This window comes from Myotis nattereri (genome assembly GCF_964212035.1).
Source record: "Myotis nattereri genome assembly, chromosome: 16".
Lineage (NCBI taxonomy): Eukaryota > Metazoa > Chordata > Mammalia > Chiroptera > Vespertilionidae > Myotis > Myotis nattereri.
This window is the reverse complement of record NC_138091.1, coordinates 48,900,922-49,022,817: the sequence shown is the minus strand read 5'-3', so window position 1 is coordinate 49,022,817 and position 121,896 is coordinate 48,900,922. Positions and strand designations below refer to the sequence as shown.

At 41.9% G+C, this 121,896-nt stretch overlaps 14 protein-coding genes and 1 pseudogene across 18 annotated transcripts in view; all 15 read left to right on the top strand.

Moving 5' to 3' along the window:
* Positions 1-3,312: 3,312 nt before the first annotated feature.
* On the top strand, positions 3,313-3,798 carry LOC308532580 (uncharacterized protein; the record flags this gene model as incomplete). The annotated part of the gene is made up of 1 exon (XM_081110092.1): positions 3,313-3,798. The coding sequence occupies one exon, from the start codon at positions 3,313-3,315 to the stop codon at positions 3,796-3,798; it is 486 nt and encodes a 161-aa protein (XP_080966218.1).
* A 3,530-nt stretch (positions 3,799-7,328) lies between these two features.
* On the top strand, positions 7,329-7,730 carry LOC308532414 (keratin-associated protein 2-2-like; the record flags this gene model as incomplete). The annotated part of the gene is made up of 1 exon (XM_081109863.1): positions 7,329-7,730. The coding sequence occupies one exon, from the start codon at positions 7,329-7,331 to the stop codon at positions 7,728-7,730; it is 402 nt and encodes a 133-aa protein (XP_080965989.1).
* Positions 7,731-10,908: 3,178 nt separating this feature from the next.
* Positions 10,909-11,343, top strand: LOC308532410 (uncharacterized protein; the record flags this gene model as incomplete). Its single annotated transcript, XM_081109859.1, has 1 exon — positions 10,909-11,343. The coding sequence occupies one exon, from the start codon at positions 10,909-10,911 to the stop codon at positions 11,341-11,343; it is 435 nt and encodes a 144-aa protein (XP_080965985.1).
* A 3,405-nt stretch (positions 11,344-14,748) lies between these two features.
* LOC308532385 (uncharacterized protein) lies at positions 14,749-15,159 on the top strand (the record flags this gene model as incomplete). Its single annotated transcript, XM_081109830.1, has 1 exon — positions 14,749-15,159. One exon carries the CDS (start codon positions 14,749-14,751, stop codon positions 15,157-15,159), a length of 411 nt encoding a protein of 136 aa, XP_080965956.1.
* Positions 15,160-19,881: 4,722 nt separating this feature from the next.
* Positions 19,882-20,292, top strand: LOC308532411 (uncharacterized protein; the record flags this gene model as incomplete). The annotated part of the gene is made up of 1 exon (XM_081109860.1): positions 19,882-20,292. One exon carries the CDS (start codon positions 19,882-19,884, stop codon positions 20,290-20,292), a length of 411 nt encoding a protein of 136 aa, XP_080965986.1.
* A 5,677-nt stretch (positions 20,293-25,969) lies between these two features.
* Positions 25,970-26,380, top strand: LOC308532412 (uncharacterized protein; the record flags this gene model as incomplete). Its single annotated transcript, XM_081109861.1, has 1 exon — positions 25,970-26,380. One exon carries the CDS (start codon positions 25,970-25,972, stop codon positions 26,378-26,380), a length of 411 nt encoding a protein of 136 aa, XP_080965987.1.
* A 2,075-nt stretch (positions 26,381-28,455) lies between these two features.
* Positions 28,456-28,836, top strand: LOC308532415 (keratin-associated protein 9-3-like; the record flags this gene model as incomplete). The annotated part of the gene is made up of 1 exon (XM_081109864.1): positions 28,456-28,836. One exon carries the CDS (start codon positions 28,456-28,458, stop codon positions 28,834-28,836), a length of 381 nt encoding a protein of 126 aa, XP_080965990.1.
* An 8,666-nt stretch (positions 28,837-37,502) lies between these two features.
* KRTAP3-1 (keratin associated protein 3-1) lies at positions 37,503-37,796 on the top strand (the record flags this gene model as incomplete). Its single annotated transcript, XM_081109868.1, has 1 exon — positions 37,503-37,796. One exon carries the CDS (start codon positions 37,503-37,505, stop codon positions 37,794-37,796), a length of 294 nt encoding a protein of 97 aa, XP_080965994.1.
* A 7,516-nt stretch (positions 37,797-45,312) lies between these two features.
* Positions 45,313-45,609, top strand: LOC308532418 (keratin-associated protein 3-3; the record flags this gene model as incomplete). The annotated part of the gene is made up of 1 exon (XM_081109867.1): positions 45,313-45,609. The coding sequence occupies one exon, from the start codon at positions 45,313-45,315 to the stop codon at positions 45,607-45,609; it is 297 nt and encodes a 98-aa protein (XP_080965993.1).
* Positions 45,610-50,557: 4,948 nt separating this feature from the next.
* LOC308532417 (keratin-associated protein 3-3) lies at positions 50,558-50,854 on the top strand (the record flags this gene model as incomplete). Its single annotated transcript, XM_081109866.1, has 1 exon — positions 50,558-50,854. One exon carries the CDS (start codon positions 50,558-50,560, stop codon positions 50,852-50,854), a length of 297 nt encoding a protein of 98 aa, XP_080965992.1.
* A 3,700-nt stretch (positions 50,855-54,554) lies between these two features.
* Positions 54,555-59,326, top strand: KRT40 (keratin 40; the record flags this gene model as incomplete). Its single annotated transcript, XM_081108972.1, has 6 exons — positions 54,555-55,001; positions 55,685-55,767; positions 56,022-56,178; positions 56,998-57,363; positions 58,480-58,700; positions 59,227-59,326. The coding sequence occupies 6 exons, from the start codon at positions 54,555-54,557 to the stop codon at positions 59,324-59,326; spliced, it is 1,374 nt and encodes a 457-aa protein (XP_080965098.1).
* Positions 59,327-62,590: 3,264 nt separating this feature from the next.
* KRT39 (keratin 39) lies at positions 62,591-68,318 on the top strand (the record flags this gene model as incomplete). The annotated part of the gene is made up of 7 exons (XM_081109833.1): positions 62,591-63,031; positions 63,862-63,944; positions 64,612-64,768; positions 65,414-65,575; positions 65,686-65,811; positions 67,204-67,424; positions 68,072-68,318. The coding sequence occupies 7 exons, from the start codon at positions 62,591-62,593 to the stop codon at positions 68,316-68,318; spliced, it is 1,437 nt and encodes a 478-aa protein (XP_080965959.1).
* An 11,331-nt stretch (positions 68,319-79,649) lies between these two features.
* Positions 79,650-80,191, top strand: LOC308532409 (ferritin light chain-like; annotated as a pseudogene). The gene has a single exon. The product of its transcript is annotated as a ferritin light chain-like (transcript).
* A 6,056-nt stretch (positions 80,192-86,247) lies between these two features.
* Positions 86,248-97,600, top strand: KRT23 (keratin 23; the record flags this gene model as incomplete). Of its 3 annotated transcripts, none has more annotated exons than XM_081109835.1 (8): positions 86,248-86,643; positions 91,308-91,390; positions 92,389-92,545; positions 94,013-94,174; positions 94,257-94,379; positions 94,740-94,960; positions 95,831-95,862; positions 97,475-97,600. In XM_081109835.1, 8 exons carry the CDS (start codon positions 86,248-86,250, stop codon positions 97,564-97,566), a joined length of 1,266 nt encoding a protein of 421 aa, XP_080965961.1. The 3 variants fall into 3 exon arrangements, with proteins under 3 accessions (XP_080965961.1, XP_080965962.1, XP_080965963.1); XM_081109836.1 differs by having other exon boundaries at positions 86,248-86,655; XM_081109837.1 differs by lacking the exon at positions 95,831-95,862 and having other exon boundaries at positions 97,437-97,566.
* A 23,465-nt stretch (positions 97,601-121,065) lies between these two features.
* KRT20 (keratin 20) overlaps positions 121,066-121,896 on the top strand; it is a gene marked incomplete at both ends in the record, with an annotated part of 7,970 nt that continues 7,139 nt past the window's right edge. For both annotated transcript variants that reach the window (XM_081109847.1, XM_081109848.1), the window contains one exon: positions 121,066-121,461. In XM_081109847.1, coding sequence (XP_080965973.1) covers positions 121,066-121,461 — 396 coding nt within the window. The remainder of the gene's footprint in view (positions 121,462-121,896) is intronic.

Below are 121,896 nucleotides of genomic sequence, written 5' to 3'. Positions count from 1 at the left end.
GGAGAGTGGGAAAGTATTCAGGGAAGGCTTTTTTCTTTCCAGGATAGTCCACATCCACTGGCAGAAATAAATTTCCTAATAAATATAATAGAGAAGGCCAAAAACTTCATCATCAGATCAAGACTGTTTTGTCATGAAAGGGCTCTTTAAAAGATGTCCTACAAGTCCACAGGAAAGAGTCCTAAATTACAGGATTCACAAATAGGGGTTTAGCATCGGGAGCGAAAATGAGCCGGCGGAAAATATATGCATCAGACAGACTTTCCTCTCACCCTGAGGCACCCAAAGGAATCAAACAACCCCAAGCTATAAGAGACGCCAAAAGATGACCTGGTTTCGTTTTCCCTGGCTTTAGGCAGATGAATATCTAAGCCACTTAGAAGATATATTTCTTCCTTAAATTCCAGAAATGAATCCTACCAATTCCCTGATCATCTAGAGTTTTCTGTCTTTTCCAATTAAAGTATTTTCTTTTCTCAATGAATGATAGCCATCTCTTCCGTCTTTCACATTTGTGTAGATTTTATGATAAACCTGGCCTGTGAATTCTTGCCATTTCACAGATGAGGAAACGGGGGCTAGCAGGGTGTAAGCACTTGCTCTAAGTCACACAACTGCTTGGTGGTGGAGGAAGGATCTGAATCCTTTGTCTTCCCCATCCTCCTCCCATCCCTTCCCGTTAATCTTCCCCATCCCCATTTCTAACGCTTATGATTGGAGGATATTTTAAAGATCACTTTGGAGGACAGGGAATGCATATTCTGTTTTCATAATTTTAAAAGTGTCCTAACATCCAGTGGCCCTACAACTAGTTCCTACCAAAACACAGCTCAGGAAACTATTAGGATGAGGGCATGGGTCAGCATCACAAAAAGTCATCAACACTACATTCTTTTTCAATCCAACCACAAAATGTCCTACCATTGATCACCACCACGGTTAACATTTACTTGCTCCCGGTCTGGCAATTATGTTCTTACAGAACCTGTAATTTGAATGATTTGACACAAAAACCCGCGTGATGAAGACCAGGGACACATCTCTTGCCCCATAAGCGTGGGCCCATTAATGTGCTACAGCGAAGGAAACCACACAGTATAGGACCACCGAACAAAAGAAGAGGAAAGGTTTCTGTAGGATTCTGAGAAATTGTGGTTGTAGGTGAAATTGCATGAAATGTTGTTTCGCTCGGCTCAAAGCAGAATAGGGCTTTGTGCAAAAGAATTAGCATCAGGACTGGCCTGTGAAAAGGACTCAGATACTTCCTTCAGATACTGTGTAGCTAAGATAAATGCGAATGTCGTGTCTGAAGGTCTCTTACCTGAAACTCTGCCTCTGGGTGGGATACGAAGGCTGTTTCTCTGTGTTAAGGTGACTAAGATCCTGGTCAGGAAATGGTGGGCTCGTACAGAGGTGACTTCAGACAGCCAAGTTTCTGACAGTCTGTAATTGTAAAATGCAAGATTTCTTAGTACTACGCATTTTTGTTAGTTAAAAATACAAATCACATTGAATAAAATAACAGATATATTCCTGTTCCTAATATTTGGATCTCTGTATATAGTCTAAGCCAGACAACAATATGCTAAACCATAAGTCAAGCAAGTTCTTATTTTATTTCACTAGATGGGATAGAGTTTCTGACAACTACTAGTACATTTTCACTGCTTTGAAGTGACTCAGAATTGGGCAAAGACGAGGAGTCAACCACCACTGTTTGTTTTGTTTTTTTCAGAGAGGAAGGTAGAGGGAGGGAGAGATAGAAACATCCATGATGAGAATCATTGATGGGTGGCCTCCTGAATGCCCCCTACTGGACATGGAGCCCCCTACCCAGGCACGTGCCCTTGACCGGGAATCGAACCCATGACATTCTGGTTCAGAGGTTGATGCTCAACCTCTGAGCACGCTGTCTGGCCAGTGTTTATACTCCACAAAGCCCTGTAGTATTGTTAAAACTTTGCCACTCTCTTATCTGAGTGACTCTGAGAAATCATCTTACAGATCTGGCTTTCCGACAACTGTGGTGGAGTGCAATGGTCCACAAAGTCACAGGCCTTCAAGGACTGGGACTCTGGTGGACCAAAGAATGTATAAAATGATTTAATCAAACCAAATATAATTTGGAGACAAATTCCGCCTGACAGCCATCAGCATCCTTTGGACAATGTTATCTTAACCTAACTTCCAACTATACATTTATTTTCTATGCCCCCATTTTTCTTAGCCGTGGCTAAAAAAGACAAAGCTATGTTATCAGTCATCAGTTCACTTAATTCCCCTTGCCTTTTTCAGGAGCCCAACTTCATCCTTCACAAGGAACAAAACCCTTAGCCAACAAACCTAAGCATCTACTACTGAAATTTAATTGATTCCTTTACAAATATTTTCAATATACTTTGAAGAACTCAATATGTGTGCTATGTCACACGTAAAAAGCAAGGAATACCTCAATTTAAATTTTATTTCTAAAACCTTATCAGACACAAAATAAATAACATCCACATTTATTTTGGCCTTATTGTCCCATGAAGAGTTCTTTTCCTTCAATTGCAGTATCTGCCTTTGTCCTGCCTTCCTAAAATGTATAATTACTGTGTGATCAGGAACTACTTAGGACTTATTTTTCTTTCCTTTCCCTCTCCACCCCCCAAAGAGTATGGCACTGTTTACATAGTAAGTGTCTCATGAGTCACTAAGAAATAGGCCAGCTCTAATGGCCGATAACCATGCCACTCTCGTGGTTTGGGTGGTTATTTCCATGTAAACAAGGAGAAGCAACATGTTGTTTTACTGAAGCACTGCACCATTCTTTCCATAGCAGAACTGCTACACATCTTTTATGAGCCATTTTAGTTTTTTGGTTTGGTTTGGTTTTGTTTTAGGAATTCTTGCCTCATTGCAAGAAATCAGGCCTGTGAATATTATAGCCTCACACTTGGTCATGGATAGTGAACAAGAGAAAACTGTGATAGGTGACAACACTGGATTCTTCAACTTGTCACATGGTCTGTAAAAGCTGGCTATTCAATGAGTAATTTTTCTAAAGCTATAAACCATCAAGTATTCATTTCAAGGAGAAAAGCAGGAAGAAAGACAAGCATCCTTCAGTGATATTGGAATTGCTGCCTCAGCAGCTGAATCCACCAATCGGGAGTTCTCATTTCAACGGGCAACCACAGCTTTAGGAAATGACCTTGTGTCCTGGCGGTCAGCACCAGGCCAGGGTATATAAAGGGCCCTGGAGGGGTGGAAGATATTTACACCTGAGAACACCCAACTCCTCTCACCAGTCCAACTTCAGACACCACCATGACCGGCTCCTGCTGTGGCTCCACCTGCGGGGGAGGCTGCTGCCAGCCCTGCTGCTGCCAGCCCTGCTGCTGCCGAGACCCCTGCTGCTGCCGCCCCTGCTGCTGCCAGACCACCGTGTGCCGCCCCGTGACCTGTGTGACCCGCTGCACACGCCCCATCTGCGAGCCCTGCCGCCGCCCCATCTGCTGTGACCCCTGTGGCCTGCAGGAGGGCTGCTGCCAGCCTATTGCCTGCTGCCCCATATCCTGCACGGCTGTGTTTTGTCGCCACCGTATCTGCTGTGAGCCCTGCGGCCTGCAGGAGGGTTGCTGCTGCCCCATCACCTGCTGCCCCACATCCTGCACGGCTATTGTCTGCCGCCCCTGCTGCTGGGCCTCCACCTGCTGCCAGCCCATCTGTGTGCAGGCGCCCTGCTGCCGGCCCCCCTGCTGCCAGCCTGCCCCCTGCCGCACCACCTGCAGGACCTGCCCCTGCTGCTGCTGAGCTGCCCACAGGAAACATTCCAAGTGTTCAGAAATGTACAGATTTTCCCACCCCAATGGGTCAGATGAGAGATAGTACCTTTGCAACCTACCTGCTCTTCAACAACTAACTCAACAGTAACTGTCTATCCATTTTCCATATTATTAAACAGCTCATCCTGGCCCTCCTTGAGAATCTTTAGAAAGATTCCAACTCTCATCATTTGAGTTTGTAGCTTTAAAAAAAATGAGTATACAAAGACCAAAGTTCCTCTTGAATGAGACTCTACCCTACTGACTCATCATCATTCCTCTGTTTCAGATGGGATATTTTTCTATGAATAGATTACATTTATGCTGGTGTTGTGCACGGTAAAATAATAAAGTTTTACTTCTGGGAAGCAAATGTGTTTCTCTTCGTTGTTTGTTAATCTTCAAAAGCTTAGTTTTTGCTTAAGTTATAGTATGCAGAAGAATCAAAGGAAAAAGGATTTTCCATGGCCATATTTTTAGCTTTAGAAACAATTCCAGTACCTAGTCTGTAATTTTAATAGCAATTCAAATAATTCAGAACATCTTATGTTAAGTACCTTCATATTTCAAGCCACAGGTTTTGTGCTGATGCTGAGGAAATGGAAAGACTTCAGCAGGTCTCTCTGACCATGAGCTTGACTCATGAATCATCGGCACATGAGGGAAGAGGGAGGAAGCCTAAATCAGAACTCTAATTCCCTGATTTAGAAACCACACAGTGATTAACGTCCCTTGGTACCTGGGAATCCCTAACAATTGAGTGCCTATGCTAGAAGGACCATATCCCAGCTTTTTCCATGGTTCCCACCAGCACCACTATGGTCAATTCCAATTTCAGTGGAGTCACAGTTGCTGAGCAGAAAGAGAGAAATGTCCCTTGGTTGTAAACATTCCAATTTAGAACTCCAAATAATTTTACCATTAAAACAATGCTAATGCAGTTGAAATAGTGGTAACATAAATCCCCATTGGATACGTTGTTGTTAAAAACTTTGAGGCTGGCCAGGAAAACTATTATTGTGTTACTGAGAAATATGTATTGAGTTCCCAACATCTGATCTATAGGAGTTTTTTGGAATGTGCTGTCTGTATGCCTGGACATATCTACTGCCCAGTGAAGGCAGTCAGGCAAGATAAGCTTTGTGAAGGCCTAGATCTTAACTGACTTTGCTCACTACTGGATTCCCACTGACCTACACAGTATTTGGCACATAGTATATGACCAGAAATTATTTGTTGAATCATTGAATAAATTCTAAGGGTTGGAAGAGTGACTCCAACTATCTCCTCATGCTAGACATGGGCATTCTTACATTAACACAACAAGCCATCTCCAGAGGAACAGTATTTTTCTTGAAATATGGTAAAAGTTTCTCAACAGGAATTCCATTATATTAAAATATTAACATTGTCAGTTCATGCACAATGGAGTTTTCTCTTTACTAAGGGTTTAATAGTTTACCAATGGATAGGCTCACAGGTCCAATTTCCTTCTACATATTCTTAACTGCCATTTTTAAAATTCTCTAACTTCATTTGTTTTCCTTCATCCCAGAATTGTTCTTGTTAGCCTTCCAGAGACTTCCTCATCTTACAATAATTTCTCAGATTTAGATTGCTTAGTTTCCTCCCAGGGTCATCATTATTATTGGATCATGTTTGCTTCCACAGTAACTTCATGCCTGGCCAGCCATGGTGGCTGGTGCAGGTCTAGGTAAGTTGCAAGGGATTGTGCGAGCAGAATGATCAAGAATAAGGCTTCAGCTGGAGCCTCAGCCGCAGACCTAGAACAGACTTCATAGTAAAGCAAAAGGTCAGAGCCAAGCAAATCCAGAGGCAGAAGCGGAAAAGTTGCTGAGTGACAAGATTCTCCTCCAGGCTGTGACAGTTTGAGACAACTGAATATCACAGCTGGTTCTGTAGGCAGGAAGAAGCTCACAGTACAGGGGGAGACAGTGGAGCAAGAGGTGTTGGGGTATGCACTAGGCGGGCCTGGAGACCACCTCTGGCTGGGATCACTACCCAGGGATTTTGTCATGCTGGATCGCATCTAGTTTGTGGTTTTGTTCATAGTGCCCCATGGCTACTCAATTATGTCCAATTTTTATTACTATCTCCTTAGGAATTTTGAGAAGGCTGCCTGGGAGATCATTCCCCCAATTCCTAATATTGGTGAGACATAGAGTCCTTTCAGGCAACTAAAAAAATTAGCCATTTCACATATAACAACGGTATAAAAATAAACTCACTGATAATATTCCTAAATAAAAACAGACGTTGCTTAATGACAAGAAATATGATACCCACAATTCCATTCTTCAGTTTCTTGGGCTTACAAATAATGTTCCCACAGATGTTTTTGGAGTAAGTATTGGTATCTATACAATACTTGACCTTAGGGAAGCCACTTTTCTAGTTCTTTATGTGTAAAATGAGGACTATAATAATTCCTACCGCATAGGATTGCACAAAGAATAAAGTAAATGCCTTTATTGCCTTTGCATAATGTTTGGAACAGAGTTAGAACTCAGTGATAGTGGCTAGCATGAAGGTTATAAATAATGAAATTCACCTTGTTATGGGAATATATAATTATGAAAATCAATGAGCATGTAATTTAAAACTAAAAAAAAAAAACCAATTCATAGGATGGAACGGTGGTTACCACAGACTGGGTTTGAAGGGAAAGAGAAGATAATTTTTTTAAAGAAAGTACAATGATGGTTGCCAGGGGCTGGAGAGACAGTTGGTGTTTAAAGGTAGAGTTTTAGTTTACAAGATGAAAGAGTTCTGCAGAAGGATGGTGGCAATGATTACACAATAATATGAATGTATTTAATGCCACTGAACTGTACACACAAAAATGGCAAAGATAGTCAATTTTATGCCACATGGATTTTACCAAATATTTTTTAAAAATGGAATAAAAAGAAACATTGATGATAGAAGTTTATGAAGATGCATTTCTGTAGCTCCAACACATAGACTGAAAAATTCTTCTTTTCCTGACAAACCATGACTTTAAAAACATTCCTTAGTATTTTTCTGAACTTGTTTTGCCCAGGAGGCTTAGCAGTGCAAAAGGACACTCAACTTGGGGAACCCACTTCCACGCTCAGTCAGTCACCCTAAGAGCACGACAGCTACTTTTGTGCTATCAAAACACCAACTGGTAAAAGCATCGCTAAATTATAAAGATAATTGGAGACTTTGAAGTTAATGTCATTAAGTACAGATTTGAACCATAAATAGCAAAATATAATGAGTCTTGACTAAAAAAGGAAAACAAGCAGTCTTTTATGAGTACCTGAGCACCAAAAACAGTGTCCAAAGAATTCACTAGCCTATCAGTGCCATTTCAAAATAAATAAACAAAAACAAGGAAATAACCGTATGTCCTGGAGGTCATCTGAACCAGACCAGGGTATATAAAGGACCCCACAGGGGAGGAAGACATTCACACCTGAGAACACCCAACTCCTCTCACCAGTCCAACCCAGCCCAACCCCAGACACCACCATGACCGGCTCCTGCTGTGGCTCCACCTGCTCCAGCTGTGGGGGAGGCTGCTGCCAGCCCTGCTGCTGCCAGCCCTGCTGCTGCCGAGACCCCTGCTGCTGCCGCCCCTGCTGCTGCCAGACCACCGTGTGCCGCCCCGTGACCTGTGTGACCCACTGCACACGCCCCATCTGCGAGCCCTGCCGCCGCCCCATCTGCTGTGACCCCTGTGGCCTGCAGGAGGGCTGCTGCCGCCCCATCGCCTGCTGCCCCACGTCCTGCACGGCCATTGTCTGCCGCCCCTGCTGCTGGGCCTCCACCTGCTGCCAGCCCATCTGTGTGCAGGCGCCCTGCTGCCGGCCCCCCTGCTGCCAGCCTGCCCCCTGCCGCACCACCTGCAGGACCTGCCCCTCCTGCTGCTGAGCTGTGCATCATCCCTAAGGCCCCTCAGTAGATGGCCGGGTCCATCCTGCTGTCCCTTAGCTTCACTGCAGAACAACGTGGCTTTTCTTGAGAAGAGCATTTCTCATTTCTTCAATAGTTCATAGAGACACTGGGGACACCTTTCCAAGCTAACTACCAATGAAGAGCACCCTGTCTTCTCAAGATCCTGGTCTAGCTCCAAATCATGGTGTCTGTTTTCTAATAAACATTGTGCTCACAGCCTAGCAATCATGGTCTTTGTGATATTTCCTTTCAGTGGATTTCTGTCTCTCTGTTTTGACCAGAGAACTTCAAAACAAGATGCCAAATAAGCCTCTTACGTTGTTTAATACAATAATCTACGTCTGCTTAGTTTCCTTGTTATCCTTGTAAACAGCATTTATAAGGCCCAGGAGCTGATGAGGAAGGTGGACATGGCTATATTTTCATCATGTAGAGAGTTACTTGTGCTCATTATTCAGACACACAAAACACCTTCCGAATGATCAGTAAGGAGGCTGCTCTTGTCTGACATATAGAGTCCCAGTCCGAGGGTTCTTTCACTGACCTGGCACCTGTTAGCACAGCATAGAAAGCCCAGTACCTTAAAGGTAAAAGGAATCTTAGGTGACATCTGGCCAATCATCTGGTTTTGAAGCTGAGGAGCAATGAGAGATTAAATAAATTCTGACTAATATAATCTTAATCCTATATAATAAAAGCCTGATATGCAAATTGACTGAACAGCAGAACACCTGGTCGCTATGATGCCCAGTTGCTATGATGCGTACTGACCACCAGGGAGCAGACTCTCAATGCAGGAGCTGCCCCCAGCCCACAGGCCCCAATGCGGCCAAGGCGGGTGCCAGTGGGGGGCCCCCCCGATCACCCCGCCGGTTTCCCCACAGATTGGCCCTGATTGCCAGCCAGGCCTAGGGACCCTACCTGTGCACAAATTTTGTGCACCAGGCCCCTAGTGTAATTATAATCACCAAGGCTCAGAAAAGACCCCGGAGAGTCAAGCCCCCCCGACAACAAGCCTTTAAGTCTGATAAGCCCTTTAGTGTAGTTCCTCTGCCCAGAGGAGCTCTCCCATCTTCTGTGACCAAGTGTAAACTACACCTGAATAATGCATTCCCTGTGATGTTAATGATCTGATTATTACTTAGAATGTTATTCACAGTGCTGACTCTTGCGGATTATAAATCCACACCAACTCCCAAGGGCTGCTTATCTCTGAACTTTGGGCATTAATGGCATTATATATGTAACCAAAATCATAGAACTCATGGGAATAGAGCACAGAAAGGTGGCTGCCAGGGGCTGAGGTGTAGGAGAAATGGGGAGATGCTGGTCAAAGGATACAAACTTTCAGTTATAAGATGAGTAAGTTCGGGGATCGACATGTACAGCATACAATACAATGTAGTTAACAATACTATACTGCATACCTGAAAGTTGCTATGAAAGCAGAGCTTTGATGTTCTCACCACCACCACCACAACAAAATAATCATGTGAGGCGACAGATATGTTAATTAACCTTACTGGCGTGAACATTCTGCAACATGTATGCGTCAAGTCGTCACAATATACATCTTCCTTATGCCATGTTATAGATCAATTATACCTTAATAAACTTGGGGGGAGGGAAGAGCAGAATATACAAGTTTTTATCTAGGCCCTGGTTACTGCTTTGAAAAAAATCACATATGTCTATGGACAAGAGAAAGGATGTGACATGTGAGCGATGCAAAGGTCTTCACTGATGAGACCGCTTGACTTCTCCCGCTTCTGTTTTCCCCAGTGGTGACTACATGTTTAGTCATTTTACATTCCTTTCAAAGTTTTGAAATTATGTTTGAAATTCCATTTAGGGAGCTTTAGCTCCTGGGGCCCACGGCACATTCTTTTGAATAACGAGAAAGATCCTGAAGTTATCCCAAACCCTGGCTAGTGAATAATAGGAAGTAATGAGATTGTTTCCAGGCAATTCCTTACTGCCTCTGCCTCTGCCTCTGCCTCCAGGGGAAGCATGTCCATCACATGTCTAGCAGAGCCATCGCAGGGCAGCTGTGTGGCCTCCCAAGGCAATGCCTCTGAATAAGGTATTGCACATGTTTGCATTGCTGGTGGGAAACCCCCATCTTGTCACTTCTTAGTCATAGCACCATGTGCAGGTAAATTAAGAAAAAGCTTCTCATGACATCATTCTCGATCACATACACAAGAAAACCAAGTATAAAGAAATGCCATATCTCTTGCCCCGCTGGTATAGCTCAGGGGCTGAGCGTCAACCTATGAAACAGGAAGTCACGGTTTGATTCCCCACATGCCCAGGTTGCAGGCTTGATCTCCAGCAAGGGGCATGAAGGAGGCAGTCGATCAATGATTCTCTCATCACTGATGTTTCTATCTCTCCCTCTCCCTTCCTCTCTGAAATAAAAAAAATATATACATATTTTTTAAAATGCCATGTCTCATGATCAGCTTTCTGTGATCAGAAGGACCAGAGATATGCACAGCATGAACTGGAGAAAAGAAATAAAAAATAGATGGCAGCCTTGGATGCTTTATTCCAATACTTACGTGGTTTACAAAAACAAAGTTTTGCGCTTCCCATACAAGTATATGAGCTGAAGTCTTATTCAAAGTACACATACATTCCATTATAGCAAGTAATATGTAGTTCCAAGGAAGGACACGTGCAATACCTGTGTGATTAACATGAAGGCTTTTCAGAGAGCTCTATGAGGGTCAAGGTTAGGATCTAGTCATTGTTCTATAAACCCCTATATTACGTTTAATTTCTTTTAAATATTACAATTCCTACAGAACCATTTGTCCAGGATTCATCAGGTGCTATCTACTCAAAATGAGCATCAAGAGTTGCTATCACCTGAAACGACTGTGACTGTTTAAATTTTGATGATAAACAGCATGAATATATCAATATTTAATGTAAAAAAAATAGTTCTTTAATGAGATCATGAGTCTGTCATGAGCAATGCAACCACTAGTCAAAACAACTTCTACTTAATTGGCCAAAAGATAAACAAGAGGGGTCACCTGCACCAGGCCAGGGTATATAAAGGACCCCACAGGGGAGGAAGACATTCACACCTGAGAACACCCAACTCCTCTCACCAGTCCAACCCAGCCCTGCCCCAGACACCACCATGACCGGCTCCTGCTGTGGCTCCACCTGCTCCAACTGTGGGGAAGGCTGCTGCCAGCCCTGCTGCTGCCAGCCCTGCTGCTGCCAGCCCTGCTGCTGCCAGCCCTGCTGCTGCCGAGACCCCTGCTGCTGCCGCCCCTGCTGCTGCCAGACCACCGTGTGCCGCCCCGTGACCTGTGTGACCCGCTGCACACGCCCCATCTGCGAGCCCTGCCGCCGCCCCATCTGCTGTGACCCCTGTGGCCTGCAGGAGGGCTGCTGCCGCCCCATCGCCTGCTGCCCCACATCCTGCACGGCCATTGTCTGCCGCCCCTGCTGCTGGGCCTCCACCTGCTGCCAGCCCATCTGTGTGCAGGCGCCCTGCTGCCGGCCCCCCTGCTGCCAGCCTGCCCCCTGCCGCACCACCTGCAGGACCTGCCCCTCCTGCTGCTGCTGAGCTGCCTCGAGCAAGCAATCAACCTTCTCTATCCAACAAAACTCCCACCCTGAGCCATTAAGACCTCAAGTCAGCCAGAAGTTGCATGGAGATCCAAACTCATCTATTAAGATTTGGGCTGTTCTCAAGTCTTTGTAATAGTAGCAACTTCTTTCTTTCCATCTTAGATCTCAGGTCTTTCTGGCATGTTTGGTTTCTAATAAACTTCTCTTCTTTGGCCTAGCAATCACAGCTTTGGTTTTACTTATTCCTTCTAATTTTGTTCATTAAATTTTAATAAATGTGCTGACTGACTACCATCTGCAAGTTACACACGGTACAGTATATAATAGAAAGTAAAACTAACTTTAAGATGTTCCCCTCTTCAAGAAACTTCCAGAAAGGTGAATCAAATTAATAATCACTCAACTAAAAATTAGAATATGAAAAAAAAAACAAAGTACAACACCCTGTTTGGTATCAACAAGAAGTCACTTTTGGAGAACAAGAAAGACTGGAAGGAGAACCCAGCATTTTATAAGCGTTAAGATTTTGGGGTACAGTTCTGAGGGAAGATGGCATTCTCAACTATGGAAACAGTATGCACAAAGGTATAGACAGGCTGTTCACAGGAGCATTGCCTGGGAGCACTGGATATATGTAGACTAACAGTGGAAGGTAAATTTGGATAATTTGTGTGCTTTGAATATTAACCAAATGAGTATACCCTTAGGGCAATAAGCATTAAGGAGCTGTTGAAAGCCTTGAGGCAGGGGAATGGCATGACAGGAGTTGGACGTTGGGGCAGTTCCTATGGTCACTGCTTATAAAAACAGAAGACCACAGGCTATACATATGATGACTATACAGGAACAAACTGAGAGCTGAACTTAGATGATGGCAACAGAATAAAGAAGACACAAAGAGGATGGCAGACCTAGAAACTCTGAAGGAATATTAGCTAGTCTCAATGTGGGAAATAAAAAACAATTAGGAAGCAAATGTGATTTACTGCAGTTCTAGAGGGAATTCTTTTGATCAGCAGACACCTGAAAGAATGTTAACATATTTATGCTTATTTACTGTGTGTTTAAAACCACTACTCCACCGTGTATTCTGCCTTCCAGTAACATTCACATTCTTGAGCTATTGAAAAATATTTTTAAAACAGAAGACAACGAATTTTACTAACTCTAATTCTGGACAGCAGCAGAAAATAAGACGAACAGATTTAGAAGCGAAAGATAAGCGTTTTATACCCAGCTCTTCTGGCTATGTACTGCCTATGTGAATGTAGCAAGTCAATAACCTCTCCAAAATGCAGCCATTCCTAGACTCAATGGTATTTTAACATCAACTGGTGTTCAGAGGGAATTAGAAGTAGTTCATAACATTAGCACCAATGTCCCAATTTAGAACTTTGAGATTAAATGGGTCTCTATTTGACTCTTTTCCTTGGTTAATCCCTCCTATCAATACTATACTGATTTGTGCACTAGAGAAAAATGTGAGGCAAGCAGATTAGGTTTTGCTTTCTACATAACCCTTTAGTACCTCATACATAATAGGATTTAATAAACATGTGCTATTTATAAAAAGAATGATGTCAGTTTCTGTACCTATAAAATTAAATGGTTGAACATGATTTATTAAGGTTTGGATCTCTAATATGTAATGATTCCATTTAACCATTTTTCAACTTCATACCTACAGTCATGGTTATCATATGGCATGAACATCTTTATTGACACTGGCATGAATCACTTTTTAATTCTATCCTTGTACTAACCAACACCTCTACCCCATAAAAGTTAACTATGTTCTTCTACTCATGATTGGAAGGAAGGAATAAGCCTGCCATAAGTAGCAACACTATGTTCTTTTGGCCATAACTTTTTTTCATTTCTCCCCCTGTAACCATAAACATCAATTTTTTTTTCTTTTAGCAACTACCAGGAATTGTTTCCATTTTACTTTGCACATATTAAACAATATTTGATCATCCATTTCCTGTCCTGCCTTATAAGCACTGTGATCCAGAAAAAGTATTTCCAAGTTCCTGCTATTTCTTTTTTTTTTTTTAATATATTTTATTGATTTTTTACAGAGAGAAAGGGAGAGAGATAGAGAGTTAGAAACATCGATGAGAGAGAAACATCGATCAGCTGCCTCCTGCACATCTCCCACTGGGGATATGCCTGCAACCCAGGTACATGCCCCTGACCGGAATCGAACCCGGGACCCTTCAGTCCGCAGACCGACGCTCTATCCACTGAGCCAAACCGGTTTCGGCTCCTGCTATTTCTTTTATTGGTTCACCCTTATAAATTAAATTGTTTTGCTCTTTGGTCTGATATTCTTCCATAAGACACAAGGTGTAGTTAAATAAAATGACGTAAACTGACATGAATCCCACCTCTGAGAAATCAATACTATCCAGATAAACTGTATAGCAATGATTTTAATGTTTCATAGAAATATAAATTACACTTAAAATTTTTTGTGATTTTTTTCCTAATTACTAGATATGAATTTTAGCCCTTATTTTAAATTTTTGATAACAAAATATCCATAGTAAATTGGAATGGAACAGGTTTTCTTCCATATATCCTCCTGAGTGATAAATGTTTCCTCAAGGCTGAAGTTCAGGGGAGAGCATAGAAATTGGAAAGATCCAATTTCTAGAAAGATCTATGAATTTCTATGAAGTGGAGTTTATCAGAGTTTCTATGTGGGTGATTGTAGAGACTGATATCTTATTAATCTAAACAAATATAAAGACAGTCTTACATAGCCCGGCCAGCATAGCTCAGTGGCTGTGCATCGACCTATGAATCAGGAGGTCACGGTTCTATTCCCAGTCAGGACACATGCCTGGGATTGCAGGCTCAATCCCCACTGTGGGACACGCAGGAGGCAGCTGATCAATGATTCTCTCTCATCATTGATGTTTCTATCTCTCTCCCTCTCCTTTCCTCTCTGAAATCAATTAAAAAATATATATTTGCGGGGGGGGGGGGGGGAGATAGCCTTACATAAAGGCAATGGTTAACAATAACAGTCAACGGCTAAATTTTTTTTTCTGAAGACTTGAGTTTTGGTGAATGAGAGTCACTTTGTCAAGTAAAAATTACAGCATTGTTTGGAAACAAAACAAAAAAACAACTCTACCAAGGACCACTGAACACATTTGGTGAGTACTACCAGCTGAGCAATAAGGAAAAACCAATTTGGACATATATTTAAAATAACTCAGTATTTGAATAATCAGAGGGCCCTGGGAAAGCTTGTTTGAAGAGTAACAAGATAAAAATGCTATCCATGACACAGAACTGGCCAAAGCCTATAAAAGGCCCCAGTGGAAGAAGCAGCCTTAACTCAGAAACTCCTCCGAACAACCCATCTCTCAACCCAACTCCTGACACCATGGCCTGCTGTCAAACTAGCTTCTGTGGATTTCCCAGCTGCTCCTGTGGGACCTGTGGCCCCAGCTGCTGCCAGCCAACCTGCTGCCAGACCAGCTGCTGCCAGCCAAGCTGCTGCCAGACCAGCTGCTGCCAGCCAACCTGCTGCCAGACCAGCTGCTGTGGGACCGGCTGTGGCACTGGCTGTGGCCAGGATTGTGGCTGTGGAGGTGTGAGCTGCCGCACCAGGTGGTGCCGCCCTGACTGCCGCGTGGAGGACACCTGCCTGCCCCCCTGCTGCGTGGTGAGCTGCACGCCCCCAACCTGTTGCCAGCTGCACCATGCCCAGGCCGCCTGCTGCCGCCCATCCTACTGTGGACAGTCCTGCTGCCGCCCAGCCTGCTGCTGCTACTGCTGCGAGCCCACCTGCTGAAATACCTCCTTCTGATGGGAATCCTGAGAAAACGGCACATCCAAACTAACCAATGTTAGAGCCTCAACAAACTTCTGAACTCTATATACTCATAACCCAGCTTGCAACCTCTTGTCATGAAGCTGCTTAATTCCCTAAGATGTCAAGTAATGTATAACAGAAGACCAAAGTATTTCATAGACCTGGATATCAACCGAAGTCCTACAATCTGAAAAGACGGCATGATAGATTACCATCAATATCTCCTGAAATACTTCAACAGCTCATTGGGTTTGGAATTTAATAAAAATTTTCATTCTTCAGTGATGAAGTCATTGTTGAAGAGTTCTTTTCTTTTAAACTTGTTATTGATACTGGAATTATCCAATATCTCAATACATGTGGCATAGCACTGTGGGTTTTCATTACTATGCCTTTAATAATGGTCTTTTAAAAGGGGGCTTTTCTTTGTTTTGCCACTAAGTGGTCCAATATTCTGCAGCCAAAACATATGATTAAAAGAATTTCACCTCAATGTTTTCAAAAGTCAAAGAGAGCCCTAATCAGTTTGGCTCAGTGGATAGAGCGTCGGACTGCGGACTGAAGGGTCCCAGGTTCGATTCCGGTCAAGGGCATATACCTTGGTTGCGGGCACATCCCCAGTAGGGGGTGTGCAGGAGGCAGCTGATCGATGTTTCTCTCTCATCGATGTTTCTAACTCTCTATCCCTCTCCCTTCCTCTCTGTAAAAAATCAATAAAATATATTTTTTTAAAAAATAAAAAAACATAAAAAGTCAAAGAGATAGAATTCTCCACTAGCACAACATTACAAGAATGACACAGCTTGTTGAGCCTACAGCTCTTTGTGTGAAGAATAAGGTCCTCCTTCCTCTAAGTGGGCAGAACACCCCATCAGGGCACAGCCTACACATGCATATACAACACCTCTATTCCCTCCTCTACCACTCTCCTGGCTCCCATCACCTTGGGATGATTTAGACTAAATGCAGCTTTTACTTACAATGGCTTCAACTCAGAAACACCAACATGAGCCCGGTTGGAACTCAGGAGAGAAGAGAAAAATCTACTTACATGATTTAGGATAAAAAGTTGAGGGTGTTCATTTGCTTGGTGCATCAACCATGTCTTACCTTTCAGGCATTTAAGGAAGGCAGCTGCAACTGATGCAGAGAACTGATTAAATGGAGCTTAAGAAATTGAAAGAATACCCAAAACTTATAACTAGAAAATGGAACCCTGACATCTTAAAGAAAAATAATTCAACAGATTAGTATCTATAAAAAATTGAGAATAACATCCTCTCTTCTTATAGTTCTGGAATTGTCTGGGCACCATAACTTAAATGAAATCATTAAAATCAAAAGGAACAGGCATAATAATTTTAAAAAGCTTTAAGTGTAAGCTGGTATTCCCCTCCCCGCTCCCCCAAAAAAAGACAGCAATAGAGTATCCAGCATTGAAACAGAATAGAAAATCTACACAGGGGGAGATCACAAATGATTAAACTTCTTACTCTATTTGTTTGAGAACCAATCAGGAAGCAAGGGACGTAAGTGGTAAGACAAAAATCTTGATTTTCTTTCTTTATTAGGAAATGTAAGGGGATATTCAGATTAGTCTTCATTCTGTGGCAGAGAGGTAAAATTGTCAAATTTTAAGCATCATACATTATGTGATGGTTAATTTTATGTCTCAAGTTGATCAGGCTAAGGCAGTGGTTGGCAAACTGCGGCTCGGCAAACCGGGGCTCGTGAGCCTCATGAGGCTCTTTGGCCCCTTGAGTGTGGCTCTTCCACAAAATACCGACTTCTGCGCATGCGCCACGAAGTTTCAATCGCACTGTACATGCGCGCCCGCACGTGGTGTTTTGTGGAAGAGCCACACTCAAGGGGCCAAAGAACCGCATGTGGCTCGAGAGCCGCAGTTTGCCGACCACGGGGCTAAGGGATAAGCAGATAACATTATTTCTGGGTGTGCCTGTGAGGGTGTTTTCAGAAGAGATTAGCATTTGGCCTGCAGACTGAGTAAAAAGGATGAACCACCCTCACCAACACAGCCAGTCATCAATTAATCCACTGAGGGCCCGAATAAAACAAAAAAGGCAGAAGGGCAAATTTGCTCTCTTGCTCGAGTTGGGACATCTGTCTTCTTCTGCCCTCAGACCAGTGCTCCTAGTGGGACTTCTCAGCCTCCATCGTTGTACGAGCCAATCCCACATAATAAATATATATATTTTCACTAATATGTACAGGGGTAGGCAAACGTAGGTTTACAGTTGTCCATATGGAAAAAGACATTCCGGTTACGATTACTATAGTAGCTTTATTAACTCAAAAAAATGTCACTCACAACCTGCTTTTGCCCACTCCTGAATTTATGTATCTTGTTGGTTCTCTTTCCCTGGAGAATCCGGACTAAAACATCTTATTCTTAATAATTCTCTAAGGGCAACTAAAGATCAGAAACATGAAAACTGAGTTAAATTTTGCAGTGAGAAAGATGTTGAAAGCAATGCCATGGTAGAGAAGCACAGACATGGAAATATAATATATAATGCTACTCTATCGCCAGTGCCCTTGTCAATATGAATTTCAACTCCTCAAACATCGGAAATGTGTGCAAGGGGAGGTAAGTCATTTTAGTATCAAAGATTCTGCTAAATTTAGGTATGAATTAGCTCCTGCGATTGTAGTAACGAGAAATCCACATATTTAAAACACCCAATGTGGAAATATTAGCTAATCAAAGAATCAGTAATACAAATTTGCTAAAGGAGAAGAAGCAAAAATATTCACAAAGAACCATACCTTTCAATTCACATTTGATGTGGAATTTCAAAATGTCTTAATTCATCTGGGAAGAGTTATGATCAGAACTCAAAGCTGTCATTTCTAGAGAAGCAGAACTAACACTTGCCATTTTGATTCAAACCCCCTATGTGGCACTGGATTTGTCTCCAACAACTACAGCAAACTGCATACTCTAGGTCTAATACATCACAGTACGCCACATACTCCAGTTTTAATATATTAAGATTGTGATTTTTATGCAGTTAAGAGCATTTATTCTCAGCACAGAAAAAAATTGTAACTATGTGTGGTGATGGATCTTAACTTACTGTGTGATCATTTCACAATATATACATACTAGAGGCCCGGTGCACGAATTTGTGCGCAGGTGGGGGGTCTGGCCAGCCCGCCCCGATCAGGCTGATTAGGCCTGGCTGGCCGGGGGGAGGGACCATGGGTGGTTGGCTGGCCGGCCCCACCCCCTGGTCAAACTCTCGGTTGAACTCCTGCTCCAGGGGACAATTTGCATATTAGCATTTTATTATATAGGATATCAAATCATTGTTATACACTTAAAACTAATACAATATTATATGTCAATCATATCTCAATTTTAAGAAAAGAACATTTAAATCTATAGAAGAGCCTAAAATCAAAGATTGGATGAAGTCACAAGTCAAGTAGTCACAAGTCACGTTCGTTAACTCTTTCAGCACTTAAGATTTTCTTGAAGTATACCTATTATATAGCTTTTAAAAATAAAATCTCCTGCCCAGATGGCATGGCTCAGTGGTTGTGCATTGACCTATGACCCAGGACGTCACAGTTTGATTCCTGATCAGGGCATATGCCCGGACTGTGGGCTCGATCCCCTGTAGAGGGTGTGCAGGGGGCTGCTGATCAATGATTCTCTCTCATCACTGATACTTCTATCTCTCCCTCTATCTCCCTTCCTTCTGAAATCAATAAAAAAAAATTTAAATTAAATAAAATCTCCAGAGAAATCTCTAATCACGGAGTTATTACTCAAGCTAAACTCTGTCTTTCCTCCCTCTACTCTCCAAAAGCCTGTAAAAAATAGGGCAAATTTCCATTGGTTTTCCCTAGAACACCTGCTTACATGGAAAAGACTGTAATGATTGAAAGTTTAGTCTGGAGTTAGATGGCATGGTTCGAATTTCAGATTCACCATTTGTTAGCGTGAACTTGGGTGAATGACTTAAATCTGTTTGTGGCTCACTGTCTTCATAGAAATGGTTTAAAAGCAATGATACCTACCCTGTAGGGTTGCTGTGAAAATTAAATGAATTGATGCAAGCAAAGTACTCAGAACTGTTTGGACACATAAGTGTTTCAAAAATGTTTTCAGTACCAACTCATCCATATTTCCCAGCCCCTGATGAAAGCATCCCGTTCTGGCTGCTGAATCACTCTGCTGCTCTGGCAAAGTGAAGAAAAGAAAGGGTAGGGAAGGGGCAGCTGTCGACATTGGAGGCCACGTGGCTGAGCATCAAACTGTCATGTGAGACCCAAGAGCTCAATTATTAGGGTCAACATGGAGTAATATTGACACTCCTTAAAGGTGAGGCATCGGCCAATTATTCTTTGGGCAATGAGCAGATTGTAACGAATATGGGAAATTAGGGGTTACGTATTCAGTGAACACTAATGACTACTGGGCCACGGTAAAGAATCCTAATTGAAGACCAAATAAAATAAACCTTCAAAGGCTTTCAAAAGGTTGCACAAATAACTCAGGGACAAGGCAATTATCATTCAGAAACAAGTTATTTAAACACAAACAAGGAAGAGACTTTGGGAATTATGTAAATAATAGCTGGTCAAGGCTTATAAAAGGCCCGATGTAGAAGTTATCACCAAACCTAAAAAATTTCTCCAAGCAACCCACCTCTCAATCCAACTCCTGACACCATGGCCTGCTGTCAAACTAGCTTCTGTGGATTTCCCAGCTGCTCCTGTGGCACCTGTGGCCCCAGCTGCTGTCAGCCAAGCTGCTGCCAGACCAGCTGCTGCCAGCCGACCTGCTGCCAGACCAGCTGCTGCCAGCCAACCTGCTGCCAGACCAGCTGCTGTGGGACCGGCTGTGGCACTAGCTGTGGCCAGGATTGTGACTGTGGAGGTGTGAGCTGCCGCACCAGGTGGTGCCGCCCTGACTGCCGTGTGGAGGACACCTGCCTGCCCCCTTGCTGCGTGGTGAGCTGCACGCCCCCAACCTGCTGCCAGCTGCACCATGCCCAGGCCGCCTGCTGCCGCCCATCCTACTGTGGACAGTCCTGCTGCCGCCCAGCCTGCTGCTGCTACTGCTGCGAGCCCACCTGCTAAAAGCCAAGTTAATGATTTTCAACCTGAAGGTTTAACTTCCAACTCAATCCATGAACTAATTATTTCTTCAACCATTCCTGGACTACTAACAAGTTCTGGAGCTTTTATTTGACTTTTGTTGTGGGAGTTAGCAAATACTTGAGCCTCGCAGACCTGATCTCCCCACTGAGGCTGCCAAAATACAAATTTGACTCAAGAAATGGGAAAACCAATTTGCATTGGGCTTGACCTTCAGCAAGTATTTGATCCCATGCTCCAGGACTCAGTGCTGCCGAAGCCGGGGAAGAACTATCTATACTTCTTAGACGCGTTCACCTCCTCTACTCTACCATCCTTCAAACTGCACTTCCCATAAAAGAGGAATACTATACTAAGGCCTAATAAATTATATTTATTTGGTGCAGCAGACATATCTCCTTTTCTTCATTGAGTGTACTCATGATGTATTGGTATATTTCATAGAAAGTTATGCAAAATATTTTAATCTGGTTTTGCTACCCCACACTGCTCTTCTTATACAATGTTAGGAAAATTTTTGATGAGATCCAATGGAGGTTAATTCCCATAAAAACATCCAGAAAAGGCAGTTCTAGGGCCTCAGAAATGGCACAGCTCTATGACCAAGTCCTGACCTCACACAGTGCTTTCACAACCAGAAAGCTACAGAAGCCAGGACCTCTGAATCTAGCGCCAGAATATGAATCATTTTTTTTCACATCTGTTAAAGGAATGCTCTTTCAGGCAATCTTCAAACACTGATAATGTATGCTAGTAAATCCCACTCTTCCATTTACACGTGGTCTTGCAGAATAAAGCAAGAGAACTACAAGTTGGAGAAATATGCTTTTAATTAGATGGAGATTTTTACTCCAAAAACTTTTCTTCCCTAATTTCTGAACTGAAAGTGAGGACAACAAAGATTTGCTCTATTTTTAGAATCAACATATTGTACATTGGCTTAAAATGTATGCTTAACAAAAATACATATGTATTATACATATACATGCATTTATATATAATACTTATAAACAATGAATTTAAACACAAGTATCGCAGAATATTTCACAAATTTTTGAGAAAGGATCAAGATTAATTCATGGTTTCTTGGGATTAGAACTGGATGAGACTGAAGGTATTCTTTTCTATTAAGAACTAGAGGCCCGATGCACAAAAATTTGTGCCCTGAGTGTGAGGTGTCCCTCAGCCCAGTCTGCCCCCTCTCACAGTCTGGGATCCCTCAGGGGATGTCCTACTGACAGGTTAGGCCTGCTCCCTAAGCTGTCTGGCCTCCCTCTGTGGGAGGTGACCCGGCCAATCACGGGAAGGTGCCGCCCCCATCACCCTGCTGCTGCTGCCACTGCCAGCCGCTGCAGCTGTGCCGGCCCTCCTCAGCTCTCGCAGCCACTTTTGTGGCTTTGTCAGGAAGGACGTCCGGTCTATCCAGTCTAATTAGCATATTACCCTTTGATTAGTATAGATATTACTTTGGCCCTGACTGGGTGGCTCAGTTGGTTGGAATGTCATCCTGTACACCAAGAGGTTTCAAGTTCGATTCCCAACCAGGGCACATACCTAGGTTGCAGGTTCAATTGCCCATCGGGTTGCATACAGGAGGTACCAAATGATGTTTCTTCCTCTTTATCTCTCTCTCTCCCTTCCTCTCTATCTAAAATCAATAAACATAGCCTCGGGTGAGGATAATAAAGAAAGAATGTTACTTTGGTTAAAATTCCAATGCTTTATTCATTTATAGGCTAATAAAAATCAAGTAACTAGAAAGCATGAATAAAGAATAACTTGTAAGCAAAGAATCAGTTACCCTGACACAGCATCTAGAAACCTGATCCAATCCAGAAAACACCCCTTGAACACCAGAACAGAAAGGAGGACAATAAATAAATAAATAAACAAACAAACAAACAGACAAGTGACTTTGGTAGGAGGCAAATTCGGCTGTTTATCATTACCATACACTGCTCATCATTCATTCCTTCTTTAATTCAACAAGTGCATACTGAGCATGGACATGCAGATGGTGCAGAAGGTACTATTACGAAACCAAGGCGAACCAGACATGGGCAGATCATGCCCTTCAGGAACCAATGATCTGGTGGAGCAATAGCACAATTTTCGCCCTGGAGGTGTCTGAGAAAGCATCTCATCTTACAGATGAACAAACCAATGCTCAGAGGGACTAAGTGACTTTTCTGAGGTTCAGTCACTTAATGGTAGAACCAGTGTGAGAAGCCTCTTTGGTTGAATGAATTTCTCAGTTAAGAGCTCAGTTCCCTACAACCTGTGACCACCTCTAATCACCTAACTCTGGACTTGTTTAAAGTTACTTTCAGCTTAAAATTCTATGATTTTTTTAAAATTCAAAAAGCACAACTAAAAACAATTGAGATTTTATCAGTAGGGGATGACTGAAGGGAGTGTGGTGTGATCATACTCAGGAATACCACATAGCTATTTAAAAGAAACAATAACAGTATGTACAGGATAGGTCAACAAATTGGCTAATCTGGATGAAATGGGTAATTCCTATCGAAACTGAATCATGGAAATATAGAAATCTGAACAGAGTTATCGCTAAGACGGAGACTGAATCAGTAATAAACAACCTCCTAAAAGAGAAAATCCCAGTATCAGACGGCTTTATTGATGAATTCTACCAAACACTTAAAGAAAATGAAAGAAGGGGAAACACTTCCAAACTCATTCTATGAAGCCAGCATTACCCTATACCAAAGTCAGACAGACACTGTAAGAAAAGAAAATTACAGACCAATATCCCTGATTAATATTGATGCACTATCCCTTGACAAAATACTATCTAACAGAATTCAAAAGCACATTAAAGGATATACACCAAGACCAAGTAGATTTTCAACATATAAAAATCATTCAATCCAATACATCACATAGCAGAATGAAGGGGGGGAACACATGCTTATCTCAATAGATGCAGAGAAAACATTTGATGAAATTCAAGTCTTTCATGATTAAAAAAAAAAAAACTCAACAAACTAAGAATAGAAGGAAACGATCTCTGCATAATAAAAGTCATATATGTAAAGCCCACACCAAAATCATACTCCATGGTGAAAGATGACGTGTTTTTTTTTAAAATAAAATTTTATTTTATTGTTGAGAGTATTATAGAGGCCCCCCAATTATCCCCACTTTACCCACCTTCTCCCAGCCCCTGCCCCATCCCAGGCATTCACCACACTATTGTCTGTGTCCTTTGGTTATACATATATGTATATGAGTTCTTTCGTTAATCAATTCCTGTCTCCCCCCCCCCCCTGCCCTCCCCTCTGGGACATGTCAGTCTGTTCCATGCCTCCCTGTCTCTGGACCTATTTTGTTCATCCATTTATTATATTTATTAGATTCCACTTGTGAAATCATATGATATTTGTCTTTTTCTGACTGGCTTATTTCACTTAGCATATTATTCTCCAGATCCCTCCATGCTGTTGCAAAGGGTAAGAAATCCTTTTTTACAGCTGCATGGTATTCCGTTAAATGTACTACAGCTTTTTTATCCACTCATCTACTGATGTGCACTTGGGCTGTTTTCAGACCTTAGCTATTGTAAATAGCACTGCTATGAACATGGGAGTGCATATATTCTTTCTGATTGGTGTTTCGGGCTTTTTAGGATATATTCCTAGAAGTGGGACCACTGGGTCAAATGGTAGTTCCATTTTTAATTTTTGAGTAAATTTCATACTGTTTTCCATAGTGGATGCACCAATCTGCATTCCCACCAGCAGTGTACTAGTATTCCCTTTTCTCGACATCTTTGCCAGCATATGTTATTTGTTGCTTTTTAAATCTACCACCTATTAATATGGAATGGTCTGCTCTTTCTTTGGTTTCTCCTTGCCCTTTGTGTATGCGGGCCAGTTTGCAAACCAAAAGAGTATTAACCATACAGCCAAAGGTGTAAGCAACCCAAGTGTCCGTTGATGGATGAATGGATTAAAAAAACTGAGGTATATACATACAGTGGATATTACAGATGTCAGAGGGGTGGGAGAGGGGAGACTGGATGAAAGAAGGTGAAAAGGTTAGCCAAAGAACATATAGGCATAGTTCATGGACATAGACAATAGTGTGGTGAAGGCCAGAAGGAGTGGGGAGGGGATGGGTGGAGACAGGCAAAACAGGGGTGAGTGAATAGGGGACATCTGTAATAGTGTCAACAATAAAATTTTAAAAAAGAAGTTCTGACACATTCTACAACATGGATGACTCTTGAAAATATAAGCAAGTCACAAAACAGACAAATACTGGATGATCTTACTTGTATGAGGTAACAAGAGTGGTCAAATTCATCAAGACACAAAGTAGAATGGTGGTTGCCAAGGGTTTGGGGAGGAGAGAAAGAGAAAGTTGTTTAATGGATATAGAATTTCTGTTTTGCAAGATAAAAAGAATTCACAATGTGAATTTACATAACACTAGTGAGCTGTACTCCTAAAAATGGTTAAAATGATAAATTTTATGTGTATTTTACAATTAAGTTGTTTAAAAAATAGTATAGCCCTAGGTGGTTTGGCTCAGTGCATAGAACATCAGCCTGTACACCAAAGGGTCCCAGGTTCGATTCCGGTCAAGGGCGGGCTCAATCCCCAATAGGGGGCGTGCAGGAGGCAGCCAAACAATGATTCTCTCTCATCATTGATGTTTCTATCTCTCTCTCCCTCTCCCTTCCTCTCTGAAATCAATAAAAATATATTTTAAAAAATAAGTAGTATAGGAGACCCCGACTACTGAATTATAAGATCTATGTGCATAGATGCTGCTTCATGTTGACAAAAACAGAAAGAAAGGTATTGAAGAACAGGTACCAAACTTAATATTGATTATCTCCTGGAATGCTACTTTTGGAAGGGATGTGTGTATTTTGGGGTAGGGAGGGAAAATATTAACTTTTGGTACTGCTTGACTTGTTAAAGTGTGTGTTCATTACTGGCATATATTCTTAATTGAGTACAGTCAGAAAACAATCTATAAGCTAAAGTCATTAGGGTCTCAGTTGGGAATATGTACACTGACGATGAAGACAAAAGCCCGCTAGAGCTCTGAGGATCCTGAAACTTGCACACTCTGATCACAGAAAGGCATACTTCTTTTGGATACTGATGAACCAAGTGAGTGCTCATGTCTTGATGACACTAATGTTAGTTATTCAAGTCTAGACAACGTGTTTATGAATCATGATCCTAATTGAGTGACCACCTACAAAGAAAATGTTCATTTAGATAGACGCTGCTTGAAAGTTATCAAAAGACAGATTCGACAAAGCAAGCCAGGGCCGTGGTTGGCTCAAGTTTGGTCCCTCATGTGGCTAACACTAAGAGGAGCTGCCATGATTGGCTCCCACAATGAGTCTTCACTTGCCCCCACGGGGCAAAGAAGAAATGTAATGAGACTTAATTGAGCAATGACCAAAGCAGGCTATTAAAATGCTATTTATAACTTTCTAAACAACTCAGGTACTAGCCAATCAGAGACTGACTTTGCAAATAGTTTCAAGGAAAGATGCTAAACATTAGGAAAATAGGTGTCTCTGGGGACTATATAAAAGGCCAGATGTAGAAGGTGCAGCCAAAACTCAGACACTTCTCTAAACAACACACCTCTCAACCCAACTCCTGACACCATGGCCTGCTGTCAAACTAGCTTCTGTGGATTTCCCAGCTGCTCCTGTGGGACCAGTGGCCCCAGCTGCTGCCAGCCAAGCTGCTGCCAGACCAGCTGTTGCCAGCCAACCTGCTGCCAGACCAGCTGCTGCCAGCCAACCTGCTGCCAGACCAGCTGCTGTGGGACCGGCTGTGGCACTGGCTGTGGCCAGGATTGTGGCTGTGGAGGTGTGAGCTGCCGCACCAGGTGGTGCCGCCCTGACTGCCGCGTGGAGGACACCTGCCTGCCCCCCTGCTGCGTGGTGAGCTGCACGCCCCCAACCTGCTGCCAGCTGCACCATGCCCAGGCCGCCTGCTGCCGCCCATCCTACTGTGGACAGTCCTGCTGCCGCCCAGCCTGCTGCTGCTACTGCTGCGAGCCCACCTGCTGAAAGGAAGGTTGCTGGTTACTTAAGAATGAAAGGAGCAACTCAGGAAAACTGCCTTGATCTCTAAAGAAGTGTTCAGCTTTACTTGGATGCTATGTATCGCGATGTTTCTAAGCCGCTCAGAAATCATAAGTCTTAGGCCCCTCTTGAGTGTGCTGAATTCTCCCACTGAAAACAAGTATTAACCAGTGTCAGATCAATGACAGCTCTGTCCTCCTCCCTATTTCATGATCCCCACACATTTTCAGACCTGCTTTCTCCTTCAATACCCTGTTAATTTAAAATAAAATGTTTACTTGTGCTAAGCAAACTGAGTCATTGTCTTCCATCATTCAGCTTGTCCACCTTCAGCTGAAATTCAAGAGAAGTGGATTTGCACTTTGATAATAATCCTAAGGCATAAACAAAAAGTCTAAACCAGAAAAATACAAGTTATATTATGCTTTCACCCATCAGTTAATGAGATGTTCCATGCAGTAAATAATACCTGCAGTTATCCAAAAACTTACATGCTCCAAATCTATTATGATTAGGTCTAAACTAATAAGGCCACTTTTAACTAAAATGTTCAGGTTGATCAAAGCTATGGGATTTCTGCCTAGATGTACTTCTACGACTTTTAATCTCCTTCCCTTTAATCTACTAGATGTTCTCCTTCATGTATGCCTAATAGCTAAAGAAATTGAAATCCGGACTAAATAGATTTGAAAGTATCTATCAGATGCTATCAGACACTATTTTCCAAGAGCATTTAGGTTTTAATTCCTATGCCTTGCCCTAATATATTCTTCCCACTGACCCCCAAATTGATCTCTACGCTTCAACTCCCAACACTCCCCTCCATTATAAGTATGTATAAGGTGCATCACTGGTCTAAACGAAATTAGAATAAACAGCTATGTAGATAGCCACTGAGTTCCACCAGCACCACATGTCAGACACATGTATCAGAAAAATGAAACAACTATATATTCTGCACTTTGCGATCCAATTTGAAAGATGTTCTCTTAAGAAGTTAGCACAAATCTAGACCCAAAATACCTTTTACCAATTAATTTTTAAGTAATTTGTGTGCAGCATACAAAATACAACATGACAAAATATCAGACACTTTAAGCCGTCTTTTCCAAATTATTTACAAGCACTCAGCACTTACCTCTACCATTTAATTAGTAGCAGAATAAAGGAAATGGCAGTATATCCTTCAAAATGTCATAACTCCCAGATGCTTTTCCTGAGCCTTGGTTCAACTATCAAATGCAGAAAAAATTTTCAGCATTTCCTTGTCTCCTTTGACCATAACAAGGACTCCTTCATGAGAGGCACTAAGCTTGAAAGTTCTATTCAATCATTAAGTGGTACAGGCACCCATGAATCATGCCTTTTACTCCTCCCATTCAAAATCATATTCAACAGACATTGAGATACTACCAGTGGGTAAGCACTCCACCAGCCACTTTTATATATACTATGTCATTTGGTTCACACGAGATTTTTGGCCTGAAACACAAATAATATTTGCACATTTCAAATTGGTTAAAAGGAACTATAATGGGAATCTGACTTGATGTTGGGAATAAATTACTTGGAAACTAAATTATGCATGGCAGAAGGCATGCTTTCAACTCAGTGGTTGTCCTGATGTCCTAAATTCAAGAGAATTTAGTCTATACATCCAGAGGCAAAAAAAAATAATAGTTTTTTTTCAAAGGACCACAATTATCCTTAGCCCTAGAGGTCTGGACAGAGTGTCATGTGGAATAAATACCTCTATAAAGCACGTGTGTTGACATGGACAAAAATAGGAGGACTCTGAAAACCACAAACCTATTCCAAAGAGCAAAAGACCGATCCGAGGAGTCCAAATAAACTATAAAACAAAGTAATTTCTAAACTGCTCCTCATAATGTGTCATAAGTATTTATGTGTAAGCCAATCAGAGGCCCACTGAGGAGCAAATTTAAACAAAAACAAGGAAGATATGTTAAAAACTGTATAAATACCAGCTGGTCAGAATATATAAAAGGCCCAACATAGCAGTCACCACCAAACCTCCAAGCAACCCAACTCCTGACACCATGGCCTGCTGTCAAACTAGCTTCTGTGGATTTCCCAGCTGCTCCTCTGGGACCTGTGGCCCCAGCTGCTGCCAGCCGACCTGCTGCCAGACCAGCTGCTGCCAGCCGACCTGCTGCCAGACCAGCTGCTGTGGGACCGGCTGTGGCACTGGCTGTGGCCAGGATTGTGGCTGTGGAGGTGTGAGCTGCCGCACCAGGTGGTGCCGCCCTGACTGCCGCGTGGAGGACACCTGCCTGCCCCCCTGCTGCGTGGTGAGCTGCACGCCCCCAACCTGCTGCCAGCTGCACCATGCCCAGGCCGCCTGCTGCCGCCCATCCTACTGTGGACAGTCCTGCTGCCGCCCAGCCTGCTGCTGCTACTGCTGCGAGCCCACCTGCTAAAAAGCCAACTTGTTGATTTTTAACTGCCCAGGACACAGTATCTGAATAATGTCTCCTCAACAACTCGTGGGCCACTAACAAGTTCTCAGACTTTTACTTGGGTTTCTGTTATGAGGGCTATCAAGTCGATGAGTTCTATCAGATTCCACTCTACAATGAATACCTTGACTCTCCACTGCGGACACAGAAGTGCTGTGAACCCACCTGCTGATCATCAAATGGCTTTGGATCTACTATTCCCGATTTTCCCACAGGGTTGAAAATTGCTGCCATATTGTGGATTTTATCCTTGAGAGCTGTCCACAAGTCTATTTTTCCAATGCTTTGTGATCTATTTTTACCTTCTATTTACCTAAAAAAAAATTTCAACATTAAAGGCACCAAAGTATAGCAAAGCGACATTCCTCAGATGTCACCAGAGAAAATGGAGGCTCTTCACTCAACATTCAGCTTCTAAGAAGACTTTCCCATATTTCAAAATCTGATCCCACCCCTTTTGGGGGGATCATAACGATCTTTCCTGTTGGCTATTTTAATTATACCTGTGATACAGTGTCTTCTGTCATTTCTTAATAAATGTTATATACTGGGCAAAGAAATCATGGTCAGTGTCTCCACTTGTACACAACTGTTTATAGTTCAAGAATGTCCACTTGTAAGAAATATACTTGTTTCTTTTTAAAAAGAGACTGAAGCCATATGCAGTGTATTCATTCAATAAAAATGTATTGACCACCACTTCAATGAAGTGATTATGGAAATCAGAAAGATGAAAAATTAATTCTTATCCTGGAGGACCTTACTATCCAGAAAGAAAAAGAATGTGTGAAAATAGCTACATACAGTGTGATGAGAAAAACTATATTTTCTTAGTTCATAGAAAAAAAAAAACTCCCTCTACCTTAGGGATAGATGCTTTTGTGACCAAGATGCCTCCACAGTTGAACTTAAAATAGGTTCATCCACATGGGATATGCATGCTGGCAACCCCAAAAGCTTAAGAAAAGGGCATTAAACATTACACATGAGACCAAGAGGAATATTTCCTATTGCAGAAAGGGAGGAGAGAAAAGAAGAAAGAGAGGCCGTGAATATTACTCTGTGATCCCTCCACATTAAGCTGTCACACTCACACAATCTGTGGGTGGTCAATTGTCCTAAGTAAGGAGCTGAGTTTCATGTCTGGGTTGATTCAAGGGAATGACAGCCCAGGAGCTAGACAGAGCGAGGGGAATGGCAGGAAAGTAATGCCCCAGGAACCTTCAGAAACTGTGGAGAGGCTTTGGGTGGACCCTGATGTGGAAAGCAGTATCACTTCAGGACCAGCAAGGGCTACGCTGGGGGCAGCATTAGAGAAGACTTCCCAAGGGAGGTGATCTTTGAAGAGGGCCTTGAGGTCATTCTAAATGGAACAAAAAGAGTGGAAAAAAAAAAAAGCCAACCTACACACCAAAGCAATGAGAACACCAAAAGGTAGCAAAATGTTGGTGGAGCAATAGGAACTCTCACTCATTGCTGGTGGAAAGGCAAAATGGTACAGCCACTCCGGAAGACAGTTGGGTTGTTTCTTACAAAACGTAGACTTAGTGCACAGTGCAACGATTGTGCTCCTCAACCCTAATAAGTTGAAAGCTTATGTCCAGGCAAAAACCTGCAAATGAATATTTACAGAAGCTTTATTTGTAATTGCCAAAAATTGGTAGCCACCAAAATGTCCCTCCATAGGTGAACGGATAAGCAAACTTTGGTATATCTATTCGATAGATATCACTATTCTGTGATAAAGAGAAATGATTTCTCAAACCACAAATGGGTATGGAAGAATCTTAAATGCCTATTGTTTAAGGTGAGAAGCCAATCTGAAAAGACTTCGTACTATCTGATTCCAACTGTATGACATTCTGAAAAGGGCAAAACTATAGAGGCAATAAAAGTTGCCAACATGTCATGCCCGCTATTCCCTGCGGATGCCTGTAGTATAATGCTATATATAAGCTTATGAGTTTAAAAAATAAATGACAGAAATAGAGAGATATGGCCCTGGCCTATGAAATCTAAAAGTCAGCTGTGTGTTTCCTTTATTGATAAAAGGAACACGCATTGCTGAAGCTCCCACTTCCTCTTCACCCTGACACTTCTTCAACATATACCACTTTAACCCACTTACTGATAGCCTGAAAAAGTCAGTGCCACTGTGAACTCAGGCCTCTCAAGAAAAGATTTAAATCACGCCCAGCAGTAAAGAACCCCAGCCAGCTGAGGTCCTGGCTGAGGGTAAAGAAAACATGAAATGGGTAGTGGGCAAAGAGAGTTTCAGTATTAATTATAGCCCTGGAACCAATTAGAAGGAAAAAAAAAAAGGATTACAGAAACTATGAATATTTTTCTATGTATATTTTCCTGGTTATTTTCTTCTCTTTTTTCCTTCCCTTGTTTAATGTCATATGCTGTACCACAAGCTAAGTAAATTTCGTATGGACCTAATTGCATTTAATACTTACATCAGTCCTATGAAATAGATACTTTTTTCAATGAGTAAATTAAGTCTAAAGGAGGTTCAATGAATTGAAATCAGGGTTTCAAAGAGATATCTGCACTCCCGTGTTCATTGCAACATTATTCACAATACCCAAGACATGAAAGCAGCCTAAATATCCATCAACAGATAAAGAAAATGTAGTATTTACAACAGTGCAATATTAGTCAACATTAAAAAAGAAGGAAATCATGCCACTTGTAGCAACATGGATGAACCTAGAGGACATTATCCTAAGTTAAATAAGCCAGACACAGGAGAGCAAATACTACACCATCGCACTTATATAAGCAATCTGAAATAGTCAAACATAGAAGCAGAGAGTAGAGAGGTGAGTAAGTCTTAGGGATCTACTGTACATCATAGTGTCTAAGATTAACAATACAATACGGTAGTATACTTAAATATTTGCTAAAAGGATAGATATTGTGTCCTTATCACCAAAAAGAGGGTAGGAAGAAAATTTGGAAGTGACAGGTATGTTTATGGCTCTGATTGTGGTGATGGTTTCATGCATGTGTACTTATCCCCAAACTCATCAAATTATACATATTAAATATATACAGCTTTTTGTATGTCAATCATATCTCAATCAGGAGTTTTTATTAAGTAAATAGGCAGACAGATAAGTGAAGTTAAATAGTTTGCTTATAGTCACACAGCTCATAAGTAAAAACTAACATATGACTCCAACTCGGACTCCAAAACTCATGAAGAAACAATGAAATGTAGGGACTGAAAGGAAAGAGCGGTGTGGGCAGGTTCGCTGGCTTACAGATGGCTATGTGGGAAGCTGTGGGTTTCAGAATAAGTTCCTCCTGATGCCAGTTGTTAAGTTAATCTCGCAGCTCCACTCAGGCTCTCCATAGGCAGCTTTGTGATGCCTCCATGGCGCTCTGCAAACCCTGAGAGCTTTGCCAGCTGCTCCATGTCAGGTTCTGCCACTAGAGGGTGACAGAGGGAAACGACAAAGCTGGAGGAGGAAGGAGGGGCTTGTTTCTTCCTATGTGTTTCCTTCTGTTTAATCAGGGCTTCCTGTACGCTACCGGGTCCCAGGATGATCACCCCAGTAACACTTCTTCATACAGCAGCTCCAGGTATGGGGATAAGTTGATACATTGCCAAAAAACCACCTGCTGCAGGTCTCCCTGGCTTTCCATAGCAACACCTAAAGTTTGCTGTTTTCTCAACACTCACCACTGCGCCTGCCTCAGTCACAGCAGCACCGACCAGCCAGTTCTCTGGAAAACGCCTGAGTTCCAGCCCCACAGGGCAATCCCCTAGCTAAATTCCTAAGTTTCAATTCCTTCCCTCTTCCCTTTAAAGAAACTCTCGTTCTTAGGGCTTTCTGTATTTCCTACATTTATGATAATCCCAGGGTTCTCTTTTTTATCCTTTTAGTTAGTTACCTAGCTAACAACCTAGTTTAAAAGTCTCTGTATAAAATTCACTCCGTTCAAATAATGGGTATGGCTTTTTTCTCCGGACTGGACCCTACTAACTATGAAACTCTTACTGCCTTTTAAAAGTCAGATTATTTCATGAACCATTGTTCAGACTTTTCACTCACTCCCTTTAATCACAGCAGCTGATTACCAAGGGGGGAAATTAGTCCCTGAGCTTTGGAGGTGGCAGCCAAAACATGACAACATTTTAGGCCTGATAGAAGCCGGCTGAGGAACTGGAAACACTACTCAGCACCATTTAGCTTTGTACTTAAGAAAGTTCCATTTCTATTAAAAACCGTCCATGTAAAATGAGCTGTGCCAGCAAAATCTGACAGCAGATGGGGTGTGTTTTTTGTTAACTACTGACTTATCCCCAAAACCATAACTCTGACTTAAGAAACCTGCTTGCCATCATCATTATTCAAATTTTATTGAGCATCTACTTTCTCAACCAGGCTCATTTAAATGAACACATATATTTATACCTTATTTAACTGGGTATAAGTTTCAGCTACTACCTGCATATCCTATAGCTTACAATAAATAAAACATGAGGTTTAAACTGGAAGCGTGAGATCCCCAAGAGAAAGAGGCAACACGTCCAGCCAGCAGAAGCCAGGCTAAGCTCACATGTGCCCCGTGAGTTTACATGCTGTGAGACCTGCCCTGGCATATTGGAATGGGAACATATATGTCCAAGTGATGCAGCACCCAAGGGTCACCCCCGTTGGGTCACATACACCTACGAAACTATAGCCAATATCAGCTGTCCCCAAGGGGCAAACCAGCACTACTTTTATTTGAAAGAAATCCAGATGAGAGTAGTTTTCAGTGCCGGCTCGTGCACTATCACCACTGGGAAAAAATGTCCTGATGCAACTGTAGGAGGTCCCCAAAGTCTGCCATTCTACCTAAACCCGGAGTCCTCTGCCCGCACGCTCAGCCAGGGGGACTTCCTGCCATGAAAGAATTGATGTCGGTGGCAGCCTTTCTTCTCCCCATGTGTGTATATCATAAAGGAGTTCACCAGAAATTTAAAAGGTGGTGCAATTCAGGAAATAAAGACCAAGTGTGTTTACTTACAGGCATGTTTATTAGGATGACAAATTGAAAAGGTCCCTATGTCCTGCTTTTGCGAGGGGATGAAGCGCTTAAGGAAACGGAGTGCTTGAAGTGTGTAACCTCCCAACACTGACATGCCTGCTGATGCGGGAGGTGCCGTCATGGGAGATTTTCCTGACAGCAGCCCCGAAAGCTGCCGAGTTGTTGGGAGATGGATGTCGGTAAGTCACACGGAGGATCACACACACTGTGACTCACACACATAAAAGTGACCTTTGATCTCAGTGAGGAACTTAGCAGAAAGGACATTTTTATGAGTGCACTGGAGAGTCACAAATCTTCAGCCCTGCTCCCTCTCATGGGCTTCAGGCTGCTCACCCTCTGCAGGCCCCACACCGAACTCATCGTTAGACCCTTCCCTACTACCCTAGATGGCAGCTTTGGGGCTCAGGTCCCCTCACTTATGAGTAAACCTGACACCTAAGCATGGTCCTCGGCCACTCTCCTGATCAGCATGATATACCATCTCTACTTACAAAAATGCCTCCTAAACTCTCCCGCCTCTGACCCATTCATCAACTGCTGGCCTCCCCGTTCATCCTCTCACCTGCACCACTTACTTGTTATGCCTGTTTCCATTCTGGCCCCGCTGCAGCTCCTTTTCCATGGACTATAACTCACATCTTACCACTCCCTGCCATAAATCATCCAGTGGATTCTCAATGCCCTTAGAATAAGCTGAATTCTGCAGAACTACCTACACATCCATACCTGTCCCGGCACCTGCCCACCTCCTTGAACTCAGCCTCCTATCGCACTCCTTCCCTTTCACATACTCCAGCCACCTGGCAAAGGCTGTCCCTGGCCACCCGAACCGAAGCAGACATGCTCCCTGGGGGACACTACCCCCCCCCTTCACTCTCTGTCACTTTACTCTGTATTATTTTCTTTTGGGACTTGACACTGTCTGAAGTTCTTATTTATTCATTTGTTTGCTTTTTTTCTGTCTCATCCATGAGAATGAGCACCCTGACAACAAGGACCTTTACTGACCTATTTCTATATGCTTAGCACCCAGCATGGGGTGCTAAGAGCGTGGAATCACACACAGGGACTAAGAGCGTGGAATCGGCTTTGCTTCAAATACCAGCTCCATCCCTTACTCACTAGTTACTTAGCCTCTCTGCGCCTCAAGTTTCTCATCTGTGAAATGGCAGAGGCAGTAAGGAACACTACGTGCATCACAAGCCTGTGGTGAGGAATGTGTAATATGTATAAAGCCCTCAGCACAAGGCCTAATACTTAGTAAGTGATGATAATGATGACGATGATGATGATGGGCCTCCATTCAAAAACCACAGTCATCTTTCTAAAATACAAACCCAATCATGTCCCGTACGCATTCAAAACCCTTTCAGTAATGCTCATTGCCAATAGGATGTATTTCACAATCATGAGTGTGGCACGCTCCATGCAGTCGAAGTTCTTTCCACCGTGGTACTAACCCACCTTTCCAATGCCGTCTTTCATCATTCTCCTCCGACACCTCCCCCACAGAGCCCCAGACTCGGTGCCTCCGCCAACCACCACTTCTGCCCTCCCAGGAATATACCACAGCAGTTTGCTTCTCTGTTTTACTTGCTTCCGCATCCACACAAATGTTTTCTTTTCATAAAGTTCTCCCCAAATCTTCCAGGCAGTGACCTCAGCTCTAAATTCCCACTTCTGCCCTGGCCGGTTTGGCTCAGTGGATAGAGTGTCAGCCAGTGGACTGAAGGGTACCAGGTTCGATTCCGGTCAGGGGCATGTGCCTTGGTTGCGGGCACATCCCCAGTGGGGGGTGTGCAGGAGGCAGCTGATCGATGTTTCTAACTCTCTATCCCTCTCCCTTCCTCTCTATAAAGGATCAATAAAATATATTTTAAAAAAATAATAATAATAAATAAATAAATAAATAAATTCCCACTTCTTACCTAGAAAACTTGAATGCACAACGCTGTGTTGTCATCGGCAGTTTACTTCTCTGTGACCTCCTCAAAGACAAAAACCTACTTGCTTCCTTTCTGCATGCTGACGGACTTACAGCAGGTGCCTGACCAACGAGTGTTTGGTTGAACAAAGAGATATCTGTGGAAGCAATGTGAACAACAAGCTAACTTCCAGCAGTGGGATCCCAGCCCGCAATATCATTCTAGTAAGAAAATGACTAAAATGAAAGCAGTTTCCATGTTAAGCATCCTTTGCATTCCGCATCTTGTTGATCTGCATGTCCTTTGGTTTCTGGCTCCTCTATATTGAGCAATTTTAAATTATTTTTCAAAGCCTGGACCATTTCACCTGAAGATGGGTCAGAAAATAGATATATATTTAAGACTTTCAAATTAACATATATCTAAAATTTTACCAATTACTATTTTTCCTACTTTAAAGTAATTCTAAAACATCATACTGTTTTATGTCTTTAAAATTAAGTAATTTTATTTATTTGTTAATCCTCACCTGAGGATATTTTTCCATTGATTTTTAGGGAGAGTGGAAGAGAGAGAGAAAGACAGAGAGAAGCATCGATGTGAGAGAAACACATTGACTGGTTGCCTCCTAAAGGAGTCAGGACCAGGGCCTGGGCTGGGAAGGAGTCTGCAACCAAGGTATGTGCCCTTGACTGGAATCAAACCCGGGACCCTTTGGCCCACAGACGGCCGCCCTATCCAGAGAGCCAAACAGGCTAGGGCAGTGGTCGGCAAACTGCGACTCGCGAGCCACATGCGGCTCTTTGGCCCCTTGAGTGTGGCTCTTCCACAAAATACCGACTTCTGCGCATGGGCCACGAAGTTTCAATCACACTGTATGTGTGCGCCTGCACGTGGTATTTTGTGGTATTTTGTGGAAGAGCCACACTCAAGAGACCAAAGAGCCGCATGTGGCTCGCGAGCCGCGGTTTGCCGAGCCGCAGTTTGCTGACCACGGGGCTAGGGCAATAATTGTATTATTAAGGTCTTTGTGGTTTAGATGTAATTCAGGAATCTCCCCAAGAATGTTCCATTGAACACTAACTTATAAAGCTAATCTGTGAAAACTAAAATACAAAAATGAATAAATCTACAAATCAATAAAGAATAAATCTACAAACCTTACCACTTTTAAGCCACAAAGCCAGAAGTATCACATAGTTGCTGGTAGAAAAGCAAGAAGAGCAATCAAAAAGCCTACTTCTCTCTTCATGTGAAAAAAGACAGAAGACATGGGGTGACGTGAAGAAAGCCAGCATGCCAGGCCGTCATTAACGATGTGTGATGATTAGAAGAGAATCACTTGGTGCCTTTGAAGACTGAAAGGAAACGCTGGTGCTGGGACAAACAGCAACGGGAAGAATCCCAATTTGACAACAAAACAAACGAACCCCCTTTTACGAGGTGAGGAGTGTGTCTTAGGTAATAAACACTTAAGTAATTAGATGGTTTTTATGGAGATAGCTTTAAGCTGAAACATGGGGAAGAAAACCTGGCTAATAGGGTGACGCCCAGGGAGGTGGGTATATAAGAGCCAGAGCAGAAGGGAGAGGCACTGAGACACTAAGAGACTTCTCTCCTCAACCCAACAAAAACCCAAATCTTGACACCATGGCTTGCTGTGTTCCCTGCTGCTGCAGCGTCCCCACCGGCCCCGCCACCACCATCTGCTCCTCGGACAAATGCTGCCGGTGCGGAGTCTGCCTGCCCAGCACCTGCCCACACGACATCAGCCTCCTTCAGCCCACCTGCTGTGACACCTGCCCCCCGCCCTGCTGTGAGCCTGACACCTACGTGCCAACTTGCTGGCTGCTCAACTCCTGCCACCCGACTCCCGGACTGTACGGGATCAACGTGACGACCTGCGTTCAGCCCTGCTGTCAAAGTCCCTGTGAGCCCTGCTAAGCAGCCACGGCTTTGCACAGGTTCCGTGATGTGCTGCTCAACGTCCTACACATCACCCGGCCTTCACCACGCTGCTGCCCACAGCGGGCTAACGCCATACTATTCCCTGGCCATGTTTTCGTGAATTAGTCCAACTTCTTAATTCTTTCCTCCTTTGGGGGGACTTGGAGACCTTTGTTCTGTCTTTTAGGCTGTTTTACTGCTCTTTGAGAAATAACCATTTTGACTATTCATTAATAAACTTCATTCTGGCTTAGCATATATGGCCTTGTGGGTTTTTATTCCATGTTCCTTCTCAGAGAAAGTAGAATGCCTACCTAAACCTGAACAGCAGGTCATCCTACTACCCAAGATTCATCCCCCACCCCCCCCCTCCTCCACCTCTCATTCAGCAGAATGAGAGCTTTCATGGTGGAATCATTGAAAAATTAGATACTGGCTCTTTGTGGTAGGTTAAAAAGTAAACAATTCAGTAGGTCATTTTGTAGAATCTTCTTATACAATAAATATTTTTTTTAAGATAACCACTGCACCAAGCACTATGCTAGAGTCTAGAGATTACTATGTTTTTTAAATATTTTATTTATTTTAATTTCTATAACCCCTAAAAGTGATTTTTTTTCTTTCTTAACTAACTAAACAAACTAATCACTTTGCTAGTATGTAGAAATGATTTTAATTCCTTAGTCATAGTCATCAATGAAATTCCAAGTTCAAAATGCTATGCAATTTTGGGAGATATATATATATATATATATATTTCTTTATATATGTTGTCTTCTATGAATATTAGCATTTATAGAATATTCCTTATTTCCTGAAATTAGGCTTGGCTTCCATTAGTCATAACTATATTTATAAACTTACTAGTCCAAATGACATATAATAGCATGTCATTGAAATAAACTAAAAACATCAGACTAGTGCAGTCTTCTCTATACACCAGAAATAGTCACACGATCATGGGAGTGAAAACATACATTTCCTCCTACAACAAACTTTTATGATGACCAGTAATTCATCTCCTTGGCTGTCCTGGAAAAATCCAAGTGCAGTAAGGCTTTTGCAGAAAGTACCCAGAATGCAGTCCAGTTGTATATTGTCTTGTATTTGCCTTGGGACCTTGGGCCATTTACTTCTCTCTCAGCCGCTGCTTCCTCATTATTACAGCAGAAATAATACTCTCTTCTCTGCTCATGTCCTAGGATTATTGTGAGGATCAAATGGCCCAAAGCGTCCACAGCAGCAATCCAAACACAGGGAGAGGGTCCACCATTACTGCCACACACTGGTTCCCAGCCTATCACCGAAAGACATCCTTTTTTTTATTTTTGTTTGTTTGTTTTTTTTTGGGGGGGGGGGGGTTTTGGTGTGTGTTTTTTGTTTGTTTGTTTTTAGCAAATCCTCACCCAAGGATATTTTTCCATTGATTTTTTTTTTTTCTGAGAGAGAGAGAGTGGAAGAGAGAGGGAAAGAGAGAGAGAAACATCGATGTGAGAGAAACAAATCGATTGGTAGCCTCCTGCATGAGCCCTGACTAGGGCCTGGGCTGGGGAAGAGCCTGCAACCAAGGTACACGCCCTTGACCAGAATCAAACCCGGGACCCTTCGGTCCGCAGGCCGCTGCTCTATCCACTGAGCCAAATCGGCTAGGGCCATCCTTTTATTTCATGAAAAGTGTTTTATTTTCCCAACTGGCTTTTAAAAATAGTAATTTAGTCATTCTTTTGTTTTTGTTCATAAATACATTTATAAACATCAGTGAGGGTTTTAGGATTAATAGAACTATTGTTACTGTGCCAACTTACCTTTTTTTTTCAGTCAAAAGCAAAGAAGTTTGATGTTATACATCTTTGTAAGGGATAAATATTTAGACTTTTAGACCTTAATTTTAATACTGAAAATAACTCTAAGTGTCCTGGGACTGCCACTGTGGGCCTTCAGGCATTTAAGGCTAGTTAAAGAGCCCCACCTGCAAACCAGAAGGGTGTCCTCGTCCGGGCTCTACCTCGGCTGTCTCTATGACTCTGAGCAAGTCACTTGAACTCTTTGGGTCTCAGGTCTTAAACCAGTAAGATGGGTTGGTTGACCAGACTCTCTCTAAAGTCACTTTAGTTTTGACATTCTATGGTTCTAGATTATCCAGAGCATTTTAAGTAACAAGTACCCCACACCATTAACCAGCCCCATCTCACTTATTAACTGTACTGCTTTCATTCGTCATAGCTAACATTTGGCGAATCTACTGGGCACTGAAAGAAGTGCTTTATGTGCATATGTCCTTTATTTCTAACAAAAACACTAAGAGGTGCCTACCATTACAGGTGAGGAAACTGAGGCTGAGGAAGTTACTTGCCAACGTTACACAAACTGTCACAGAGAAGGGATTAAACTGAAAACTGCCTGAGTCCGAAGTCCCTTCTCTTTCCACTTCACCAAAGTATCTGCCTCCTCTGCAGACAGAAATATGATTGCACGTGGCTCTCTTCACTCAGGAGAATGCATATGCCCCCTGGCAACATTCTCCACGATCCCTCTAAACTGTGTCTTTGGTTGTATATAGTAACTCATCTTTCTCTGTGCCTTAAGACAAAACTAGTGTATACAATGAGTCTAGAAAAAACTGTTTTCATTTCTAAGGTGAAAGCAAATCATCTTTTTTTTTTTAAGTCAGACTTTAAATGCTGATTAGCAATATCAGTACAGGAGAAATACTGGCTGGGTCTTTAACCTTACATTGAAGGTGACTTCGGCAACTCAGACATATTTTCCATTTTCTGATAAGCTTGAATAACCTAGTTCAAGGTAAAAACAAACTAACCTTAAAGTTAATAATTATTTACCCTTGATAGAAATGATTATTTACCCAATTAATAGAAAACCAGTCATTTCATTTTTCTTTCAAACTATTCCTGACCTCTTTCCTTCCACCTTCACTGACTCTAGCCTAACCTAGACCCTGACCACCACTCCCCTGATGACAACCAGTCTCCTAGTTGTCCTTGGGTCCAGTATTCTCTGCCCCTTTCTCATCCCAAACAATATTCCTGTCAGACAGCGCTCCTGTCCCTGCTATTGTTTAAACTGAATTGCTCAAAACTTTAGGACGACTCAAGATGCCTGTTTTTACTGAATCAAAGCTAAGATCTTCAGTGTGGTTCTAAAGCCCTCGATAACCTGATATTGTCAATTTTACAAACCTTCCTGGCTACTAACCTTGGGGAAACATGCAGCCTACATTCTAGATAGAGCAATGCCCCCTCTATAATGGTCAAGACAGTGGTCGCCAAAACTAGGCTGTCATACCTATCACTTACTAGTTATGGGTCCTTGGTTATGTCATTTAACTTGTCTATGCCTCCGGTTCCTCAACTGTTAAATAAGATTAAAAATAGTATGTACCCTAAAAAATACCTGAGTATACCTCAAATCTGCCCAGGTGATGAAAAACAAGGAAAGACTGAAAAAATAATAAAACATATTAAGCTCTAACCTTGTCACAGACCAGAGAAGACTAATAGATGTGATGACTAATGTAATTGGTGCCTCAGATAGGGTCCTGGAACAGAAAGTGACATTCGTGAAAAAAACTAGTGGTATCTGAATAAAGTATGACATTTAATGAATAGCAATATACCAATGTTGGCTTCTTAGTTTTTGACAAATGCACAATGGTATTATAAGATACCATCATTGAGGGAAAGTGAGTGAGGGGTGTACAGGGACGCTGTACTATCTAATTACACCAGGCACCGTCCATGGGACAGAATGTGCTGATTGTCAACCTCCAAGTCCAACTTGTGATACTCTGTGATGCCCAGGTGAAGACTCTGTTTCTCCTTTGGCTGGTTTTCTACTAGGTTCCACCAATACGGGGTGCTAGAAAGAGACTGCAAGGCCTGAGGAAGAATGAAGGGTCTTGTTGCCCCAGCAACAGTTCTTTATCTGACAGAAGCAATAGATTCCAGTCTCCAGCTTCTTCCTGCACTCCAAAAATAAAATTTAAAAAAAAATGGCATCACTGCATCTCCTCAGAATCACCAGCATCAGCAAGGGAGTGACAACAACAAGCAAGTCTGAATATAGCAACACAAATAAAACTGCAGGAGAGCTCATCCCATGGCTGATAAATAGCAAGCTCGTGAGTTACCTGTATGGGATCATACAAACAACAGAAAACATTCTGATGTTCTGATGGACGCAGCCATGGTCCCTGGCACAAGTGGATATAAGAGATCCACCAAGGACGACTGTGTAGAACAAAACCTCCCTTTGCAACAAAAATCTACCGGATCCACTGTCCCCATGTCTTGCTGGGAGCCTTGTCTCCAAGGATGCTACAGGGTCCCCACTGACGGGTGCTGTCAATTTGGAGTCAACCTTCCCAGCAGCTGCCCACTTGCTGTGACACCTGCCCTCCACCCGGCTGCGTTCCTGACTCCTAGCGCCATTGTTTGGCAGTTCCACAGCCGCCACCCTCCTCCCAACCTGAGCGTGATCTCTGTCCCAACCTGCATCCAGCCCTGTGAGTGTGAAGCACCTTGTGCCAGCCAAAGATGTTTCAAAGAGCTTGCCCACATTGCCCCAAGGGACTGCAATAGTCATTAAGGGCTGCTCAGCAAATGGTCTATAATTCGAAGCTCTGGAAGAAAATGTTCTGACTCTGTGCCTTCAGTTTTGCAGTGTTCGTTCTGTGTTTTTGAAAGATGATCTGAAATGAGAAAAGAAAAATGCTATCATGACCTCCTTAGTACTTTAAAATAACTACCACTGCTCCCCAAACCACATACTGTCTCAATGTTTAATGCTATAATGACCCCACAACTCTTGACACATGCATACATCATGAACTGTGAATGTGTCCAGTGGAAGTACACTTTCTGATGACGTCAACATAAATCTCATCCAGAAAGGAGGCCTCTCAGGGATATGTAAATACCTGAAGAAAACTGTCTGGATAATAAAATATACTAAGCTCTAACCTGAGAATCATTTTAAATTCTGAGTGGTAGTGCCTACTTTATTAGTAAATTTTTATTTTTCCCCTGCCTCTTTAAGTAATTTACATACATCCTTAAAGAGGCTGACACACTAACATAGAGGTCAACACTCACAGAAGGGGCCCCAAAGACTGAGCGGAGCCACCTTTTTTCATTGTCTAATTTAGGTGAGATTTTGAATGTGAAACTGTTTTAACAGCGGTAAAGTACTTCACAAGTGAAATGAACCATTTTGCTGCTGTAAAATCTATAATTTAATCCAATTCAATAAACATTTATCAAATGCCTGCTATGTATCAGGCTTCGTCCTAGGTGCTTGACAGAGACAAAGAAGATTAAGGCAAGATTCCCACTTTTGAGGAGTTTGCACTGGAGTGAGGAGGACAAGCATACGTGAAAAACTATAATACAGAGCAGAATAAAACCAGGACTACATGAAAAGACGGGCAACACCCTTTGTGAGAACACAGAAGAGAAAGAAAACAAGAAGAACCACCTAAAGTTTCTGTATGAGATATCTGAGCTGATGCTTGAGGGGTAAGAGTTGAGAAGTAGAGAATTGGGGAAGGACATTTTTAAGAAACAATATGATCAGGATCACAGAAGTGTAAAGTACCGATGAGACTCCAACCTTCCTTTGTATTTGATGTACTTTATGATAAATACTGATATTTAAGCAAAAATCGAACCAACTTCAGTAACAAGCTCTTTTTCTCATAAAATGTACAGGCTTATTTACCAGTGCTGTTTAGATTTTCCACTGATTTGGTTTAGCCAGCTTTCTTCCCACTTCAACAGGCCATGCTGGTGTTCATGCATGTGCCCTCAGAAACAACCCACCAACTGATCTGTACTTTGTGTTTATTCAGCCATTTGCCACCCAACAAATTGTGTAACTTAGATTCCACTATCTGAATAGTTTTGTGCTGACCATGGGCAGTATGTGAAGGCGTTGGAATCATAGACTGTTCCACATTGGGGATGATCCGGGTCCACTTCCTCATCTGCCACCCTGCAGGAAGGCAAACCAAGAGCAGCTGAGGTGAACAGTGTTGTTTAGGGCATTCCTCAAAGGAATTTACAACCTAATTGAACACCCAAGATACAAAAACTAACATGCAAAGTAGGAAGCAAGTCAGTGTAGAAAGACTTGTATGAATGCCAACGTTCTAAATCACATTTGATCAGATCCCTTTCCAGAACCTACTGTATCTTATGATTTCTCCTTCTGATTTCTGCTTTGTCTTATTTTATTTATTTGTTTGTTTGTATAAAATATATTTTTATTGATTTCAGAGAGGAAGGGAGCGGGAGAAAGAGATAGAAACATCAATGATGAGAGAGAATCATTGATGGACTGCCTCCGCATGACCCCCACTTGGGATCGAGCCCACAACCCGGGCATGTGCCCTGACCAGGAATCAAACTGCGACCTCCTGATTCACAGGTCAACACTCACAAACACTGAGCCACGCCAGCTGGGCTGTTCCATCTCACTTTAAAGTTAAGTATATTATTCATGTGAAAAATGGTACATTTAACGAAAGACGGCAACTGGGTGGATCCTACCTTCCAGTAAATTTACACTTTGACCACTATAAGACTGACATAACCATGAGAATAGAGACCGTTTAAAAAAAAAATAAGTCAGTCAGAGAAAGACAAATACTATATGATCTCACATGTAGAATCTACTGAGCAAAATCAACTGATGAACAAAATGGAACCAGAGGCGAGGATCCATGGAACAGACTGACGGATATCAGAGGGGAGGGAGGAGATAGGAGGGGATGGATAAAAGGTGAAGAGATTAGCCCAAGAACATATAGGCACAGCCCGTGGACACAAACAACAGTGTGGTGAAGGCCAGGGGAGAGGAAAGGGGTTGGGTGGAGGTGGACAAAGAGAGGGAAAATGGGGGACATCTGTAATAGTGTCAACAGCAAAAAAGTAATAAAAAAGAACAATAAAAAGTACAGTAAAAAAAATTTAAAACCCATAAAGTAACACCACCTTTGGAAACTCACTCTAGATTTAAAATAATAAAAAGAGGTTTTATTTTATTCCATTATGGATGTCACCCTGCTTGCTCAACAGAAGCTGAATTATGTCATCCAAAAATAAGCCAAATATGTCAGGTGCCTGTACTCATCCCCTCTGAAACTATAGCTGAATTGTCACTTGGTCTGATTATCCATAATTGATGTAAGATTTGCCATGCCAGGACCCAGTGAAGGCAAAATGTAATCATCTCATGACAAAAATGGCAAGTCTATGAGTAAAAAAGATGATTACTTTAATAAGGGTAAGAACTCTTAATGGACAAGTAAATACCAAACTGATTAGAGAATCTTAGTGGAAAAGAGTGGCATAAACAAGATGAGGAAGCCTTCTGGTTGGGCCAACACCCATTGGGGAGAGTATATAAGAGCCCCACAGCCAGTGGAGACATTTGCGTCTCAGAAACCTCATCTCTCTTTTCGGAAAAACCGAAAGCACCCCGGCTCCCCACCGCCATGGCTTGCTGTGCTCCCTGCTGCTGCAGCGTCCCCACCGGCCCCGCCACCACCATCTGCTCCTCGGACAAATGCTGCCGCTGCGGAGTCTGCCTGCCCAGCACCTGCCCACACACCACTTGGTTACTGGGGCCCACCTGCTGTGACAACTGCCCCCCACCCTGCCACATTCCTCAGCCCTGTGTGCCCACCTGCTTCCTGCTCAACTCCTGCCAGCCCACCCCATGTCTGGAGACCATCAACCTCACCACCTGCACTCAGCCCTGCTGCGAGCCCTGCCTCCCAAGCTGCTGCTGATGGGGGCAGCTTTGCTCAGCGCCTGATGATGCAGGACCCAGAAGCTCTCTGTTCAGTATTCACTTGCCTCGGTAGTTTACCAGATGTCGAGGCAGACCAGAGGGCACAAATATGGAAAACCTACCTTTCGTTTTAATGGAAAGAAAAATTTAAAAATTGTTCTGGTTCTTTGGCTGGATAATCATTGGGTTCATTTGGGCAGGTGAATATCATCTATTATCAAAGGACATTAAAATCTGTAAGACTTCAATATTTTCTTGGTCATTTGCTTCCTGGATTCCATTTCTTGTCTTGGATATTTTCATAAAGGGAAAAAAAATTCGTAATGGGTTTTCCAATAAACTTTGTTTCTCTGGCAATATGTGTTACTTGTGTTGTTGATATATTTTTTCATGTTTTTAAGAAGGTAAAAGTAAGATGATTATTTTGTTATTTTTAAAAAGAATCTATTAGATAGGAAGGACTGAAACAAGCTTACTAACATGGCTTGCTAACTTTTAATTGGTAATCTTTTATGTTCACCTTCTCTCCTCTTACTCAGAAAAATACAATTTTGGGGGTGAGCCAACATTTATTTACCTATCCTTTGCTAGGTGAATTACATGTATTAACTCATGTAATCTTTAAAATAGCACTAGCAGATGAGAAAAATGTAGCTTTAAGAGTTATTCAACATTCTCAGAGTCATAAAGTTGGTTACTAAGAAAACCAGAATTCAGTTCCTTGCACGTGTGACTTTAAAGGCCAATTATTTCTACCACATCACAGAGCCTCCAATACTAAAAGAGCCAGAAGCTTAATGAAGAGTTATGACATTAACTTAAAATATGCACGAGAAATAAAAAATGTAAGAATCTTAACAAAATCACCATATCCAATTGTAATAGAAAAAGATAGATTGGCTCATAGATTAAAAATGACAGCTACTCAATTCTAAGATCTGGGTCATTTAGTGGTCCTATCAATTTTGACTTCATTTTTCCTTAGGAAGAACGTCAAGTGGTCACTCTAGTAGCAGGGCACTAGGAATATACCTCTCTACCTCCCACCATCCTCAGCATAGAGCTCTACCCCAGTAATCAATACAATGCCAATACCAGTACTTTTCAGGTGATAAACTGAGAACTAGAGCTAAAACCCTGATTAAACATGATTTAATTGACTACTTCATTTTACCAACCTGCTTAATTTTTCTCATGCAGATGATCCTTTTCCCAGCCTTAAGAGATCATATGCATTATATATATATATATATATATATTACATATACAACATGTTATATATATGTAATATGGCATATTATATATAATATTACATGTATAATATTTGTAACATATATAAAAGCACAAGTCAAAATCTGAAAAAGCAATGAACGAAACCAAAACAGTGCATGTGAAAAAGAAAAAGGTAGGGCAAGGACAGGGGGAAGCAAATGCCTTTAATTAAGCATGTTTTTAAATGTCCTGGTCAAGATGGCAGAGTAGGTAAATGGGATACTTACATCCTCCCACAACTACATCAAAATTATAACTGAACTACAGAACAACCATCATTGAGAACCACCTGAAGTCTAGCTGAACAGAAGTCTTATGACTAAGGGTATACAGAAGAAGCCACATGGGGATAGGCAGGGGGGGCTGAAACTTGGAAGTAGCTGGCCCCACACCCATGTGTGGCCATTTAAAACCAGGAGGAATATCTCAGTTATAGAGGTCCCCCCTGAGGAGTGTGGAGTCCCAGCCCTACACCAGACTCCCCAGAACAGGGAAGGAGGAGGAAGAGAAGAGGGGAGAGGGGGAAAGAGATGGAGAGGAGAAAGAGGAGGAGGAGGAGGAAGAGGAGGAGGAGGAGGAGGAGGAGGAGGAGGAGGAGGAGGAGGAGGAGGAGGCAATAAATACATATCTATCAACAATTCTTTAAATGCAAATTGATTAAATGCTCCAATCAAAAGACATAGAGTGGCTGAATGGATAAGAACACAAGATCCACACATATGCTAGCATGTCTACAAGAAACTCACTTCAGACAGAAAGACACACAGACTGGAAGTAAAGGGATGGAAAAAAATATTTCATGAAAAGGGGGGAAAAAAAGCATGGGTAGCAATACTTATACCAGACAAAGTAGACTTTAAAACAAAGGCTATAACAAGAGACAAAGAAGGACCCAGCAATTCCCTTCTGGGTATTTATCTGGATAAACCCAAAAACTAATTCAAAAAGACATATGCATCCATATGTGCATTACACCATTATTTACAATAGCCAAGATATGGAAGCAACCTAAGTAGCCAAAAATAAATGCATAGATAAAGAAGTGGCACATATTTACAACGGAATATTGCGAGGCTACGAGAAAGAATGAAATCTTGCCATTTGTGACAACATGGGTGGACCTAGAGGGTATTGTGCTGAGTGAGATAAGTCAGACAGAGAAAGACAAACACCGTGATTTCATTCATGTGCCAATCAAAATAACAAAATAAATGAACAAAACAAAAACAGACTCACGGATACAGAAAACAACTTGACAGTTGTCAGGGGAGAGGATTTTGGGTGACTGGGTGAAAAAGGTGAAGGAATTAAGAAGCACAAATTGGTAGTTACAAAATGGTCATGAGGATGTATAGTATATAGTCAGTAATATTGTAATAACTAGGTATGGTGCCAGATGGGCACTAGATTTATTGATGATTTTGTAAGTTATATAAATGTCTCATTACTCGGTTGTACACCTGAAACTAATATAATATTGTACATCAACTATAATTGAAAAAATTTAAAAATATTTTAAAAAGTGAAAAATTAAATGTCCCCAGTGTGCCTGTCAGTCTCTCCAGAGAATTTCTCAGAGGATCCCACAGCGTGTTAGTAGCACATCTTTCAATGAACAGAACTTAGAAGCCACGAGGTAGATGGGACACAACCCAGGACACACGTCAACAAGGGATTTAGTCCACTGACTCACTCCTGTGGCCAGGATTTCTTGAGTGCCTCCCCTGTGCTAGGAACCCTATCCATGCTAGAAGTATAAAGATAAAAGAAATGTGATTACCTAAGGTGCCCTCAAGTTTCTCTCAAATCTGAGGAAGGTATTATAAACATGATTTACGTGCTCTATATATGCTGAGTGAATATAATTATAAAGCTGTGTGATTTCTGCTGTGAGCAGCAAGCATGCAAACATGCACACAGAGTAACTAAGGCCCAGATTTGGTGATTCAGTATCAGGGTGAGGGACGGTTATGGAAAGCTCCGAGGTATCCAGGCTTGAGCATTACAAGATGACAAGGCAGACGGGTGGGGAGCAGTTGTTCCAGACAGGACAGCAGCTTAGTAACTCATGGATGTATTGACCACGGGGAGAAGAGGATGAGGCGAGCAGGAGAGAAGAAATGCAAAGGCCCTGGGGTGATGGCTCCCCAGAGGAAGGGGTCTAGATGAAAACCTCAAAGCAGTGAGAGATTTGAAGCAAGAGACTTAACAGTCATATTTTACTTCTGTTTCTTTTTTATTGTCAATCTTTCATTTTTGCCTTCACTGTCACAGACGCCCCTATTGCTTGTAGAATGGCATACTTAAAACTGGGCACGTTCCAGGGTGTGTGTGTGTGTGTGTGTGTGTGTGTGTGTGTGTAGATTTTTAGCTTCGAAAATCTACCATCTAATCAGGAGTCATCATGGTTTTCCCACATTTGCTTAAAGGAAAAAAAGATGCCCTTTGTTTCTAAAAATAAAGTATGTTTAGTATCTCTGACACATACTGTACACTTCATTTTAAACCACATAAAAGTAGCTCAATCCTTATAGGTCCTATATTTAGTGTTTAACAAGTCAGTCACCAGACCACCTAAGGCAAATTACCTCACTTCTCTTTAACTCACTACCCTAATGTGGAAACAGAGGAAAGTAATTCTCAGGTCTCTTGACCACTGCAGAGAAAATAAATTTTAATAAACTATTGCAAGTTTTTTCAATAAAAGAGATGGATTACTATACACTTATTTTACAACTATTTCTAATGTGTATCCTTAAGTTAATACTTTCCACAGAACAGTAACAATTCCTTTATCCTTACAATTTTGACTCAAAGCCACACTGTATTCTAAATAAGAGATTGATATCTTTCTACCATGAAATTCTAGTTGTGGAAGTCTGCAAGCCCCTTTGTAATGTTTTTCTTAAAATTTTCGAAATAATTTCCTTCTGCTTATTGTTTTTCTGCTCTTAGAATCTAGTCTTCTTTTGTTGTATCAAAATGTATAACAACAATAATTTATAATAATATGTGTGTGATAGACCTTCTATCAGACTCTAAGTTCCATGAGAACAAGGATGGTGTCTATTTTTTTAATTGATTTCAGAGAGGAAGGACCTCGGGAGAGAGAGAGAAAAACATCAATGATGAGAAAGAATCATTGATCGACTGCCTCCCGCACGCCCTACACTGTTGGGAATGGAGCGCACAACCCGGGCATGTGCCCTGACTGGGAATCAAACCCTGATCTCCTGGTTCATAGGTCAACAAATACTTCATCAGATCAATTGATGCAGATAAAGGTGAGGAGAATAAAAACTGACCAGCACTAGACTACAGGGGTACTATGATGCAATATTCCCCAGCAGGGCTGTGTTGGACTTATAATAGCAGAAGGCTTTGGTGATACCTATTAAAGCTTCTGTTCCCGTGACAAACAGCAAGAGTAATCAGCTCAGAATTAGCCAGGAACTCACATAAAGGTTAATTAGAATAGAAACTATTTACAAGCATCTACATGTCAAAGGATAATGGACACATTAACATAAACAAGAACCAGGAAAGAAGCCTTCTGGTTAGACAACACCCATTGGGGAGGGTATATAAGAACCCCAGAGCAAGGAGATCTTCGTGTCTCAGAAACCTCATTTGTCTTGAAACCAAACCAATAAAAATCACAGAGTCCCACCGCCATGGCTTGCTGTGCTCCCTGCTGCTGCAGCGTCCCCACCGGCCCCGCCACCACCATCTGCTCCTCGGACAAATGCTGCCGCTGCGGAGTCTGCCTGCCCAGCACCTGCCCACACACCACTTGGTTACTGGGGCCCACCTGCTGTGACAACTGCCCCCCACCCTGCCACATTCCTCAGCCCTGTGTGCCCACCTGTTTCCTGCTCAACTCCTGCCAGCCCACCCCGTGTCTGGAGACCATCAACCTCACCACCTGCACTCAGCCCTGCTGTGAGCCCTGCCTCCCAAGCTGCTGTTGATGGGGGCTGCTTCCCTCAGTGCCTGGCGTGAAAGAGTCTACCCAGAAGCTTTATTGTTCACCCGTCTCAGCATCTGCAACTAATTGACTTTGCTTTCGAAGTTGGAACAAGGATGACACGATTACTGACACACCACCACCACCACCCTGCAAAAAAAGAAAAAGAAAAAAAAAGAAGAAACCAAGAGGCTTTCAATGCCATGTAGGGATATCAGTAATCAAGGACAATTGGAGCAGGTAGATGCCTAGGAATTTACCAAAGTTGTTCAATTCCTTCATAGCAAAGCATATCTTTCTTTGGGTGTTTGGGAATTCTGTTTTCAGTCTTGGATGGCATCTTCCTAGAAATTGAGCAGCTTCTTCATGAACCTTCTAATAAATTTTACGTCTCTGGCATAGCACAAATGTTTACAATTGCTTTGTTTTCTATTAACTCATCAAATGTATTTATTAACTAAAAAATTTGGCATTTTAACCAGTTAACTGCCACGATATTTTGAATGTGATTAAAAAAGGTCTGACGCTTGTGTCTATAGACGCTTATGGCATACAAATGGTTAAGAAAAACTGAGAACGTCTACAAGACTGAAAATGGTGACAGTACAAATATTTCGTGCTTGTAAAAAAACTAAATGTTCTTGCGTAAGAGATGGTTTATTATACTGGCATACATGAAAGTAGAATTTCTCTAACTTGTCCATTCAAAAAATGGTTTAAGATAGGTTGGGAAATACTGAACATAATCTGAAGATCAAATATGATCCTATATAATAAAAGGCTTATATGCAAATCAACCAAACAGCAGAACAACTGGTCTCTATGATGTGCAATGAACACCACGGGGCAGATGCTCAACATAGGAGCTACCCCCTGGTGGTCAGTGCACTCCCACACGGGGAGCGCCACTCAGCCAGAAGCCAGGCTCACAGCTGGTGAGTGCAGTGGCAGTGGCGGGAGCCTCTCATGTCTCTGCATTAGCGCTAAGGATGTCTGACTGAAGGCTTAGGCCTGCTTCCCCACGGGGAAGCAGGCCTAAGCCGGCAGTTGGACATTTCCCGAGGGCTCCTGGACTGCAAGAGGGTGCAGGCCAGGCCGAGGGCTCCCCCCCACACACACCGAGTGCATGATTTTCATGCACCAGGCCTCTAGTATAACATACTAACTCATCAAGGTGACCTGATCTATTTATGCAAAAAATTAATAATATAATATCATTATATAATTTCTAATATTTGAATATTTACTGAATGTTCTGCATTTTATTGTCCTTGCTTAAAATGAGCTGACAGTCTGGCAGATTAGGTATATACATACAGAATACCCACTCATTCCTTCAGACAATTAACCATTATTTATTGAATGCCAGGCATTGAATTAAAATAAGAAAATACAAGTGATTTACCACTTTAGTAAAGTGCTGTGCTACTATAAAATTGAGAACAATTAAAAAATTAAGATTGCTGCCATGGTGATGAGGAAGAGACACAGTCAAAGACAAATTGACTGGAGTTAGGGGTCAAAAGGGTATGGAAGAAAAGAGGGCATCAAAGGCAAACTAGGCAGTGAGGTTATGTCACCAACTGAACAAAGAGCTGGAGAGAAGGGAGCACAGAAAGAGGAGAAATTTTAAAAAATAATTGGTGTTCTGCTGCAGACATGTCCGGTTTGAGGCACAAGTGGCACATCTAAATAGAGTTTAGGCAGCTGGAATTTTCACAATGGTGCAAGGAAAGGAAGAGGTATGAAAAAGGATGCAGAAGTCTGTGCAAAAGTTTTTAATCAAGTAGTTGCAGGGGGCTGGGTTGCATGGACACAGGGTGAAATTCCATAAGGCTAGCAAAGAGTGCCTGCTGGGGGATAAAGAGTTCAATGAAGATACAGAAGTCATTCAACACTAACTGAATGTGCCAGCCCATTCAGAGTACCTCAGGCATTCATTCAATGTTCCAGAAAGATACACCATAGGAGTAAGGATCACAACCTTGAGTAAGGAACACACAAAAGTATACCTGCCCTAGAAAAATCTAAAAAAGCCAAACCTGAGAGGATCAAGAGGAACTTCTAGTGACTTAACTTCCTATCAGAATAAGACTCAAAACTTTGCAATATAATCAAGACTTCCTAAAATATATCATCCAGAATGTACAGCATGTAATTAAAAATTGTCAGCCATGTGAAAAAGCCGGAAAATGTCTTCCACGATTCAGAGAAAAAGCAGTCAATAAAAACAGGTCCCTAGATACACAGATGTCAGAATTAGCAGACAAGAATGTTTAAACATGCCTGGCTGGCGTGGCTTGGGGGTTGAGCTTTTACCTATGTACCAGGAGGAAACAACCAAAGTGTCCCTCAATAGACGACTGAGTAGAGAAAATGTGGTACAAACATACAGTGGAATACTACTCAGCCATCAGAAAAGATGAAATACTGCCATTTGTGACAACATGGATGGATCTTGAGAATATCATACTAAGTGAAATAAGTCAGCCAGAAACATCAAGAACCATATGATTCCACTCAAATGTGTGATATAAAAATTGAAAGCAACAAATAAACAAATAAGAAAAACAAACAACCAAAAACAACCAAGAAAACCAGACAACAATATGATGGTTTGGGAGAAGTAGTAAAAGGTAAAGGAGGTCAAATATATGGTGAAGGAAGAAGATTTTTTGAGTAGTGGGCACACAAGGAAATATACAGATGATGTATCATAGAATTGTACACTTGAAATCCATATAACTTTATTAATCAATGTCACCCAATAATTTTTTAAATGAATGAATGACACTTCCATATCTCCGAAGAAAAGCCTCCCATAGCTTGATTGACCCTACTCTGAAGTGTAATCACTGGGGATTTCCAAGAGTCTAAAAGATTGAAACTTAGAATTTATATTTCACTCTTATTAGGAATTCAGGGGGAAAAAATAGTATCCTTGATCTAAAACAGAGGCATAGGAAATGTGGAGAAGGCATGTTTCAGGACATTAAAAATCACAGCCCAGGTCTTGATAACCAACAAAAGGTCTGCTGTTTCATTTATATTCTGGCCTGGAGGGCATAAATTATGCCCATCAGTCATGTAAAGTGATTTTTCAATTTGCACACAGACAGATGTCATTTACACACAGAGAGACACACAATTTAAAGCAGTACATGACTCCCTCTTCTACCATGTGAGCACAAAGGTTTTGCAAATATTGATAGTCACACAGAACATGTTTATGGTGGTGGCACAAACAATATAAATGGTATTTCAATGTGTTGTCATCTTAACTTTAAAAGGAGACATGAACAATTTTCAATGCACAGCATCAAAATCTGTGGAAGTACGATTTTCCTTATTTGTGATCACCTGTATTGGCCAAATATTCTCTTTCTTTCCTTATTCTGCCAAAAGGACGATGCTTCTTATGAAGATTTTCTAAAGTATTTTATCCGACTAGCACATGGAAATGGTGTCCTTATTTAGTAACCTGAAGTTATGCCTCTTTTATGAGGTATAAAACTCCTTCTGAACAAATAAACAACACTAATGAATGTTCGCATGAAACCTGGTACCAGCAGTGATAAAGAAAACATCCCGTGCATCCTGTAAATACCCATTTGGGGGCTATATAAAAGTCCCAGGAGGGAAGGAGTCTTTTGGAGTCGGGCAACTTGAGTTTTGCTGCTGATCTTTGTTCCTCGCTTCTTAGGATGACTTCCGACAGCTCCCCCACATCCTGCTCTTCTGAGCCCCATGCCGGGGTTTCAGATGGTGCAACTGCTTCAACCTGTTCCACGGAAACCACTGGTCTCCCCAATACCTGTGCTACATCCAGATGCCAGACTCCTGGCTTCCTGTCCACGTCTCGCTTGCCAACCACTTGCTTCGTGCCATGCTACCTCGCTGGGAGTTGTAACCTTCCCTGCGTGCTGGGGAACTGTGCTTGGTGCGAGGACGGGGTGTTCAACAGCAATGAGAAGGAGACCATGCAGTTCCTGAATGACAGACTCGCCAACTACCTGGAGAGGGTGCATGGCCTGGAGGAGATGAATGCCGAGCTGGAATGCAGGATCCGAGAACAGTGTGGAGGGGACATCCCATTGGTGTGCCCCGATTATCAGTGTTACTTCGACACCATTGAAGATCTCCAACGAAAGGTCTGGTGTCTTCTTGTCCTAATGCTCCACTTTGCCAATCTGTGATCAGCTCTCTCTTTACACTAGAAGAGGCTCTAGAAGGAAACCGGGGTAAAGGGACTTCCAGGTGGCGCTGTGATGCAGAGGAAAGGGCACTGGATTGAAAGTCGGGACACAGCTTACCCCAGGGCTGCCACTAATTACTGAGTGACCACAATAAACTCACGTACCTCTAGACTTTATCATCTACAGAATGAGGAAAAATTGTGCTATATGTAAAATTACTTCTGTAGGTAACACTGTATACCCGTATTATTTTTAACATAGAATTGAAATGTCATATTTTAAATCATATTATTTCACCTGGTAATAATTTTCTTACTGATGATTTTTTATTATCATATATGGGGATATAGTCATAATATAAACGACTTATGGAGAAAAGTGTAACTGAGTTCAGCTGCCAAGGAATATTGCAAATGTCTTGGGTCATTACAAAACTAAGCCTTTTTTCTCTGTTTTGTTTGCAAATTGGCACTCCTTTTTTCTTCATGCAGTGACAAGGTCAATGAGAAAAGCAGGCTAAAAGCTATGTTATACTTTCTTACAAAGACTTTTAAAAGGTAAATCATGGTATAGCTGTTAAATGTATAGATATTTATGTTTGTTTCAAAGAACCACTTATTACTTAACTTACCTTCCAGATTTTGTGCACGAAGGCAGAGAATTCTAGACTCACTATACAGCTTGACAACTGCAAACTGGCGGCCAATGACTTTAGGTCAAAGTAAGTTTAATTTAAATTTGAATATAATTTATGGTCTCTCTCTTTCACACACACACACACATATCACATATGTTTATATAATATTTTTTAAGCTAAGAATGTTCGCAAAGCTCAAATTTATCATTATTTGGGATGTAAAAGAAATTACAGCTCCTGGCTTCCTTGAGTCCACCTGTCATTCGTATGTATGCCCTAGCACTCGGCACAGTGTCTAGGAAAGTAGGCATTGGCTGGTTCTTTGTTTCTGGTGAAAGGTACGAGTCGGAGCTGTCTCTTCGCCAGCTGGTAGAGACGGACATTGGTGGCCTACGGGGGATCCTGGACGAGCTGACCCTGTGCAAAGCCGATCTGGAGGCCCAGGTGGAGTCGCTGAAGGAGGATCTCCTTTGCCTTAAGAAACACCATGAAGAGGTGAGGCAAGTGGCAAAGTCACTGAAAGAATGTAAGTGTGACAAACTAAACTGACCAAGTCCACGTGTGTCTATCAGCTGAACTTGGGTAAATGTTGCTAAAGCTGGAACAAATTTACTCAAGGCACGGTTACTGTTTGGCCTGATCATTCCTGTGCGTCTCTGAATGTAGCTGTGAAATGACCCCTGGCCAGAGCTAGATGAAGGAACCAAACTCTTCACCTGCCATTGCTTTTGTGGAGAAGGTAACTCCACAAATGGCTGTCCTTAGAGGCTTTATACCTCGCCTAACTCTAATCCGTAAGGTATGAAAACCAGGCTGATAAACAAAGTGTGTGAAGGCCATTTCAAAAAGGGGATAAAAACTCATGCAATATTTGAACCAATATTTTAAAAATATTCTGCATCTATCAACTTTTTAAAAATCATAAAATATAAAGTATATGATTGTCCTATATTGATGAAGCTAACAAGTGAAAAGCTAAATGGTGTAACAGAGTGCATTTTCCCCTTGAACATCTGTTGATGATAATAGCAGCTAGCATTTATTGAGATCTTCCTATATACCGAGGACTTTTACAAGTGTTTTATATACATATTAACTCATGTATCTCACAATAACTCTCTGGAACAGGTAAAATTTTATACCCATTTTGCAGATGAAGAAACTGCGCGATGGAGAGATTCAGCACGGGCAATCTGAATCTAAATCCCACACTCTCACTCACTCCTCTCCAAAACGAAATCGTGATGCCATGGATGCCGAAGTGATTTTTTCCCCACCACGCTGTGACATTCTTTACTTCATTTCCACTTTCAGGAGATCAACTTGCTCCGTGGACAGCTTGGTGACCGGCTCACTGTGGAGCTAGACAGTGCCCCCAACATCGACCTCAACGGGGTCTTGAATGAGATGCGCTGTCAGTATGAAACGGTGCTCGCCAACAACCGCAGAGACGTGGAAGAATGGTTCGCTGTTCAGGTCAGCACCTGGGGCGATGAAATGACAGGCTTCCAGACTTCCGCCGACTTGCGTTCTCTAATCCTGCCTGTGTTGCAGACGGAGGAGCTGAACCAGCAGCAGCTGTCCAGTGCAGAGCAGCTGCAGGGCTGCCAGACAGAGATCCTGGAACTGAAACGAACAGCCAACGCTCTGGAAATTGAGCTCCAAGCACAGCAAAGCCTGGTGTGTAAGGGAAAGGCTGCTAGCTCTGTTTTGTCACGGACGAATCAGGTCCTAAGATACCACCCCCTCTCCCATAACGCAGAGGAGACCCACACAGTTCATGTGGCAGAAAGTCTGAATCTCCAGTGTGCAGGGATTATATTTCCTTGCCTTTCCCAAGTAGCAGCTAGAAGCAGAAGTGAAAGGTCAGCAGCTTGTACTGTCCCAGTAGGATGCCCCGACCTTCTCTCTTGGGCTTGAGCGTGATCCTGCAGCACCCTCCAGAGACACGGAGAGAGGGGAAAGGGCGGGAGCAGAACGAGACAAAGGCACTCAAACGGTCCACTGGGTTTTAACTCTCTTTTGATGAGGGCCAATTTTCCAAGCTTAAGATCGTATCTAAAACGAAGAATGGAATTCATACTCTGCATTCAACCACTATCCTAAATTTTCCCAGGATCCACACCTCAACCAGACCCTTCACTACACCCTGTTCCACCCAAGCAACAAGAATAGCATGCGTTCAAGATTACATTAGCCAGTTCCAGTCAAACACCACTGTGTGTGTCACATTAGATCCCATAGAGGATATCTTGGTGAAGCCTCACAATAACTTTATGGTGGTAAACCCCTTTCCTAATCCCATTATACAGATGAGGGAAACTGAGACTCAGATAAGTAACAAGGGGTCATGCAATTTTCTAGGAAACAAGAGTGGAAGTTGAATCCTAGTTGTTCAATCCCAGAGCCTCTTCCCTTCACCACACTCTTCCACCCCTTCCTGCCACAAGCCCATACTCAATGTTTCCTCCCAATTGCTGTTGATCCTCCTGAAGCTACACAAATACACTGCCGGTTGTGATGGTCCTAGTGGTGGCAGCAATAACTATCACAACGCCCTTAAAATTCTTTCAGGTACTGCCCTGGGTGCTTTACACATATTAATCCATTTAGTCCTCACAACCATCCTGTGATGGTACTTTGCACTGCCTACTTTTTATAGAATAAAACTGAGGCTCAGAGAAGCTAAGTAATTTTCCCCCAGCCACATAGCTAGAAAAGGGAGATCAGGGACTAGAAAACAGGCAGTCTGGCCCCGGAGAATACGCAGCCCTTGTTACATCTTCCTCTCTGCAGACAGAATCTCTGGAATGCACGGTGGCAGACACGGAGGCCCAGTACAGCACCCAGTTGGCCCAGATGCAGTGCCTGATCAACAACGTGGAGGAGCAGCTGGCCGAGATCCGCTGCGACCTGGAGCGGCAGAACCAGGAGTACCAGGTGCTGCTGGACACAAAGGCCCGGCTGGAGGGTGAGATCAGCACGTACCAGGGTCTCCTGGAGAGCGAGGACAGCAGGCAAGTTCCACACAACCATCCTCAAAATCACCCCAAGTCACAGAGAGCCTTATGTAGGAGAACCCCGTTCCCCCAAATCTGACCGAGGTCAGGCCTCCCTAATGTGTTAAAGGATCTTCTTACAAGAGAGATGAAAAGCAGCTGACGCTAGTCACATGACTATAGAAATGTTCAAAAATATCCTAAAGTTACAAAGCAGAATAAATATCATTATATAACTCTTTGTGCTGGGGGGTGGGAGGGGATCTGTCTCCCTTTGCTCCTGTCTCCCACTAAAGGGAAATCAGGAACATGCATAAGATGGCATTTGCAAAGTGAAGAAAATATTTGTTCAACTGCCGCTGCTGCGGTGAAATGGAGTGGCAATACTGGCTCCAGGAATGACAGGGTTAGGTCAAACGTTATTCTGCAGAGAGTGTCCTTCAGAACATAATCTGCAGGGCCAATTCTGGCATGATTTTTTTCTGAGTTGCCATTTTATCCAGATTTCCCTTGTGAAGCTTAGTTCCCAATGGATTTCCCACAGGCTTCCCTCTAACCCATGTTCCACGACAAGTGCGTCAAGCAACACCGGAGAGCCGTGCTCGGCGTATGTGCTCTGCGCAGTCGCAAACTGCTGTGCGTGACCACTGAGCACCCAGCCCAGCAGATGGAGGGACTGAAGCCAGCAGGGTCCTCAAACGGAAATGGGGCCCTGACAGGTTTGGCTCGGTGGATGGAGCATCGGCCTACGGACTGAAGGGTCCCGGGTTCGATTCCGGTCAAGGCATGTACCTTGGTTGCGGGCACATCCCCAGTACTGAGTGTGCAGGAGGCAGCTGATCGATGTTTCTCTCTCATTGATGTTTCTAACTCTCTGTCCCTCTCCCTTCCTCTCCGTAAAAAAAATAAATAAATAAAATATGTTTTTTTAAAAAAAAAGAAAATGGGGCTTCAAGCAGGGGCATCCAAACTGGAAACTCAAGTCAAGAAGGCTTTCATATCCTAAAATTGTCCTCTAAGCATCCTCGGTACATTTCTGCTTTATTGGTTCCTCTCCTGCGTGCTTATTTGTGATATCCTAGGAGTTTGTAAAGCTTTCTTGCTAATGTCCAAATAAAATGCATTTCATTCTTTCAGCATGGTAACTATAGCTTTGTGGCTTATTACTGTTGGTATAATAACCATTTGATGCCAAGGTAATTGTCTAAACCAGCCGTGGGCAAACTACAGCCCGCGGGCCGGATCCAGCCCGTTTGAAATGAATGAAACTTAAAAAAAAAAAAAAAAAAAAAAGACCGTACCCTTTTATGTAATGATGTTTACTTTGAATTTATATTAGTTCACACAAACACTCCATCCATGCTTTTGTTCTGGCCCTCCGGTCCAGTTTAAGAACCCATTGTGGCCCTCGAGTCAAAAAGTTTGCCCACCCCTGGTCTAAACCCATGCCAATAGTTTGATATTCCATAAACCCAAGCTGAAAATATTTTTAACTCCTCAAATGCAAACAGATTAACTAATCCATGCAAAATGTCAATATCTGCCGGGAGCCGGTCCATCCTTGCTGTTTCAAGGGACCTGGCATATATGGCATACTGTTCTTAATATGTTTGCTCACCTTCTTGGCACTATGTGTTTTAACCAAGGTCACCTCTCTGAGAAAGGTTGTTTCCCCAGGTAGGGATTTTCCCCTGAAGTTAGGGAGGGAATAAAACCCCTTAACTGCTAGGCGGGTAATCAATCACTTTAACTACGAACAATCATGCTTAAGCTACATAATCTTTACTCCCTGGAATGGAGATAAGAAATGCCCTAACCTTTGGAATAGAGATTGATAGGATTGGAATCAACTGGTATAAATACAGATGTAACAAGACAACAGCTCTATAGACCTAGACAGAACCTAGACACAGAACCTAGAGACAGAACCTAGAGACTGAACATGGCAAAAGATCCTGGACAGAAACTGGAGATAGAACCTAGCGAGAGGACATGGCAAAAGATCTTGGACAGAAACTGGCCACAGAACCTAGACACAGAACCTAGACACAGAACCTAGACACAGAACCTACACAGAACCTAGAGACAGAAGAACTTCGCTGGAGAGAACATGGCAAAAGATCCTGGACAGAAACTGGCAACAGAACCTAGACACAGAACCTAGCGAGAGAACCTGGCTGAAGAACCTAGAGACAGAACCTGGCTACAGAACCTGGCAATAGAACCAGGCAAGAGAACCCAACCATGCTGATCAACTGAACACTGCCTCCGAGTCTTTCCCTCTTCACCGACTCCATCCACACCTTTGGGGACCCCTGGACCTGCTGGGGTTGGACCCCAGCAAATATCATGGAAGATAGCTATATGTAACTCCTGAAGAGGAAATTTAGAAATAAAATATAATATATTTTATTTTTAATGATAAAAGTATTAGAGTCCTTTTTTTCAATTTGACACATGAAGGGAGAGGGGGGGATCAGTCATAATTCCATAACTTTAACATTCATTGTAAGTATTTTGGGAACTTCCAAGTTTTTTTTTTCTTATGTAGGTTTTTCCATATAATAGTGTCATCGTTATATATGCATCTACTTGTGTAACCTTTTTTTTTTCTTTCAGTAAGTCATCTAAGCATTTTCAATCCTAATAAATATGTAAGATCATTTGTGGACTATTATTTTAGTGACTTCATAAAATACCATAAGGTACATTGATCTGTTATTGGACATTAAGTATATGAATAATTATTCTTACACATATAAAAAGCAAAGGAAAGATGAAGTAGAGGGACATTTCCCCTTTCCTCTCCCTAAGTATGACTAAAAACTCTGGAAATTATATAGACAAATATAAGCAGACTCTGAAAGGTGGGAGAAGAGACCAAACCATCTAGGGCTCTTGATATCCAAGGAACAACATGGTGCTGAGTTTACTGGGCGCTTTTTTTTTGGGGGGGGGGGGGAAGGGAGGGAAGGGGAGGTGGGAGAGAGGGGAGGAGTGAGGGCTTTCTTTTTGTATCCTATATCCGGTATTGGGAACTGGAGAAATCAAGAACCGAGAAACACCAGTAGCTGCAGACAAAAAAAGAAATTTTTAGCTAATGTAATACCACAAGCAAACACTGAGCACGAAAAATGTTATCAAATGTGGGCTTTGGTAAAACCAAAAGGTAACCAGCCTCTTTTTCAGAAATTTCTTGTTAGCTATCAAAACCTATCTGGAAAGCTAAGACAGAATCCTGACAATTGCCTTTAAAAAGAGCCTTAGTTAGGACTGACAATTTAATCCATACTCACAGTAAAAATGGGAAAACAACTGAGTAGATCAAAGAAGAAAAAGAAAATAGGAAAATCGGTTGGGCAGAATAAAATAAAATACCGATTTCTAAGTTCACACCAATAATTATTAGATAATAATGGTTTCCCTTTTCTAGAGAAGAAAGGAAAAATAAATGGTCTCATTCCTGGTCAAGGTTAATGCCAGGCGGAGAGGTCAACAAGGACTTAATGAACACAATATACTCATTCCTACTTAATAATGGATGCTGTTAGGCCTGTGACGACAGTTCCTTTTGAAGAAATGATGTGAAGCTCTCAACCCAATGACAAGCAGTAGTTGCGACGGGTAATAACTTAGTAACAGCCTAAACGCACATTTTTATGAGACCAGGTAACTCTTCTCAGGCGAGTAAAAAGCAGACTAATGAGATGTTCCTATGGGATTCGACATAAGCACCAGACAGGAAAACATCCTGTCTGCTGTGACACTGCCTGGAGGAAAGGCTATATAAGCACTTCAAAGAGGAAAAAGCCACAAAGGGCTCAGAATTTAGACTCAGTCACAGTAGCTTGAGCTTTTGATGCAGGAGAACCACAGACTTTGAAATAAACCAAAGCTGGGCACACACTATGGATGCCAAGGACTGCTCAACAACTAGTTCTTCTTCAACCCCATGCCAAGGCTGCTCTAGGATTACAAATTTTAGGATCATCTCCTCCAATACCAGCTGCCAACAACTTGAAACCAACAAATGCCAACCAACTGGCCATGTTCTGAGAACTTTCCAGTCCCAGGGCTGCCAACCCACTCCTTGCTTTTGCCCTATGCCCGTCTGCTTAGGAAACAACGTCGATTGTGGCTGGTGTGGTGAAGGCATCAACAGCCATGAGAAAGAGAACATGCAAATCCTGAATGACCGCCTTGCTAACTACCTGGAAAAGGTGCGGATGCTGGAACAAGAGAACGCAGAACTGGAGTGTAAAATCCAGGAAGAGTGTAACAAAGAGCTCCCTGTCATATGTCCTGATTACCTGTCCTACTTTTCTACCATCAAGGAACTCCAGCAGAAGGTAAGATTCTTGGCAATCTGTATAATCAAGTTTTGAATTTACATTCTCCAATATCTTTATTTCCTTTTATGCTGAAAAATATTTTGTCGAATAAGAAAATGTCTTGAAGGAAATTGTCATTTTGATGCAATATTCAGAGTATAGTTTTTCATTTTCCAGAGATATACTCTGCTATTATTCTAACCAAATAACTCAGGACCAAAATGTGTTAATAACCCATTGCTGCCATTTCTTTAACAAAAATAAGAAAACAGGGATCTGAGAAAATGAATTTTGTTTTAATAAGTTCCTAACTAGTTTAATTTTTGTCCATGTTTCCCACCATCACCACTTTTTCTATCTTGTGCTCATTTCTTCATCTCCCAATTGTTTAATTTCTTCCCACACCAAACCTAGCTTTCCTATTGAGAGTAATATGCTGCTAATCTATGTGCTGGATTTATTCTGCTTCGTTAGTTTAACAAATATTTACTGAGCATAACAACAAGGCACCAGACATTATTCTAGGCTTAGGATACATACTGGTGAACTAAAATGTCCCTGCCCATATGGAGTTTACATTCTGGTGGCTCATGTATGTTACACAAATTTAAGGTAGATTTCGTATTTTAATAAAACATCTACACAAATTTTTATTAAAGTAATTTTGCTTAATTTTTAGGGAAATAACAGAAACTTTGATTTTCCAAAGTTGCCCAGGCTGCCTAAGCATAGCTAGGAAAAGCCTAACTGGCCTTCCCCTGTTAACTGAAATACACACCAGCCCCTTGGTTTTTAAGGAAGGGATCTTGGTGTTTGCCTCATTTGTGTGTACAACTTCTTAATTCTAGATCTTGTGCACCAAGGCTGAGAATTCCAGACTGGTCTCACAAATTGACAACACCAAACTGGCTGCTGATGACTTGAGAGCCAAGTAAGCCCACCCAGCACTGTCGTTCCTGACAGAATTCACCCCGCGTCTGGTGCTAATTCCCTCAGTAAGATTATACATAAGTCTACCAACCCTCCTGCCCGTACCATGAAGGCACTAGCCCAGAAGAGACCTTCACATTCAGTGAAGCGTTAAGATTAATAACCACTCATATGTATACAGTGCTTGTATTTTCTAACATATAAACCCACCTGATTGCCTTCCCAATCGTTCAGTAAAATAAGTAGGGCAAATATGCTGTTACACTGTTTAAAGTGAGAAAACTGTGATTTAATGGGGTTCAGTTACTTATGCAAAGGCATACAACTAGTAGTACAAGACAGAGCCAAATCTTGGATGCAAATTCTCTTAAATCCTAATCCAACACCCTGCACTTGCACTGCATCACTTCTAGGGGCAGGGAGAGGAGGATAAATGCCCTCATCTCAGAGAAAAGCAATGCAGCATCATTCTGGCAGACTAATCTAGGAATAATAACTCAGTGGTGATGTTTATCTAATGATCTCACCTCTAAAGAGAAGAAAACCCACATGAGAAATGCAGGAAATGAGAGGCCCACAAGGAAGTGCCACAAGGCAGTCAGTTCTGCTTTGCTTGGTTAACACCACCTACAATTTAATGTCTTTCACTTCATGTCTCATTTTGAAAGGTATGAAGCTGAGGTGTCCCTGCGCCAGCTAGTGGAGGCAGATGCCAATGGCCTACAGCGGATCCTGAATGCACTGACCCTGGGCAAAGCTGACCTGGAGGCACAAGTCCAGTCTCTGAAGGAGGAGCTCCTTTGCCTCAAAAGCGACCATGAGAAGGTTAGAGAAAGCCCCAGCTAAGCCTCTAAAAATAGCATCCGATCCCTTTGAGTTCAACTTGACGAAGGGTGTCCTCTCTAGATAGTCTTCTGTTTTTTAGCCATGATCATAACTATTACTATTACCATTGGTTCAATGTATTTCACATCAGTTGCCTATAATACAATATCTGAAGCCTCCATTTTCCTCTCCAGCTTTTCTAGGAGAAGGAAATAAATCAATTTTATTGTCCTCACAGGTTTCCCCTATTTTAGTAGACATCCCTACACAGATTCAGGCACTACTGGTATAAGTCAATATTGGCATAAACCCATATTGGCATTATAGAGACTATGGCTTCTCATTAAAGTCCACCTCTGTGCTGCTTCACCCCCTTATCCATCCCTGGAAATGATCTAAATTCTTTAAACCCCTGATCTTGCCAGTCAATTCCTTTTAATGTTGCACTTATTTGAACACATAGTCACATCTGAAATAGGCTTAAGTCATTTTATAGCATCGCAAAAGCATCTATGAATCATGTATTCCTTTATTGTGGGCTATAGTTCAGACGTGACTAAGCTACATTATTGCTGTTAGACTGAAACAAGAAGGCAAGGAGGTCATCGTTCACCAAGTGACTTCACACTCTCTTTCTTTCCATAGGAAACCAATTCCTTACAGAGCCAGCTTGGGGACCGACTCAACATTGAAGTGACTGCTGCCCCCTCTGTTGACCTAAATCGGGTTCTACAAGAAATGAGATGTCAATATGAGTCTGTCATGGAGACAAACCGCAGAGATGTGGAACAGTGGTTCAACACGCAGGTGGGGAGGATAGGAAAGTCAAAACCAGTGATCAGACATTGCCCTTCCAGGGGCCTTTTACAAACTTATGTTCTCCATCATAATATCCATGGTCCTTGACTATGTTTCAGATGGAGGAGCTGAACCAGCAGGTGGAGACCAGCTCTCAACAGCAGCAGTGCTGCCAGAAGGAGATCATCGAGCTGAGACGAACCATGAATGCTCTGGAGGTGGAGCGGCAGGCCCAGCACCGAATGGTACCCAACAAACTGACCAAGCCTAGCGCCATATATGGCAATAGCTCCTGACTCGTGTGCTGCAATGTTTCCCAAACTGCGTCCCTCAGAACAATAGTCCCTCTGTTTGTTAAAGGGTCTATGGCCAAAAAAAGGACTCTATGGTCAAGTAAGCCTGGGAAATGCTGCATTAAACAAAGGTTAAACAGGCGGCCTTCCCGCAGGCCTTTGATAAGCTGGTATGTACCATGAATCTCCGAGAAGGGGAAATATGGCACTCAGCATTCCAGAACTTACTTGACTGTGGACTCCTTTTTCAAAGAATTCTAATGGCAATAGTGATCCCTGAATGCACTTTGGGCAACACTAGAAGAGAATGTTATTTTATGCAAAGCATTTTTACAAACTATCAAAATTTATAAAATAGTCTTCTGAGGGAGGTGAGATAATTATTAAGCCAATTTGACAGGTAAGAGCTAAGGTGATTTTCCCAAGCCAAATCCAATGTAAGTTTCATCTCACCAATTTTATAGGTGGAGGAGACACTACGATCCTAAGGCATTAAGTCACGAAAGAATTAAGAGTCTGAGCCAGAACTCAGGATCCCAAGTTAGAATTGATTCCACCACCTACTAACTCTCTGAAGCAGGGAATACTGAAAAGCTCTGAGAGCAAGGGTATTAGGAAGACCTTCCCCAAAGCTGCTTTTGTCACCAGCTAGTCATGTGTCTGGGGGCTGCTTATTTAACCTCTTGAAGCTCAATTTCCTCATCTATAAAAATGGGGATAATCATACAAACACTAGGTTATTAAAATATAAAATGCCATTATCCATGAAACTTAAAGAATGATAGAGCAGGAAAGGACTTTAATCATCAAAGTTTCAACTCTCATACGTTATATATAAAAAACTGATTCAATGATCGACTTACAAACTATCAAAATTTATGAAATAGTTTTCTGAGGGAGGTGGCTAAACCTGCTCACTTCCTTTTTAAGGTACAAACACTCTTGAGGTACCATAGTAATGGATTTTTAATTCCTAGGTGTGAAATAAGTTGGAGTACTTTTTTCTCATAGGTAGGAAAGTGTGGTAGGAGATTGTCAAGTGATTAAGAAAGAGAAAGATAAGTAGCACTTAAAAGGAGGCCAAAAAAAAAGAAAGAAAGAAAGAAAAAGAAAGAACGAAAGAAAGAAAGAAAGAAAGAAAGAAAGAAAGAAAGAAAGAAAGAAAGATGCAAGCTTTAGCATAGTTGATAATTTTGGTTTTGGGTTTAGTTGGTACGATGATAAGAGGGCTTGAAGATTCATTAGCATCTGTCACAAAGAAACCACTGTTGAGAATGATACAGATCACAAAGATCTGGGCTTAAAGGAGTCATCATTCTAAATCCTGCTTTCCTCCTGCGGCAGAGAGACTCCCAGGAGTGCCTGCTGGCGGAGACGGAGGCCCGCTACACAGCCCTGCTGGCCCAGATGCAGTGTCTGATCGATAACCTCGAGGCTCAGCTGGCGGAGATCCGATGTGCCCTGGAGAGGCAGAACCAAGAATACGAGATTCTGCTGGACGTCAAGTCCCAGCTGGAGTGTGAGATTGCCACCTACCGCAGCCTGCTGGAGAGCTCAGACAGCAAGTGCGTAACGTAACAACATCTTTATGAAAAAGACACTCGCGACATGTATGTATGTATGTATGTATGTATGTATGTATGTACTACCACTGGCAACAGGGCAACAGTGCTTTGATCTGACCAGTGATGGGGAGCTTTGGATCAAAGGGTCCATACACTCTCTTAGGCTGTGCCCTTTGGACATCCACATAGTAACCTAGTCGAGCTGAGCTCAGTTTTTTGAGGAGTTGGTGCTTCTGGTTACTTCCTTATAGGTTTTTAACTTCTTAGACTTTTAAAAATTACTAGGGGGAAAAATGGTTTCTTTAAAGATGAGAACATTCCTGGTGACTTACAGATTTTCCCCACTGAGATGAACATCTGAATTTCATGAGATTGAACAGTACAACCCTGCTCCCTTTGGAGGAAGCTGCTTAGGCTGAAACCCTTATCCCCCTCCAGCCACTTACCCTCGATGCCAACAGCATCATGTCTATATGCACTCTTCAGCATACTTTTATAGAAGCTGTAATGTTTTTAAATTATAAGAAATTATGTAATGTTTTTAAATTGTTTTGAGTGACACGTGTTGAAAAATTAACCACCGCCATTTTTCTCCAGAGCCAGTGTTGCCTTCCCTCAATCACAGGTACAATTCTGTTTTTGTCTAGGCTTTCCTGCAACCCGTGTGCCACTATATGTGAGCCTTCAGTCTGCACAGCCATGGAATGCACAGCCCCAGTTTACACATCATCTTCAGCTCTCCATGGGATACCTGAGCCCAGCTGCACCTACAGAGACCTACCCCGACTACTGGCTAAAATCTTGACCATCACCAAGGAGATTAAGGATGGGAAAGTCATTTCTTCGCATGAGCATGTGCAGCCTTGCTTCATCATCAGAGCTGCCAAAGTCTAACATCCCAAGGTGATGAAAGTGGCCCTCATTCATGAAAGAGAGGCCAATTCTTGCGCCTGCCAGAAAGGTTTAAGAATTCCCCAGTCCCCTCAGGTACTTAGTTTCTTTCTACTACAGTGGGTCCCCATTGACATTCTGCTCCTGTCCCAACTCTCTGCGGCCAACGTGATAAAAACTGACATTCTCTGGAAGCACATTTCACATTAATCTGAGGAACAAGCACTGATTTGTAAGTGCCCAGGAAGGTGACCTACATTACAGCCCACAAGTGATGGGCAGGTTTCTCTTTTGTTTATTCAGGTCTTATTTACTTGCGTTCCTCCTCAGAGCCAGTCAGACAAGTTCTGGGATTGTTTTTGGCTGTGGCACATGAAGGTGAAAAGCTACCACCTTCCCTTCTTAACTCCCTCTTTGGATATAGAAAGAAGCTTCTATGGGGACAGCATGAATAGAGACAAAGATCCTTAATATTTAGTTTCCTTGAAAAGATTGTCATGAGTCTAAATCCTTTTGAACTCTGTTGTCCTAATTACTGTTTACCCATGCGTACATACTTTATCTTCCCCAAGATGTTTTAAAAATGTCCATGTTCTCCAAAACTTTGGGAACCATTAGGCTCTCCAAATATTTTCACTGAAAATTGGGAAGAATTATGGGGAGTGGATTGGGAGCATTTTGAAGAAATAGCATGGGTCCTCTCATTAAATGTTTGCTATTTCTCTTTCTATTCTTTAGGGAATGGGATTTGGTTCTGATGGTTTTACAAGGGACATGTAGCTGGAACGCTCAAGACATAACCCTGCTCCTCTGTCTCCCTGTGATGGGTCACTATGGAAAAATAACTTAGATGCCTGCTTCAGTCTATCCGCCAGAGAGAATGGACTTAATATTCACAAACTCTGCAAGAAAGTAATCAGGAATACTTGCTCTTGCAAGCACGAGGCAGTCCCAGAGTGAGAAGGTCCATTTATGTCCCCAGCCCTTACCAAAGCTTCTCACAGTCGGGTCACAGAGCGTGCAGGTCATTCCCTATGAAAGTTACTTGACATTTCCAGAGGTTTTAGTAAATAATTCTGAGTCAAACACAGAACAAGGAGCCAGAAAGCCTGAAGTCCTAAACTTGCCACTTCGGCCTTCATTCAATTTAATTTCCTTGTTTGTTAAATGAGGATCGTGCCTACTTTACACGGATATTGTGAAGATCAAATGAAACTGTTTATGCAATGCTGCTCTGTATGCTGGAAAGCACTACGTAATTGTCAGTTTTATATAAGCTTTGTTTTAGCCATGGCTCTAGACCTGTGCCATTATTCTCTCAAGTTAAAATTCTTTCTCCATGAATGTATCTATCCAGTCATGATTTTGGAGTTTTAACAGTGTTTGGCTTTGTGGGGGGCAAAGAATAGAACAAGCTCCCCTGTGACCAAGCCCACAACTGTAGTCAATAAAGCATTTTTGAAGTCTTAGGATATGTATCAGGTATCATTTGATGACTGATGCCCACATCAAAGACAAAAGCATTAACTCACAGCTCAGCAATCCACTTCCTCCACACAAGCAGCAACTTACACTAAGCAAGTGGAATGCAGAACTCCCAGGGTGATCTCCTTTCTATCGATAATTTCTCTCTCATCTGAACGCCCAGGTTAGCCCTGGTAGCACCTCATTGCATACTATCTCAGACGGAGGGTGGAAATGTGGAAAGAGCATGAGACTTGGACTCAGAAACCTGAGGGCAGAGTCACAACCGAGCCGGTGTGGGTGACCCTGAGTAAAAGGGACGTAACAACTTGGGCCCTGCCTCCCGTGCGGCTGGGAGAATTAAATGGGATACTGATGGTGAAAGGGTTTTGTAAGCTGTGAAGTGCTCTGTGGAAGGCAGTTTATTCCCTAATTTGAAAGCCAGGCTTATGTCATTTCCTTCCATGCCATCTTCCTTGGTGTTGGTTCAGTGCTGGTCCCTGGTGGACCCCATACATACCATCAACAGACTGGGAAGCCAACTGGTGAGAGGCCAGAGCTGCTCAGTCTGCTCTGAGTTTTAATTCCAGTAAGACTCAGGGTTTAGGAACCTCGCTGGACTCAGACTAACCTCAGGCTGATGCAGCGCCATTGTCAATCTATCCCAGAAATAGCACATCTTCCTCCCACTCGGCAAAGTATCCCACATGCCTTCCATAATAAAAATAAACTACAGACTGCATAGTAAAGAGGGGTTCTGACCACTCAGGTGTACAGATGCTTTAAGTGTTTTCTCTATGTAAGGAATGTAAAACCATCTGCTAGACGTTGTATATGAGTAGTCAAACCTTGTAAAGGCAATGAGGGGTCCAGATTTTTACCAGGAAGCTAAATCAGTATCCTATGCAGCCACAGGAGGGAGTTAAAGGTGGGGTTTTTTATATACCCAGTTCAGCAAAGGTCAGCAGCTAGCATAGAAAAGGAGCTGATGGAGAGGGAAATGAAGGCGTCAATACAAGTATAATTTTAGCACAGCCCAAAAGACAAGCATGAATCAAGAAACACCATGGTCCCTGGAGCCTGAGTTCAAATCCCACCACTGCTTCTTCACTGTGAGACATCAAGTGGGTAATTGAACCTTTCTGAACATGGCTTTCCCCATCAGCAAAACAGGGATATTAGTAATAACTACCATCAGATCATTGTGAGAATTAAATAAACTAAAGCATTTAAAAAGTACTTAGAGGAGTATCTGGCAAACAGCACATATTCAATATATGTTAGTTATTCTTATAAATATTGCCATTATTAATATAAATGTAACACCAGTGTGAGCCTCCTCGGGAGACAAGTGCTATAGAGTACAATAATGCCATTAATAATAATAATGATAATAATAATAATGGCTGTGGTGTGCTGAGCATCTCCATTATCAGGTCCTGTGAGCAGAGCCTTTCACATCACAGCCTCTCATCCTCAGCACAGCCCCACAAGGCAGCTCTTTTTATTCCTCTCTCCATTCAATGAAAGGAAACCTCAGACAGAGTAAATGGCTTTCCCAGAGCTAGATAGTGACAGAGCGAGGACTCAAACCCAGATCTCTCTGACCCCCACCCTCATGCTCTTAACCACTCGGCCAAATTACAGACATTTGAAACCAAGGCATCCGTGAGTCCCAGTCCTGCAAGGCAGCTGTGATGCCAGGTTCCTTCCTCCAAGCCCACGAAGTCCTAGTGAGACACTCACGGAGCACTGACTCCATGGAGCCAGGTGGCCTCTTGTTTGCTTGTCTCAGACAGAGCAGGGATATCAGCACCATTTGTATTCATAAACAAGAAAATATATTTTCTCTATGTTTTGTCTTTTTTCACGTTGACTCCACCTTCATATGAGAGCTGGTTTAAAGCCCTTCGAACACAGGGGTAACCTTACTTCTACTTCTCTCTTCCCCTCCGTCTCTCACCCATGCACTGCACCCCCACCCTTATACATGGCCCACGACCTCTCCATCCTCATCCTCCAGGATCAATCCATCATTTTCTGCTTAGAAGAGGCTTCCTGAAGATTTTCCTCAAGAGTTCAGTCAGTTGTAACCCCACACATTACTTCCCACCAGAATTTCTCTACTCAACCCAGAAACCACCTACATTCAAATCCCCTGGGGAGCTTGTAAAATCCAGATTCTTGAGCCCTACCCCAGACCTCCCACACTGCCATCTCCAGGTGTGGGGCCCGGGAATCCAAATTTTAACAAAATCCTCAGCTAAAGCATTTGTGCCGAATTAAAAGCCACTGCTTTCTAATCGGTTTAAAGATCTGGATGACTCGATGCCTTTTTAAGGTTCTTTTAGGTTATGACATTAGCTTGACAGATGACCACACTTGCAGATGATTCTTCCCCTACATGCCTAATCACCTGTTTATCAAGTGGTGTGGTTAATCAATAAGTTAATAATTATTACAAACTCATTTAATCCTCACAACACCACCATGAAGTAGCTACTATTAATATTTACATTTAAAAGATAAGAAAACTAACAGAGAAGTCAAATGATTTGCCCAATGCCACACAAAAATTAGACTGAATTTTAAGTACTTTGATTTCCTTAGCAAGGTAAAAAATTTGCATGATACATTATATAGTCTGTCTCCAAGAACAGAAGCAGTATTTTTATCCTAGTCACAATGCTGTACAGCAGTTCTCTAGATTAGAACTTACACATTTTTCATAAATGATACTTCAAACCCCTTGATTAACAACACTTCCTTATCCCCTCCCTTAAGCCCCCGTTTACCACTACTCTATTCCTTATTTCTATGTGTTTGTATGTTTTTAGATATGTCATGTAAGTGGAATCATGCATTATTGTCTTCCTGTAACTGGCTTATTTCACTTAGCATAATGTCCTCAAGGTTCATCCTTACCTACTTGATATCCATGGCCATTAGAGAAGCAACTTAACTCTACTTACCCAACAGACCTAGCGAGAGAGACCATACTTTGGGCTGAATTTCTTCAAATCCCTATAGTTGGTTGTAGAGAACTGCCTATCCCCAACTTGTATGCAAGAGTAGAAAGGTCTTCTTTCTGCACCCCAAATGGGGAATAGGTGTTTGTCAGCTCATGTTCCACTGACCCATCACATCAAAAATAACTGTGCCGCCCCTCACTGCCACTCTCCGAGAATCCACCCCCTTCTCACCTGTACTCCCAGCAAAACTTTTGTGGGTGCAGAGAGGTCTCAAAATGGACAGCATATAAAAATCACAACCCATTTAAGAGAACTTAATAACTTGAGGGAAAGAAGACTAGGATGAAAATTCAGAACAAGTGTCTTCTACTAAGGCATCAGGAAGAGCCAGAAAAGAACTTTGGCCATCTCTGGTCAAGAAGCAAAATCACATGCTGACTAAGAACAGAGACTTGAAGCTAGACCAGCTGGGTCTGATTCCTGGCCCTGCCACCTCTTGGTGGGAGATCTTGGGCAAGTTACTCAACTTTTCTATCTCCACTTCCTCATCTTTAAACTGAGGCTATTAATAGCATATAGTTCATAAGGTTGACATTAATTATTGCATGCAAAGCTCTTAGAGCATGCCTGGCACCCAATAACATTGCAAGTATGATTTCATTGTGCTGCTCTGAGAGGCTTACATTCCATTGGCAAAACAATCACACTCAAGCTATTGAAGTATTTCACTTGAGGTGACAATGGCCAAGGTCACACTAAGCCATTCTGATAAGAATAGAACATTTCTTTTTTTTTTTACTTTATTACTTATTTTTTAATAAAAATTGTATATACTTGAAGTATTTTTGATATACGTATACACAATGAAATGATTACCATATATAGGTCCAACTCTTCTCCCATCTAAGCCAACTCTTCCATTTTCCAATATGTTATGGAATTCAGTTGGAAAAAACTTCCCCATAATATATCAACCTTCACACTCTTTAGCAGCCAATAGGACAAAGATGGCCCAAGAGAAGTGAGAACAATTTGAAGGCAGCCCTTTAAATAGGATCACTTTGGTGGAGAACAAAAATGACAAGGCAGTTCAGGCAGGACTGGTGGCCCTTCTACAATACCTGTTTCCCTTGTCTCTCGTGGCCCCAATGTTCCTGGAGTCAGGAGATGGGCTTAGTAGGGAAAGCATCAAGAAGGCTCCTACAAAACTCTCAGAGTTAACACAGTACAGCCAACACATAACCAAAGCCATTAGTTATGTGCAGAAACCACAGCACCTCCTAGGACCACAAGTACAAAGAGTAATGTTTCTCTTATTCAATTAAAAATCGATAGACTATTGTACCTCGGACACTGTGTAAGTGCTTTACATGACTTACCTGACTCAATCCTCACAACAACCCTATAATACTATTGTTATTCCCACTTTACTAATAAGTGAACCAAAGCTTACAGAAGCCAACTAACTTAGCATCATATGGTTAGTAAATGGTCAAGTTAAAATTTGAACAAATTCTTGCCTTCTGTACTCCAAATGCCCTGGTCTTAATCACTTAAGTTTGACAATATAATATCTGTAGTTCACTCAAAGGCATAAATAGTTAAAGAAATAATTTTTGTCATGGGGTTCAGGAGAAAGTGGGCCCTAAAAGCAACTCAACAGTGTTTCTACCCAGCCCAATGCAGTGGGCAGCTTCTGGCTGAGCAGTGCTTCCCCTGTGGGAGCGCACTGACCACCAGGGGGCAGCTCCTGCATTGAGCGTCTGCCTCCTGATGGTCAGTATGCATCATAGCGACTGCTGTTCGGTCAATTTGCATATTAGGGTTTTACTATCTATATCTATATATACAAAAGCCTAAGCGACCATTATGACAGAATGACCGAAATGACTGGTCAACCAGTCGCTATGACGTGCACTGACCACCACGGGACAGACACTCAACGCAGGAGCTGCCCCCTGGTAGTCAGTGTGCTCCCACAGTCAACCTCCCGCGGCCCCTCCTCCCTCCCAGCCACCCCTTCCCCATAGGCCCCGATTGGGGGGCCAGCCAGCCAACCTCCCGGGATCCTTCTCTTCAGCTGGCAGGCCCCTCTGATAAGCCTCGATTGCTGGCCAGGCCGAGGGACCTTACCCATGCATGAATTCGTGCACCGGGTCTCTAGTATAGGATAAGATTAATAGGAGAAAGGGCCATAGGCTAGGATATGGGAAGCACCTCCCCACTCCCAACACCTTTGCATAAAGGCTACAAGTTGTTGAAGGGTAGTAATCAGAAGAGACATCATCTGTATTTGGTTTACACAGTAAAATGTACAAGATACTATGTTTGTGGATTCAGGGGAAAACAGACAAAATAAGAAAAGAGGAAGAAACAAAATAGGTATGCTCTTGTGGCCACAGAGTAAGATGACCCAAGAGGTCATTTGGAGCTCACCCAAACAGAGGAGAATCTAGTTCAGTGGGACTACATTGCAGGCATCATGTCCACTACCCCAGTTACAGCACCATCTGTTCACACTAAGGATATGAAGCTTATGTAGTAAACAGCAATTAGTGATGGAGAAGCCCGTGGTTCAGATAGCTCTACCTGAGAGGAAGGTCAATGGAGGAGTTCAAGAGCTGAGGACAGAGGATGCAATCAGGAAGGAGATAGGCTTGGCTCATAATAAAAGACAAATGTTCACATTGCCCTAACCATGGTACCTGTTTGCCCTAGATCTTTGTTTTATGTAATTTTATACTTTTCAATAAAAATCACTTGAGAAATGTTTAATTAAATGTGATTTATATTTTACAAATTTTCAAGGTATATTATATAAATTAATTTCCAAATAATAAAAAAAAATCTGCCTATAATTTGATTATGCAGGGTTGATAAAATATAGTCACTATAACTATCTTTGCTGTTATGTTGATAATCAAAAATTCGTATTAAAATACATATATTTTTTTAATGACATGGAAAAATTTTCTATTCACCATAATTTAATCTGCAGGGGGAGGGAGGCTGAATCACTAGAGTTCCTATGTTTATGTCACACACAGACACTTGCTATATTAATTTCCTATTTCCACTGTAATAAATTACTATAAATTTGGTGGCTCAAAACAAAACAAATTTATTCTCTTACAGTTCTCTATTTCAGAAGCCTGGCATGCATCTCACTGGACTAAAATCAAGGTGTCAGCAGGGCTGAGTCCCTTCCTGGAGGTCCTAGGGGAGATTCTGTTTCCTCGCCTTTCCCAGTTTCTGGGGCTGCTCACACCCTTTAGCTTGTGTCCCCCTTCCATCTTCAAAATCAACAATCTCATCCCTCTGAACTCTGCCTTCATCCTTCTCCCTCCCTGACTGACTCTTCTACCTCTTTCTTCTACTTTTAAAGACACCTGTGATTATACTGGGCCCACATGAGTAATTCACGCTACTACCCCTACTTTAAGGGCAGCTTATTAGCAACCTTAATTCTCTCTGCAACCTTAATTCTCCTTTGCCATGTAACATACATATTCACAAATTCTAAGTATTAGGAGATGGACATCAAGGGGACATTACTCTGCCTACCATACTCACCTACAATTAAACCAAAGAAAATTGCGAGAGAAAGAAAGAGAGAGAGGTCATGAATTATCTCCATAAAACACCAAAACCAAAACTGGAGATTGATGCATACATAATGAAGTCATGAGTATTTAAATCCACCAACCAATCAGGTTTCCCTGTTGTACTTCAAGCCTCAGGGAACACAACTGATGTGAAGATAATATATATTAAGGCTTACACCTTAATAGCTTGAAGATGTAAACATACTCCACCACCTTCTGGGGGCCATCTTTTTATAGCAACAATAACAACAATTAACATTTACTGAGTGCTTCCAAAGTGCCAAAGTGTTCAGTGCTCTCCGTGTGCATTTTCTGCACAACTACTCATTTTACCAATGCAGAACCTGAGGCATGAGCCGCTCATAATTACCCGAGCTGCATGGATAGTTATGGTCAGAGCCACGATTCAAAGCCAGGACTGTGCGACGAGACCCTGCACTCTTGCACATCACGCAAAACTGCCTCTTCCTTTTTTAACCAATATACACTTTGCAAGAATTTATTCCCTAATTGAGAGAAAGTAATAAATAGGAAAATAAGTCAGAAGACTATCACACAAATATAGAAAGGAGCAACCTAGAAAGAAATCTGCAAAGATACTGTAAATACACATTAAGTCACCATAAGCCCCATGGATAAAATGGGAAGCCAATGTTATGTAGAGCTGGGTTCCATGGCACCTCTGCTACTGACTCACTGGACAACCTTAGGCAAGTCCTTCTCCTTTCACTGCTTTAATTACTTCATCTATAAAACAGTGTCCATCATAGTAGTTACTTGTTCATAAAACATGTTAAGAGCCTTAAACAAGAGATTACGTTAGCAAAATATATGATTACTCCTGTCTACATACATATTCACGAGGATATGCATCAAACACGTGCAGTTTCAGACAGCATAATAAACACTGTGTTTATGACATAATCCTGTAGAATAGACAGATGTGGCATATACAGAACATGGATGCCATAAAAATAAATTTAATTTTATTACAATGTCTTCTTTTTCTTGGCAGAAGAGTAACGTTTGCTTTTCCTCTAATATCCCTGCATACTTTACTAAATCATTCTTCTACAAAAAATAATTTTAAAAAACATCACAGTCTGTCACCTGGACAGGTGCGATAAGCTCCCAGCTGACGCCCACATTTACTCTTTCTCTTACGTATTCCTCACAAGCCAGCCAGGGTTATCTTCTTAAAACACGATCGAGGCACAGCAATCCACTGCTTAAAATCTTTCTGTGGTCTCCCACGGCTCTTACATTGAAGATCAAAATACTTAGAAGAGTTGAGAAAGCCTGAGACATCCAGCGCCTAAATGCATGACTTGATTCATCTCATCCTACTTTCCCCCTTGCTCTCTAGGCTGCAGCCACTTAGATTAAGTATTCAATAAGTATTTGAACAAATAGATGAATGGATGGATGGATGAAAGACTGAATGAATGAATGAAACGGTGAACAATACATTAAGGATTTTTTAAATAGGAAGCAATATTCTGGCCAACCAAGAAAATAAATGGTTAGATTTCAGGCACCAACAACTTTCAAGTGGGTAAGACCCCTAGAGTACAAAACCTCCCCATTCACTGACCCAGACGCCACATGAACCACACTGGGCTAAAGGTAAAACCTCCCAGGACAAGATTTCAGCAAATTGCATGAGATGATGTCTCAGCAAACCAAAACCAGTCACTCAAAATGTCTCCTGAAATGGCAAAAGAAAGCAACACCCAGAGAGCACTGAAGCTAACGTGCGGTTAATGCAAGGATTATCCATGACAACAGCCCTTTCATAAAGGATTTACTTGATTACCTATCATGTTATTCGGATTAAGATGATAATGAGGAGGGAAAAAAGAGTGAGATCATTTCAGTCTGGCACTAGCACTCCCCACCCACTCATGGGGATCGGTTTTTCTTCCGTGGGCTCAAATGAACACGATCACCCCAACAGGCCTGGTGATGCGCCTAAGGTAGTGCAAGAGGACCTAAAGCATCGGTCGAGAACCAGACTGTCCTGGCAACTCCTTTCAAAATGTTATCTGGCTGGAGCATCTACCTTCTCAGAAAGGTTCCGTGTCAGATGGGAAAGAAAACTGGGAAAAGGGAGGAGATGCGGCTCCTTTCTTCGAAGGTGACAGTGATGAACGAGGTTCATTCAACTCCCAGTTTCGTGGGATAGGCTGACCCATTCATTCCAAGCTTCACACTGAAGTATTGAATGACAAACAGTTCACTCAAATGATGATGACTTCATCACCAGCTGGTGAAAAGATCCTGACAACCTGGAAAACGAGGTTTTCTCTCTTGGCGATAATGTTAAATTGCCATGTCTGGCTGAGAACTGGCAAGAATTCAAAGTATAAAAAGGCAAAGATCAGTGACTGCTCCTAAGCACCCAGAACAGACCCTCACCTAACAGGTTGTGTCATTTGGCAAAGTACTGAATTTGCTAAATAAATAAATAAATAAATAAATAAATAAATAAATAAATAAATAAAATTAGTGTATGTGCTTCCCAAGCATGTACAGCAAAATTAAATTAAAATAAAACCCTATGTCCACAGACTGAAGGATCCCTGAAGGCAGGAACTGTGCCTTATTAATCTCTCTAATCACAGAATCAGAGCACCTCCAAAATATTTGAATTAAATTAGAGGATTTTAACCCTAATTATTTGTGGCTATGGACTTTAACCAACAATAAAATCAGAGACAAAATGCATAGTATCGGGGTAGGAGAAAAAAGTAACAGAAAACACTTGAGACATAGCCAGCCCTTTGTCAATGAACATGGATCAACATCCCACAGCTGCAAAAAGTTTAGTGAACCTAGAGCAGGGGTGGGCAAACTTTTTGACTCGAGGGCCACAATGGGTTCTTAAACTGGACCAGAGGGCCGGAACAAAAGCATGGATGGAGTGTTTGTGTGAACTAATATAAATTCAAAGTAAACATCATTACATAAAAGGGTACGGTCTTTTTTTTTTTTTAGTTTTATTCATTTCAAACGAGCCAGATCCAGCCCGCGGGCCGTATTTTGCCCACGGCTGACCTAGAGTGTCATCTCTATGGCTTTAAAAATAATAATAGAGAGGCAGTGCCCTCGGGGGTCCGGGATCTGTCTCTTGCTTCAACAGTGTTTGGACAGAACAGACCCAGGGATGCCCTTCTTCCAGCCTCCGACCACCCTCCAGCATCTTATCCAGTCACCACCTTCAGAACCATCTCAGCCTCCGAGGCCAGCCAACACTTTTTTTTTCTACCTTAACTCCTTATTGCCAAACAACCATGAGCTCCCAGATTCATCAGAATTATTCCACCGAGTTGGAGGCTGCCGTCAACCACCTGGCCAACCTGCATCTGCGGGCCACCCGCACCTACCTCTCTCTGGGCTTCTTTTTCCACCATGAGAATGTGGCTCTCAAGGGCATGGGCCGCCTCTTCCGCAAGTTGGCAGAGAAGAAGTACAAGGGCGCCGAGAGTCTCTTAAAGATACAAAACCAGGGTGACGGCCACATTCTCTTCCAGGACGTGCTGAAGCCTCCCAAGGTGAATGGGGCAAAACTCAGGACGCCATGGAAGCCGCCCTGGCCTTGGAGCGGAACCTGACCCAGGGCTGCAGGCCCTTGGTTCTACCTTCCCAGACCCTCAGCTCTGTGACTTCCTGGAGAACCACTTCCGGGGTGAGGAGGTGAAACTCATCAAGAAGATGGGCTACACCTGACTCACCTCCACAGGCTGCCGGCCCCCAGGCTGGGCTGGGCCAGTATCTCTTCGAAAGGCTCCCCCTCAAGAACAACTAGAAGCCTTTGGAGCCCAGGGGCCTTTAAGGGGCCCCTCTGCATCCCCTAGTGTCTGGCTTTAGCCTGAGTCTCTCCCGAAACCACTTGCTATTATTTTAGCCACCCTGGAGCCCTCTCCCATGCATTGGGCCAAATGGAAACAATAAAGCTCTTTACAGCAAAAAATAAAATAAATGATAAAAATAGTAATAGAGATAAGAAGAAGCTATACAACAATGTAATGAAATCTTACTCTCCCATGAGTCTGTCTGTAAAGTTATAAGTATGAGACAGATTAATTATAGTTAATTTCAAAATCTAATACTATGTTCCTATAAAATATGAAAATCCTAAACATTCTATTGATAATTAGAGACCAATAGAGGAAAGGAACCTTTGCAGTTTTACATGACTGGATCCTAACTTTTTCAATGTATATAGTCCCTCAAAAAGTAAATGAAAACTGTGACCTCTCCCCAGAAGAGTGAGCATATAAACATGCAGAGAAAAATTTGCACACAGTTTGAGAGATTTTACCACCTTCCTGAAGTCTGTCCACCGAGTTCCCAGTTACAAATCCTCAGCACTGTCTTGTTTTTACAGTTGGGAGATTTTCACAAGAGTTACAGAAGCTACAAGAGCTTATGCATCAAAGGTCAAGTGAGGTGGATATGAGAAATGTTACGGCATGAACATTAAGAAGTACTGTACACAACACTCCCTCGGAAGTAGTCTTGCCAAAAATGGCAAACCTAAATCTAATAAAGCCTTTATATCTACCTTACAAGTAATATGGGTGTCAGAGGAATATGTTAAAAATACCCTGGGGATTCAATCAGCAAAATCCAAAACTTGGGAAATTCTACAGGATTTGTGTTTCCTTTCCAGCCACTCTTTCTGACTCTATTAACTAAGACCTCTTCATTTTTAACTGCACTTGCCCACAAGCATCTTTCTTTTTCATCTCATTTCTATCTCACTCGGTCTTTTTCACACAATCCACTAGTGCTGTATATTCTTCCCAAGACCAAAGTTAATAACATTGATGGAGGGCCTGCCGCGGCACTCTGTGAACTGGAAGTAACTGAGGAATGAAAGATGAGCCGGCCATAGCCTGGCCTCTCAGCTTCCTTACAATTAAAGGCTAGGATAACGTTGCTTGATGTGCAGTCTGTGCAGCAAAGGTGTCTTTCAGTTTTTGTATGTTCCAAATAGCTCAGAAATATGTTTCCTGGATGAGTTTCTTAATAAACAGATTAGGATCTTAATAAACATTTACCAACTTGGATTTCTGTCAACACAGATCTTATTTAACTGAAATTTACTTTCTCTTTCTTTATTCTGATATATATTCTCTTCTTCAAATTTCCTAACTCTTAAGGCCTGAATGCTATTCGTTTGTCATCACTTACCAGGCTCCATCTACCTCTGCATCCTTACTTAATTCTTAACTGCTTTTTAAAAATCAGAATAACTTTATTTTTTCTGTCTGACTTATTTCACTTAGCATGATATTCTCAAGATCTATCCATGTCACAAATGGCAGTATTTCATCTTTTCTTATCGATGAGTAGTATTCCATTGTATATAGGTACCACATCTTCTCTATCCAATCATCAAGAATCATAAGATTTCACTCCTATGTGGGATATAAAACAGAAAGCAACAAATACTAGTAAGTAAATAACACAAACAAAAACTCAGAGACACAGACAACAGTAGGGTGGTTACCAAAGGGAGAGGGGGTGGTGGAGAGGTAGAAGAGAGTAAAGAGGGTCAGATACATGATGACATAAGGAGCTTAACTTTGGGAGGTGGACACACAATGTACTATAATATACAGATGATGTATTATAGAGTTATACAGTGAAAACCTATACAATCTTATTAACCAATAAATTTACGAAAGTATTTTTTAAATCAGATTAAGAAGAGTTTCCAACACGCCATCTCATTATCTACCCTTTGAGAGAACTTCTGTGATCTTTTTTAAAGTTAAAATACCTTTTTTTCTTTATTTTATTTTTTCCATCACCATTTATCCCCCTTATAACCTCTTCCACTCCCACTCACCACCTCCCCTCCACAATAACTGTGCTGTTGTCTGTGTCCATGCGTTCTGTCTTTTTTTTTTTTTTTTGCTCAATTCCTCCACCTCCCCCAACACCACCCCTACACCAGAGCTATCTGCCTGTTCTCCATCTATCAGTCTGTCTCTATTTTGCTTATTAGTTCAGTTTGTTCATTAAATTCCACATATGCATGAAATCATATGGTACTTCTCTTTCTATGACTGACTATTTCACTTAGCATAATGCTCTCCAGGAGGACATACAGATGGCCAATAGACATATGAAAAGATGCTCAACTTCACTAATCATCAGAGAAGTGCAAATTAAAACCACAGTGAGATATCATCTCATACCTGTCAGAATGGCTATCACCAATAAGTCAATAAACAACAAGTGCTGGCGAGGATGTGGAGAAGAGGGAACCCTGTACTGTTGGTGGGAATAAGGATTGGTGAAGACACTGTAGCAAACAGTATAATGTTTCCTAAAACAAAATTAAAAATGGAACTGCCTTATGACCCACAATTCCACTTTTGGGAATTTATCTGAAGAAACCCAAAACACTAATTTGAAAAAAATATATGCACCTCCATGTTCACAGAAGTGTTATTTATAATAGCCAAGATTTGAAAGCAGCCCAAGTGTCCATCGGCTTGAGCAGTGTATGAAACAGCTATGGTACATTTACACACTGGAATACTAGTTGGCCATAAAAAGGAAGAAATTCACCCTTTGCAACAACATGGATGGACCGTCTGTGATCTTAAAAGTCTTTTTGCCTATGTGTGTTTTTCATTATTTTTCCTTGTATGTCAATAAATGAATACAAATAGTATTAGGAAGCAACTTTAAGTTGACTTGTCTTCCCCTCCTACTCTAAAATGCTATATTGAATACTTCTTAACTTGAGCCATCTATATATATTGGCTCCCTTTTCCTGGAAAGACCAAAATATGAGAAAATTTTATTGTTATTTGGCTACAGTATGATAAACTTAGGCATTTATGAAATGTCTGACCTGGTGTCACTGCAGAGGCTGTGTTTTATTTCTATAAATGTCTAATCTTTTTATATAACCCTCCAAATCATAGGATAATGATATAGCAACTTTGCCTGGAGACCTACTACTCATCTGCTCTGAAATGTCATGCATAGTAAAATCTATTTGAGGATTGTTTGGCCATTGTTCTCTCACTATAAACAAGAGGGTGCCCATGGGATGCTTCGGGGATGGGACAACTGTCTTTAAAAGGCACAAACACTCTGTGCTCCCAGCTAGTGACAGCTAACTGCTGACAGGCCTCCTTTCTGATCCCTGATACACCCACAAGCAACCATTCGTTCAATCCCCAACCAAGCTCTCCTGCAAAATATTACTTCCCTTTTAATGACAGCATCTCAGTTCACCAGAAAGATGAGCCAAATGGGAAACAGAGTGCAGCCTGGCCCTGTTTTCCTTCCTGCTCATAGATGTGACTGTGGAGCACTTCATTTTTTTAAAAAAATATATTTTATTGATTTTTTACAGAGAGGAAGAGAGAGGGATAGAGAGTTAGAAACATTGATGAGAGAGAAACATCGATCAGCTGCCTCCTGCACACCCCCTACTGGGGATGTGCCCCCAACCCAGGTACATGCCCTTGACCGGAATCAAACCTGGGACCTTTCAGTCCGCAGGCCGACGCTCTATCCACTGAGCCAAACCGGTTTTGGCTGTCGAGCACTTTAAATGGGTACCCCTTCCACGCATCCCCAAGGCTCCCTTTAGTCTTGATCAAATTTTTCCATCTTGCACATAGTGAGATGAGGCAAGTCCAAGGACTTGAGCAAGGTTTTGCTGCCAGAGCGGACAAGTAGAGCTGGGTGTGCTTTAATGATATTATTTGCAATGAGGGATGATTTTGCCTGTGTGGTTAGCTAGTTCCCCCCTGGGAGAGGCTTTTTCTACTCTCTGGTTTTACAGCTCACGGTCCTCAAAAGGGCAGGAGGTGATGGTGTTGGAGAACCTGAGTTAAAATCATGGTTCTATGGAGGAAGAGGGGTGGAAGGGAAGTGGAGAAGGGTATAGGCTGGATAAATGGTGATGGAAGGAGACTTGACTTGGGGTGGTGAACACACAATATAGTCTGCAGACGATGTGTTGCAGAATTGTGCACCCGAAACCTGGAGAATTGTGATAATCAGTGTCACCCCAATAACTTCAATAAAAAGGAAAAAAATCATGACTCTAAAAAGTTCAATACTGAGTTAACACACAGTTATGAAATGCCTACAAGAAGCCGGACTTTGGTGCTTGAAAGATGGGAGGCATAATCCCAGCTTTCATGCAGCCTGCAGACCCAGAGGGGTGTAACAAATGCAGCACAGCGTGGTCAGTGCAGAGCATTTGAGATCTTGCTCCATGGCATGTATCATAAATTTTGCTCAAATAAAATCTTATAAAAAAATTTAGCCCTAGCCAGTTTTACTCAATGGTTAGAGTGTCAGCCTGCTGACTGAAGGGTAGGAGGTTGGATTCCAGGTCAAGGGCATGTACCTGAGTTGCAGGTTTGATCCCCAGGCCCCAGTCAGGGAGCATGCATGAGGCAACCAATCAGTCTCTCTCTCTCTCTCTCTCTCTCTCTCTCTCTCTCTCTCTCTCTCGTCAGGGAGCATGCAGGAGGCAACCAATCTCTCTCTCTCTCTTCTCTCTCTCTCTCTCTTTCTCTCTCTCTCTCTTTTCCCTCTCTCCTCCCTCCTGACCTCCCTCACTCTCTCTCTAAATATCAATGGAAAAAAATATCCTCAGGTGAGGATTAACAAAACAAACCAAAAAAAAAAAAAAAAGAATATCAAAGGGCTATGTAAACTGGGAAGTCCGATTATCACCCTTATGAAAGAGAAGTATTGTATAGGATTCTGTCAAGATTCCACTCAATGATAACAGTGCCATGTGGCAGGAAGAATCTGCCCTGGCTTTGCCAATCACCCACCATCTGTTTTCTGACATATCCCCCCAAAGACCTCAGCTTCCCTCATCTGTAAAATCAGTGGCTTGAACCACGGAATGAAAGTCCCTTCCGCAGCTGCCATTTTATTCCTGAGTCCTCTTTCAATCTAACTGCCAGGAACCAGCACGTGGCTCCCGCCCCCAGACTGTTTCTTTATTCACGCCTAACCTTTACCTTGGCAGGCGAAGCGTACAATTCATCGAGCATGTTCGCCAACCCATGGCATATTTCCTGCCCCGCACCCCCACCCCCTCTGTGGGTCACAGACACACAGAACCAGCCTTTCTGGGGCTCAGCCGGCACGGGACAAGGGAGCCAAAGGAAGTCCTGAGCGCAGGTCAGCGTTGTTTGGTTTTGAGGTGTGCTCGGGATGAAAGGCACCTTGAAAGTGGAAGGCTCGGTCATTTATTAATTACTTATAATTGAAGGTTTGTTCTTCAGAATGATTCCTTTGAAATTACTTTCCATCAAACACTGACTGCCACAAAGGCATCAGATGCTCAGGGCATTCTTCATTTCCTCAGCGCGAGTATTTTCACTCTGAGATTCTGTTCTGATCTGAACAGTCTCTGCCCCTCTTGCTTCAGAGCTGGGGGCCGAGGGGTGTCTGTGTGTTTAATGTCTACTTTTTAAAAGAAAAATCTAGGCTACATCAAATCACCCTTTTGAGGACTTTAAACTGACCCTTTTCAGATAAATGAACAATGGAAAAATTCCACGGAAAGATTAAAAAGACACCTGAGACAAACATCCACCTAATGTCGTGGCCACTCCTCCGGGTTACAACTGGAAGGGAGAAACAAACTGGTCTATCGATGTGGCTCTAAACAACAACAGTGTGTGTGGAGGCCTGGGGCGCTTCGGGATTGACCAAGAGGAAACACATGTTGCACAATGATACGATCTTGTTGGTACAGTTGTCAGAGGAGGGAACTCCCACAGCAAAGGGCATAAAACCATCCAGGGCAGTCTGGGGCGGCTCAGTTCTGCGGTGCCAGGGAGCAGAGCAGAGCCCAGCCCCGCCCCACACACAAATGGGACCATGAGCTCCAGCCACAGCTTCAGCCAGATCCCCTCTGGCTCCCTCCCTGGCACCAGAGGTGGCTGGGGCCGGCCGGCGGGCTTCCCCCGGGCTCCCAGTGTCCACGGGGGTGCAGGGGGCATCCGCATCTCCCTTTCCTTCACCTCCCCAAGCTGCCTGCCCCCGGGAAGGTCATGGGGGTCTGGAAGAGGCAGCTCCCTCCTAGGTGGAAATGGGAAGGTGACGATGCAGAACCTCAATGAGCGCCTGGCCTCCTACCTGGACAAGGTGCGTGCTCTGGAGGAGGCCAACGTGAAGCTCGAGAGCCGCATCCTGAAGTGGCACCAGGAGAGAGACCCTGGCAGCAAGCAAGATTATTCCCAGTATGAGGAGAACATCAGCCGCCTGCAGGAGCAGGTAAGACCCTGGGTGGCCCTGGAAGTCAGGGTGGGTGGTGCGTTTCCAGGAAACCCCTGAGAGGAGAAATCAGTAGAAAAGACAACTGCCAGGAAAATGGCAAAAGAGCTTAAAGTAACTGTGAACAAAGGCAGTTGAGGATATTTTCTTATTTTACCTTGCATTTGGACTTTGGAGAGTCTGTTGTATTTATTTAAACGTGTACATAAATTATGTGGGGGAAAATCTAAAGAGTCTAAGGCAACCAGCTGCTGTCCAGTGTCACTGTGGCCCAGCGATGTAATAATAATGACAAAGGCTGGACTTCATTCCTCGTATTCAGTGCACGAGGCACGAGTCAGCCTTTGCTTTCTCATCAGTTCTGCTCCACCTCAAGTGGCAACAGTGTGATTATCTGGCAAAGAGAGGCTGAGTTATACTATTTTGGAGATCACATCTCAAAGGTGTCACTCCACAGGCAAATACATAATTGTGACATCCCTGGATACTTCTTGGCAGCTACTAGAAGTTCTGAGTTTCTAGATGCTAGTAGTTCCAAAAATGGCATATTGCTAGAAAAAAAAATAATGAAAAGAGCATAATTTTGGAACCTTAGAGTTAGGATGGGTTATGGAGACTTCTTCAAAAAATAAATAACTTTTCAACCAAATATTTTAAAAGTTAAGCTTATACCTTCTGGAGGATCTTATAACATTGGCTAGAGTAGAAGGAACCCAGTCATCTCATAGGTTATTTTTTAGCTACATAACTTCCCTCTATGTAAAGCGGTCCCAAAAAATGTCCTGCAGGATCACGATTTAACCTCCCCTGAAAAGGGCATCACAGGTTTCCAATATGCATATGATGTTATTTCTCAACACTCAGTCATCCTTGCGTGAATGTAGGAAGGACCAACCAAGATAATATAAATCTGTCCTCATAATAAACCCTAATTATTGAATAAGCAACCTAATAACTGACTGTGTAATTACCTTAACTATATAGTACATGGTTGTCTTTACATTAAAAAAAAAAAACAAGGTGACTCAACAAACCTCACCATATTTTTTTCATTAATAAAGTTGCTTTGGTTTTAGAATGGAGAGAATAAAAGATTTTTGCAAACGGACAGCTGAGAATATAACTCCCAAAAGAAATGTAAGGTTAGACCTGGTCAAATAATGTATTAGCTGACAGCAGAGAGGAGGAAAAGGGAGAGAAAGGAGGGAAACATTTGTTGAGCACTTACTGTATGCCAGGCATCATGTTGGGTATTTAATACATTTATCAGCGCCATCCGAGAGTTTTCTGCAATGATAGAAACGTCCTATAGCACCTGATTTAATTCTCACAACAATCCTGGAAAGAACCGAAGCTCAGAAGAGTGAAATAGGCACTGGAAAGGGCCAGAGATGGGATTCTAACCCAAGTCTGCTTCCAATGGCCTCAATTTCCACACAATACGGTGCTGACTGGCCTACCTCACACAACAATGATACTGCTCATGAATAAAGATATTGCATTGTATTTGCATTGTTAATTATGCAACACATATTTCATACACATCATTTCATTCTGTGAAGCAGGTATTTTTATCCCCAATACACAGATGAGCCGGCTGAGACCAAGTGGCTGCCTAAATTCATGAGAGCAGAACTGAGAAAAGTGAGTGGGACCCATGACAAGGAGGGGGCAGCTTGCCCACTGTTCAGGTGTCCCTGGAATCTAAGTTCTGACATTAAATAGGAGTCTTCTTCAGCTTTGAATTACACTCTTTTCTGGGTTTCTTACTTCAGTGTTACATCTTCTCCATGATGAAAGAAAACAACTCTTTGAAGCTGAGGTTGTCTGTCTATTCCACTCTCTCCTGTTAGCAGCTGAGAAAACAGAAACCAGACAGGTTCCCCAAGTACTGGTACCCGGGGCTGACCCCTTCCTGGGCCTTGATGAAATGTTTTGAGTAGATATATCACTCTCTCACCCCCATTTTAGGGATATTAAATGTTATTCAAAAAGTCTATAAGAAATTGTGTTCAAAAATTAATCCACTTCCTTTGAAACACAGAGCTGGACATAGAGAGATATTAGAATAGCTCATAATAGAACTCTACTTGGTGCTTTGGATTACGATAAAATATTCTACATTCCTCTCCCTGGTAGGAGATTATACACCCTGGAGCAATGATGCTGTACTACTAATACACCAACTAGATTATTTTAAAAGAATTAACTCAGGGCTTTGGGGAGAATCCAGGTGATTAATTATAACACACAATGCCAAACCTATGCCTCATATATTATTTCTCAATCCACCCTCATCCATTCATTATTGCAAAGGATGTCTCAGAAATAGTGGCTGTGTCATAATACTGTATCAGGCAACCCAAACAGCGGGAAATGGTTTCCATTTTTAAATGTGCTCTCTATCAAGTGCATTTCGGAGCACACCACTCCTGCACTATGAGAATGCTGGCTGGGAGAATCTGAGTCTTGATGGGGCTTTGCAATTGATAAATTATCTGTTTAACTCACTAAAGACAGTATTTTTTATTCTGTGGAGTCCATAGGGAATGGTTTCTCTACATGTCAATCAATACCTCAGTGCACAACTAAGGCTAACCCCAGGGATCCCCAGGCCTTTTTGGATGGAGCAACTTTCTATTTCCCATGAGCTTAAATAATGCAAAGAATAAAAAGTCTGGGGGGGGAGGGGAAGAATTTGGTAAGAAAGTCCCTAAGAAACACTGTAAGACAAGGAAATACCTACAGAATCTTTTTGTAGCGCAAAGGAAGCAGTCATAGTACCATCTGGAATCCATCCACCAAGGGAAGAATGAAGGTGGACAGGGGAAGCCAACCTGGCCATCTCTTACCACAAACAGAGTTTGAGGGTACATCTCAACAGGTAAATCCTGAGATTTATCCAATGCAGACATTGGCTCTAGTTACAAAAGTGTTAGACTTTAAAGAAGAAAATTTTGAACTAATTTTTCAGTGTCTACAGTATGCCCAGAAAAGGCTAAGGATTTTACAACATTATTTTCGCTCTCCTAATCTAATTCACATAACCTCATTGTCATTTTATGAATGAAGAAACGGACACGTGGCAAGCTCACTCAGCCGGTGGCGTCCAGGCCCACTGTTGTCGCCACCTCTGAATCCTGCTATTGTGCATTCATAATACCAAATTCCATCTAACCGGTGAAGCTTTGAATAGGACCAGATTTTTTAAAGGTGCTTTTGTTTTCAAGTATAACTTTGTCCTAAGAAAATCCTTTCTTAAGAAGGGAATTATTTGTATAAATATAATGGAATGTCACAAGATTGTCTGGTCCCAAATAAATTACAGAAGTTTAGAGCTATGACCTCTAAGGTCACCTGTTTTTAGTACAAACTCCTTAGCTAACAAGTGATGGAATTGAAGCCCAAGGAATGGAGTGAATAGCCCAAGTTCACATCGATGGTCAGTGACAGGAAGGAAAAGGAAAACCTCCCAGTTCCTAGTTCAGCGCAATGTTTGGTACAAAGTATATTATACTCTTGACCAGCCGTGGGCAAACTACGGCCCGCGAGCCAGATCCGGCCTGTTTGAAATGAATCAAACTAAAAAAAAAAAAAAAAGACCGTACCCTTTTATGTAATAATGTTTACTTTGAATTTATATTAGTTCACACAAACACTCCATCCATGCTTTTGTTCCGGCCCTCCAGTCCAGTTTAAGAACCCACTGTGGCCCTCGAGTCAAAAAGTTTGCCCACCCCTGCTCTTGACACTGAGACATCTTCCACCCAATTTTCCTGAAGGCAGAGACATAGAGCAAATGTAGACTAGTTCTCTGATTAAAACCTCCTAGAAGTGTTTACAAACCCTATATGTATACACAACTGCTCAAGTAGGTACTTTCAATAACATTTCTCCTTTTAAAGTGAAAAAGTATATAAACATCTAGTGAAAGTGTTTGACAGGAGGCTTTAACACAATTAAAGTTTACTAAGCTGGTAAAGAATCATTTCATTTAATATTTTAATAGTTACAATTGGGGCATTCTCATCATGGAATAATTGACAAACACATACCTACATGTTATGTACATGACTATAGTTACTGTGGACAAAAATTACTGATGGTATGTGACGACCGTAATAAAATACATTTAAAATTAGTTTCAAAAACTAATGCCAGTTGACATTTTGTATCAAGTGATACTTTGCTCAGTAGTCACAGATCAGAAATATGAAAGCTATCACGAGAAAGAATTATGTTCATTTAAAATAATTATTTTACTTTAGGGGAGCCAAACTAATATTCACAGTAAGAAAAGGATCAGAATCTAAACCACTTTTAACATCTTCAATGTGGGGGCACTTGAGCAAAACAGTAAGATGTGTTTATAGTACTAGAAAGTTAGAAGGCATTTTGAATAATTACACTCTTTCCTCTTCCTTTTGACATCTGTCAAAACTCCATGTAAAAAAAGACAATGCAGACCATATCCTTACTATAAAATCATTTTATGCTTTGCACCTAGTAAGAGCTCAATAAATATGTGTCGATGTGATTGCTCCACTGCCAGGAAACAAGTCATCTGTTCTAACAAGTCATATAACCAGGAGACTAGAGAACAGAAATGCAGCTTTCCTGTGCCGTGTGTCCCGCGGAAATGACTCTTGGTGCATCTCTTACAGATAGTGGACGGCAAGCTGACCAACGCTCAGGTGTTTCTTCTCCTTGACAACGCCAGGATGGCAGTGGATGACTTCAACCTCAAGTAAGTCCCTTCCTCAGTGTTGGGGGGGTGGAGGGGGGAATTATTTGGTGTATTTTTTTGTTTTGTTTTGTGGGTTGTTCTTGTTCTTGTTTTTGCTTTCCAGAGAAAACTTATCTCACCATTAGCTACATGTAAAAATCTTACTGGAATATAATTAAAAGGCAAACAAGAACAAATACTTGGCTGGACCCTAATTTAAATAAATCAGATAATAAAACACACTTTTTGTTGTGAGGAAATTTGAATAAGAACCAAGAATTAGATGACATTAAAGAGGTTTTTTTTTTTGTCCTAGCTGGTTTGGCTCAGTGGATAGAACATTGGCCTGAGGACCGAAGGGTCACAGGTTCGATACCGGTCAAGGGCATGTACCAAGGTTGTAGGCTCCTCCCCTGCTCAGCCCTGGTCAGGGCACATGCAGGAGGCAACCAATCTATGAGTTTCTCTCACATCACTATTTTTCTCTGTCTTTCCTTCTCTCTCCCACTCTCTCTAAACATCAATGAAAAAATATTGTTGGGTGAGGATTTAAAAATAAATAAATAAATCTTTGCAATAAACCTATAAGATGGGGGTGTTTAAAAAGGGAGTTTTTAATGTTTTAGGTGAGATAATGTTATTATCCTTATTTAGAAAGATGTATTTTTCTTAAAAGATGCATTCAGAAGCATTTAGGGGTGAAATGTTATGTCTAAAATTTACATTAAAATACAAAATGAAATACAGATGAAGCAAATATGGCAAACTGTTAATGACTGCTAAATCTAGGTGATTGGCACATGGCTGTTCATTATTTTATTCTATTTTTAAAAATAACATTGAATCACCATTATAGAAAAATATGCATGAAACACACATATAAAGAATAAATGGTCTGTATTAATTGTTTTTCCATTAAACCTAAAAAGTATGAGCATCACCTCTAAACGAAGGTGAATCCTTACAAAGACTGCAGCCTTCCAACAACAGGTGTACCCTTTTTTTCCTTCTAACCAAAGGTATGAAAATGAACATTCCTTCAAGAAAGACTTGGAAATTGGAGTGGAGAGTCTCCGAAAGACCTTGGATGATCTAACCATTGTCACAACAGACCTGGAACAGGAGGTGGAGGGGTTGAGGAAAGAGCTCATCCTCATGAAGAAGCACCATGAGCAGGTAGGACTCCCCAGCAATCACCAGCTCGGCTCTTAATGGGCACATCTTAGGTGATCCAATAGCTACAGAAGAAACTGCTACCTCTATGCCAGTTCTATTGTCCTTGAACCTAAATAATCATCAGGAACCATATAAACATCTAACTTTTCCAATTCCAAGGTTATCTACTCAGATGTCAAATACAACAGCCAAAATACAATCACAATTAACAATAGATGGGTCAACAATTTTAATATGCAATGTTTACCTAGGTTTGATTGTTATAAAGTACTGCCCAGTGGTTGAGCATCAACCCATGCACCAAAAGGTCACCAGTTCGATTCCTGGTCAGGGCACATGCCCTGGTTACCAGTTCAATCCCCAGTACAGGTTGTGCAGGAGGCAGCAGCTGGTAGATGTTTCTCTCTCATTGATATTTCTATCTCTCTTCCTCTCCCTTCCACTTTCTCTAAAATCAATAAAAACATTTTAAAAATATTGTAGGAATAAATGTGTGAAACTTAACCTCCTTTATTGACCCAATGTGCAGCAAATTGAGGGCCAACAGAATAAAGAGAATCTGCTACTAACCAAGCTATATATGACTAGTAGCAAAAATTAAGAATCCTAATTTCCAGAAACATTTAACCAACTTTTGAAAAGTTACCATCCATCTAAAGTCCCTGAGATATTGATAAAATGACAGAAAAACAATCCCTATTTTAGGCAAACAAAATTGATTATGAACATCAAAGCTAGTTAGACATTGATTGTTAACCCTTTCCTGTGGTTCCTTGGTTTTCATGATATCCAATGGGTGTCAGCCCTCCAGAATCCTAATGCACTGATGAGATTTTAAAAGCCTCTTTAGCCGAAACCGGTTTGGCTCAGTGGATAGAGCGTCGGCCTGTGGACTGAAGGGTCCCGGGTTCGATTCCGGTCAAGGGCATGTACCTGGGTTGCGGCTGATCGATGATTCTGACTCTCTATCTCTCTCCCTTCCTCTCTGTGAAAAACCAATAAAATATATTTTTTTAAAAAAAATTAAAAATTAAAAAAAATAAAAGCCTCTTTACTTTTGGCTTTGGATTACTGAACTGCTTCCCAAAAGCTTTGGTCTACATCCTGAAATGTTCACCTGCTTAGCTGTGTCATCACTTCACCCATAAACATTTGCTGAAGAGTACCTTACACACTATGTAAGCGTAATTCTTGCTGAAACATTTTTAACCAGGGATTAAGTCAGTAATCATAGAGGCCATACAGTTACCTGTCTGGTGCTATTCTTTATTTTACAAAAGTATAAGAGGAAAAATTCATATAATGTTTTGTCATCGATAACTAATAACTGAGACGCCAAACCAAAGCAGTGAAAAAATAGCAACCACGTGAGCTGAAATTTTTAAAAGATCCATTCACTGCTGCCAATCAACACACTTCCTTCTGATGCCCACAGCCCATTCATTTTCTTTCTCTGTTATTAAACAGGAAATGGAGGGACAGCCTGTGCCAAATGACTTCAAGGTCAACGTGAAGCTGAATACCACCCCAGGGGAAGATCTGATTAAGATCCTGGAGGACATGAGGCAAGAATACGAGTTTATGATAAAGAAGAAGCATCGAGACTTGGATGCTTGGTATAAAGAGCAGGTAAAAGAAAAGTGTCCAAACTCCCCAAAGGTTCCGTGTCCATGTGGCCCAATGCCAACGCCTCTGCTCTTTGCTCGGACAGTCAGCAGCCATTGCCCAGGAGACCGCCGGCCCAACCGCTGTGCAGACCAACCAGGGCAACATCCATGAGCTGAAGCGCACTTTCCAGGCCCTGGAGATTGACCTGCAGGCGCAGCGCAACAGGGTGAGTCTGAGCTAGGACCATCCTGAGTCAGGTCATGTCAGCGTAAGGAGGTAAGGAACAGATCAGGGCAGACACCTTGTGCAACAAATGCCACGGACGTGCGGCAGAGCCGCCAAGAGAACCCCGACACAGAGGTTTTACGCCAAGAAAATGGGCTTCAAAAGTCCAGACACTGCTCAACTCCTGGCTGCCCACGTCCCCACCCTAGGAGTCAGCCTGCTTCCCCTCTTTGCATTCCCAGCAGCCACCAAGACACCTCGCAGAGTGGTCGGCAGACTCTTAACTACTCAGCAAGCACACGTTATTGAATCAATCAAGCCGTCAGCCAATTAATGTCAGAAACGTCATTTCCTCTTTCAGAAATCTGCTTTGGAAAACATGTTGTCGGAGACCCAGTCTCGGTACTCCTGCCAGCTCCAGGACATGCAACGCATCATCTCCCACTACGAGGAGGAACTGCTGCAGCTGCGCCGTGACCTGGAGCGGCAGAACAGCGAATACAAGGTCCTCCTGGGCATCAAAACCCACCTCGAGAAGGAAATCTCCACCTACCGCCAGCTACTGGAGGGCGAGAGCCAAGGGTGAGGCAAAGGCTGGCAGGGGAGGGAGCAAAGGGCACCCAGCTAGCATGTGTACATTCGTGTACCCTACAGTTCTGTTAGCAGCAAAGAGGTTTATGTTGAATTTCTCCTGAAGACACTTAGATCAGATTGTATTTCGTTAAGCAAAGTTTTAACATGTTAAGCGCCATGGCAGTCACCAGTGACTGACACTATACTCTTCGTCCAGGAGACAAAACATGCTGGGCGCTTAACATGTGAATTAATCAGGATTACTCCCAGGACCCTGGGATTTGAGGTCAACCGTTGAAATTAATATATTAAAATCTCTAGAAAGAAACAAGAAGGGATAGCTCTAGTGTTTCCCAGTGAGGATACACACAATTCGGGCTCCAAAAAAAAGGGAGATTAGGGGAATATTTTAGCCTAACAGCAGGAAGAGATTCATAAGGGAGTAAGGTACCTAGATTTTCAATCTGTTATTTCTGACTACCTTGGGAAGTAGTTGTCCACAGAAAGGGCACAGACATTTTATAATCCAAGAGAAGGAGTTATAGTTTTTTAAAAATGCATAAATTTCTCAAGAAGCCAAGGGTTCTGGGCTTCAGACCCAGACCCTGGAAAGGATCCTGATGAAGGTGCCACCTGCAGGTGGCTAGAAGGATGGGTCATGAGACTTCTCTGCCCCCAGGGTTAGTGGAAGGCAGCACTCCCTGCCCTCTGGGTCCAGGAGGGTTCTTCCATGACCTCATGACCTAGGACTAGCTCAGAGATCATCCTCATTAGATGGGTACAAATTTACAAACAGGCAAAGGAAGTCAGTTCAATGTAAGACGTTTTTATGATTATTGCTAATACTAAAACGAGCTTTAATCTTTATTACTTTTATAGAACAACAGAGGAATCTAAGCTGAGCGCGAGAGGTAAATATATTTCTTCCATTGTTTGAATCTACTTTTTAAAACTAAATCAGCATACTTATCCATTCTGTAGTATTCATCATCTTTAGTATACTACCAAATGTCCTGTATTCAATTTTTATTTTACTCCTGAATTTTTAATTAAATTAACAAATTAGATGATACAAAGTGAGCTCTCAATATTGTCCTCAACAATATATATGAAAGCTCTTTGCAAGTGGTAAAGTAGATAAAAATAATCATTAATGTTATTATGTCTCTATTAACTAATGGAGGCTGTTTATTACACTCCGAAGAGAATACAAGGAAATGGTTTCACGTAATTTCCCAAACTGTCTTGGGTTGAACATCAGTGCCCCATGAGATTTTAACTGTGTATTATGAAAGACATGTTCTATGACCGGATAAGACCTATCCTCTTTGTGAAGAGCCATGTTGTGTTTCGGTACATTAAAGATGAAACAATGCTGGAAAGGCACTTTTCAGAGAAGAAAAGGAACAAGAATGGGAAAGAATGACCAAAGTTCTATTTTGTTTAACCCAGTGTTTCCTAACATCTTTGACCTTGGAACTCTACTTTCTCAGATAGCCTTTAACATCTCACAGAAAAATTCTAAGAAACCAGTCTGGAACAAGTGGCACTTTCTGAGTAGTTTGTGGTAAAAATATCCTAAGGCACTAGAGCATCGGTTCTCAACCTGTGGGTCGCGACCCCTTTGGCAGTCGAATGACCCTTTCACAGGGGTCGCCTAAGACCATTCTGCTTATCAGATATTTACATTACGATTCATAACAGTAGCAACACTACAGTTATGAAGTAGCAACAAAAATAATCTTATGGTTGGGTCACAACATGAGGAACTATATTTAAAGGGCCAGAAGGTTGAGAACCACTGCACTAGAGATTCAGAGAATCAGACTTCAAGTAACCATCACAGAACAGGTGGTCAAACTGCTACCCCTCTGCAAGATCTCCATAGACGGTCCTTCAGCCTCTCTCCTTACCCAAACCCAGGGATGCGGAACCCCATACTGAATGGGGTGGCCCAATTTACTGTTGGAGAGGTTTGATTTTAACCAAGTTCTCCCTGTATCTCTGTTAATGGTTTCAATTCTTCCCCTGCCCCTATCCCCGGTTTAGAATCAATTTATTGATGTGTCAACAGGCACTTATTCAAATCAATCGTATTTTTGAATACAGTGACCAAAATAAACATCCCTGGCTTGTTGCCATCCCTCACATGGGAAGCTTGCTAGATCTTAAAATGAGGTACCCAGAATGGCCTTTAGTGCTCCATACACTCACGGAGTCATGGTGCCCGTGCTACAAAACCCACATAAGCAATCGGACTCCTCCAGTGCTTGTGGTCAGTGATTAGATTCTGGATCAGGCGTGCCTAGATTGAAGGCCTTGAGCCCTAGAAGATGGCACTGCCCAGACACCCTCATTCCTTAGAGGGTGGGAAGAATAACCCTTTCACTCCAGCAGGGACCGCCATATTGCGTAGCGATCCTTTGGGAAGGCACGGAGAGCGTAACGGGTGCTGACAACAGCACAGTTCAGATGGTGGGGGAAGCATGGCACTGACCTCTTCATTGCTCTTTTCCTCGGCAGCTGTGGCGCCCAAGATCAAGACCATCACACGGGAGAGCGTCAATGGAAGAATAATTTATTCTCAAGTGAATGAGATCCAAAAGTATGCATGAGGCTAATAAAAGTTTCTGCCTGTTGTAAAAACTATTTTTCTGCAATGGAGAGTCCCTTCCTTGCCCAGACACAAACGGGTGAGTCCTAAGAGGTATCCTGGGAGTTACCAAACTCAACAACATTTTTCTCTGTAACCATCTCATCAGACATCCCATAATGATCTTAATATACTGCTGTACGTTTGAATCAGAGTATGAGTTCATGAGCTTAAAGCTCTACTTTCCCACTGCAATCTTCAGAGTCCATCGTTGGGTATCTGTTTTATAGCCAATAAACCTCCATACAGCTGCATCACGTCTCCTTTATATCATCAGGCAAGACAAGACCTCAGGTCTCCTCTTAACCAGGGCTACTCGGAGCATGGTCCATAAAAGACCCACGGGGACCTTAATGCTCTGAACATGTCCGCAGCAGCCAAACGCTGGGTAGAACTGTTACCCTGCAGCCATGCAACTTAGGGACAAGATGTGGCTCGTGAGCCTCTCCAGACTTCTGCCAACAAGAAGGACGGAAACAGAGAAAAGGAGGCCCAGAAAGCCTCATTTAGAATGAGAGAGGACCAAAAATTATTTTAACTCACATAAAAAGTATTAATTAATTAGTTAAAAGCTTAAGGGCCTAACAGCGAGTTACTAGTAACATTAGAAACGGAAATTCAGGAAAAAAAAAATTCTTATAACAGATAGAAACTAAGACCCAAAAGAGGAAGTGGCTTGTCCAATATCCAAATTATAAATATCAGGATCTGGAGTATTGTATTGAGGTGTACTACAGAATGGGTAAGTATGCTGATTTATTTTTAAAAAGTAGATTCAAACAATGGAAGAAATTTATTTACCTCTCGCGCTCAGCTTAGATTTCTCTGCTGTTCTATAAAAGTAATAAAGATTAAAGCTCGTTTTAGTATTAGCAATAATCATAAATTTATATTTAAGGAATGTAGCATTTGTAAGCTGGTGGAGTGGTGATAAGGCTAAAAAGGGAGCAAGGACTCGAATTATGTCGGGAAAAGACAATTAAGAGAAAAGAAGCCAAGGAAGTTTCCTTCGCATAGAGACTGTCAAACTTGGCTGCACCTCAGGATCAGCTGGGGAAATTTTAAAATTCTAATGCCCAAGCCATGTTATAGATCAATTAAATTAAGGGTTTGAAGGTTGGGACCCAGGAATCAATATATTTTAAAGATTCCCAAAGAAAATGCAATGTGACTAATGGGAACATCTAAGTAAATTCTTCCTTAAAGAAATAACAGATAAGTATTCCCCAAATACATATTTCATATTCCTCTACTAATTAATTAGGCATCGCATGTAAGTTCAAATGGAAAAAAAAAAAATAGAAGCATCAGAAGAAAACATATTGAACTCTCTTATTTAAGAGATGAGAAAGCTAAAGTCTAGAGAGGTTAGCCAAGCCCTCCTGGAACTCAGATCTCATTTCTACCTATTTGTAACCTACAAGTAACATCTCTGACATATGGAAACATCAGTACTGAAGAAAGCAACACATGATTTTAAAAATGCTAGCAAATTAAAAATAATAATTCTAAATGTGTGAATTATTGAAAAGACAAAAATAATTAAGGTATAAGCTCTTAAATTGAAACCAATTTGTAAAAATGCCATGAATTAAAAAAAAAAAAAAGTAAGCCTAACATAATTATTAGAGGTTGGATAGTTACCTTTTTTTTTTTTAACAGATGGGCTTAAATTATTTAACATACTATATGTAGTGTGGGGATTTTTAACAGTTTAGATTGTTTCAAATAATATAGCATATCATTTCTTTGGGACAAAAATAACATAATTCCAAAAATACCTTTTACGAACATCAGCAATATTATAACATAGTTACATTACACCAACTTAGCCTTTCACAATTGAAACTGGATACTAAATAACAGTATATTCTGAGTATGCAGTAGTTATTGGTGGGCCCAATGAATCCATACCACCAGGACTCATGCTTTTCAGTATTCTCTCCCACATTTACTCTGGGTTTGGCCATGTGGCTTGATTTGGCCAATGAAGTATCAGCAAACACGATACAGGCAGAGGTTTAATAAATGCTTTCACATTGGGGCTTATTTCCTTGGAATGCTCCTGCTAAGAAGCTAGCTACCATGTAAGTTCATTCACCCTGAGACTACCATGCTATATGGAAGCCCAAGCCAGCCTCCTGCAGAAGCCACATGGAGGAAAAGTGAGGAACCCAGCCAACAGCCATACTGAAGCTCTAGACCCAGCGGTGGGCAAACTTTTTGACTCGAGGGCCACAATGGGTTCTTAAGCTGGACCGGAGGGCCGGAACAAAAGCATGGATGGAGTGTTTGTGTGAACTAATATAAATTCAAAGTAAACATCATTACGTAAAAGGGTACGGTCTTTTTTTTCAATAGTTTTATTCATTTCAAATGGCCGGATCCGGCCCGCGGGCTGTAGTTTGCCCACGGCTGCTCTAGATTGACTCTGATCAAGCCATTCCCGCTGGTTCCCAGACAGTCGAGCCAACCCAACTGAAGTCCCGCACATCACAGAGCAGAGCTAAGCCAGTCCCGGTATTCTGAGTCTGAAATTCTGACCCATGGAATTATGAACAAATAAAATATGTTGTATTTTTAAGCCAGTAAGTTTGGGGCATCATTTTCCATGTGGCCATGGCTAAGCAAAACAAAGTACTTAAAATACTAGAGTCTATTATTTTCTGATTTAAGGCTAGTTCACTAGCATCCTGCCAAACTTTTGACCAGAATTTTAGTCATTTTAACACTGAAATGGATCTCTACAGAAGTCTTGGTCCAATGACCACAGATGAAGCACCAAAGCGTCCAAGAAAAAAATAACCAAAGCCTTCCCTCTTCAAAGATGGCAGAGTAAAGCCATTTCCCATGAATGGTCATAACTACCATCTCTGCCTCTTCACAAGTGGAATCCAAGCAGTGCAACTCCAACAAGGAGAATAGGACAGTCCCTGCTCTTTACTAGAGCATGCTGGGTTGCCCAGGTAAATCTTCTCCTTCTTATCTTGGAGTTTCGATTCCTTTTGATTCTGTCTTTAAGTTCCTCATTCCAGGGACATTAACAACAAGTTCTCTATAAATATTTATGCATACAGTAAGTATCACACATATCAAAAGTTTCACTGAAAGGTGACCTCTTTTCAATGTAGATAAGAAATGCTCTTCTTCGCCAAGAAACTATAAGGCCTGTACAGATTAAGATGATCCTGATTATCAGGTAGTTCTTAATTATAATGTTTAAGTTTTTAAGTCATTAAGACCCTTGACTATTGGCCATTCACTCTAGGTATATTTCTTCACAATGGTGTACTTTAAATGCTATCCTCTTATATGATCTTTAACCAATAAATACTTTTAAGATTTTTGGTGTTTTTATACATCCCGTAAGTGTTTTATTGCTTATTTGTGTATCATTTGTGTTTCTCCATCATACTACATGCCTGAGATCATTCCCTTTCTGTAACTCATTCCCCATTTAATTTATTCTATTACAACATCTGTAAGTCACCACCATCTTTCTGAAGAGGATTCAAGAATTTCTAAAAAATATTTGCAGTTAGGTCATGCAAAAAGGAAAAAAAGACAGTGTCTCTGACATACTTCACCATCTGAAGGCCTAACCATACTTAGAAGTTTTACTGAAGAACTGTGTGTGTGTGTGTGTGTGTGTGTGATACCAATACATGGACTGTGCTACTCACCAAAACTAGTCTTTAAAATTTAAATTAGGAGCCATCTAATAAAATTATGAGTCATCTAACAAAAACTACAAGTGAATTTATATTAAATTTTGAAGTGTGCATACACAACATAATACTCATGCATGTGACATACATACACACATATACTAGAGGAAGTTTTAACAGTAACAACTATTGTTTTTTTACTGATTGATTTTAGAGAGAGGAAGGAGAAGGAGTGGGGGGGAGGAGAGAAAAACATCAACATGCACCCTGACAGGGGATCAAACCTGAAACCTGGGTATGTGCCCAGACCAGGAATTAAACCCACCACCTTTGGTGTATGGGATGACGCTCCAACCGAGTCACACAATAATAACAACTATTCTTGACTGGCATTTGCATTCCTAATCTCATTTAACATTTGTCACAACACCACAAGGTATTATTATATTCATTTTACAGTTAAGGAAACTGGGACTCATATAGAGTGAATTACTTGATCTGTGGTCATACAGCTTAAAAATGGTGGAATCAGGATTTTACCCAATGTACTTGCTTTTCTACTGTGTCACACAGTTAAAAATGCTTGCTAAAGAGTTATGTGAAACCTAAGCACAGGCAACATGTCTTGATGAACTCTTGCTAATGGTTTTTATCTTAAGGTGAGAGTCCAGGGATGAGAAATCTGAATATACAGGTTACTAGAATAATGCACAAGAGCCAGAAATCTCTAAGGACTAGGGAGAGACAGGGTTTTATAAACAAGAGCTATCACCCAAACCCAAGAGTCACCTTCCCATTACCCAAACCCAAGCATTCAATCTTCTGTGCACAGAAGCAGTCTCTTAACTTGCCACTCCCTTAGCCTAAAACTCTACCAGTTAACACAAGGGAAGAGTTTAGCAAGTTCCAAAACCAGAGGACCTCACCCCTTAATCTTTCCAGTTAGACCTTACACTCATGCCTAGTTTCTATCAAAATGATCGCTCCCCATGCACCTAGAGAACAAAAAAGGAAGACAGTAGTGATGGACGGGCCATACTTATACAAACTATGTTAGAAATAGTTCATCACAGTCTCATCACAAAACATATTGTGAAGATTTCTACTTACCATTTCCAACACTCTAGGAAGCAGTAGTTTGGGGTCAATATCTAATTCCGTCTTATAAATATATCAGTGCCTCTTTCTAATAGTGACTGGCTCCATAGTAGACACATGTTAGGAGCCTAAGTATTCTTTGACTGGTCCTTAATTCCACTTCATATGTGAATTTCTTTTTATTGTGCATAGTAACCTGGGGGTCTTCTTAAAAATGCAGGTTCTGGGTTTCTAGTAGGTCTGGGTTGGAATCCAAGATTCTGCATTTCTAACAAGCACCCAGATGATGCTGAGATTGATGATTTATAGGCGACGCTGAATAGCAAGATTATAGATGAGTTCAATCCATCAGCCATTTGCCATATCCCCTAGTGAAAAATATAGCAGGTAAGGTGGCATCACTAGAATCCCATTAGCATTGTCTTACTCAAAGCAAGTGAAACTTGCAAGAACACTGATTAAGGAAGGCTTTGAAAGAAGGTGTTTCTTGATTTTGGTCAAGAGTAGAAAACAGAATGAAGTCTGGAAACTAAAGAGATCGATCGCCTTGTCCCAAACTATCCCTGGCTTCAATGCATTGGTATAGCCGTGGGAAGTTCACCACTGCCAGACTCACTGGAGAGGATGAAAATCACCGGTGCAAATTCACCATAGCTAAGATTTGGAAACAGCCTAAGTGCCCATCAGCAGATGAGTGGATTAGAAAACTGTGGTACATCTACACAATGGAATACTATGCTGCTGTAAAAAAAAAAAGGAACTCTTGCCTTTTGCAACAGCATGGATGGAACTGGAGAGCATTATGCTAAGTGAAATAAGCCAGTCAGAGAAAGATAAATACCACATGATCTCACTCATTTGTGGATTATAGAGAACAACATAGACTGATGAAAAGGGACAGACCCAAAGACTGAGAAACAGTGATCAGGCTATCAATCCCCAGAAGGAAAGTAGGGGAGGGCGGGGGTAAGGGGAAGAGATCAACCGAAGGACTTGTATACATGTATATAAGCCAAACCAATGGACATGGACAACAGGGGGATGGGAGCATGAGTTTGTGTGTGTGGGGGGGGAGGTTGGGGGTTAATGGGGGGGATGAGGACACATTTGTAATACCTTAACTAATAATAATAATAATAATAATAATAATAATAATAAAAATGGGGGAAAAAAAGAAAAGAAAAAGAAAATCACCGGTGCAATGTTATCTATTGTGTTAGGTAACACAGCACTAAATCGTATGCCACTATTACATGTGAGTATTCACTTAAAAAATTCTTTCTAAATTATCTTCAGGTAACCGAACAATGGTTGAAGTTTTCAGAAAAACAACAATAATTCTGTGAAATTATGTCCTTTTCCACACTAAGCTAACCCAGCTCAGACTGGGTGCTTTCATTAGTGTTACTGATGTTATTCTTTCTTTTCAAGAAATTCACATATGAATTGGAATTAAGGACCAGTCAAAGAATACTTAGGCTCCTAACATGTGTCTACTATGGAGCCAGTCACTATTAGGAAGGCAAAATAAGGAAGTTCATGAAGTCAGAACTTCAGAGAAGGAAATTAAATATACAAAACAGTCCCTTTGCCCAACTGCAATTCCTGTCACCCATAATCATGGTAAGTAGTCATGATAATTGTTACCTTTGCTGGTGTTATAAGGAAACTGATTTGAGCTGAGAGACAAAAAAGGAAGCATGTCTCCTCAGTAAAGCTCTTCCTCCTTGAAATTTTCTCCCACACCCAACAAAAACTTCGTAAAGCCATCGTGACCCTCTTACCCAGTTCTACCACGTCAACTCCTAGGACTGGCCTCACACCCTTCTCAAATACCCAGGCATTGCCACACAGCCTTCCCCTGGGAGGCCCCAGCTTGTTTTTCCAGAGGGCAGCAGTCATTACCTGAATGGCAGGTTTGCGTTGCAAGCTGCCTTAATGTGGGGTTTTGCAGACATCACGCCTGGGTTGTCATTAGTGTCCTCCAAAAATAGTAATCAGCTGGCAGACCAAAAAAGGGCATTCCAAGAAAACATTAATTCAAGTGTTTGGGGAAGCCATGGAAAATCTAAATTCATTTATGTTTTAGCTATTCAAAGAAAGATCTAACATACACACAAGGACAATCAGCTAAAAGTTTATGAACTACACTTGCTACAGTGCTGAGTTGGAAGATGTTACACACCTATGGGTCGGTAGCTCTGGGGAAGGGGGTAGTGTCTTTGATCATTCCTGCCTGTACAGGCGGCTGAGCCTTATTGTAGGGACATGGGTGATTCCATTTCTCACACTGTCCCTTCTTCCTTCTTCTACAAATTAGGTGCTTAGAAGGCTCATCTATGTCCTCCAGGCATCCTTGCCTCTCCACAGGAGACAAGGCATCATCTGGCTTCCTCCTCTGCCCCCACCTCTAGATGTGGCTGCACCTAAGGTCAATATGGCCCAAGGGACATGACAGCACTCAAGTCTTCTCTCTTCCCACCAGTCAAACTGTCCCTGGGCCAACCAGAGGTTAAAGTGCACAGAACAGGGTTCCGTCAGAGCACACTGAAGCTGCCTCTGAATAGCAGATGTCTAGAGTCAGTTTCCTCCCCCATCGCAGGAAGCAGAGGAAGAAATACGCCCCCCAATGACAAGCACAGCCCTGCTAACTACTTGTACCGGCTCCTACAGTGGCTTCCAGCAGCTGGCGGAAGGAAGCTGGGAGCCGGCACCACTGGGCAAGATAGAGACCCACCCAGGGGTCCAGACACAGGGCAGGCTGGGTCAGAGGGACCCACAGACACCTGAAGTGGGGGAACAATAGAAGGTGGAGTCCAGGTCAGGGAGTTCAAGGCAGTGAGACACAAATATGCTCTTCCAGGAGCTTCCTGGTAGTGGCTGGAATCTGATCCACCCTCCTTCCTCCTCCAGGAGTGTGTAAGGAGGAGAATTCAGAGCTGACTCCCATAACCCTTTGGAAAGAAAACTCCCTAAGTGTTCTCTGCCACACGTAAAGGATCTGACGCTATGTGGAAGGTGCTTCTGTGCTTGTTTGGGGCCCCTCGCAGGGAAAGCTTTGGGGACCTCTCAGAAATTTGCTTCCTACTGGCCCCCAGCTTTGTTCTGGTGCCTCCAAGTTACCTCTGACAATTACATGTTTATATAAAATTGTCCTGATATAAAAACACCTTCAGTGCTTCTCCTCTTAGTCACTTCTTGTTTCCTCTCCTCTGTAGTCAGCCCCAGCTAAACATTTCTTTGAAGAGAGGGAAAGGGGCGGGTAGCCCCTTGCTCTCAGAAGTGGAGAGGGGAACAGGAAGTTAATAGATGAAGGGGGACTAAAACTGCAGGCAGCAACTGTTACCTCCGTTTCCCCCAAACCCACTCAAACTTGGAGGAAACGGAACCCATTCACAGGAAAAGTACAAAGGTGGGTTTGAGGTCAGGCAGTAGATAAAAAAGTTCCAGTTCCTGCTCTTGCAATTATCCCTTCTCGAAGTGCTGGCTCCCTTTACCAGACAACGTGTCGCAGTTTCTTTCGCTCTTGGCATCTATGACCTCCAGGCATCCAAGTATCTTGTGTATCTTTCAACAGATCAAAAGGCAGAAAGAAAAATGTTCTTGGATCAACTCCTAGAAAACTCTGAAACCAGATTTTCCAGGGGCCTTTCAGGCCAGTCAGTGCCTGTTATTTTATACTGTGGCATCTTTCTTTTAAAACGATAAATGAAAAGATGAAAATTCACAATTCCAGCCACATCGGTTTCTAAATTGCTGTGTTACCTACTTAAAAACGCCTGTGGACTTCTGTCATCTGTTCTGCTTCCCGGGCCCCTGCCTTTCTTTCATGGAAAACAGAAAGCCTGAGCTCTCCAATCACGGGGCAACGGCACTTGTCAGAACACTGTAAGGGGTCAGACATCAATTCCAATAGCAGTGGAACCAGATGGACATTAAGATTCAATTATTTCCTGAGATCCCTCAGAGCAAAACGGGGAAGGCACCCATGGCCACCCTAAGGCCCCAGAAGGCACAGGGGACCTCGCTTTGGCCCCACTCGTCTGCATGGTCACCTGAAACTGTGGGGTGGGGGTGCCCAGAGGGGCAGGACCCAGGATAGCTCTGCTCTCCGCAGCACAGGCCGCACTCCGCCTCCTCTCAGCAATCACGCAGGACTGAGGGAAGAGGCATTGCAAAAAAAAAAAAAGATTTAATTATTTCCTTGTTAATTAGAAAGAGGTTTTTTTTTAAAAAAAAAAAAAAAAGAAAAAGTATTTGTGTTTATAAAGAATATAAAATAACAGCTATATGAAAGACAGTAACTGGTTTTTCAATATTTACAGATAGCTATAGGATAGCCAAATCATAAAGTGTCATTAGCACACAGCTACCCCACTTGTTTACATGTTTTCTGTGGCTGCTTTTGGGGTTACAACAGCAGAGCTGAATAGTTGTAACAGAGTCCCTCTGGGCCACAAAGCCTAAAATATTTTCCATCTGGCCTTTTCAGATAAAACGATTAATTGCCAACCCCTTCTATGCATACGAGGGTGGGAGAAAATGAGTTGAAATGACATCAGGAAGAGTAAGACCCATCTGTATCAACATCTCTGCCCGGGCACGGGGACTGGCCTTTAAACCTTCCCTAGAACTGAGAGGGCCTTTGACCCCTTGCCCACTACTAAATATGACCATGACTAATTTCAAGAATACCTAGGCAGTTCAGGACTGGTGTAACAATTTAAAAGATTGGAAAGTATCTGCTGTTTCCCAGGTGATTCATGCTTATTGCAAAAAATAAAAATCAGATAAAGAATATATTTTGCTTTTTACTTTAAAATTGTAGAGTTTCCCAAATACTTTGATTGGTCAAGTGTTGCTCACCAAAATGTAATGCTGTCCTTTGCAAGATGCCAATTGAACACAGAAAGAAGGATGGTAATGACTCACAAACGTGGGTTTCAATAGGAGCACTGGAAGGGTTGCTTTAGCCTTTATTAGATATGAAGAGAGTGCCCCCTGCTGCCCAGAAAGGCCACTTGAGCTTGAACTCAATATTTTTCCTGATTAGGGCTCTCAGGTTGGACAAGGATCAACACAGCCTTGTGAAGAAATAAAGGAATATCAAACATTCACAATTCATGGCCCAAGGCATGGTAGCAACTTTAAATCTCAGTACATAGTTTGTATAACATGTATGGTAGCAAAGAACACCCACCAAAACGAAATCACCAGGTTTTTGCTTCTCTCCCTTAAGACTGCCTCCCTACTAAAAATAAAAATAAAACTACGTACAGTCTTCTACAACCACTAATTGAACATAAATTCCTTTAACAATGAATAAAGAATTTAATTCCTCACTTTAGAAAGAATACTGGCCAAGGGTTTTGTTCACGAAAGGTTGCCAATATTCCACTAATTTGATCCATAGAAACCGTAATTTCATGTGGTTCTACCTGAATATTATGAGCCCATCAACAATTGACAAAGATTTAGAGTACAGCCTAAAGGTGTGAAGTTGGGGGCAGGCTTTCCTTTTTGGCTGACAGATACAGTGACCAGAAGCTGGGGATACAGTATATAAGCTTTCTGGTCTCACATTTTCCCCAGGACCTCCTCTGAATTCCTCCGACCAATAAAAGTAGAGGGTGGGAATTTAAAGTATCTTCTTGTCATTTAGGTAACTCTGTTCCATGTTTTAAAAAATTGTAAAATAGTGTTTTCTTTTTAACATAACCATCCGAATAAAAGAGATTCAGGAAAGAGGAGACTTTTAAATCATCTCACCATTGCCTCACTCTGACATTCTACTGAACAGGAATGCTTGCTAACAGGTGAAGTACAAGGCCCATTGACTGTAACTGTGGGCCTGCAATGGCTGACTGTGCTATGGAGACCAGTGGCAGTCAAGGATTGGGGCTGGGATAGACACAGGCCTTGTCAAAGACCAAGTGCTAAGAGGACAGGGACTGCTGATTTGAAAGTGGGAGAATCTGGAAAGCAGAACATTTAAAAGTTCTGAATGCTAAAGCGAACTTACATGTAGACTTGTGATTCCTTAAAATGTCCATGATGATTTAAGGCAATGGTCCCTAGATTAAAAACACAAAGAATCATGGTGTCTGATTTCTCAGATTTGAAAACACTGTGGTCAAATGCCCTCCTCCAGGACATAAACAATAGACACAGTAAAAGCCTGAATTATATTCTTAACCTATAACATCAAGCACCAACCCCCAAGATGACAATGTGGAACTTAAGGATGGGAACTATTGAGTTGAAGGGTTTCTCTTGAGTCTAAGTATAATTCAGTATAATCTTGGGGATTTTTAAGTACAGAGGCAAGAAAAAACAAAATCCGACACCTATACAATATATTCAGTATAGGACCAAAACAGAAAGCCAATCTTCCAGCAGAGGGAGCAAGAGTTAAATAAATACTTTTTTTTTTAGTCAAAACATGGAAGCTTAATTCAGAACCCAAATGGTTCATTTTATCTTCAATGGTATTATTTCCTAAAGAGTAAATAAACTTGGTCACAGTGACACAGATAGTAAAATCCTCCGTCCCCTGACTCCAGGTCCTGTGTTCTTTCCCAGGGTGAAGCTGATATGGAGTGAATTTTTCATGTTAATTGCCCTATAGAAGCACGCATCGAATTCCTTATTTAGATTAAGAACTATGGCAAAGTACATTTTAATTGGTAGCAGACACCATAATAACAGGAAGGATTTTTAAGGAAAATACAAAGACATCTTCCTCTTTAAAACGATCCCCTGGACCCTTCATTCATTCATTCATTCATTCATTTGCTCACTTACCATAGTATCAACCGTGTACTTACTATGTTAGACATTGTGTCCACACTTCACCTTAGATCCCTTTACCCTCCTGTATTGAAGTTTGGATTATATTAGCTCCTTCGTCAGGTAGCCCATTTCCTGTGATACACTACTAGGCATCATTGTGCTGTTGCCTGTGTGATTGCTGATGTTACACTTGGACAGGTGTATTTAGTGGGTAAGATGGACACAGTATTTCCAGATGAGCCTTCCAGACTCACTGCACTTTATACGCTTACTCACTCAGCACATATTTGTTGGCAAAGGTCCAGTGATCAAACTTCATGGTTCAGAAATTTTACTTTATCAGTCCACTCGACAACGATCAGGAACTAAGGAAATGGAATCATATAAACCCCATTAACAAGAGACCCCTATTCATTTGCAATGAAAGTGTCGGTGGTGGTGTTTTACCATGACCCAGTGCACCTTTGTCTTGTGATTGATGTGCCTACAAACTAAACTGAATACCAAAAATTGTTTGATAATCATGGAATAAAGACAAAGGCTGTGAATAGGCTCGAGAGGCATTTTTCTAAGGAATGGGGAAGCTCCAAATAACAACATTTTGTGATAAAAATACTATTTCTGCCAGATGGCGTCTGTCGCACAATATTCATGCTGCCTGATCCAGTCTCCACCTTTACCGCCACCTGCACACCCTAAGCTAGCCTCTCTGGCTAGACTGTGAACCCTTGAGGAGGGAACAGGCTTACTCATATTTGTACCTAGATGATGCTAGGTTCTTGGAATTTCCAATGATCAGATGGGTGGGTGAAAAGATGGATTGGGTGGATGCATGAACAAAGGCAACTCCAGTTACTCAGACGCTTACCAGAGTCCAAAGCTTCTCACTCTGAATCATTATTAGCTTGTTCTTTAGCTTTAAGTTTAATTTCCTTGCATTCAAAATTGTGTATGTTACCACCAATACTACTCTACCTTCTCAAATAACTGTAAAGGAAAGTATCCACTTGAAAAAAAGTGTCTTATCATCTATCCTGTTCATTTAAAATCAGTATTTATAAAGTGTGGCCTAGATGTCTCTTCAAAAATATAGGGGATTACTTCACAGGCACAGGAGATTAGCTTCCCATATTATATGGATTAAAAGCCAGAGTCCTTGAAGGACAACGCCATCTGCACATTCCCATTTACCTCCTTTCCTACCACTCTCCCTCCCACTGCTCAGCACCAGCTCTGGGCCCCCCACTGCTCACAGCTCCAGACCTTTGCATCTAGAAGGTTCTGCACCCCAGATTTCTACATCACTCTTCCCTCTCCATGAAGCTTCTGGTTACCGCTCAGATATTGCCCTCACTGTGAGGCCAATCCTAGTCACTCTATATACTAGTACAAGCGCCCCGTCCCTACCCCACCCCAACCCCAGGCCCCTTCGATTGTCTCCATTGTATGGATCAGCCTCCGGCATGCTCTCTTCATCTCTAGTCCCCTCCTCTGACCTAAAGTCCATGAGAGAAGAAACTTTGGTGTTTTTTCATTATTGTATTCCCTGTCCCTACAAAGGGCCTAGCACACACTTAAGATATTTATAAATATTTGTGAATGAATGAGGGAGTGAGTGAATGGTTCATACTAAACAACAGCAGTCCCCAGTCTCCCCACTCCTGAATCTTCCTCTCCAAAATCTTTTAAATATCTCTTCAGGTATTTACCTGCATGTTTCTAAAGAACACGCTTATATGGCTATTTCTTGACTATTCAATTTAAGATGTTAATGACTTAAATTCCTACTGTGGCAGATGATGATACAGGATTCTTATAGCACCTCACAGCCCCAGTTCCCATTTCTCCACCTTTCTGGCATAATTATATCACATTATCTTATAATTTGCTTATATATTTTTGCCTGTATGTCTCTAGATGCAATAATACAATTGAATGTTTCAATACAGTTCATTGATACAAGACAGTCCCTCTAGATCGCAACCCCTTTGGCAGTCGAACCACCCTTTCACAGGGGTCGCCTAAGACCATCCTGCATATCAGGTATTTACATGACGATTCATAACAGTAGCAACATTACAGTAATGAAGTAGCAACGAAAATAATTTTATGGTTGGGTCACAACATGAGGAACTGTATTTAAAGGGCCAGAAGGTTGAGAACCACTGCTCTAGATACAATTCTAGCTAGAACAAAACTCCTAGAACCTATGAATGTGTTAGATTTCCTGCCATCACCTCTCCCCTCAGTCAAGCTACCCAGCTGTCCAGCACATGATCACAGTAAATTTTAATATGCACACAAACCATCGAGGATCTTTTGAAAACACAGGTTCATACTCAGCAGGTCTGAGGTGGAGCCCAGGATCTGCATTTCTAACCAGTTCCCAGGTGCTGTCAATGCTGCTGGTCCACGGACCAAACTTTGAGTCTAAGGCATTACAACTTGTACCCAGTAGATTCGCATTAAAATTAAATAATTAGGTCTCTAAGCTTTGCATGGGTTCAAAGCATTTAATTTTGGGTCTGAGTACTAAAACTACCAATATACTTTTACAATTTATTAAAATTTCTGACAAAATAGAAGCAAGTTAACATTTCAACTTTCACCCATATGAAACTTCCAACATAAACAGGCCCAGCTGACTCCTTGGCACTGCCCAGATGTACCCAAGCTCTGTTCAAACAGTGCAAATAATCGTAAACCTGGTGGAGATGGTTGGGAGGGTGGGGCTACTTATGCATGTTGATTTAGAAATGTGCTCTTTGTCCTGTGGTGAATGGTGGTGTGCTGCGTCGTTATAGCATTTAGCCTTCATTGACATCTGGCTTTCGAACGCCATAATCTAATGCATTATTGAGTCCTGCCCTACCCCTTCTTTCACCACCTCCACCCCCCAAGGCCTGGGTTATCTCTTTTTCATTTTTTATTTCTTAGGCTATAAAAAGACTGTGGTGATGGGGAAGTGAAAGAGCATTAGCTCCTCCCAAAACCTACCTAAACCACTTACTCTCTTATAGCTACTGATAAATATTAAGTACACTCTTAGGGGAGGACAGGACAAACTACATCATTTGCAGGGCCCAGTGCAAAGTGAAAATGCAGGACCACTTGCTCAGAATATTAAGAATTTCAACACTGTGACAGCTGAGCATTAAACCAAGTGCTAAGCCTTTCTAAGGTCATATGCTCATGAAACCAATCATGGTGGAGAGACTGACATAATGAAAACCCATTAGGAAAGTGACCAGACTCTTTTTCCCTCTTTCTCCCTCTCAAAACAAATGTCAGAAAACAATAACTATGATGAGAATGGTGGTGACATTCATTAGATTGTTGACTAAAATATCCTATATAATAAAAGCCTAATATGTTAAGTGTCCGGTTGTCCAGTAGGCCGTTCAACCAATCAAAGCATAATATGCTAATGATATGCTAAGGTCGCTCAACCGCTCGCTATAATATGCACTGACCACCAGGAGGCAGACACTCCAACTGGTAGGTTAGCTTGCTGCTGGGGTCCAGCAGATCAGGACTGAGCAAGACGGGCCCGACACACCCTGGAACCCTCCCATGGTCCTCTCCAGCTGGCCAACCTCCTGTGTCCCTCCCCGGCCACAATCGTGCACCGGTGGCATCCCTTGGCCTGGCCTGTACCCTCTCGCAATCCAGGACCCCTTGGGGGGTGTCGGAAACCCCATTTCGGCCTGATCCCGCAGGCCAGGCCAAGGAACCCCACTGGTGCATGAATTTGTGCACCGGGCCTCTAATATATATATATATCCCTATCTTATCTTTGGCCTGCCTTTCCTTTCTTTTTTGCTAAAATATGTCAACTTTCTCATTAAGAAAAACCTAACTAGCTGTCACTGAATCAAACCAAGGTGAAACTGAACTCTACCTTTGGTCTGATTATGATAAAATAGTTTAGTCTATGATTTAAAAAAAATGTAACAGCACAAATATGATGGGAGGAGAGGGTGTACAAGCTTTTCAAGTCATCAGGCAGCACATCTCAAACTTCAGTGACTCACTAAGAATCTTACCCTGAGACTGAGGATCACACTTGAAAAGCTGAGTGCTGGAACTGCCTATCCATTAAGGCAGCCACTAATCTCATGGACCTTTTGAGCACTTGAAATGCGGCTTGTCCAAATGATGATGTGCTGTGGGATATGCAAACTGCATATCCAGAACAGTCCAAAGAACGATAAAATCTCATTAATAATTTTATATCGATTATATCTTTTGCATATATTGACTAAGATGCAAAATGATGGAGACAAAATCATCATAACCATAGCGACAAAGCAGTTTAAGAATCATGGCTTTAACACGAGAGTGTGACAGGCCAGAAAAATTGGTTTCCATTTTTACTCTTTGACTAACTGGACATTGCTTCTAGCATCAATTTTGCTGAAGTTTTTCCATTCTGACAATGCGAAGGCACCATGTCAGTGTAATCTGAGGGGGTGAGGGATCTGGATTAGAGGTTAAAAGCCTGAAGTCCGATTGAATGTTATACTTATTATGTTCAATGAACATAACTGATGATTGGACACACACCACAGTAAATGCTATGCTTTTAAAAAGCCACCAGGCAAACCTTGAATAAAGCCTCAAATGACTTAGGAACAAAACGAATACTGCAGTAGAAAATAAAATGAATTATTGGTATAGATCAAATTGCCCAGAAACATCATGTGTCAACATTAATGTCAGTTCCTCAGAACCAATATTTGCTCCTTATCTACTCCAGGCTTCCAGAACCTAGAGTCCTTCTGACAGCTCATTCCACAGAGGTGCATTTATTTAGAAAAAGTGTGTGTAGCTACCAGCCTGTCCACTCCATCAATGTAAGACCTGCCCATAAAATCCGGTTGTATTTCACTCTGGGCAGCAATTATTAAGTATCCCTAAACACATGTGTCAACACATAAAAAATTGCTCCAGGCTCTCTACCTTTTCATGGCTTAAAAAAGCAGAAAACACCAAACAAAAGGGCCTTTGTAGAACATGAGGCATCAGAAATATTAGTTGTGTTGTGAGAGCCAAAGAGTAGCAATTTATTCTTGATAAATATTAATAAACCAAGTTTCCATCGACAGCGAGTAAGTCCCCAGAAAGGTGTAAAGCCCTGAGTTGAGTATAAGGCCAGGAAACATCACAGAAACAAAACGCAAAACTGCAAAATCTACATTAACGGCAATGGTTACTGCCACTTGTTACAATGACTGGTTTTCTGCCTTCACTTTTCTAAATCAGTTAAATGGGGCTCCCTGCCCTATGGTTGTTTCCTCCTGACCCTGTGATGCCCAAGCAGATTATCTAAGGATTTATTATCTTATCTGCTGGCATCCAAGCTCTGCCATTAATACATAACCTGAGCCCCAGAGCCTGCAGACTGACAACTCACCTAATTCTCTATCTTCAGGGTTCCCTGGGGCTCAGTGCTCTGCTCTCACATCTCGCACTTCATCTTTCTTATCCACCCACTTGAAAATGAAAATAAAATCCCTGTCTGTATTTCCTCTGCTAGGCCACAAGCTCCTTGCAAGCAGCATCTGGCCACCCTTTTTCTCGAATGTAAGCGTTCAACGAATACTTGAACAATAAACTATTTTATTCATTTGCCTGGTTATTTTTCCACTTTTTCCCCCCACTTTTAAAAGATAGTTGTCGCAACTTCATTTCGTGCTTTGCCAACTGCCTGCTTCAGAGAGTGCTAATCTTTATAGGAAGCTTTGTTAAAATTTGTAAAAACAATATACAAATTGTTAAATCCATTTTGACAGAACTCTAAAATCTCTCTCTCTTCCCCTCTATTTTCATTTCTCAAGCATCTAGGGCAGCGGTTCTCAACCTGTGGGTCCGACCCCTTTGGAGGTCGAACAACCCTTTCACAGGGGTCACCTAAGACCATCCTGCATATCAGATATTTACATTACGATTCATAACAGTAGCAACATTACAGTTATGAAGTAGCAACGAAAATAATTTTATGGTTGGGTCACAACATGAGAAACTGTATTTAAAGGGCCAGAAGGTTGAGAACCACTGATCTAGGGGTTCTCTTTAATCAATATTCTGTTCTGTATAGCTCTTTTAACTTGAATGTGTGCACATTAAAAAGTAATGACATAGCACCCAACTGAGCTGAAATGAGAACACATCTGCCGTGCATGTTCTGAGAGACGAATTAATAATGCATCTCTTCATCTGGTCTGATGTATGTGCATACACAGTGCCTTGCTCTAGGCGTACTCTGAGGCCAGTGATCACTGCCCCATCTTAGAGAATCTATTTCAATCATGTGTTATAGGAGCAAATGAAGGAAGGTATTTAAAGAGTAAGTCTTTAGCCCCAGAGTGGAAACGAGAATATGAATGTGGGGAAACTAGAATATAATATATACCTTATATTAGCCTTTTAAGCAGTAATTTAATTGGTGAGTTTTATTTACACATCAGGGTGGTGTTTGTAAGACAGCTTTCCTGGGTCAGGCAAACTTACAGGGAATCAATTTAGAGAGCAAACATTAGGTTGATTCATCTCAACTTTCTATATTTGTATTGTTGCTACAGGCAAGTCATTCAATTTATGAAGCCCTCTGCTGTCTTGTCTGTAAAATGAGAAGGATGGCCTGCCTGATTTTCACGGCCTCTTCCAGGTAGGAGAGCCCACAGTTCTTTGTGTTGAAAAATAAGCACCATGAAAAATAAAAACACATGGTAAGGAATTGCCACTTGCTTACTTGTCTTCAAAGATACTAAATTTAGGTTGTGCAAATAACACAAAAATACATCATAAGATGAAATCACTGATGACTTCCCTTAAATTATAATCCAAAAAACTCAATGCTAATTGGTTATTACCATTTCATTAGCTAAATCTAGTCCATATCTTCTAGATCTTGCACAAATTTCACTCAAGCACCATAAATCTTTGGTTGTCGCCATGGATGGAAGGCTCAGTTATGTGCTAATGCAGCAGGGCAGTTCAGAGAAAGAGGAACCGTTAGGCAGCGACTAGGCCAATGCTTCTCCCAGTAGCTCTGGTCTGTCCGCGCAGAGGTTTGACTCTGGAGTTCTGGAAGCCCTGGGGTAAACTAGAATTACAGTGGTCACTTTATGAGGGATAATGTCACAACCAACAAGAGCGGAGGCAACCTTTCCTGCATCTTATTACACACCTCCAGCCCAGTTCTCTCCAGACCAGAATACAGAACGTCATCTATAGACCTTCTACATTTGACCTAGTAGTGCAGGCACCACAAATGGGGCATGTCCGCGAACAAACATGCCACGTACCCCTGTGCAACAATCCCTCCAGACCCTCTCCCCGCCTTGTCCCTGTGCCCCTCCCCCCCTTTCAGTAAAGGACACCGCCATCGCTACCCAGTCACCCAAGTCAGAACTCCAGGAGTCATCCTTATCTCATCCTATTCCTCATGCTCCACACCCATTCAGCCAACAGAGGAATCAGGGTCAAAGAGTGTGCACATGCTACACCAAGAAAGAGACGCATACAGGAGGGACGAACAGGGTGACCAACCATCCCGGCTGGCCTGGGCGTGTCCTGGTTTGAACAATGAAAGTCTCACATCCCAGAAAGCTTCTGAGTCTCAGGCAAACCAAGACAACTGGTCATCCTGGAAAGGAGAGAATTTGGGAGGGCAGGGATGCTTCCTGGAAGAAATGACGCCCAGAAGAGAAGAGGACAGTATGTGCAAAGCACAGAATGGAGGAGCATCAGTAGCCTGTGTTAATGAAGTGTCAAGCTTGAGGCATGGAGGGTGGGAAGGGGACTCTGGAAAGGTAGGCAGGGGCTGGGTCTTAGAGAGCGATGTATTGGACTTGACCACTTAAGTGTCACAAGTTTCTCAGAGAGGTAAAATACTAGTAGTCAGATCTGCATTTGTAGGCAGGTGTTTTGAGACAGAACCTTAACATTTATGAACTGTTGATGGCTTGAAGCCAGGAGCTAAGCTGTTATTTTTCAACCAGAGGCCCAGTGCACAAAATTCGTGAACGGGTAGGGTCCCTAGCAGCTGCCGGCTAGGGGTGCCTCCCTCTCCCTGGCCGCCTACTGCCGGCTTCGCCCCTGGTCAAACTTTCAGTCGAGGGGACAATTTGCATATTAGGCTTTTATTATATAGAATTGTCAGTGGTTTCTTAACTGTGATTTTAAAGACAGAAGTTAGAATTTGTCTTAGGGACAAACCTTTCCTCTGTTTTGGGAGGAAGTTGGTTGGGCTCTCTCTTAGTCAAGTTGATATAAAATAAGTACCCACTTGTCCCTGGTATAATCTCAAACTTTCGTGAAATAATCCAAGACCAACTGCAGGGATGAGGAGGGCCATTCAGTCTGTCAGGCTTCCCAGTAAGAGATTTTGGGTGTTACATTATTTCAGAGAGGATCTGAACTTCCTGCTGCCAGTTGGCTGAGGGCATCACTGATAAAGGACCACTTTAAACTAAATTCTCCATTTAAGGTTTTCAGATTACACACAGACCTGGGTAATACAGACAACAAACTGTGCCAGGCTAGCTGTGGCTACAAATTCTCAGGGAAGATTTTTTTTTTTTCCTCTGCACAAAGCACCAAGGTTGAGACAGAAAATTTTTCTTACTGGACCCTCCTGCATGGTGGCTTTCTTTATCATGTACCCTTATTCTGAAGGCATAGTTCTTCAGTATACTAGGTTTATGTGGATATTTCCTATTAATAGTCCCACTTTAGGCAAACCCTAGACTCTCATCTCCTGTACCTTTACAGACACCATAAGGAAAGCTTAATATCTCCATGACTGAGCAGAATCCCACAGGGTGCAAGACAGCTTTCTCACTTTCTTCTCTCTTAAGGTTCCTGTTTTCATTTCCTCTATCTCTGAGGAGTCTTTCTTTACATAATAAGTCTGCAATAGGTTTTAAAAAATACATACATACATATACTAATATAGATAGACACATAGGGAAGAAGGATGGAAGGAAGAGAGGGAGGGATAGAGGAGGGAGGGTGGGAGGGAGAGAAGAAGGAAGGGAGGGAAGGAGAGAGGGAGGGAGGGAGGGAGGGAGGGAGGGAGGAAATAGATAATGCACTTTAGTTGTTTCCACTAAGAACATTCGGGATAGTGGCATTAGGAGTATCCAGTCTGCCATACTCCATGTCACTGAACTCCTGGGTTGCAATTCTTACTTTCTTAACATGACCAGCAGACACAGCAGCCAATGAGCACAGAGAACCCCCCACAGATGCTCCTCTCCTTTAAACTGGGCATCAGCACTTTCATTCATTCACTCACTCGTCGTTCATTTGGAAAGTGAGTATCAAGTGCCTACTATGTTTGAGCCACTACGAGACAACAAATCTACCAACTCACTGAAGTGTGCACCAAATGAGTACACACCAAAACTTGAATATGCCAGATTAACTATGTAAATGCAATAATGAAAGTTCACTGCACCAGGATCTTAAAATGTCTTATTATAGAAATTTTCAAACAAACACTAGAGTAGTTAGGACAGTATAATAAATCCCCATGTATCCATTTTTCAGCTTCAACAAATAACTCATGGCCAAACTTCCTTCATCTATACTTCTTCCGTTCCTCTCCCTCCCTCCCATTTTATTTGGAAGCCAATCAAAGACATCATATCCTTTCACTTGGAACTATTTCACTAAGTAAACCAGTTTTTAAAGCACAGAGACCAAGATTTTTTTCTGACTTAACTCTGAGTTATATCAAGTATCTAGAACCACAATGCATACAAACACCCACAGTTCTTATGTGCCCTCCTTCTCAACCAATCAGAGCAACGTATCCTGACTAAGACGTCTGGGAAAGACAACTCTTCCCCACAGACTGCAGATTCTCTATGTATCACTTCTGGGCTGCAATAGCTTATCCATAATGAGGGGGCAAAGTTCAAAGTCCTCTTAAAACTACAGTGCTTATGATAGCTCTCCAAAATACTGGCCATACTTAACATTAATCATTAACACCCTCAGCAGAGTCTATCTATGAGGTAAAAATGTGCCTCCTATTAGTCATAAGGAAGTTTAGATCTAATAAATATTTTGCAGTCATCCAACAGACTGGAATATCAGGGGTTGTAAATTCATGACTTATGTATGAACAAGAGTCAATAGGATCTGTATCTATTCCTCAAGTGTAATTCAGAAAACTTAGCTGCTGTGAAATGCTACCTTGATTTCCTGTGATCATATAATAAGATTTAAAACCTACCAAGGCATAAAACTCAACGTGATAGAGGAGCCATCAAGTTTTCCTGTCCTTACGTAAACATGTGGAGGTCTTCACAACAGAAACTTTTCTACTCAACAAAGGAGTAGATTAGACGACTGAACCCCATAAAATAGTGCTAATGTCCCATATTTCATTTAAATTTGAAATCTCAAAAGCCTACAAACACTAGCCCAAAAAACTGGTGGAATAACACATAGACAAAGTTATTTCTCCAAAATATTCAAAATGATTTTAAGCATTCTAATGAAATTTTAACTCACTTAAACATAATTGGATCCAGACATACTAGTAAGGAAGAACTGTACTAAAGAAGAGAACTTCAAAAACTATTATGTTAAACAACCGCACTTATTTTCCTTTTTAGTTATAAAGCTAATACTTTATTTAAATAATGCTTCTACACACCTGGATCATATGCCTTAGTGTATGAACCTCTTAGCTGAAACTAAATCACTGCGAAATGGGTATAATTTAAACAGTACAATTTTCCAGTGACTTTAATCAAACCTCCTTCTCCCCCACTAAGCAATAAAACAAATTAATTTTGTGAATACACATATACAGAACATGTGTCTATAAAAAATTCTTCACTGCAGGTTTTAACTGCGACATCCACTTTCAGAGTAATTTACAGCTTTTTAATAAGCAGTAAGATCTGCTTATGACATATCCAGTCATTATTGGTGAGCTCTCAGGGAGTGCTGGTTGATGCATATATATACATATATATAATGTTCCATACATATCATATTCCATGGATAGCATATTCTATATTATAATATTCCAAATTATCATATTCCATATATATACATGGAGTATCATTCGGCCATAGAAAAGCAGGAAGTCCTGCTATTTGGAACAACATGGTGGACCTTGAGGGGATTATGCTAAGTAAATAAGCCAGACAGAGAAAGACAAATACTGCATGGTATCACTTATACGTGGAATCTGAAAGAGGAGGAGAAGGAGAGAGTAGAAAAGTGGTTGCCAGGGGCTGGGGGGTGGAGGAAACAGGGAAAGAAGGTTGTTGGTAAAAGAGGACAAAGTTCCGGCTATAAGATGAATAATGTCTGAGTATAAAATGTAAAACATAGTGAGTATAGCAGATAACACTGTGTTGTATAACTAAATTTTATTGAGAATAGAACTTAAATATTCTCACCCAAAAGAAAAAAAAATTGAAAAAAATTTTAAGCATTGTTCTTTATCACCATTGTGACTTATTATGTAGCCACCTCTGTCTTTTTAGGTACCCAAATTATTCATGGAGATTGCAAATATTCTTCATGTATATATTAGGATGAAAACATTTGTCAAGGCAGGTCCAAGAGCTAAAAGAACACCCTTTCTTGTTTCCTTTTGTTACCTCTACTGAAAAATAGAAACTGCCCCCGAGAAAAGCCTCTAAGAAATGCCTCTCGTGGTAATTTCTAGAAAGGAATTAAACAGATTGCTGTAAAAGGGGTGGGGGGAGCAAGGCAAGGTGGACTGTGGTGTCAATCCTCAGGTGAGATGTCAGCAGAGGAGGAGTGTCTTTCCTGTGAACACTATAAAAGGCAGTTCCTTCACCACAGAGGGACAGACTCTGCTCCACCCATCCTGAAGCTACAGGTGCTCCCTCCTAGAATCCCCAATGGATTTCACACGCAGAAGCTTGCAAAGAAGCCTGAGTTCCTCCTCGCAGGCTTCTATGGTCAACATGTACAGGACTGGGGGCAGGCAGCTCCTGGGGGCAGCACCTAGCGTCTATGGGGGAGCTGGAGGCCACGGCACCCGCATCTCAACCTCCAAAAGCTTGGTGAGCTATGGGAATGATCTCAACAGAGGCGACCTGTTTTTTGGCAATGAGAAGATGGCCATGAGAAACCTCAATGACCGCCTAGCAAGCTACCTAGAAAAAGTGCGGTCCCTGGAGCAGTCCAACCTCCAACTTGAGATGCAGATTAAGCAGTGGTATGAATCAAACGCGCCCAGCACCAGTCGGGACTACAGTGCATACTACAAAGAAATTGAAGAGCTGCGAGCTCAGGTAAGGGATGATGCTGAGTTTTCTGCTCCATTATTTAGCTGCATGATATATCAAGAGGGCATATACATTAGGTGGGTTCAAATGGATGTTGTAAAGCAAATTAGGCTGAAATGCAACATCGATAAAGATGGTATATTCTATCATCTACCCTGACTACATAATAGGATGACTGTGAATCATACTTTTTAAAGTTTTAAAACCTAATTATATATAAAATATAAAAATTTTATCCTCCAATCTTATACTCTGTATTTTTGTCATAGTTTACTAAGTCAGGGCTAAGAGAATAGTAAGCCTTTTTATCTGAAAAAGCTAAATTTTTAAGTGATAATAAATCTCTCTTAGTTTTTCACCTAGTTCCCATCAACTCTTGAAACCCCTGTCAATTTAGAGAGTTTCCTCTTTTCATTTATATAAATGGTACAATATAAGTAT